The sequence below is a fragment of the Coregonus clupeaformis genome, chromosome 20 (assembly GCF_020615455.1).
Source record: "Coregonus clupeaformis isolate EN_2021a chromosome 20, ASM2061545v1, whole genome shotgun sequence".
Classification (NCBI taxonomy): Eukaryota; Metazoa; Chordata; class Actinopteri; order Salmoniformes; family Salmonidae; genus Coregonus; species Coregonus clupeaformis.
In genome coordinates this window covers 23,746,880-23,868,775 of record NC_059211.1, presented here as the reverse complement: position 1 = coordinate 23,868,775, position 121,896 = coordinate 23,746,880, and the positions used below count along the sequence as shown (strand labels likewise).

At 44.3% G+C, this 121,896-nt stretch overlaps 2 protein-coding genes across 3 annotated transcripts; both read left to right on the top strand.

Moving 5' to 3' along the window:
* The first annotated feature begins 8,545 nt into the window (after window positions 1–8,545).
* Window positions 8,546–22,019, top strand: LOC121533322 (protein NDNF). Of its 2 annotated transcripts, XM_045205419.1 has the most exons (5): window positions 8,546–8,927; window positions 11,575–11,709; window positions 15,873–16,076; window positions 16,787–16,911; window positions 19,591–22,019. In XM_045205419.1, exons 3-5 carry the CDS (start codon window positions 15,877–15,879, stop codon window positions 20,982–20,984), a joined length of 1,719 nt encoding a protein of 572 aa, XP_045061354.1. In that variant the 5' UTR covers window positions 8,546–8,927; window positions 11,575–11,709; window positions 15,873–15,876; the 3' UTR covers window positions 20,985–22,019. The 2 variants fall into 2 exon arrangements, with proteins under 2 accessions (XP_045061354.1, XP_041695087.1); XM_041839153.2 differs by lacking the exon at window positions 11,575–11,709.
* Window positions 22,020–34,131: 12,112 nt separating this feature from the next.
* On the top strand, window positions 34,132–82,999 carry LOC121533323 (PR domain zinc finger protein 5-like). The gene is made up of 16 exons (XM_041839154.2): window positions 34,132–34,364; window positions 35,178–35,261; window positions 37,371–37,493; window positions 38,821–38,989; window positions 39,155–39,332; window positions 39,584–39,682; window positions 39,812–39,933; window positions 41,249–41,328; window positions 43,930–44,014; window positions 44,113–44,270; window positions 46,636–46,729; window positions 49,498–49,658; window positions 54,435–54,528; window positions 73,224–73,309; window positions 80,059–80,163; window positions 81,852–82,999. The coding sequence occupies exons 1-16, from the start codon at window positions 34,266–34,268 to the stop codon at window positions 82,014–82,016; spliced, it is 1,902 nt and encodes a 633-aa protein (XP_041695088.1). The 5' UTR covers window positions 34,132–34,265; the 3' UTR covers window positions 82,017–82,999.
* The last annotated feature ends 38,897 nt before the right edge of the window (window positions 83,000–121,896 follow it).

Below are 121,896 nucleotides of genomic sequence, written 5' to 3'. Positions count from 1 at the left end.
CACCTCATTACCCCCCTCCAGTCCTTCCCCCATCTGTAGTAAATTATCCCTAGTGTGGATACGTTTCAAATACTGTACTTTGGCATATAAATAGCCAAAGTTTTTTCTGTGTGACGTCAAATGACGTTATAGTAGCTTTGATTGGACTGATCATCTTAACATCATACTTTCAAAACCTTAGCTAGCAGTCATCATCTTGAATCAAGTCGACAATCTACTGGCAAATTATTTTTAATCCTTGTCATATGAAGAGAAATAATTAAGAGAAATTATAGATAAAATGTACCGGTGCTCATCGGCCATTGGACATAAACATTACACAACAAGTTGGAAATCGCAAATTCAACAATGAGTGGTTTGGAAGGAATCAGTTACAGTGGCTAACTGCAAGCATTGCAAAGCAATAACTATCCTGCTATTCAGTGGCGTGGCTGTGTGGCCCCAAATCTGGGATTAAGGGAATTTTTTCCAAGTTTAAAATGATAAACATTAAACATTGGCCATGCTGTCAATGAAGCATGATTTGTGCCGCGCTCAAAATAACTGTTAACTCGGAACTGCCAAAACTTGACTTCAGTGAGTTCAAGACAACTGGGAAGTCGGGAATAAACAAGCTCCGACTGGGAAAATACGTTTTGAACGGTCATCCAACTCGGAATTGTAAATCCGGCCTCTTTCTCTTTCTTTGATGACAGAATTTGCCCATGAAGGACCGCCGCGCCACCTTCCTGTTCTAGTGAGCACAGCACAACAAGGTGAGTCCAAAAATGTATTGTATGCTGCTGCATAAATGATGTAATATGCCAGGGAGATATGTATACTGTAGCTAAGAAAGTAATATTAAGTGTCTGTTATGTAGTAAGATGTTAGTAGCCCATGTGCCTCACCCTAATAATTTGGTATATTTACGCCTCTTTATTTTTGCCTACTGTTCTGACTTGGTGGTGCACATGTAGCCTATAACCTGTTTAAGATAAATGTAATCATGAAATATTGTAACAGCTTTCATTGTCTGCTTATATGGCCCCTTTATTTATCCTACGGTTCTGACTTGGTGTACAGGGAGAACACTCTAAGAATGGCCCATGTTCTGAATTATGTCGCTGTACATTTCAAAAGTGCTAAACAAATAGTTATATTGATTACTTGTAATATTCATATGTGTCACCATACTGAATTGTAATTGGATGCATCATACTGTGCAATGATTGGTTAAGACCACCCAGGTGGTGAGGTCATTCTAAGATGATCATGGCCAGAGACACATGGACATGCAAGTTATAGCTAGTTAATAAAGAGCTACGTTTATAAATATCCTGTCGTCCTGCATTTTATTATTTTGTACAAAGCGTACAAAACAAGACATGGTGTCAGAGTAAAAGGACTAAAAGATGGATTTTGCTGGAGTTCCTTCACCTCGAATGGATTGGGGGTCTACAAATCTACCCGATGCATGGCGTAAGTTCAAACAGCATGTGGAGCTGATGTTCACGGGTCCTCTGAAGGAAAGAGGAGAAGAGGAAAAGTGCAGCTACCTGCTCCTCTGGATCGGTGAAAAAGGGAGAGACATTTACAACACATGGACACTTACCGAGGCTGAATCAAAGGTACTGAAAACATACTACGATCGTTTTGAAGCATATGTTTTGCCAAAGACCAATACAATTTTCGCTAGGTACAAATTCCATGAGAAAGTACAAGGCGCTAGTGAATCGTTTGAACAGTTTGTCACTGAGCTGCGTCTGCTTGTGAAAGACTGTGATTATGCAAACAAGGATGAGATGGTCAGGGACCGTATTGTATTTGGAATACAATCACCGCGAGTGAGAGAGAAACTTTTGAATGTTGGATCAGAGTTAACGCTGGACAAAGCTATCGACATAGCCAGATCTCACGAGCTAGCACAGGTTCAGATGAAAACCATTTCAGGCGGCAGCATGAGCGCATCACGTGAACAAGCAGTGCACGCAGTCAGGCAGACATCAAAGCACACCTCCAGTGCCCAGAGAGCATGTTTCAGAACGGAGACAGACAGAACTCCAAAACAGAGCGACACAGACTCCAAACGCCCCCAAAACATGTGGATATTGTGGATACAAAGTGCATGGCGAACAGGGAATTGCCCAGCTAAAGGCAAACAGTGTACTAAATGTGGAAAATGGAATCACTTTGCAAAAGTGTGCAGAGTTTACCGTGGAAAAACAGTACATACAGTGAGTGAAGATGAAATGTCAATCAAAGAGTCAAATGCTGATGAACTGTTTATTGATTCAGTGACACAGAAAAGTCAGATATCAGAGACAGAGCAAGCCTTTGCTGACATTGAGATAGGAAGACAAGGCACAGAGCTAAAATTCAAACTAGACACTGGTGCACAAGTAAACATTATTCCTCTGAGTAAGTACAGAAGCTTGACATCTGAGTGTGAGCTACAGCCCACCACGCGCAGACTGACTGGTTATGGTGGTGAACAGCTCCCAGTAAAAGGCACATGCACTCTCAAATGCAAATACAAGGAAAGGGACATGATGTTGGACTTTTACGTTGTTGACACTCGAGCACCTGCAGTGCTAGGTCTTAAAGCATGTTTAGACATGGACCTTATCAAGCTAGTTTTATCAGTGACAGCACCAGTAGAGATAGAGAATGTCATGGAGGAGTTTGCTGATGTTTTTACAGGAATAGGACTATTCCCAGGAGAATGTACCATTCACCTTAACCCAGACGCAACCCCCTGTGATCTACCCACCGAGAAAGATTCCACTTGCTCTCCGCGCCCGTCTGAAGAAAGAGTTGGAGAGCATGGAGCAATCTGACATCGTCACCAAGGTTACAGAACCGACGGATTGGGTCAACGCGTTAGTGGTGGTGGAGAAACCACGGACAGGCAAGCTCAGAGTATGTCTCGACCCAAGAGACTTGAACAAGGCTATCAAACGCCCCATTACCCCCTTACCGACGCTAGATGGCATCACACACAAGCTAGCGGGCGCACGCTACTTCAGTGTCATGGACGCCAGATCAGGCTACTGGGCTATCAAGCTCACAGAAGAGTCATCTAAGCTCACAACGTTCAACACACCGTTTGGACGCTACAGGTTCCCGTCGCCTGCCTTTTGGGATTATCTCAGCCCAAGACGAGTTTCAGCGAAAGATCGACGAGGTGTACGAAGGCCTCGACGGAGTCGCGGCAATTGTGGACGACATCCTTGTCTATGGTCGAACCAAAGAGGAACACGACAGAAACCTCAGCGCGATGCTGCAAAGGTCCCGCGAGAGAGGAGTCCGGCTCAACCCCGAGAAGAGCACAGTCGGGCGCTACAGAGGTCAGCTACTTCGGGCATCTTCTCACAGCGAATGGAATCAAGCCAGATCCGCAGAAGATCTCAGCCATAAAGGAAATGGAGCCACCAAAGAACCGCGCAGAGCTGGAAACAGTGCTTGGCATGGTCAACTACTTAGCCAAGTTCGCACCCAGCCTCTCCAATGCTAATGCACCCCTGCGTCAGCTGCTAAAGCAGTCCAGTGAGTTCCTCTGGGACAACCAACACGACATCGCTTTCCAGAAAGTGAAAGACTTGATCACGAGAGAACCAGGACCAATCCTTGCCTACTACGACCCCAACAAAGAGCTCAGACTCCAGGTGGACGCGTCAAAGTATGGACTAGGGGCAGTGCTACTGCAAGAAGGAAAACCCATCGGCTACGCTTCCAAATCTCTCACAGACTGTGAAATCAACTACGCTCAAATCGAAAAGGAGCTGTACGCCATTCTGTTCGGATGTAAGCGTTTCCATCAGTATGTCTATGGACGACAAGTCATTGTGGAATCAGACCACAAGCCCCTCGAGTCAATCATGAGGGAAACCGTTAGCCGCAGCCCCGCCAAGGCTACAGAGAATGATCCTTCAACTACAAAATACGACTTCACAATCACTCACCGTCCAGGCAAAGACATCCCTGTCGCAGACACACTCTCCAGGAAGTTTCTTACCTACAAGGACAGCAGCCTCAGTGAAGGCATGGACATGCAGGTGCACACTGTGTACAGCAACTTACCAGTTAGTGACACAAAACTGAAGGAGATCCGAGCAGAAACAGAAAAAGACACACAACTCACACAGCTGAGGAAAGTCATACAGTCAGGATGGCCTGAGGAGAGGAGAAAATGCCCTCAGAGCGTCTCAGAGTTCTGGAACCATCGTGACGAACTATCACAGATCAACGGAATCATTTTCAAAGGAGAGAAAATCATCATTCCTACCAGTCTCAGAGAAGAGATTTTGACAAAGATCCATGCTGGACACATGGGCATGGAAAAGTGCAAACAGAGAGCACGGGACATTTTGTTTTGGCCCGGAATGTGCAAACAAATAGAGGACATGGTTGGTAAATGCCCCACCTGTCTTGAACGACGCCCCTCGAACACCAAAGAGCCAATGTTACCTCACCGTATCCCAGACCGACCCTGGCAGGTCGTGGCAACCGATCTGTTCACGTGGAACAACGAGGACTACATTATAACAGTGGACTACTACAGCAGATACTTTGAACTCGACAAGCTTCACAGCACCACATCTGCAGCTGTGATACACAAGCTGAAAGCAGCCTTTGCCAGGCATGGCATTGTAGAGACTTTAATATCTGACAATGGGCCCTGTTACAAATCAAATGAGTTTGAATCCTTCACAAAAGCATGGGAGTTCACACACGTCACCACAAGCCCACATTACCCTCAAAATAATGGCCTTGCTGAAAAATCTGTGCAGATCGCTAAATCACTCATGGACAAAGCAAAAGCAGACAAGAGAGACCCCTACCTCAGTCTCCTTGAATACCGCAACACTCCAGTTGACAACTTCAAATCACCAGCCCAGCTGTTGATGAGCCGCAGACTTCGCTCAATCCTCCCCAGCACCAACCAGCAGCTGCAACCTGAGGTCGTCAGCTACAAGGAAGTGCATGCAAAACGTGCACAGAGACAGCAACAGCAAAAGCGATACTACGACAGGTCAGCCAGACCACTGCCACCACTGAACGACGGAGAGTCAGTTAGAATCCAGGAGCATGGCTACTGGAAGCCAGCAGTCGTCATCCAACCAGCTGACACTGAACGTTCATATCACGTTCGCACCGCAGAAGGAGCGGTGTACCGCCGCAATCGTCGTCACCTACTGAACACAAAAGAACAACACACTGACGAGATGAACTGTTCCCCTGAAAGAGAACGGGATGGACTAAACACAGACACAACACAACATACACCATACTTACCTGCAACACCACAAGAACTGTTGACTGACACAGAAGCATGCTCAGCTTCATATCACACAAGGTCAGGAAGAGAGGTCAAGCCTAGAGCTGTCCTAGACCTGTGAAATGTCAAAGGGTGTAGGCGGATCGCTGCCCTAAAAGAGTTTCCAGACTGTAAACTTGTTATTGAAAGTTAACTTGAAATGCTTTGGTATTGTATTTGTTTGATATGTTGAGATGTCATTGCTACAGTGAAAAGCTGAGTTGCTGAGAAATATTTGTTCTAAAAATAACAATATGCTGAATCATTGTTTGTCTGTTATGTTGATGCAGTTGGTGCAGTTTAAATGGTTACTTACCTCGAGTTCAAACTACAGAGCATATATTCAAAAGAAACGCTTTATTGTTCCACATATTTTTTCTTTTTTTTAAAAGAAGGGGGATGTAATATTCATATGTGTCACCATACTGAATTGTAATTGGATGCATCATACTGTGCAATGATTGGTTAAGACCACCCAGGTGGTGAGGTCATTCTAAGATGATCATGGCCAGAGACACATGGACATGCAAGTTATAGCTAGTTAATAAAGAGCTACGTTTATAAATATCCTGTCGTCCTGCATTTTATTATTTTGTACAAAGCGTACAAAACAAGACACTAGCTCGCTCATTAATGTCTTAATCGAAATTACGGATTGCCTCTTATCCTCTTGTCGTCCCCTTATGCCATAGTTTGTACATCTCAATTGTCATTAGAAACCACATTTGTTTAAGCAAGTCAGCCATATCAGCTATGTTTTTTTAAAGGCAGTAAATGAGGCTGAATGAACTGTTTCGCTGCCAGACAAGGCTCCTCTGATAGCCAGGTGTAGCAGTGGTAAGATGTTGGGACAGCTTTATGTAGGCCCTAACAGTTTGTGGGCACCGTTTGTCACCATTATAGTGCAATTAATGTATTGTTTAGTGTTGTGTTGTGTAGTGGCTTTGCTGGCATGCATCCCACTTAAAATCGCCACTGGGTGTAGCTGAGAGCAGATTGAATTTGGCATATATTTTAATCTCAGAAAGACAAGAGTCACAGCACAGCAGTCTAATCACCGTCAGAGCCATCAACCAACCCTATTGTAGGATTTACAGGTCTGCCTGGGTGATGCTGTGTGTGTACGTGTATTTGTGTGTGTCCATGTGTGTGTATGTATGTGTGTGTGTGTAAGAGTAAGAGAGAGAAATAAGGTCAGAAAGATAGGGGTCTGGAGCTCTACATCTAGTTGCTCCCAAACAATATATAAAACTTCACACAACCTTCCCTACAGGATCAAGACAGTCCAGACCATGCGAGGAGCCAGGAGTGGACAGGACCTACGACTGTGGCACCATGGTCCTGGTCCGAATGACTCAAACCCATTCAACCCTATGAGCTGACTAGACCACATTGTGATGGTGGCAGGCCTGTGCTGGAGAACTGTTAATTTACAGTGGACATAACAAGATCCAAGTTCATAAACTTCGTGTTCTTTTTGCTTCTCCCTGGAAATAATATTGATATTCATAGTCTGAGTAGTCATAGAAAGTCCTTCGGTAATTCACCAGCCAGCGCGCTAACCAGTGTAGGCTGGCGTGAGCGGGTTTACTTCTCCAGAATGAACACTGACGCTAGATGATGCTGTTGCACTAAGGCTTCTCACTCAATGGTCTTCACTGTAATTTGGGGATGTTTGTTACTGGCTAAAATTAAGATAACATAAAGGCGAGTGAATATGCTTAAAGTGTAGGCTAATGCTTAGGCATAATGTATATTACGCATTTGGAATTTTTAATTGGCTGAAAAAATATCTAAAACATTTACATTTTAGTCATTTAGCAGACGCTCTTATCCAGAGCGACTTACAGTTAGTGAGTGCATACATTTTTCATACTAATAGAACAGGCTACATATTGAATTACCCTGTATTCAATTATATGATTAGGCTAGAGGTCAAATTGGAAATGTTAGGTGCTCCTTTTAAACAGAATGTTATAACATTGCCATGTTCTCTCCTATCCAACTTTGCGTTCCTCGCCCTCCTTAATAATGTATCCCTTTATATAGCCTATGCATCATTGCTACACTTGTCCCTGCTCATGCGTCAAGGGATTGGGGGTAATGAAACAACTGTTTAAAACGGTAACCTGAAGCTCCTATCTATATCCTCTCGGGCAGGGATAACGGCATCGTTTTAATCGGGCTACTCGGCATAGCTCAGCAGCCCCCATCAAGTCATAAATTCAGTGCAATTCACATCAGCGACAGAATTTTGTCAATGGCCCTTATCTTGGATAAATATTTACTTCCCTGGGTTACGGGCCGGGAACAAACAAAAGCATCCCTGTCCCGCCGGCGTTTTCACACCTTTAAACGGAATAACGAGACAAACGAGAGCAACGAGGAGAACTCACTCTCTATTTTACACATGAATTACGCACGACAGATGAAGCAATTAAATGGTCCAGCTATCTAAGCCCATCATAAAAATTGCCCACACACAGCTGATGTAACCCCGAGGTTTGCGTGAATTTGAAAAGGGTGCTACCCATCACAACGTAAACAGCTCACAACGAGAACTATGAGGGGCATCCCCGCGCTTAAAATAACAGGCGAAGACACGATATTTATGCATTGTTTTGCTTTGCGGAACAGACACCTCTTTAAAGTATTTCGAATCAGTTCAACTTTAGTGCTCACATTGCAGCGATATTGCCTTCGATTGAAAAAAGTTGTACAAGTAATATTTTGAATGAAAATATTAAAAGATATGTATAATGAAGGCTATGTAAAACGTGTATATGCCTAATTGTCATCAATTGTATATTCATTAGGCCTAGGCCTATACTTCCCACTGGGCACAGACTTCAGTTCAACGTCTAGTTTTACATTTGGTTGAGTTGTCATCTAACCTGAATTCAACGTGAAATCAACAAAACATTTCACCATGTCATTGGATTTAGGTTAAAAGTTGGTTGGAAAAAATACAAGATTTCCTTACATTGACGACTTTTTTCAAATCCAATCAGTTTTCCATACCGATTCAACCTCATCACGTCGATTATTATTTTTAATGAAGTGGAAATTACGTTTATGCAACCTGTTTTTGCCAAGTGGGTTGTTTATTGCTAAAGCAATTCAAAGTAGTCCTAAAAGTGCTTTTGAAATATAGGTTTTTCATTCATAAAGTGATGTCAGTTTGAGTCCGTGTCTGTGATAGGTCGGTTGCTGGTTCTGCCTGGTCTCTGGTTGTTTTTTTTACTTGTTGGGGCTGTGTTGTCCAGGGGGAGGAGTGGGCCGGTTCTCGGAGTGCTCCTAGGGAGAGCGCATAGACAGAAGTTCGTATCAGTTTGTCTTACAATTCAGTCCGTTCAGTCTCAATAGCAGCCGCAGTGCAGGGGACGGACGCGCTGCCATAACTCAGGATACCCAGACAAGGTTCAATCCTCCAGAAGTGCCAACACGCACCACAGCTGTAGTCCGATTGCCACCACACCAGAACTGACTCGAGGAATCTATTGGACACTGAAAAGGACAACTTTATTGTGTTTTTTGTTTGATTTCGTTTTTTTTTATTGTGGTGGTCTCAGAAGTGTTGCGCTGGTTGAGAGAACCTTCCAACTTTTTTTATCATCCCTAAATCTGAAAGGTAAGACTGACGCTCATTCACAAAATAGTTTATATTTAGGCTATCTCTGGGTCATATGATCACGGCTTTTTATAAATATTCCATGAAGTGAATTTATGATAAACCACATCGATTAAGAACTGTTCTTTAAAGCAATAAGCTTGCGCTTTTGTAGCCTATTAAGTCTAAATGGTTTGTGGAGCGCTTTTTGGAGAGACCATTCCATAAAAAATAAAAACAGAGAGGGACTCTCGGAATAAAGAACGCTTGCCTTTGAAACGTCTGCCAGATAGAGGGGAAGGGGTTTTGTGGTTTACAACTCCGGGAAGTTAAGGGTTTCAAAACACATTTCAATCAAGCCTGGGCTCGCATGCTCTTTTAATTTGGGTCCCTTAGTTTGGCTGTATTTCACAGGGCACGATGAATGTCGCGTAAAAAGGATGAACTTTTGAGGGAGTTGAAAAGGACACGCGGAAGACAGTGTCCGGGCACTCGGGGCTCTGGGTCTGTGCGCATAACGGAGTTCCCATGCTCTCAGGGGTGACGGAGCACCCTCTAAACCCGCCAGACGCAATTCATCAATATGCGTTCTCGCCCCCTTCTATAGTACGTGGCATACATTCTCTTCACTGGCCCTTTTTTTTATATAGTGGGCTGCGGATGAACATGCCACAAATGTTGGGAAAATGTTAGACTGGTCTGGGGCGTCAGTTTCTGAATAGGATAGTTTTCTTTTTTTACCAATGAGCGAGCCCATGCACCTGCAAGTAGCCTACCGCTATCCGGCTCTGATTCCTCCCCCACACACCATATCACATTTGGGGAACCTACATAAAATCCCCTCTTAAAATCTGGACAAAGTAGCCTACTGCTATTGAAATGTATGAAAAGTAGTAAACATAATTTTTTGTTGGATTTTTACATAGTTTCTTATATTAATTCGTACTTATTAATTTGTCTCTCGCGATGTTCTTAGACAAGCTACTATCTTATTGTAGATAATAACATGTATTTGAGTTGTTAATATATTTTATTGATAAAAAGTGTTATTCGTTAAAAATAAATAAATGTAGCCTATATTAAATATATGTGTTGAGAATGTTCCGCAGATATTTTAGAGGGGAAGGAATTCCATGTTCTGTGCTTCTGTTTTTCAGCTCATCCTTGGTCAGACTCATATTTTTTTCAGTTGCAGTCCCCATTGGGCTCAGGAGTAGTATAATGAGAGACAGACTCATAATGGGAATTTGAATAACTGTATTTAGTAGCAGAGAGAAGCCACACAGCCTCCTTTACTTTTTCAGGAGAATGAATAATGAACAAAAGTCTGAAAATGGGAAGGTCTGTGTTGCATACCGTAACTAAACTGTGATTTGCATATGAAAACTCTGGGCTGAAAGAATTCCGCCAGTGTTGCTACAGCCATTTATGCGTCCGGAGAAGTGACGGGCTGCAGTGTATATACAGTCTCCTCGTTGGCTTTGCTTGTGCGGACCGCTGGACTGGGATGTCACGTCCAGAGTCGTTGTTGGAAGATTAAGGACATAGCGACAGGTTTTTATTCCCTTCCTTAAATTATTCATCATATCCACCACACCCTCTCCCAGTGTCCAGGACATTCACTCTGCAAAGCCCTCATTATGCCTCCTCAAATGGACACAAGCAGAGGCAGTGCCATCAGACTAGCGGCCGTATCTCTCCTGAAGAAGGGGTCTGTGCTCTCTGTCCAGCGGATACATGATTGACTCATTTCCCACGATGCTAGTCTGTGCCCTTATCGTTGATTTGCTGATGGGCAGAGAGTGGACGACTTCTTTCCCATGGTTCTTTTTGTGGACTAATCTTGTGTGATCTTCCCTTAAGTCACAATGACAGCAATTAATTGCACATCAGTCAGAGCTGCACCCCTAATTTGAATGGCTCATTTGTAGCGCAGTAATAGAAAGTGCCCCCGTGACCTGACATGCTCCACCATGCAACATTCCAGGATGCAGTGCTAACTGCAGGCCTCACTCAGAGATGGACCATAAAACAGAGAGAGACAGAGAGCGAGAGGCAAGGATGGAAAATACAGTAGGCTCCCCTTTCTGAACATGCTATTATGCCAGGAGCAGCAGCATAGTCTTTGTGGGCTGATGATGATGTGGATGGTTTGGAGACAGAATGTGAGTGATGATGTAGACTTATACACACTCTGGGTGAGAGGAGTTTGACGGTTTAGAAGACACACACACATGCAGATAAACTCACATTCTGCGCAGACAAAAGTTCTGCCCCTGGACAGGGGCCCTAAACCACAGTCTCTACCAATTCATTAATGAGCTGTTTGGCTCTCCAAGAGCACCAGACCTGCTCTGGGTTTGGCTCTCCATCAACATGGGCCCAGGTTATGTGTGGTTGGTTCCATCTCAGGCTCTGAGCCCTCAGCCCTGCCTGCTTGTCTGTATCCCCAATCCCCCAGTTGGCCCTGAAGTGACAGCTCAGCAGTGATGGAGTCTGCTACTGAAGACCTACTGACCATAAATCTGCCTTCAGAGCGGCTTTAAGAAAACACACAGCGGCTCCAGGTCCTGTGAACCCTGCCAGGCGTCTCGTTGGGAGGAATCCAAAATGCCTCTTTATTTGTGGTGAAATAATTGTATTTTTTCCCTCCCGTCCTGCTAATGAGCTCCATGTGGGAGCAGGCAGGAGGTTTACCCGTCCTGACAGGGAGACATGGAGCTGGGGCTGGGAGGCTGGAGGGAGGATGGAGCTGCGGGGCTGGAGGCTGAGACTGGGGTTGGGGCTGAGGCTGCGGAAGGAGGTAGGCAGGGCGACCCAAAGAACACATTGGAGAGATGGAGGGGGGGATGTGGTAGTATAGGGGATGCCTAGTATAAACACTCAAGGGCATGCATAGTCGCATGGACACAGGCAGGCAAGCACACAGACATGCACACACACAATCTTCTTTTACATACACATGCTTATACATTCACACGTGTGAGCACATTCATATACACACGCACGCAGAGGTCCTCACACACACTCCACATGGGTCTTTCATGTTGGACAGTTGGAGGGCAGGACTACTGCAGTGCCGTGTGAATGACAGGTGTAAGCTGCTCTGTTGTGCATACATGTTCACTGTCACTCAGAAATTGCTCTATACACGGATTACATGTGCTAGTCATCAGTGTGTGCTGGCTTCACATTGACTGACTGCCGGAATACCAGCTCAGTCACGCACACTGACTCACCAACTGATATCAAACAGTACACACCAATAACAACAACAAACACCTACATCCTACAACCAAACTAAATATTCACGCAATGACTTCTTTAACATCTCAGTTGTTTGATGTATGGATTGATTGAGTAATTGGTTGATTGATTAGTTGATGAGATTATTCTTCACTTTGCTTTAATCTTAGTTGATGCATTTATATGAACTAGATGATTGATGTTATTCTAACGAGTGTATCCACCTGGGAGGTGATAGTATAGTTAGTCTATTGTGTTAATATTGTTATCTGGCTAAATTGTCATTCACGTAGTTCTGTTAAAGGCATAACAAAGGCCCAGGGTGAACACTGCATGGTTCATGTTGTTGTTGCCATATAGGAATTCAGGTGGAACAACCGCCTATAATTTAGGTGGTTATTACATAGTTATTACTACGGGTTATACAGTTAAACTGTGACAGACATACATATTTCTATAATTAAAATCTTAATTATGCTTTCTGCCTAAGCTGTTCAGTATTATTCATGACCCCACCCCCCACCCCTCAAGCTGACACAACTTCATAGCCGTGGGAAGTAGGGGTGCTGAGGGTGCTGCAGCACACCTTGAATAATCAGAATTAAAAACAAAAAATGCTAAAAATATATATAATAAAAAAATATAGACGTCTGTAGTGCGGGCAAACATTTTTTTCAGCATCTCCACTTTGGCAAAAAAGTAGTTGTATAATTAAGAACAGTATCTTGCAGGATTCAATAGTTGGAATTGTAAGAGTTGTTGCCCTGTCTGTCCCTTTCTCTGTGATTGTCTTCTAATGGAATCCAGAAAAAACAAAACCCTGTCCTCAAACATTTACATCAAAAGGTGCAAAGTTATGGGCAAAGCCACAAAACATCCACATCAAATTAAATATTTTTCTTGATCAAATAACATGGAAATCAACCACTTTCTGGGCAGTATTAATTTACCATCCTTACAAACCACTTAATGTAAATGTACATTACTGTATTGTACATCGGCTGGTCGTCTTTGTGCCTGTAAACTTTCCATCACTATGAAGAAAAACAATGCACAATACAGTAATTGAGTACATTGAGACGTCCTGTGGTGTGGTTTGTGATGACGTGATGTGATTATGTGGCTCAATTGCTATGGTTGTGGGTTCGATTCCCACGGGGGACCAGTACGAAAGAGTATGAAAATGTATGCACACACTACTTTAAGTTGCCCTGGAAAACAGCATCTACTAAAATGGAAAAGTAATGAATAGACCATTTCAGTTTTCACATAGAAATAAGTTGCATTTGCAAACATATATCAAGCAAGTATTTTTATATTCCACAAGTATTATCAGATGAACTGTTTTGTACATATAATTATCAGACTTAAGTTACAAATGCTGGTAAACATCAAATAGGCCTTAGTTAAATTTTTTTCACAAAAGTAGTGTACTGGGCCTTTACTAGTCCTTTATTAGCAGACCGATATATATGTCTTCAGCGCGGGCAATTCTGTTTTTCTGCCCCCCCCCCCCACCCCGGCAAAAAATCACAGCCCCACCCACAATCTACTTCCCGCGGCTATGCACAACTTGCCATTTATTATGCATTAGGCTTTTTTTCTTCAACGACCAAAAGTGCTTCAAGTTTTGAACAATGTTCCAGTCGGAGTGAAACTGAAAAATAAATGAATATATAAATAAATAAAAAACGGCAGCAAAACAAAGTTGACACGATTGTGGCCGGCTCCGCCTTCAAATTATCCTCCCCCACATTACCATCATACATTCTCCCTTACTCTAATTAAACATTAGGCTTTATTTGTTCCAGATGCAGCTTTTTTGAAGTTTTATTTTGGTAAAGAGAGATAACTCCATGGCCTGAGCAGTCTCATGCATGCACAACCATTCCAGATTCCAGCCTGTATTCCCATGCATACTGTCTGTGCTGCTCCACACAACCACAAGGCCCAGACATTAGCACAGTCAAATCTAACTATATTAATTTGCAGGTGTCATCTTTCAGTGATGGCTCATACATGGGATCTGAGTCTGGATGAAGGAACGTAGCATTTAGTGGTAACACTTCTCAGACTTGGGATACTGCAGCACTTTGACCAACTCAAACCAAAGCCATTGGTTTGAATCAGTATTACCACACGCGGTGGGCAAGTTGCTTACATTGGAAACAGCACATCAAGTGCATGTTGGGTTATGATAACTACGTTCGCAAGCAAATCTGATGAACGATACCACACTAACCATTGAGAAAGCACATATCCCATATCGGATGACATCAGTCTGTTAGTGTCATTGCGTGGGCTTGGTGCAGCAGGGCCTGGGAGAGGCTTCTGGGAGCCTCTGTAGAGCTCTGTACATACCACCTCAGCGCTGTCTCGAGTATTAATAGACATTTCTTTGTTCCGCCCGACGCACTTCTGAAATGGAATGAGACAAGCTGAGGAGATTAGGATCTCCTCTCTGTGAGTCAAACCTCAAAGTACCACTTAGAAGGCTTTCCTCCGCCTCTCTGAAGTCTGACAGGATGACGGGAGGCTCAGCTCAGACACGAGGGGAGATGGACACACTGACAGGAGCTGTCAAGGGCTTTTCTCTGGATTGTGTTTGAAAAGGAAGATAATGTAGTAATGAAGCCATGTTTGTAGCATGGAAGTATGACCAGCTTTGGATTCTCTGGTTTGACTTATGTCTCTCCAGAGGGAGGGAGGGGAGGGAGGAGAGAATGTCTGTTTGACAAGGACAGAACGAGGGAGGGATAGAGATTACTGTATATGTGTGTGCGAGAGAAGAAAAATAAGATTAGCTATATTTGTGGGAAAGAAATACATGGAGAGCTAGGGTGGAAAAGAAAGAGGGAGAGAGAAAAGGAGGGCAAGGAAGAGGGAGAGAGAGAGGGAAGAGGGGTCATTAAAAGGACACACTCTCACTTGCAGTAAATGGCAGTAAAGTATCTGGCTAATCTGCCATCATTACCCTGATTAAATCAGCAGGGATTTGGCTTTCCCATCAGCTGCAATCAATGTGGTCAAATCAATAGACAGAGGATATCTGAGTGTTCCTGAGCCTCAGTAAGCTGCATAGACCCGTGTACTGAGCCACATCCCATAGCTGTGGGGATATCTACTGAACAGTACACTGTAGCTACTGGTGCCAATGTCTCCTCCTCTTCTATCCCCTTAAATCTAGTTTCTCTGACTTTGGGGAACCCTTCTTAAACTAGCCACTCTCTTTCTCTTGCTCTTCTCCCTCTTTCTGGTCCACATTGTCTTCTCTCTTTTTGTCTGCCTTCCACTTTCTCTTTTTTTCCAAGAGATGGGGCATCTATCTCTCCATCTCTGTCTCTCACTTTCCTCTCTTTGGCAGCGTCTTACTGGTTTCCCTTCCATTCTGAGACTTAACAGGCAAAATTGGAAGAACATTTTCAAGTTCTTCTTCCAAGTATTGATTGAAAGATTTCCAATATTCACTGTCCCCATAGGATAACCCTTTTCTGTTCCAGGTAGAACCCTTTTGGTTCCAGGTAGAACCCTTTTGTGTTCCATGTAGAACCCTTTACACAGAGGCTTCTACATGGAACTCAAAAGAGTTATACCTGGAACCAAAAAGGGTTCTGCTATGGGGACAGCCAAAGAACCCTTTTGGAACCTTTCTTTCTAAGAGTGTACTTTGGCGTTTCTAACTGTTCTGACAGTCCTGCATTACTATTTTGTGTGTTACAGGAAGATGAGGCTGTGCTTGGGACCTCAGGGCTGGCCTCTGGCCCTGGCTCTAATGCTGGGGGTTGTAGTGGGCCAGAAGCTGCCCACGCGTGATGAGGGCCTGTTCCAGATGCAGATCAGAGACAAGACCCTGTTCCATGATTCCTCCGTCATCCCAGACGGCGCCGAGATCAGTGGATACCTGTTCAGGGACACACCTAAAAGGTAACGAGTCCAGGTCTATAGCGATACGCAGGTTGACGTTTATTGTCATAAGTCTTGTCCTGGAGGCAGAACTGAGCGATTTCCCTGTAGATAGGCCAGCTACAAAGTCAAAATTGGCTATATTGTAAAAATTCAACAAAGCTTTTTGGTCTTCATTTAAGGTTATGGTTAGGCATTAGGGTTAGCAGTGTGGTTAAAGTTAGGTTTAAGGTTAGGGTTAGGTTTAAAATCAGATTGTATGACTTGTGGCTGTGCTAGCTAGTGACCACTCCGCAGAGCTGCCTCCAGAACAAGATTCATGACAAAAAACGCTAAACTGCTATAAATACAGCCATCACTATCAACAACCATTACCAACATGTAGGTCTACTGCCCCAAACATGTACATGTACTGTATGTCTTGTCTTAGCAAATGCATGAGACGAGGTTGTGTATGATCGAAAACAAACAGCGTTGAAGCCTTCTCACACTAAATAGCACTGTATGATGACTTACTGTAAATGAATCCATGGGGAATATGGAATGCATTGTAATGGATACTAGGATGAGGAATTGCATTATAGATTAGATAGAGATGTTCATGTGATTGAGGTAATGTCTGCTGAAAGACCACTCGGAGACAACCATAGAGTGACCATAGACTCAGTGTGTAGGATGATTTCAGTAGTTAACCCTGTCATTTACCTGGGTACTACTTCTTGTTCCTGCAGGTACTACTTTGTGGTGGAGGAGGACAACACCCCACTGTCTGTGACGGTGACACCATGTGATGCTCCTCTGGAGTGGAAGCTCACTCTGCAGGAGCTGCCTGAGGAGGCCAGCGGCGAGGGATCAGGTAAACACCAATTACACTATATACAAAAGTATGTGGACACCCCTTCAAATTAGTGCATTCGGCTATTTCAGTCACACCTGTTATTGACTGGTGTATAAAATCGAGCACACAGCCATGCAATCTCCATTGACAAACATTGGCAGTAGAATGGCCTTACTGAAGAGCTCAGTGACTTTCAACATGACACCGTCATACGATGCCACCTTTCCAACAAGTCAGTTCGTCAAATCTCTGCCATGCTAGAGCTGCCCCGGTCAACTGTAAGTGCTGTTATTGTGAAGTGGAAACGTCTAGGAGCAAAAACGGCTCAGCCGCGAAGTGGTAGGCCACACAAGCTTACAGAACGGGACTGCCGAGTGCTGAAAAATCGTCTGTCCTCGGTTGCAACACTCACTACCGAGTTCCAAACTGCCTCTGGAAGCAACGTCAACCCAATAACTGTTAGTCGGGAGCTTCATGAAATGGGTTTACATGGCTGAGCAGCCGCAAACAAGACTAAGATCACCATGCGCAATGCCAAGCTGGAGTGGTGTAAAGCTCACCGCCATTGGACTCTGGAGCAATGGAAACGCGTTCTCTGGAGTGATGAACCACGCTTCACCATCTGGCAGTCCGACGAACTAATCTGGGTTTGGCAGATGCCAGGAGAACGCTACCTGCCCCAATGCATAGTGCCAACTGTAAAGTTTGGTGGAGGAGGAATAATGGTCTGGGGTAGTTTTTCATGGTTCGGGCTAGGCCCCTTAGTTCCAGTGAAGGGAAATCTTAAAGCCACAGCATACAATTACATTCTAGACTATTCTGTGCTTCAAACTTTGTGGCAACAGTTTGGGGAAGGCCCTTTCCTGTTTCAGTATGACAATGCCCCCGTGCACAAAGCGAGGTCCATACAGAAATGGTTTGTCGAGATCGGTGTGGAAGAACTTGACTGGCCTGCACAGAGCCCTGACCTCTACCCCATCGAACACCTCTAACCCATCAGTGCCCGAGCTCACTAATGCTCTTGTGGCTGAATGGAAACAAGTCCCAGCAGCAATGTTCCAACATCTAGTAGAAAGCCTTCCCAGAGGAGTGGAGGCTGTTATAGCAGCAAATGGGGGACCAACTCCATATTAATGCCCATGATTTTGGAATGAGATGTTCGACGAGCAGGTGTCCACATACTTTTGGTCATGTAGTGTATATGGGAATTTACATAAATATGATTTATGGAACTATTAGCTAATGTAAATGGGACTATTACAATGTAATTAAGTTGTAAAGCGTGCAATATATGATTGATGTACAACAAGTACATAAACAATCATTTCAGAAATTCATCAGGATGAGCAGTAACTAACATGGTTGTTACTTAACTAGTGACACAGTGTCTGAACTGGCCACATTGATGTCTGGATTCACCACACCTGATGTCTGTAGTCTGTGAAAAGGGCACAGAGCTCTGAGTAGAACAGACTGCCCTTGACTGGCTGGTTGACTGGTTGGCTGGTTGGCTGGTTGGCTGGTTGGCTGGCAGACAAATACAGTGTATAAGTAAAGAGTTTAGAATGTGATTAAGCCCTCCTCATTAATCCCCCATAAACATCTTTAGATAGCTAGGTACAATAATCCCCTTGTCCACTACTAACATATACTCCCTTTGTCCTTCAAATGGAATACCTCTCTCTCTCTCTCTCTCTCTCTCTCTCTCTCTCTCTCTCTCTCTCTCTCTCTCTCTCTCTCTCTCTCTCTCTCTCTCTCATTCACACACACTCAGTTTCTCTCTCTCCATCTGGACAGTATCTTTGAAACACAAAAAATCTATCAACTCCCTCAAGCCCAGTCCCATTAGAGCACAGACATGGACTGCAGCGGTGGTTTTAGAGTGTGCATATGTGAGGGTGTGAAAGTACATGTGTGCACGTGTATGACTATATGTATGCACATGTATCTCTGCCAGTGAATAAATGGGCTCCTTGCCTGATACCACCTGCTTTTTTGATGTTCACTGTCCTAATATATTACAGAATAGAGACTAAATACTGTAACACAGTAAAACTCCAATACTGTAAGTGCTACACATGGCATCTTAACATAGACCAAGGAGCCATTCACATATAGGCAGAAGGCGATGTGTGTGCACTAGTTTCCAGTGAACACTGTAAATACACAAATGCATAACCTCTCTGTCTATTCATCTTACTCCTCTGTTTGCTGAATGTCTCAGCCTCAGATTGGATCTTTTAGCATTAATCTAGAACACTGTTGAGCCCACTCTCTGGATGACAAACATAATATTATGGTTCTAAGCACAACTGAAAAAAGGCCTGGGACAAGACTCCCTCAAGGAGAGGCTAAAAGGCGCCTCTTTGTAGCACAGCTTCCCAGGAAGGGCCAAGTGAATATCAGCCTGTGATCTTTTGGGATGTTTAGAGATGTTTAGAGTGAAAGCATGGCTGCTGGCTTGTGAGGGGCTAATTGTCTGTGAGGCTCGGAGAGAGCTTCACCATGACCTCACCAGGATCAACACATTAAATGGGAAATATTTTGCCACCTATGGAAATGATTTTACTTCAGGGCCAAACATAAAAAACAAAAGCATTAGGGGAGGTTAGCAAAAATATCTCAGGAGATGATGTGGTTGCTGTGATATGAAAATAAGTCATGTTAATTCTTCCTGTGTCTCTGTGTGTTTTCCAGGTAAGCCGGAGCCCCTGGACCAGCAGAAGCAGGTGACAGTGGATGAGGGCACAGAGCTCTTCTCCTACAAGGGGAACGATGTGGAGTCTTACGTGGCTACCAGCTCTCCCTCCGGCCTCTACCAACTGGAGATGCTCTCCACAGAGAAGGACAGCAACTTCAAGGTGTATGCCACCACCACCCCAGAGTCTGACCAGCCCTACCCCGAGCTACCCTACGATCCCCGGGTGGATGTCACCGCGCTGGGCCATACCACTGTCACTCTGGCCTGGAAGCCCACCCCCACAGGCGTTCTGATGGGCCAGCCTGTCCAGTACTGTGTTGTCATAAACAAGGAGCACAACTTCAAAAGCCTGTGTGCTGCCGAGGCTAAGATCAGTGCTGACGATGCCTTCATGGCAGTTCCAAAGCCAGGCCGGGACTTCAGCCCCTTTGACTTTGCCCACTTTGGCTTTGTCCGCTCAAACAATGACTTTAACAAGGACAGAGGTCTCACCAGCAACAAGATCTCCCGCTCCTACACAGCCAAGCCCAAGGCCTCGGACATTCAAAAAGTCTGCATCGGCAACAAGAACATCTTCACCGTGTCGGACCTGAAGCCGGACACTCAGTACTACTTTGACGTGTTCGCTGTGAACTCTGCCACCAACACCAGCACCGCCTACGTGGGCACGTTCGCCCGCACCAAGGAGGAAGCTCGGCAGAAGACGTTGGAGCTGAAGGACGGCAAAGTGTCTGATGTCTTCATCAAGAGGAAGGGCAGTAAGTTCCTACGCTTCGCCCCGGTCTCCTCCCACCAGAGGGTCACTCTGTTCGTGCACGCTTGTCTGGACTCTGTCCAGGTGCAGGTGAGGCGTGATGGAAAGTTGCTGCTCTCCCAGAATGTGGAAGGGGTACGGCAGTTCCAGCTGCGAGGGAAGCCCAAGGCCAAGTACCTGATCCGTCTGCGAGGCAGCAGGAAGGGAGCGTCCACCCTGAAGGTGCTGGCCACCACAAAGCCCAGCAGCAAGCAGCCCTTCCCCTCGCTTCCCGAGGACACGCGCATCAAGGCTTTCGACAAGCTGCGTACCTGCTCCTCTGCCACTGTGGCCTGGCTGGGAACGCAGCACCGCAACAAGTACTGCGTCTACAGAAAAGAGGTGGCAGAGAGCTATGGCGAGGAGCAGCGGCGGCGCGAGCAGAACCAGTGTGCCGGGCCCGAGACGCGCAGGAAGTCAGAGAAGGTCCTCTGCAAGTACTTCCACAGCCCCAACCTGCAGAAGGCCGTTACCACGGAAACCATCACAGGGCTGGAGCCGGGCAAGGCCTACCTGCTGGACGTTTATGTTGTGGGCCACAGTGGTCACTCAGTAAAATACCAGAGCAAACTGGTGAAAACAAGGAAATACTGCTAAAAGACTGCACAGAATAAATCTATTATAAATATATATATTAAAAAAGTTTTATTTAACTCTAAGTGATATTCTACTAAGGAGTGTATACAGACCGATTACTCACACAGCTGATGGGCCTGTGGCAGAGACTGAACTGTTTGTAGAGAGAGATATCAACCTGTATATTTATGTTTACATTTCATTGTTGGCACGTTTTTGGGGCGATCCATAGCGAGGTGCTCTGTCGCCTGTGCTTGGGGACCTAGCATCTCGTTGCCAACGGGGACACTTCAGAGCTTCAGAAAAGAGACTGTTTCATCTTGTGTGTTTCTTTGTTGCTGCATGACTCTTGCGTTCGTCTGTCAAAATGGGTTGTTCCTTCAGTTTCAATTCACGTTGACCTGCAGAGAAACAATAGCTACCAGCCTTGTATAGTTCTCTCAGTGCCTCTTTTGGTTTGATTGTTTGATTTATTGGTGATGATGACTATTACTGTTATGAGGAAATTCAAAATCTATGCGGAAATTGTCATTGTGGAGACATTCCCTCTCAGCCAGTGTGCACTCTAGAGCCCGTCTGTAAATGTGTTCTGTGCTGGAGGTCTGTGTTATCACTGTATCACTGTGTGTGTCACATGTACAGAGTTGCCCTGCCAATATTCATGTACATAAACACTAAATATAGAACAAGTAATCCCTGTGTCACCCTCGGTGTCATGTTCTTCTGTGGGCTAGTTAACATCACATAGATAGATGGAGGGTGTCAGACAGCAGTGTATCGGCAGAAAGGAGGATATATAGTGTTTATAGAGTTTACATTAGTCCATGTAAGCATAACATGATCCTTGACATAAACAATTACTGACATATAAGAACATTTTCCCATGGACATAATGCATCAGGATGAATGGGACTGACGGAGTGAATTATTTGGAGGAACGTATTTGAATGTTGGTAAATGTTGTTATATGCCCGCTGTCAAAAGTTCTCAAAGGTACAGGTCTAGGATCTTAATTTGATCACCCTGTTGCCGGAGAACTTTCCTGCAATGCAGGAAATGTAAAACGTGTAGTGTATTTGAGGTTTAAAAAGACTTCTGTAGTTTGTAATTTCCACTTTGAAATTCCAGACTTGATTTTCCCTTACAAAAAATGTATCAACCCCTACAAAAATGTCCATTGATTATAATTCACATAATAATTCACTTTACCTGTTGTTAAACTGTCTCAAATTAAGATCCTACATCTGTAGGGTCTACACAGGTACAATGTAGAACTTATGTCACATTAGTGTCTGCAATCGTTTAGTTTTCATGTGTTTTAAGATGTAGGTTAACACAGTTTTAACCACACTTACAGTATACTTGCCACATGTAAGAGACGAGGAGGAGTTCTACATGCACTGAAACACACAGACACAGACCCAATCACACACACATCCACACATTGTAATTAAGAATGGTCACAGGTGAGTGGAAAAGTCCTCTCTGTTGTGGCCAAGTCAAACAGTTGTTCCTTGTGAATCTCCATGTTTCCATCACGACCTGATCCTGAGCAGCAACGCTCCGATTCACCACCACAACTCCCTGTCAATCAAACAAACTTGTTCAGAGGAAGTGTAGAGGAGGCTCCACCTGGCTTACATTAACCTGCTGTTGCCCTGGAATAATGTGGAGGAGCTCCCAGAGAGCTGTGGGAATGTCATGGATAGGCCTGTAAACTCCTACTAATAAAGCCGGTCAGTAGGGACTACTAGTGCTATGCTCTGGGGGTCAACACAGTCATGAATAAGGTCTGAATGGGAGTAGATGGGTTTTTAATGAAGCCAAGGCACTCCTTCATTTTCTCTGTACTAGTCACTCAGGAGGAATAAGCCTGAAACAATTATAAACACTCAGACTTTGTTCTAGATATTCACACAGACACATGCACGCACAAACCAAGTGCGACACACAGAAAAGCCACCCTCTGGTGGGCTGTGTCCGTTTGTTTTCTAACACAGTAATGATCATGGAGCTTTGATCTGTGCGTTACGTATATATGCAGCTGAATGAAGAGTGGAGACAGACATCCATGACCCTGCAGGAGTGGTAGAATGGCAAGACTTTTGCGCCAGAGACCCAGCTTTGATCCCTGGCCAGGGTTAGCATGACTCGCCTGCCCCTCAAATTCACTACGCTGGTGTGGGAAGTTTGCTAGTCCAGTGTGAACCATTGCAGACTGCTCTGGAGCAACGGCCAGAGTAACAACCACAGGACTGCTAGTTGAGCACAAATGCAGCAGGGACAGACATATATATAATATATTGTCAGAGCCACAATTGCTATGGAATGTATTATGTTAGACGTATAATTACAAAATATTAATGTCAGTGGGTATGTGAGCATGTACAGTGCATCCTGCTACTGACCTCAGAGCTCAGTGACACTTTTGGAGAGAGTTTGTGAAGGAGAAACAGTCACTAGTGTGGCCGGCACGCATACAGGCCCACAGAGACAGACAGCCGCGCACCACACACATACACACACTAACACACAGCCTCTGTTTAAGACAATCTCATGAGATTTTAAACTAAAAAAGACCACAGAGCGCTTCTCAGAGATGATAATCCCTTTGGCAGAGAAAGCAGTGAAACCGTAGACACTCTGATGACTATCACAAGCTTTGTGGAGCAGAATGAGGCCAAGGCTCCTAGGCTACTATGGGAAAAGAAGATGTGGACGGAGTATGGATTTAGTCAGACATTTCAGCTCCACACTGGAGCCAACTTCATCTCTTTCTAGAAACTCACCACCATAACAAGGGCACTGTGATGCTCCAAGTTAGTGTAGTAGAAATCATACACACACACATACACATACACACTTACACACACACAGACACATGCACAGACACATACACACACATAAACACACAGATACACACACACACACACACACACACACACACACACACATACACACACACACACATACACACACATAAACACACACATACACACACACAGATACACACACACATAAACACACACATACACACATACACACACACAGATACACACACACATACACGCACACACATACACAAACACATACACACACACATACACACACACAGATACACACACACACACACACACACACACACACATACACACACATTCACGCACACACACATACACACACACATGTACACACACATACTGCGCTCTGGCAGGACAATACAGAGGGGTAGATTATGATGAACATGATTCTACTTTTGCGGCTCAGGGAAAATATCATTGTTGGGTCTCTGCTACAAACCAGCTCTGCATAGCTCCTATTTTACAGAAGGCCAAGCAGGCGGATGTCTGGGGCTGATGACCAGAGCTATCCCCAGCACTCAGTGTCCTGCCCAGGGCAGGGAGAGACCTGGGACCCCCAGACTTCAAACAACCTCCATCTACAAACCCCAGCTGAAGGACTCAACCAACATATGGCTGCTGTGATAATACATAACACTGAATTCACTGTTTAACTGCCAGTCATTTACCATCTAGGAATGTGTGTGTGTGTTTTAGTATGTGCAATGTGTACTAAGTCTATGTTGGTTTTGTGTATTCGTATGAATGCGTGATTTTTCCTTGTTGTGTATGATTGTGTGTGTGTCTGATTGTAATACATGAACATGAAAGGCAACGTGTGATTGTGTACGCTAGTAGGACCCTCGTAGGGGTGGTCCCTCAGTTCTCTTGTGCTCATAAAATCACTCCTAAGTGCCTGCAATTTCTCATGCTTCATCAGTACTGTAATCTCTGTAGACTCCCTCAGAAGAACCTGCTCTAACAGGGTCCTTCGGGGACCAGGGGTTGACAAACGAAAACATAATTTATCCAGTGACCTCGGAGCTGCAGGAAATGGTTTGCTGGCTGTTTGACGACAGACTTGAAATAGGGGGTTGGGGTGGTGGGGGGACTGGGGAGGATTGTGAAACATGAAACAAAAGGTGGCCTGGCCCCTAAACCTACAGTATCAGGTTTGGGTATTTCAACAAAAATGCACAGACATTCGGAAAATCCTGTATGGAACCATTTGTGTGTTTGCCAAACTGAGGTTTCCCTGTAGTGAAAATATTTACTTAGAAAAAAAGAAACTCTGAAAGTATTTATTTCAGTGCAATCCTCTGCCATGTCCTAAATGTGGTTTCTGTGCTTTTTGGCCCTCTGAGGCACCATTGGCAGTACAGTGAGCGAATGGTTGGATCCAAAGTTCCATGGCTCACTACTCTTTGGGTTCTAAGTCCTGGTCCTGTTGTCGTGTTAGGGATCCTCTGGTCTTTTTATGAACCTTTATAATGGTCTGATACTGGGTCTGATACGGCCCTGTTTCTGATCTAACCTGAATCTAACCTGAATCTAACCGGAATCTAACCTGAATCTAACCTGAATCTAGCAGGTAAAATAAACTTTGTTGCCACCTACTGAATAAGGTACATCAACATAAGACCTAATGAAATTCCCAGGAAAATATGTCTGACTGTGTGTGTGTGTGTGGTCACTGGTCAACAGTAGGAGACCAGTGTTAGTCTGGATCACCTAGGGGTAGTCAAGCTGAGTGAAAGTTAATGGGGTAGGGGGTCTACAGAGGGCATGGGGGATAAAGAGGTCATGGCCTTTAATCGTCTCGGTCCTGACTCCCCAGACCATGGCGCTGACAGGGAGGTCAGGAGGGGACAGGAGGTGTAGGGGGGCTGGGGGCACACAAAGACCGTCTCAGTCCTCTTGTCACTCCCATCATCCAATAGGTCCACCTAGACTTCCTACTGGCACTTTCCATAGGCCTGTTCTTATATAATGTCAATGGGGTCTTAGAGCACAACTGGAACATGACACAAGGCTACTGGTTAGACAACCTCAAATACAAAGGTGAACTGAGAAACAAATACACAAACAGACGAGGAGAAACAGACAAGAATTTGAAAGAATATCTAGATGAGTTACTTCAGGTTTGGTGTGATACAAAAGTAAGGGACCATTTCCAGTCTATCTGGGCCGAGCCTACTACTAGAATATACTGAGAGAAATAAAAGTGTTGTAGTAAAAAAAAAAACAGTTTTGGAGAAATCTACATAAATAAGACACAGTTTAAGGGAAACAAACAATAAACAGCTTTACTAGGATTTGGACGATGGAGTCCAGAGTGCTGAGTCTTAAACAACTATTCCTACCCATGGAAACTCATCCTCTTTCAAAGAAACAGAGCATAGATTAATGTCAGTTCATTGACTCTTCAGAAAACAAGAACATCATGACTCTGAGGCTCTGTGGTAACCTAGCCAACCCATACTGGTCATGTGAACCAGTCATGGCAGAGTGGAACGCGGAGCCATAATGCCGTAGGAAGTCATTAAGATAAACAAGAGTTACAAACACTGTAAACAACACTATCACAACGCAGACACAATGCTGATTAGTGAGAAAGGAGATTTGTTTAAGGTCTGCATCCAACAACATACACAGTCCTTCAGACAGACAATACACTCCAACAGACACAGTGTTTCTGAATACTTCATTACACTTATCTCTCTCGTGCAGGGTGAAAGTCAACAAATCGAGGTAGGTGATGTATTTCCCCCTCACTAATGGTCCGAGATTGAGTTTGAACGGAGGCATAACGTATTTGTGTATACTCTCTCATCCAGCATTCACGTGTGACGTTACTTAGACAGTGTGATGTCCTCCTGCACAGATGGTTTCTAAATACAGAAAGGTATACTTTTTAGTTAACTCATCATACTCTGACCTAGATAGGCAGATCGCAAGGTTGGTGGCCCACACGGCATCCCAAGCCACGTTCTCAGAGCATGTGCAGACCAGCTGGTTGGAGTGTTTACAGACATATTGAATCTCTCCCTATCCCAGTCTGTTGTCACCACTTGCTTCAAGATGTCCACCAGTGTTCCTGTACCCAAGAAAGCGACGGTAACTGAACTAAATAACTATTGCCCCGTAGCACTCACTTCTGTTATCATTAAGTGCTTTTAGAGGCTAGTTAAGGATCATATCACCTCCACCTTACCCGACACCCTAGACCCACTACAATTTGCATACCGCCCCAACAGATCCACGGATGACGCAATCACCATCACACTGCACACTGCCCTATCCCATCTGGACAAGAGGAATACCTATGTAAGAATGCTGTTTATCGACTACAGCTCAGCCTTCAACACCATAGTGTCCTCCAAGCTCATCACTAAGCTCGGGGCCCTAGGTCTGTACCCCGCCCTGTGTAACTGGGTCCTGGACTTCCTGATGGGCCGACCCAAGCTGGTGAAGGTAGGCAACAACACCTCCGCTACGCTGATCCTCAACACGGGGGCCCCATAAGGGTGCGTGCTCAGCCCCCTCCTGTACTCCCTGTTCACCCATGACTCCGTGGCCACGCACGTCTCCAACTCAATCATCAAGTTTGCAGATGACACAACAGTGGTAGGCCAGATTACCAACAATGACGAGACAGCCTACAGGGAGGAGGTGAGGGCCCTGGCGGAGTGGTGCCAGGACAATAACCTCTCCCTCAACGTCAACAAAACAAAGGAGCTGATCATGGACTTCAGGAGACAGCAGAAAAGGAACGCCCCCATCCACATCGACGGGGCCGCAGTGGAGAGAGTGAAAAGCTTCAAGTTCCTCGGCGAGCACATCACTGACAACAGCGACTCTTCAATCGCAGGAGGCTGAAGAAATTTGTCTTGGGCCCTAAGACCCTCATGAACTTCTACACATGTACCATTGAGAGCTTCCTGTCGGGCTGTTCATCGCCTGGTATGGCAATTGCACCATCCGCAACCGCAGGGCTCTCCAGAGGATGGTGCGGTCAGCCCAACGCATCACCGGGGGCACATTGCCTGCCCTCCAGGACATCTACAGCACCCGGTGTCACAGGAAGACCAAGAAGATCATCAAGGACCTCATCCACCCGAGCCACGGCCTGTTCACCCCACTACCATCTAGAAGGCAGAGACAGTACAGGTGAATCAAAGCTGGGACCTAGAGACTGAAAAACTGCTTCTATCTCCAGGCCATCAGACTGTTAAATAGTCACCACTAGCCAGCCTCCACCCAGTACTCTGCCCTGAACTTTAGTCATGGTTACTAGCTGGCTACCACCTGGTACTCAACCCTGCACCTTAGAGACTGCAGTTCATATGTATATAATGAATCCTAGTCAAGGCTTATCCTATATAATTACTGCTGTACACACCTTTAATAGTCATATACTGTCTATAATGTCTATACAGACCATCATATACATATACATATATTTATATTCCGGACTCTGATATTGCTTGTCCTGATATTTCTTAAGTCTTAATTCCTTTCTTTTAATTTGTTTTGTATATGTAGGTATTGTTTTGTATTGTTAGGTATTACTGCACTGTTGGAGCTAGAAACACAAGCGTTTCGCTGCACCTGCAATAACATCTGCAAAATATGTGTACGCGACCAATAAAATTGGATTTGATTTGAGATTAGGAGGTACATGAGATCTTCAACAAAAAAAGTGCAATCCCACTGGGTAAAAACTGGTTGAATCAATGTTGTTTCCACATCATTTCAACAAAAAAATGTAATGTGAAAACTGAATTGTGTCTTTTTTTCACCCAACTTTTAACCTAAATCCAATGATATGGTGAATTTTGGGGTGGATTTCCACGTTGAATTCACATTAGTTGACAACTCAACCAAATGTAAATCAAAACTAGATGTTGAACTGTTCCCATTGGGATATTGTCACACCCTGGCTCTGGGACTCTATATGTTGAGCCAGGGTGTGTATATTCTATGTGTTGTGTTTCTATGTCGGGATTCTAGTTTTGTATTTCTGTGTTGGCCAGAGTGGTTCCCAATCAGAGGCAACGAGTGTCAGCTGTTGCTGGTTGTCTCTGATTGGGAGCCATATTTATACAGGCTGTTTTCCCACAATAGTTGTGGGATCTTGTTCCAGTTGGTTTGTTCCTTTTGGTTTGTACCGTAGGACTGCACGTATCGTTTGTTGTTTTGTTCGAGTGTTTACTCTCTTTAAATAAAGGATGTTTGCCTGCAATGCTGCGCCTTGGTCTACTCCGTCTAACGATCGTGACAGAAGATCCCACCATACCAGGACCAAGCAGCGTGTCCAGGAGCAGGCGGCCTGGACATGGGAGGAAGCGCCGGGAAAGGAGCTGGAAAGGTTGGCGATGGCCCAGGTGGGCAAATCGTGGTCCTGGGAGGACATGCTCGGGGGCAAGGGGCCATGGGCTAAGATTAAGGCCCTGGCGAGAGAGGAGCAACGGCGTCAACAGTGTCGTCGTCAGACGGACGAGAGGCAACCCCAGAAAATTTTTAGGGGGGGGCACACGGCATGGGCGACTGGGCAGCAGGAGGCTGCCACAGGGCGAAATGGGAGACGAGGAGAGAAGGCCACCGGGTTACGGGAGCCATTGGTGAGAGGAGGGAAGGAAGTTGTAGAGGCACGGCGAGAGGTACTGAGGTGTATTGCCAGTCCGGTCCGGCCCGTTCCTGATCCCCGTTTAAGGCCAGTGGTGTGTGTTCCCAGTACGGTCCGGCCTGTTCCTGTTCCTCGCACCAAGCCTACGGTGTGCGTCGCCAGCCCGGTCCGGCCTGTTCCTGCTCCTCGCACCAAGCCTACGGTGCGCGTCGCCAGCCCGGCCCGGCCTGTTCCTGCTCCTCGCACCAAGCCTACGGTGCGCGTCGCCAGCCCGGCACGGCCTGTTCCTGCCACTCGCACCAAGCCTACGGTGCGCGTCGCCAGCCCGGCCCGGCCTGTTCCTGCTCCTCGCACCAAGCCTACGGTGCGCGTCGCCAGCCCGGCCCGGCCTGTTCCTGCCACTCGCACCAAGCCTACGGTGCGCGTCGCCGGCCCGGCCTGTTCCTGCTCCTCGCACCAAGCCTACGGTGCGCGTCGCCAGCCCGGCCCGGCCTGTTCCTGCTCCTCGCACCAAGCCTACGGTGCGCTTCGCCAGCCCGGCCCGGCCTGTTCCTGCTCCTCGCACCAAGCCTACGGTGCGCGTCGCCGGCCCGGCCTGTTCCTGCCCTTCGCACCAAGCCTACGGTGTGCGTCGCCAGCCCGGCCCGGCCTGTTCCTGCCACTCGCACCAAGCCTACGGTGTGCGTCGCCAGCCCGGCCCGGCCTGTTCCTGCCACTCGCACCAAGCCTACGGTGTGCGTCGCCAGCCCGGCCCGGCCTGTTCCTGCTCCACGCACCAAGCCAGGGGTGCGAGTCGTCAGCCCGGTCCGGCCCGTTCCTGCTCCACGCACCAAGCCAGGGGTGTGAGTCGTCAGCCCGGTCCGGCCCGTTCCTGCTCCACGCACCAAGCCAGGGGTGCGCATCGTCAGCCCGGTCCGGCCCGTTCCTGCTCCACGCACCAAGCCAGGGGTGCGCATCGTCAGCCCGGTCCGGCCCGTTCTTGCTCCACGCACCAAGCCAGGGAGTGCGCATCGTCAGCCCGGTCCGGCCCGTTCCTGCTCCACGCACCAAGCCAGGGGTGCGCATCGTCAGCCCGGTCCGGCCCGTTCCTGCTCCACGCACCAAGCCAGGGGTGCGCATCGTCAGCCCGGTCCGGCCCGTTCCTGCTCCACGCACCAAGCCAGGGGTGCGCATCGTCAGCCCGGTCCGGCCCGTTGCTGCTCCACGCACCAAGCCAGGGGTGCGAGTCGTCAGCCCGGTCCGGCCCGTTCCTGCTCCACGCACCAAGCCAAGGGTGCGCATCGTCAGCCCGGTCCGGCCCGTTGCTGCTCCACGCACCAAGCCAGGGTGCGCATCGTCAGCCCGGTCCGGCCCGTTCCTGCTCCACGCACCAAGCCAGGGTGCGCATCGTCAGCCCGGTCCGCCCGTTGCTGCTCCACGCACCAAGCCAGGGAGTGCGCATCGCCAGCCCGGTCCGCCCGTTCCTGCTCCATGCACCAAGCCAGGGGTGCGCGTCGTCAGTCCGGCACAACCCGTGCCTGGGTCACCGGTGCCTGGTCAGGTACCGGTCAGCTGCTCCACACCGAGCTTAAGCAATCCGCTCTACGATGTCCAGTCCAGCTCCAGCCAGCGGGGCCAGACCGGACCAGGGCGCTACGGGGGATTATTGGAGGGTGGTGGGCGAGCCCGGAGCCGGAACCGCCTCCGAGGAGGAATGCCCACCCAGCCCTCCCCTGTTTGGTCTATGTTGAGGCGCGGTCGCAGTCTGCGCCTTTAGGGGGGGGGTACTGTCAAACCCTGGCTCTGGGACTCTATATGTTGAGCCAGGGTGTGTATATTCTATGTGTTGTGTTTCTATGTCGGGATTCTAGTTTTGTATTTCTGTGTTGGCCAGAGTGGTTCCCAATCAGAGGCAACGAGTGTCAGCTGTTGCTGGTTGTCTCTGATTGGGAGCCATATTTATACAGGCTGTTTTCCCACAATAGTTGTGGGATCTTGTTCCAGTTGGTTTGTTCCTTTTGGTTTGTACCGTAGGACTGCACGTATCGTTTGTTGTTTTGTTCGAGTGTTTACTCTCTTTAAATAAAGGATGTTTGCCTGCAATGCTGCGCCTTGGTCTACTCCGTCTAACGATCGTGACAGATATGTTTAGCTAAGGATAGCAAAGTCATCATATTATTGTGCAAACGCAAAAGCGCAAAAGCGCACACGCAAACACACACGCGCACATACACATAGGCACGCATGCACACCAGAAGCCATAAAGGGAATATTGGGATAGCAATTGGACCATAGTTCCTTGAAAAGTTATTTTAAAACAGTAGAAACACAATTGCTGATTTTGCTCAGTGTTGGCCCTACAGCAGTAACTGATATTATACACCCACCATGAGTGGGTTCCTACTGTTAGACCAACATTTTTAGCTTGTATCATAAGGGGTTCATAAAACTGTCATTACTGTAACAGAGGCATGACCCAAACCATATCCTGGTAAGCTAGTTTGGTAGAGGTACAGTAGGTCAAGCCAATTAGCCTGAAACAACAATTTGACTTAAACAATTGTTTGTGTCTGTTGTCATGAGCTCAAATCAATCAAATCAAATGTTATTTGTCACCTGCTTCGTAAACAACAGGTGTAGACTAACAGTGAAATGCTTACTTACGGGCCCTTCCCAACAATGCAATGAGAAAAATAGAAAAATATGAAAATAAATTATAACACAAGGAATAAATACACAATAACTTGGCTATATACATGGGGTACCAGTACCGAGTGGATGTGCAGGGGTACGAGGTAATTGAGGTAGATACAGTATGTACATATAGGTAGGGGTAAAGTGACTACGCAACAGGATAGATAATAAACAGTAGCAGAAGCATATGTGATGCGTCAAAAGAGTTAGTGCAAAAATAATCAATGCAGGAAGTCCGGGTAGCTATTTGGTTAACTATTTAGCAGTCTTTTGGCTTGAGGGTAGAAGCTGTTTTGGATCCTCTTGGTTCCAGACTTGGTGCATCGGTACCGCTTGCCGTTGCAGAGAGAACAGTCTATGACATTGGTGGCTGGAGTTTTTGACAATTGTTAGCCTGGTATAGTCCTGGATGGCAGGGAGCTCGGCCCCAGTGATGTACTGGGCCGTACGCACTACCCTCTGTAGTTCCTTATGGTTGGATGCCAAGCAGTTGCCATACCAAGCGGTGATGTAGCCAGTCAAGATGCTCTCAATGGTGCAGCTGTAGAACGTTTTGAGGATCTGAGGGCCCATGCCAAATCTTTTCAGCCTCCTGAGGGGGAAGAGCCGTTGTCGTGCCTTCTTCACGACTGTGTTGGTGTGTGGACCATGTTAATTCCTTAGTGATGTGACACCTAGGAACTTGAAGCTCTCAATCCACTCCACTACAGCCCCGTCAATGTGGAAGGGGGCGTGATTGGCCCTCCGTTTCCTGTAGTCCACGATCAGCTCCGTTGTCTTGCTGACACTAAGGGAAAGGTTGTTGTCCTGGCACCACACTGCCAGGTCACTGACATCCTCCCTAAAGGCTGTTTCATCGTCGTTGGTGATCAGCCCTACCACCGCCGTGTCGTCAGCAAACTTAATGATGGTGTTGGAGTTGTGTGTGGCCACGCAGTCATGGGTGAACATGGAGTGCAGGAGGGGACTAAGCACGTAACCCTGAGGGGCCCCCGTTTTGAGGGTCAGTGTGGTGGATCTGTTGTTGCCTACCCTCACCACCAGGGGGTGGCCCGTCAGGAAGTCCAGGATCCATTTGCAGAGGGAGGTGTTCAGTCCCAGGGTGCTGAGCTTAGTGATGAGGTTGGAGGGCACTATGGTGTTGAACGCTGAACTGTAGTCAATGAACAGCATTCTCACATAGGTGTTCCTTTTGTCCAGGTGGGAGAAGGCAGTGTGGAGTGCAATAGAGGTTGTGTCATCTGTGGATCTGTTGGGGCGGTATGTGAGTTGGAGAGGGTCCAAGGTGTCTGGGATGATGGTGTTGATGTGAGCCATGACCAGCCTTTCAAAGCATTTCATGGCTACAGATGTGAGTGCTATGGGGCGATAGTCTTTTAGACAGGTTACCTTGGCATTCTTGGGCACAGGGTGGTCTGCTTGAAACATGTAGGTATTACAGACTGGGTCAGGGAGAGGTTGAAAATGTCAGTAAAGACACTTGCCAGCTGGTCAGCGCATGCTCTGAATACGCATCCTGGTAATCCGTGAATCTTAACCTGTTTAGAGGTATTACTCACATCAGCTACGGAGAGGGAGATCACGCAGTTGTCCGGAACAGCTGGTGCTCTCATGAATGATTCAGTGTTGCTGCTATCAGCTGCCATGACTGTTTATGACAGTATGTTATATAATTATCTGAATTAATAATAGATAAAAGCAATGTCATGGTGGAAATATAATTAAGCTTTCAACTAGTCCTGTCAAATAGGCCTACAGTACACTGTTTATATATATATATATATATATATATATATATATATAGGCACATTGTAGATATAAAAAACAAAACACAAGGATATAATAAGAACCAATGTAAAGACCTGCTCAACTTTAGATTTGGCACATATTTGTGGTTACTGTTAGTCATCCAAAGTTAGGGGACAGAGGGACTTCAAAGTGCATGATCATCCTTCACTAAATATGTAGCTTCTGGTAACAAACTTTCCACCAATCAGGACGCTCGCTACAGTCTCGCAGCAAGAGTAGAAATTTAACCTGGACCGAATTACGGAGAAACAACCCGCTGTAAACTCTCCTGTCTGTGCGAAAACAGACAATAGTCATTATTTTCCCGCTGGCATAGTTTCTAATTATCACTTTAGGGATTCGTTCAGAGCAATGACAATGTTGGGAATGTATGTGCCAGATAGATTTTCTTTGAAATCATCTAAGGTCCAGGATGGAATCGGGCTTTACACGGCGAGACGAGTGAAAAAGGTTTGTTATTTTGGACAGGACAACTTTGTATGTTTTGGGTATGAAGAAACTTACCAACGCGCAAAACTCATCCGGTGAATCGGAGAAAGGCAGTTTTCTGTTCGTATTTTGGTTTTTTTGCGAGTCGTTCCTAAAATCTCAAGCCATAGCCTACTTGAATGCTGCTCTGACGTGAAGTGCCACGTAGATACTGTAACTAGCTCACTCCACAACAATGCTCACTTTGAACTCAACTCTCGTGTGTTACACAGTAACACATGTGTTGATACATTGTAACATTGTTTCATTGCATATTGCACTGAACACTTACGTTTCCTATGCTGTCATTTAACTTTCATACTCAAAATTAATATTGTATTATAGGCTATTCCACAATATTGTAACCAAGTTGACAATGTTGCCAACAATGGTGGTTCAAAATGGTGCAAACAATGTTTTATATTGAAAGTTATTAAACACTGCAAATGGCCAGGCTACCTATTCATTTGGCAATCTCACATTGTTCAAAACTTTGAACATGAATGCTTCATTCATGAGGAACACATCTTGAGCACACCCCCTCTTGTAGGGTCCAAAGTGAAACGCATAGGATGGATTCATGGACAATACTATGTATTATAATACTATAGTCCTATACTGTTTTACACTATTTTCTACTACATTCTTTTTGGCATCTATTCCATCGCACAATTTATATCTGGTTGCCTTCACACAGCCCCTGACAGTTCTGGAAAATACCTCTAGTAAAAAAGAAAGACAAGAAAAATGAATATCCTGTATCCTCAAATTCTGACAATGTGGGTTTTCTACAAGGGGGAAAAGTTTGGCCCTTTCGCTGGAGAGAAGAAACTGCCGAGTGAGCTGAATGAGAGCACGGACACCAGACTGATGTGGGAGGTGATACTAACACAGACTTCCTCTACTCCTTTAACACTGCAGTCACAGCACAGCATGTTTCTCTTCATAAGCACAATAGATAGATGCTAAATAAGTATACTTTATATAATTCAATAAATAATATTTATTTCTGTGTAGGCCTACTATTGAAATGAAAGGATAAATAGTTGAATTATGTGGCAGTTCAGATACAGCACAGGTGATGCTTAATTGGAGAAGCTAGTTTGATGCACATACACTTGTTGACTGTAGATTCTTGTTTTTGTAACGAGTCTTGGTTTGGCAAACTCCACCCACATCTTGTGCCTCTGTTATTCAAAGTGCAATTATGTTTTATTCCCATCATTAGGTTTAGAATTTATTTGAGATAAGGGACAGGTTTAATTACATTTCAGATCAGTGAGATGATGTGTTTATTTACAAGTAACTGATTACCTGTCAACCATAAAGAATTCAGGTGTGGTCTGAAATTATATACTGAAGAAAAAAAATAAACGCAACATTTAAAGTTTCATGAGCTGAAATAAAAGATCACAGAAATGTTCCATATGCACAAAAAGCTTATTTCTCTCAAATGTTGTGCACAAATTTGTTTACATCCCTGTTAATGAGCATTTTTCCTTTGCTAAAATAATCCATCCACCTGACAGGTATGGCATATCAAGAAGCTTATTAAACAGCATGATCATTACACAGGTGCACCTTGTGCTGGGGACAATGAAAGGTCATTCTAAAATGTGCAGTTTTGTCACACAACACAATGCCACAGATGTCTCAAGTTTTGAGGAAGAGTGCAATTGGTATGCTGACTGCAGGAATGTCCACAAGTAATGTTAATTTCTCTACCATAATCTGCCTCTAACGTCGTTTTAGAGAATTTGTCAGTACATCCAACCGGCCTCACAACCGCAGACCATGTGTAACCAGGCCAGCCCAGGACCTCCACATCCGGCTTCTTCACCTGCCTGATGGTCTCAGACGAGCAACCCGGACAGCTGATGAAACTGTGGGTTTGCACATCCAAAGAATTTCTGCACAAACTGTCAGTTGTCCTCATCAGGGTCTTTACCTGACTGCAGTTCGGCGTCGTAACTGACTTCAGTGGGCAAATGCTCACCTTCGATGGCCACTGGCACTCTGGGGAAGTGTGCTCTTCACGGTTGAATCCCGGTTTCAACTGTACTGGGCAGATGGCAGACAGTGTGTATGGCGTCGTGTGGGCGAGCATTTGCTGATGTCAACGTTGTGAACATAGTGCCCCATGGTGGTGGTGGAGTTATGGTATGGGCAGGCATAAGCTACGGACAACGAACACAATTGCATTTTATCGATGGCAATTTGAATGCACAGAGATACTGTGATGAGATCCTGAGGCCCATTGTCGTGCCATTCATCCACCGCCATCACCTCATGTTTCAGCATGATAATGCACGGCCCCATGTCGCAAGGATCTGTACACAATTCCTGGAAGCTGAAAATGTCCCAGTTCTTCCATGGCCTGCATACTCACCATACATGTCATCCATTGAGCATGTTTGGGATGCTCTGGATTGAGGTGTACGACAGCGTGTTCCAGTTCCCACCAATATCCAGCAAACTTCGCACAATCAACAGCCTGATCAACTCTATGCAAAGGAGATGTGTCGCGCTGCATGAGGCAAATGGTGGTCACACCAGATACTGACTGGTTTTCTGATCCATGCCCCTACCTTTTTTTAAAGGTATCTTTGACCAACAGATGCATATCTGTATTCCCAGTCATGTGAAATCCATAGACTAGGGCCTAATGAATTTATTTCAATTGACTGATTTCCTTATATGAACTGTAACTCAGTAAAATCTTTGAAATTGTTGCATGTTGCGTTTTATATTTTTTCTCAGTGTAGTATAGTCATCTAGTAATCTATAACTTTCATGTTATATTGGATAGAACCACATTGTTTTATATCACAGGGTTTTTCATGGCAACTGTGATTTAGTTTGTTAAACTGCATCTCCAGATGAACAGAAAGCTAGATCAAGAAGCTAGGTCTGTCTATGGAAATGAGACATTAATTCCAGCCAACAGTATTTCATGTTCTTGATAGGCATGTCTGTTCTCTGTTGCAGGTCCGAGGTAATAAAGGCGATGTGCTCTATGTTTTGGATGCCAGTAACCCTCGCCATGCCAACTGGCTGCGTTTTGTCCATCAGGCGCCATCACAAGAGGAGAAGAACCTGGCAGCCATCCAGGTACAGCCCCACACTGAAGATAGTAACACCTTCAGACCTATCTACAGGGAGAGACACAGATAGAGCTGGGTATCAGCACATATCTCTGAGAGAGAAGGGGGGAGAGAGAGGGAGAAGGAGAGAGAGAGAGAAATAAAGAGAGAGAAGATGGACATCAGAGAGAAAGAGTCGAAGAGAAGCGAGGGAAAGTTGGTGAGAGTGAGTTGAGATGGATAGTGAGAGTGAAATGAAGATGGGGAATGTGGATTTTTTGTTTTGTCTGCCTGTGCAGACAGCTTGTAAGATTGCACCATGTGCTACTGATCAAGCCTGCCATATCAAAAGGAGATGTGAAGGTGGTTCTGTTTGATGACCGTGTGAGATGAGGCGTCTTTCACAGCTGTAAGTAACTCCCTCTCAAAGTGTCTGAACTTCCTATGAAAATCTTCTCTAGTGCTTTGTGCATCCCTTACATAAACATTTAACAAAACTTGTCAATCTCTGTGATTAAGATCAGATTAATTATATCCATAATCCCCCAAACACAGACAACCCATACACAATCAGATCTATTGGCCAAGGTCATGAACACACACACATCATGTGTACATGACCTTAGCCTATGCACTTAAACACACCACACAGACACACACACACACACACACACACACACACACACACACACACACACACACACACACACACACACACACACACACACACACACACACACACACACACACACACACACACACACACACACACACAGACACAGACACACAGACACACAGACACAGACACACACACACACACACACACACACACACACACACACACACAGACACACAGACACAGACACACACACACACACACACACACACACACGAGTCAGGGCTTGGCCTTGGAAATCTCAGCTAGAGGAAAAGGAAAAATCGCGGTAGAAGGGAAGAGGAACAGAACCTGTGATCTTCTGGCTGAGGTTCTGTCGTTAATGCCAGAGTGCTAAAAGTGATCGCTTGTTCAAAGGTCATTCATGTGTGTTAGAGGTCTGTGTTACATCATAAGTGTAATTTATTGTGTTTCTCTCTGTTAAATTAATATATATATATGTCTATTCATAAATGCCTTAGCCAAAGGAAAATGACGCTTTGATTTGATTAGACCGTGACCTTTAGGATGTGGAAGTTAATGATGACATGTTTAGGAGTTGGAGTGTTTGACCTCCGACCTTAATCAAGCCTCAGCAGACGAGTGTCTAGGTTTAATGAGTTCAACCTTCAGCGACCCCTTTTTTCCCTCTGTCTGTGTGTGTGTGTGTATGGGAATGATTATGGTTCTGATCTCTCAGGACGGAGAGAATATCTTCTACCTGGCAGTGGACGACATTGAGACAGACACAGAGCTGCTGATAGGCTACCTGGACAGTGATATGGAGGAAGAGTCAGAGGAGGAGGAAGAGGAAAGCATCGAAGATGAAGATGAAAACAGCAAAGATGCCAAACATCTCGTTGAAATGGGTACATGCCTAACAAAGTTTTACCTAAACCATGTTTATAAACAGTGTTTTGTCAGTCCAACAGTTTATGCTTGAAGTGTGTAATGCTTGCACACAGCTTATACTCATACACAACTGATATGGCTGCATGTGTGTGTAATGTGTAATAATGAGTGTATGTGTGCAGAGAGGTTGATCAAGAAGGAGGACCACCCGTGCCTGCTGTGTGAGAGCAGCTTCCCTAGTGAGGAGATCCTAGCAGCCCACCTCCAGAGCCTGCACCAGAGACCCAGTACCGAGGAGAAAGAGTACAAGTGCAGGAACTGTGGCAAGAAGTTCCCCATCAAACAAGCCCTGCAGCGCCAGTGTGTAGCCTACGTCATCTCTCTACTCTACTTACCTGACACTCTATTGAGTTACACAGAAGTATGCTACCAAATGGGTCATATAGTGGAACTGACAGATTTGCACATACTCAGTACATTTTGTTACAGCTGAATCAGCCTCTCTATTCGTTTCCTGATGTAGGACACCTGAACATGTAGTAGTATTTATGTTCATATCTTTATAGCCTACTCCTATCTGACTCTGTATACCTCCTTCATTTTGCCCTCAGTGTTCTGCACTGTGCGGAGACCCTGTGTCCTTCAGGAGACTTTTTCAGAGCCCACCACCATTGTTCCCTCTGCTACATCACCTTCGGCTCAGAGTCCAGGTAGACCTACATAACTAGAACACAAACATACACACTAGCATAATATGTATACAGGGGCTGCTATCTGTTCCTGTCTGAGTTCCTGTATATTTGAGTCACTGTGTCTGTATTTCCTGTGTGTGTGTGTAGTTATGACCAGCACAAGGAGGCGTGTAGAGGAGATGCCAGGTTCATCTGTAAGGCTGAGAGCTGTGGGAAGAGGTTCAAGAGCAAAGACTCTCTGAAGAAACACAAAGGGAACGTCCACACAGGTTGGTCTCCGTCTTACACACATGCAAGTATGCAATGTATACAGACACATACCCCACACTGGTGATGAAGTAGAAACAAGTATCTGCCTTGATCTTTTACCAGTCTGGTCAGTATAGGGGTGTGTAGGCGAGGGGGATGTGGTGTAGGCTCTATAGATGTGGCACACGTGACTCATAAATAAATGGGTTGTTCCATCAATTTGGTGCCTTTTGAGAAGTGTAACTTGGTCCAAAGAAACAAAATGTACATTCTGTTATAAAGAGCACATGTTTAACTTAATAAAAAATGTGTTTTCCGATCTCGAGGTTAAATAAAATAAATGACTAAAGTAAGTGCCAAATAAATTAACAGGATTGACCGTAACAGGGTTGACTGTGGCAGGGTTGACTGTAATAGGGTTGACAATTTCATCTTGAGTCCCATTGTGACTGGAGGAATGGAAGCTTGTTGTGTGCAACAGGTAGTGGCAATTGAATGCAAGCTTCACAAAATATATATAAATATAAAATATAAATTGTTAAAACATTTTCTAGCCTATCTATGCGTAACATGGTTGACCGTAACATGGTTGACCGTAACATGGTTGACGTGTTATGCTTGCCATGCTCAGTTTTACTCAACAAAACACCAGCAAATGGCCAGAAAGAGTAGAACCAGCTCACCTGCTTTTACACTATGATTTGACTATTAGATTTTCAATGTTTTTTTTGTTGTTGTTTTTTTAAAGGAAAAGTTTGATCATATTAAAAAGAGAGTTCAGTTCACGTAACAGGGTTGACTTTAAAATGAGGGACAGACGTAAATTAATCCTTACATGAAATAAATAATAATCTTCAGAAATTAATTTGTCAAAGCAGCAAAATAACTAGGGCTTTACAATCATGGTGAAAACTTGGAGAAATTTTGGGGTTAAGTGGGTAAATATCTTCCTAGAAATGCTGAATTTTGTTGAAATGACGTGGAAGCAACGTTGATTCAACCAGTGTGTGCCCAGTGGGCAGTGGTGGCAGACAGCCTTCATTAGTGACCCTGTCATGTTTATGTTACATCTTCGTTGCCCCCGACAGTCGGAAGTGAACATACATCTGGTAATTAAACTTTGACCTCAAGTGATTATCTGATAGAATGTGTGTATTTGTCTGCTTGTGCTTCCGATGGAATTGGCTTTGCCATGAGGTGAGTGATTATGCTGTTCACTAACATGTGGAATGCCCTAACCATTGTTGCCATTGCTAGCCACCACATCATCACACTGTAGATTGAGGCATGAAAAGCAGGATTGGTCACTCTGCTTGTCCAATCATTGTGTTTCAGGAAGTTCCAGGCGGAAGCTCATGTGCACCATCTGCAACAGGAAATGCTCCTCCTTACTGAACCTCCAGGAACATCGCAAGGTCAGGTTCCTACCTACTACCGCACTGTCTCACTTTTTCACTGTCTCTGGTTTACCCGTATTCCTAGACACGTTTTGATCCTTCAGAGATCTGGAAGGACTGGATAGGTGTAAGGTGTATGTTGTAATGGCTCCCAGTCCACTTAGCCCTCTGGTGTCTAGGGCCAGGGGCTAGTGGTTGGTTTCACTCTGGCCATGTCTATTCCTTTAAGCTCTATTTCCTCCATATCCCTCCATCTCTTTTTGTTCCATTCCTTTGTGTCCCTGTCCCCTAATCCCATGCTCTCTGTCTCCTGTCTCACTCTTCTTCTGTCTCTGTAGGCGGTTGGCTTTATGTTAAAGTTGTTATATTTTCAGACCGTGTGACAGTAGAGAAAGGTTGGTTTTTATTTCACAAGCTCATCCCCACAGACTCTCATGAAACTTAACACACATGAACTGGCGAGCAGACAATAAGGCTTTAACCCTGGCGTCAGGATTCTTCCTCTCAGAGATGGACTTAGAAAACCCCCTGAAAAATGACAGAACCACAGAACCATTATGTTACACTACTTTTAGAGATTAATGGAGGTAAGGTATTTCCATCACAAACTATCTCACAGTGAAGCATCTTTATATGCTTGAAGTGAATTATCTTGGAGAATATCTTTGCAGTGAGTTATTTGATTATTTTGAAATTGGTTTCGCTTCCCATCCAAATGAGGATTTTATATTTATGACCCGTGAACCCAGCTGGTGTTTGGGTGAGGTTTCATATTCCCTGTCAACATCGATCCAATAGATTAATCAGAAGATATTAATCCACTCTAATGAACTGAACAGTGTCATAAGAGATTCATAATGAACACACTTCATCAGCAAAGGTTATGTTACTGTAATCACTAAGACATTTTTAGATAGTTCTGGAACAGATCAACCAACCAACCAACCAATCAACCAGCCAACCAACCTATCAGTCAATCAATCAGGTTTTTCTTATCTCTAAAATTCCATGCAATGTATTTGAAAAGGGAGAGTACATTGCCCTATTATGACCTTTTCATGCTGCCAGTGCCAGTCCTATCAATTCAATATGTGGCACATATGAACTTGAAAAAGGTTTAAGCAAGCTTTGATGTGTTAATGTTTCTCTAATCATCAGCCTTTGCCTGTGAGAGAGGCTCTTTCCTCATTGACAGTAGACACAGAAAATGTGTATCGATACAGGGAGATTTGGGTCAGTTGCAACCCGAATTCAATGAATGCTTCATTCTTCTCTTGTATGAAGTAGTTTATTTAGTCATACTTACATGGCTTATATGTTACAGATTTCATTGGAACAATCATGTGCTGAGGTTTAAAAGACATTAAGCAAAAAAAGAGGCCAAAGTTCTATTGAACAGAAGACATGTTACAGCTGAGTTAGAGACAGACACTTCAGAACCTAGCATTATGATTAGTCAGAACCTAGCATTATGATTCGTCAGAACCTAGCATTATGATTAGTCAGAACCTAGCATTGTGATTCGTCAGAACCTAGCATTATGATTCGTCAGAACCTAGCATTATGATTCGTCAGAACCTATTATTATGATTCGTCAGAACCTAGCATTATGATTTGTCAGAACCTAGCATTATGATTCGTCAGAACCTAGCATTATGATTCGTCAGAACCTAGCATTATGATTCGTCAGAACCTAGTATTATGATTCGTCAGAACCTAGTATTATGATTCGTCAGAACCTAGCATTATGATTAGTCAGAACCTAGCATTGTGATTCGTCAGAACCTAGCATTATGATTCGTCAGAACCTAGCATTATGATTCGTCAGAACCTAGTATTATGATTAGTCAGAACCTATTATTATGATTCGTCAGAACCTAGCATTATGATTTGTCAGAACCTAGCATTATGATTCGTCAGAACCTAGCATTATGATTCGTCAGAACCTAGCATTATGATTCGTCAGAACCTAGCATTATGATTCGTCAGAACCTAGTATTATGATTCGTCAGAACCTAGTATTATGATTCGTCAGAACCTAGCATTATGATTCGTCAGAACCTAGTATTATGATTAGTCAAAACCTAGCATTATGATTCGTCAGAACCTAGTATTATGATTAGTCAGAACCTAGCATTATGATTCGTCAGAACCTAGCATTATGATTCGTCAGAACCTAGCATTATGATTCGCACAAGAGCAATCAAACTTAGCATTATGATACGTTTGCGCAAAAGCTACTTAAACCAGCCATTATTATAATTTGCCTGAACTGCACATTCTTAGTTTTATTATAGAAGCTCTGAGCAGAGGAGCAATTCAGTCTTAGTGTATTGTAGCATTAGACAGAAGAGCTATCAAATGTGCTATTATTCCAACCATGCTGAGAGCAGAAGAAGGATTCAAACTTTTCAGCAGTTTAATTATATTTCTGTGTGCAGACGTAGTTGAGCAAGGAGTGTGTGTATGTGTGTCTGTGAATATTCCTCTGCCTGCAAGTGTGGAAAAGGTTACACACATTGTCATTTACAGTACACAGCGTGCAACGAAATCCACAATCTCTGTCTCTTACATAACCCCCCGTATGTCTGGTCTGTTGGGTACTTTATGTATCTCCAGGTACATGAGATATTCGACTGTGCTGCCTGCGACAAGAAATTCATCTCGACCAATCAGCTCAAGCGCCACATGATCACTCACTCAGGTAAAAGAGCACACACACACACACACACACACACGCACACACACACACAGCTACACTCAGACATCATATATATTCTCTCTCTCTCTGTTCCTGGTTAGAGAAACGTCCGTATACCTGTGAGATCTGCAGTCGTTCATTCAAGCGTCTGGACCAGGTGACGGCCCATAAGATCATACACAGCGAGGAAAAGCCCTACAAGTGTAAGTTGTGTGGGAAGGAGTTTGCCCACAGGAACGTCTACAAGAACCACAAGAAGGTGAGCAGGGAATGGGGTCAGAAAGCTGTAGTCTCTTTTCAGAAGGACAGAATGCTTCAACTACATAAAAGGTGGATGTGACAGATTTAAATGGGTGGTTTTTAATATGCAAGTTTTACCGATGGAGATAATGCTGAAACTTAACAAGCACATACGTACACATAAACTAACATACAAGCATACTCTCACTGCTTCAGAGCTAACATTATTAGAGGTCTCTTCAGTTGTCTTTGGGGTTCTGTGGCGTCTGTGGCCTGTCTCCCCCTGAAGACTCCCATGTTTACTTAAGGGAATAGGGCGTCACTCAGACAGACATGTGGGGGGCAGAGCAGGGTGCAAATAAACAAACGTACTTTGAACCTAAGCCCCTCAAGCTACTTGTCTTCATCAAGTCAACATACCAAATCAGCCATGTAGCCTAACCCTGACTCTAACTCTAACCCCAACCCCAATGCTCACACATCTGATCCCACATCAACACAGAGACAGGAGACAGCGCTCAGATTGAATCAAGAGGAGAGATGGACGAGAGGTTTAGAGGGAGTAAGAGAACAGATGAGATATACAGTGCATTCGGAAAGTATTCAGTCCCCTTGACTTTTTCCACATTTCATTATGTTACAGCCTTAGTCTAAAACTGATTAAATTATTTATTTCTCTTATCAATCTACACACAATACCTCATAATGACAAAGCGAAAACAGGTTTTTAGAAATGTTTGCAAAATTATAAAAAATAAAAAACAGAAATACCTTATTTACACAAGTATTCAGACCCTTTGCTATGAGGCTCGAAATTGAGATCAGGTGCATCTTGTTTCCATTGATCATCCTTGAGATGTTTCTACAACTTGATTGGAGTCCACCTGTGGTAAATTCAATTGATTGGACATGATTTGGAAAGGCACACATCTGTCTATATAAGGTCCCACAGTTGACAGTGCATGTCAGAGCAAAAACCAAGCCATGAGGTTGAAGGAATTGTCCGTAGAGCTCTGAGACAGGATTGTGTTGAGGCACAGATCTTGGGAAGGGTTCCAAAATATGTCTGCAGCATTGAAGGTCCCCAAGAACACAGTGGCCTCCATCGTTCTTAAATGGAAGAAGTTTGGAACCACCAAGACTCTTCCTATAGCTGGCCACCTGGCCAAACTGAGTAATCGAGGGCGAAGGGCCTTGCTCAGGGAGGTGACCAAGAACCCAATGGTCACTATGACAGAGCTCTATAGTTCCTCTGTGGAGATGGGAGAACCTACCAGAAGGACAACCATCTCTGCAGCACTCCACCAATCAGGCCTTTAATGGTGGAGTGGCCAGACAGAAGCCAGTCCTCAGCCAGTCCTCAGTCCGCTTGGAGCTTGCCAAAAGGCACCTAAAGGACTCTCAGATCATGAGAAACAAGATTAAACTCTTTGGCCTGAATGCCAAGCGTCACGTCTGGAGGAAACCTGGCACCATCCCTACGGTGAAGCATGGTGGTGGCAGCATCATGCGGTGGGGATTTTCTTTAGCGGCAGGGACTAGGAGACTAGACAGGATCGAGGGAAAGATGAACAGAGCAAAGTACAGCGAGATACTTGATGAAAACCTGCTCCAGAGCACTCAGGACCTCAGACTGGGGCGAAGGTTCACCTTCCAACAGGACAACAATCCTAAGCACACAGCCAAGACAACACAGGAGTGGCTTCAGGACAAGTCTCTGAATGTTCTTGAGTGGCCCAGCCAGAGCCCGGACTTGAACCCGATCAAACATCTCTGGAGAGACCTGGAAATAGGTGTGCAGCGACGCTCCCCATCCAACCTGACAGAGCTTGAGAGGATCTGCAGAGAAGAATTGGAGAAACTCCCCAAATACAGGAGTGCCAAGCTTGTAGCGTCATACCCAAGAAGACTCAGGGCTGTAATCGCTGCCAAAGGTGCTTCAACAAAGTACTGAGTAAAGGGTCTGAATACTTATGTAAATTGAATATTTCCGTTTTTTATTTGTAATACATTTGCAAAAAATTCTAAAAATCTGTTTTTGCTTTGTCATTATGGGGTATTGTGTGTAGATTGATGAGGGGGGTAAACAATTTAATCCATTTTAGAATAAGGCTGTAATGAAACAAAATGTGGAAAAAGTCAAGGAATACTTTCCGAAATGCACTGTATTTAGGGGGTGTCAGGGCCCCGCATTAGCTCTGTTAGCTGTTATGAAATACTTATTTACTCTATATCAGTCAATGAAATAGAACGGAAGGAAGGTGTATGTTTTGATGGTCTGCTAACTGGTATGTTTATACCAAGATATGTAGAGAGTGGTAGTCAGAGGTAGTTTTCAGTGATGTTGTGTACCAACCGTGAATGCTGTCCTGTTCTTTCTCCAGACTCACTCAGAGGAGAGGCCGTTCCAGTGTGAGGAGTGCAAGGCCCTTTTCCGCACCCCCTTCTCTTTACAGCGCCACCTGCTCATCCACAACAGTAAGTATGAGTTTGTGTGTGTATCTCTCAGAGTGTGAGAGTGGTTTCATACTACGTGTGTGACTCACTGTAGCCACTAGTACCTATGTTCAGGGCCCCTACAACACATAAGCATACGGTTCCCAAATCCCCATAGAATATATAGCCCCTAGTTCAGACCTCCTTTTAGCATCAGATACTGAGGGCTCCACAACCTCCTCCTGGTCCTCTGTGTTGTGGTCCTCCTAGTCCTGAGTGTCATAGCCAGACAGACAGACAGACACAGCGGTCCTCCTAGTCCTGAGTGTCATAGCCAGACAGACAGACACAGTGGTCCTCCTAGTCCTGAGTGTCATAGCCAGACAGACACAGTGGTCCTCCTAGTCCTGAGTGTCATAGCCAGACAGACACAGTGGTCCTCCTAGTCCTGAGTGTCATAGCCAGCCAGACAGACACAGTGGTCCTCCTAGTCCTGAGTGTCATAGCCAGACAGACACAGTGGTCCTCCTAGTCCTGAGTGTCATAGCCAGACAGACACAGTGGTCCTCCTAGTCCTGAGTGTCATAGCCAGACAGACACAGTGGTCCTCCTAGTCCTGAGTGTCATAGCCAGCCAGACAGACACAGTGGTCCTCCTAGTCCTGAGTGTCATAGCCAGACAGACACAGTGGTCATTGAGGACTGAGGAGCCCTGCAGACAGTTGGTCTTGGCAGGATGGAGTCCTGCATGGTCTCCCAGTCTAGACTGATGACACAGAGATTGTGAAGCTCAAGGCATTTCCTGCTTTTGTCTCTGGAGACAGATCACTATTCACACAAGTCACTAGGATACTGGGCCATGGGGCTGGGACTGGTATTATGTATCAGGTGCTTAAGTGTGTGTGTGTGAAAAAAGAGAATAAGAGAAACAGCATGTGGGAAGAAAGTATGGTAAAGTCTGGGGAGCCAGGCCCAGCCAATCAGAATGAGTTTTCCCCACAAAAGGGCTTTATTACAGGCAGAAATACTCCTCAGTTTCATCAGCTGTACGGGTGGCTGGTCTCAGACAATCCCGCAGGTGAAGAAGCCGGATGTGGAGGTCCTGGGCTGGCGTGGTTACACGTGGTCTGCGGTTGTGAGGCCGGTTGGACGTACTGCCAAATTCTCTAAAACGACATTAGAGGCGGCTTATGGTAGAGAAATGAACTTTAAATACTCTGGCAACAGCCCTGGTGGACATTCCTGCAGTCAACATGCCAATTGCATGCTCCCTCAAAACTTGAGACATCTGTGGCATTGTATTGTGTGACAAAATTGCAAATTTTTGAGTGGCCTTTCATTGTCCCCAGCACAAGGTGCACATGTGTAATGATCATCTTCTTAATATGCCACACCTGTCAGGTGGATGGATTATCTTGGCAAAGGTGAAATGCTCACTAACAGGGATGTAAACAAATTTGTGCCCAACGTTTGAGAGAAATAAGCTTTTTGTGCGAATGGAACATTTCTGGGATCTTTTATTTCAGCTCATGAAACATGGGACCAACACTTTATATGTTGCGTTTATATTTTTGTTTAGTATATATACAGAGAGAGAGAGAGAGAGAGAGTAAGTCTCTGTGTATATGTTTATGTGATGTCTGTGTCCACTTGTGTGTTCCCTTCACTGTGACAAAATGAAGAACAGCTATCATATCATTTTTACTTGAAATAAAGTTGTTGTTTTAAAATCAGTGGAACACAGATTGCACCTTTAAGTAGGGTCAAATGTCACTCTGTGGTAAGCCCTCAGTGTGTGTTACGATCCTCAGTGTGCTTGTGTGTGTGTGTTTGAGTATCCGTGTGTGTCCAATTGCGTGTGTCCAGATGTGTTTCTGAAGGCTTTATTGAATGAACAATAGCCCTTCATCTCTTCTCATAATCAATCATTTGTTTGTGAATGACTTAAAACCTCAGCATTAATGAAGGCAGTATTTAAAGGAGTCCCTGACATGAATATTAATGGAGAGAAGGCTTTTATTGGACCACTAGACCATTAATGGACACAGGCGTCTACTTGTGTCCCACTTTATTGTGCTGACCATCATGTTCATTCTTCGTAATGGGAGAATAAACACACGTTTGGAGCCAACACTCAATCTGCCAAGCAAACACACACTATCCAAACCACTTGATGGATACCAACCCTCTGATCCCCCTATAATGGAAAAAAGCACTTCTCAACAATAGCCTCTGTTGTATGGAGTCACTGAGTTAAGGTGTGAAGAATAACATCATGCTGTAGTTTATATGCCTCTGGTTGGGAACAGCTGAGAGTTCTGCTTTTGTTTCATGTCAGAGTGATGTCTGGTGTTTTTAATGTTTTTAAATGAATGAATAATTGAAGTGCTGGTTGCTGTTTTTGTTTTATTGCTGTAAAAATAGAGACCCATTCAAAGAGCAGGCATCTTGTATGTTCACCGTCCTTCTGTTTCTGTCCTCTCCTGCAATCTGTTGCTAGGGAAGGATTCAAAATGAGCATCATTTTAGAAAAATGTTTTTTTATTTTTATAAAACTGTCCAGAACATTTGAAAATAGCATTGTAGGGAGCAGCAACATAACACACAATGTTCTTTAGCCCATACAATTATCCTGGATAATTAGTTTTCAGGCCTACTGTGAGTGATAGTTATGCTTTTAGAAGCACAACAATGGATCCATCTCTTTCTTTAAGTAGGGTCTCTTCCTCCCTAGAAATGAAGAGGGTGCAGAAAAGAGAGTGACGGAAAGTGTCTCTTTCTTTACTGTGTCATCTTTTGTCACTTCTCCAGGTGAGAGGACATTTAAGTGTGACCAATGTGACGCCACCTTCAAGAGAAAAGACACGCTCAACGTGCACATCCAGGTGGTGCACGATGGACACAAGAAGTACAAGTGTGACCTGTGTGAGAAGGCCTTCGTCACCCCCTCTGTTCTCAAGAGCCACAAGAAGGTGAGTTCAGCAACCACAGCCAGTCTGACATACTGTAGAGCCCGGTCCAGACATTGTCAATCTTTCCCAGAGAAAATCCTCTTTCAAATAATTACCCTATGTGTGTGTGTGTGTGTGCTTTTTTCTACATTGTTTTCTATGTATGAATGTCCTTCGAAAGTTAAAGGAAAGTATAGGAAATTGACATCGCTGTTTTCTTGTTATCTCTCTTGTACGCTGGACTGGAACTAGGCTACAGTATATAGTCATCCTCCACCATTGTTCCTCACGCAGCCCAGGAATCATCAGGACTCTGTTTGTAAATTACACATGGCATTTAGTCCATTAGCTCCACAGGGTTTCAAAGTACAGGACAGATCCCAAAGCAGATTACCAGCCTCAATCTGACATTGTCCGCTTGGGTTATGGATCAGATTGAGACCAAACTGTTTCTTGGCACATGTCAAAAGAAAGACTAAAACATAACATGGCCTTAGTACAGTAGGACTGAAGACAGACTGGCACATGAATTGTCTCTCTCTCCGGTCGGTGTTCAGAGACTGTGGACTTCTGAGAGAGAGCTCTGCTCTGGCAGTGATTAAAGACAGGTGGCTGAGCCCAAGAGACCTGGCTGGGACTGAACACCAGGCTGTGTCCCAAATGGCACCCTATTTCCTATATAGTGCACTACTTTTGACCAGGCCCTGGTCAAAAGTAGTGCACTATATAGGAAACAGGGTGCCGTTTTGGATGCACCCCAGAGGTCTGACTGGGGATCTGGGAAAGACACTGAGTACATGGTGCACTGTGTGTTGTACTACACTATACGTTTTACATTTTAGTCATTTAGCAGATGCTTTTATCCAGAGCGACTTACAGTTAGTGAGTGCATACATTTTTTTTTCTTTTTTCATACTGGTCCCCCGTGGGAAACGAACCCACAACCCTGGCGTTGCAAACGCCATGCTCTACCAACTGAGCTACACGGGACTATAGAGAGCACAGTCTTTATCCTCCATTTTCTATTCCACTCATGACAGGAGAGTATGGATCGTCTAAATTCTGTATTCTGAGTTTATTTTCCTCCAGGTGCTGTCTGAGTGTCCTCTCCACTGACAGGTCGATCTGAACATGAACAGTAATGACGTGTTTCTCTGGCAGCCCTAGTTTAGTCTTCCTCTCAGAACAGCCCGCAATTGCCGTAAACATTATTCTTAAAGTCATAGATGTGTGTAGGGGAGACCGGGGGAAATGGTCAAATGTTTTCTATTTTACTCTATTGCTCAGAGACCACTTGAACTAGGCCAGTCATTTCTTGATATAATACACTTACATCTGTCTCCTAATCATTCATACCATTTATAGGTCTGTACATAAAACAGTAAGATCACAATATGGATTTTAATCTGAAAAGTCCGGACGTTACATTTGCCCTGTGCCAGCGGCAAATGTAACACCTAAAAAAATAAACTAATAAATGTACTTAACTTAAAAAACATTCATGTTTATGAATTATCATATTATCATAGACATATGTAATGATTTTGCAAGAAATATAATTATTTCTATGTACGTAACCAATATTTACTGTAACACCCATGTTTGTGCATGGCCATTGGGTTCCTCTCAAAACATTTGAAGAGTTTGATGGTGGCCAATGATATCTGTTTACAGCTTCTTTGGCACTCTACAGGACCCAAAGGCTAAAGTTAGTTTTTGTATAATGAATGTGTAATTCATACAATCCAAAACAAAAGCATAATTTGGCTGCTTGGCTCAGGTTCATTTTAACACTGCATTACAATTGCCCCCAACCCAGCAGCCATGACAACACATAATGTGCCTAGTAAGAGACAACAATAGTGACACATGTCAATGTTTAGTCAACATACAGTATAGTGATACAAATTATGCTAGTTTGAATTCTTGGGCATTAATGCTCAGGACAGTAAAATAAAAATACAGCTGGTCGAAAAAAACAAAAACAATAATTTGCCCATAAAACGTGCACATTGTGAGAGCAGGCAGAGAACCTAAATGGGCATGTAATGAGAGAGTTTCATCCCTCTAGCTTGTTTCAAGGTGATACAATTGCCCCCTGTTACAATTGCCCCTGGTCTCCCCTACATGGAGCATGTGTTTTCTCTGTATCTGCCAGGCAGTGTGTGCCTTCGACACCATGAACCATCAGATCCTCCTCTCCACCCTCTCAGTGCTGGGCGTCTCAGGCTCTGCACACTCTTGGATTACATCCTACCTGGCAGGCCACTCCTACCAGGTGACGTGGAGAGGATCTGTGTCTGTACCACGTACTCTCACTACTGGTGTCCTCCAGGGCTCGGTTCTAGGCCCTCTCCTCTTCTCTCTATACACCAAGTCACTCGGCTCCGTCATATCCTCACATGGTCTCTCCTATCATTGCTATGCGGATGACACTCTACTACTTTTCTCCTTCCCCCCTTCTAACACCCAGGTGACGACACGCATCCCTGCATACCTGGCAGATATCTCAGCTTGGATGTCGGCCCACCACCTCAAGCTCAACCTCGACAAGACGGAGCTGCTCTTCCTCCCGGGAAGGCCTGCCCGCTCAAAGACCTCTCCGTCACGGTTGACAACTCCATAGTGTTGCCCACCCAGAGTGCAAAGAACCTTGGCGTGGCCCTGGACAACAAACACCCTGTCGTTCTCTGCAAACATCAAAGCAGTGACTCACTTCTACCTCACACAGGAAGCGGTGCAGGTCCTAATCCAGGCACTTGTCATCTCCCGTCTGGACTACTGCAACTTGCAGTTGGCTGGGCTGCCAGCTTGTGCCATCAAACCACTGCAACTTATCCAGAACGCTGCAACCTTCCCAAGTTCTCCCTGTTACCCCGCTCCTCCTCACACTCCACTGGCTTCCAGTCGAAGCTCGCATCCACTACAAGACCATGGTACTTGCCTACGGAACAGCAAGAGGAACTGCACCTCCCTACCTTCAGGCTCTGCTCATACCCTACACCCCAACCCGAGCACTCCGTTCTGCCACCTCTGACCTCTTGGCCCTCCCACCCCTACGGGATGGCAGCTCCCGCTCCGATCTTCTCTGTCCTGGCACCCCAATGGTGGAACCAGCTTCCCCCTGAAGCTAGGACAGCATAGTCCCTGCCCATCTTCTGAAAGCACCTGAAACCCTACCTCTTCAAAGAGTATGTTAAATAATCCCCCTCTTCACCTCGACCCCCCAAACCCCCCATCCCTTCTAGCTATTGACTTTGCTGATAGCTACTTTATTGAGGAAATATTATTTTTGTTTATGTTTTGTGTGTTAAAAAATGACAGCGGTGATAGCCAACTTATTTATGTCACATCCATACTATCCATATTACAAGGATGGTTTAATGATTACGTCTAACCCCAATACATTAAAAAGTTTTGTTTTGGAACATAATGTTCCCCAGGGAAAACTATGAAGCCTTTTATGAAGTAAGAACACCAGTTATATTTCTCCTTGTCCTACAAACAACAAACCAAACAATTGTACATTGAGGCATCTGGAAGACATCTGTCCCTGTGTGTCTGAGAGAGGGAGAGTGAAGGAAAGGGCTTATGTAACATAACGCCGGTGGCGTGGGATGCAGGGGGTGATGGGGGATGGAGAGAAGAGGTGGATAGAAAGGAAAGGTGGTATTCCTGTCTGTATTGTTGTACTGCTGTTTAAACTGTCACTCAGGATTTGAGCGTCTTATACTTGTGTTTATTCTGTGGAATTTACATCAGGCCAGCAGCAGAATTCACAACATACCTACCAGCAGAGAGAAAGAAAGAGAGGGAGTGAAGGAGAAGAAGGAGGAAAGAGAGAGGGTGAGAAATGTTTAGCCTTGCTGGGGGGTGCAGCACGCTCCTCTCTTTGTACACAATCTCTTTGTGTGTGCATATAGTGCCCCCCAGTCTGGAGCGCAGAGAAAAGACTGACCTGAGTGTGTTTGAGGAGCGAGGGCAGAAAGCGGGATGAGGAGGAGGAAGAGAGGAGGAGGAGAGGAATGCAAGCAGACCAGATCTCTCTGGTCTCCACCCTGCCCCTCACCCTTCTGGCTCTTTGACTCTAATGATAGGCCTGCATCGTTTGGATTCTTTAATCCAGCTTCCAGGAGAAAGACTTCATTGAAACCACTAGTCAGCCTGTAGGGTTCCCATGTAGAGCCTGTAGAGTTCAGAGCCTATACAGTTCTCATTGGAGAGCTGTAGAGTTCAGAGCCTATAGAGTTCCTATTGGAGAGCTGTAGAGTTCAGAGCCTATATAGTTCCCATTGGAGAGCTGTAGATTTCCCATGAACACCAGTGTCTAGTAACAGTGTCTAGCGGTAGCATGCACACTAATGTCTAGCACCAGTGTGGTCTGGTCTCTCAGTGGGGTAGATGCTCCCAGTGCTGAACAGGACCTCTGGTTAAATGACTGACATCAAATGTTTGTCAGAAGACCACCCTTGAATGCACCCTGAAAGGGGGTTGACTTTGAGGCTTTGTAGCTTTTGAGTGACAATATACAGTATATTAAACAACTTTGATAATTTATCCAACACTTTATTAAAAATACTTTGTAAATGGTATATAACAATGGGGCATTTAATTGGACTTCAAGAGCTTCTCTGTTTAGTATCCAAGTGTTTTAGCAGAGCTCATAGTATCCAAATGATGCGTATGCTCTATCGGTGATCACTGTGTGCTCTGTAATGAGGGAAAGTTGTACCACTGAATGTTCCAATTGTCTTTCCTAAATACCAACAATATGTTTTCTGATCTTTTCCATACCAGACGCACACAGGGGAAAAGGAGAAGATCTGCCCATATTGCGGACAGAAGTTTGCCAGCAATGGAACTTTGAGGGTCCACATCCGCAGCCATACAGGTCTGTAGGCTTCCCATAACCGGTCATTTGGACAAATTCAACTATATTGTCATAATTGTTTGGTTAAATTAATCAACTGTCATTGTAACACGTCACATACTGTAAAACGGTGTGAGATAAACCAATCCAGTCTACCAGATCCACTTTAGCAGCCCACTAGCCTGCTCCCCCAGAGCCCAGAATGGTAACAGTGTCCCAGAGTGTATGTTCATTAAACTGCCTTCAACTGGAGAGCTACACATTCCTGTGTGTTTCCTTACCAACAGACTAGTGCACAGACCTGGCACAGTCAGATACACTCGTCCCATCTACCCCCTCCCCCCTCCCTCCCTCCCTCCCTCCCTCCCTTTCTTTTTGTTTCTCTACTTCTACTTGTCTTTTTGGCTCTTGCCTCTCTCCCACTTAGGTGGGGAAAGACAGGGGAGAGTCTATCTTTCCTGTTCTCTCCCCTGTCTTTCCCCACCTATCTTTCCTGTTCTCTCCCCTGTCTTTCCCCACCTATCTTTCCTGTTCTCTCCCCTGTCTTTCCCACCTATCTTTCCTGTTCTCTCCCCTATCTTTCCCCACCTATCTTTCCTGTTCTCTCCCCTGTCTTTCCCCACCTATCTTTCCTGTTCTCTCCCCTGTCTTTCCCCACCTATCTTTCCTGTTCTCTCCCCTGTCTTTCCCCACCGATCTTTCCTGTTCTCTCCCCTGTCTTTCCCCACCTATCTTTCCTGTTCTCTCCCCTGTCTTTCCCCACCTATCTTTCCTGTTCTCTCCCCTGTCTTTCCCCACCTATCTTTCCTGTTCTCTCCCCTGTCTTTCCCACCTATCTTTCCTGTTCTCTCCCCTGTCTTTCCCACCTATCTTTCCTGTTCTCTCCCCTGTCTTTCCTGTTCTCTCCCCTGTCTTTCCCCACCTATCTTCCCTGTCCTCCTCTTGTCTTCCCTGTATGTGAGATTGAATCCTCACTCCAGTCATGCCACAGACATCAGCTGAAATCCTCTCAGGCTAAGTAGCTCCCAACAAACAATGGTGATTTCCCTTCCCCAATCCCCTTAATCTCTAGAATGTGTTTGCAGCTTTAGTACTAAAGTTTTTCCATGGGCTTTTCTGCCTTTGAGATCCAAAGCACACACATCATCACTAGAGCATCAATCACTATCACAACCATCACTACTATCACTGACCACCATCCAATTTAATGAATTATGTCTCGTTTTCCAGTAATAGCTACCTAATCAGGGCTCTATGATTAAGCAATCAAATGCCTTTCGACAGTTTTTATAATGTGCTAATTTATATATTTATCTATAACTAAATATCTATTAGCCTAATACCTAATCCTACTTATTTAGGTAAGGATTTAGTCTGAAACCATTTCATTGCTTGCTCAGATCTACTCACCCTCTTTATAGGTTCCAAAGGCACAAAATAAAGAGAGTATGTGTGCGTGCGTGCGTGCGTGCGTGCGTGTATCTGGATCGTATGTGTGTGTGATAGTGTGGGACATGGCTGAGTCTGTTTGTAATGATATAGAATAAACAAAAGAGCGGGGCCGTGGGGGAATGCAGCGGGAGGGGTGGGAGCGGAGGGGACACCTCAAAGAAAGAAAGGAGGAAGGAGAGAAAAGACCACTCCAAGAAAGCATCCAGCGGGATGACCCTTGACCCTGACTGGCTGTAAATCTGTCCTCTCATTATATAGCCTAGAACTCACTCGCCCAAGCTTTTGTTGATTCTTCTGTAAAGAAAGTTGAGGAAAAGTGTGAGTTATTCCCATAAAAAACCTCAACAATGCTCATTTTGTTCTTTCACATTGAGGAGTTATTTGTTGGGCATACAGTTATTTCCAGAGCAATTTGAAGTGTTAGTTAGTGTAGCATAATGCATTGAATATACAGGGAATGCATAGTATGGGCTTACAAAGGATGCTATATGAACTGAACCAGTTGTGGAGGTATTTTAATTGGGATAGAGTCTCTCCCTTCTAGTGGCATCTGTCCTCCCTGCAGGTAGGATGGAGGAGTGACTATTAAATGTCTGTTTGGCTTCAAAAAGGAAGGACACTTATCAGGTTCTGTAAGACTAACTGTGTAAAGAAATAAGGCATTTATGAAAGACTTTATGAAAGTGTTGTCTCTGTACTAGGTGTAGTTTTGTCCATGTGGCTGCTAGTTCTGTAAATAAACCTTTAACGTGGCATGTCTCCCTGTCAATAATCTCTTTAAAGGAAGCCCCCAGCTGAGGTTAAAGGCCTGTGTGTCGACAGCCTCTCTGGATGGTACTAAGTTAAAGCCTGGGATTGTTTGTTTTACCAATGTCCCTTCACAGGAACAGCACAGCTTCACTTATTTACCTGATAAACACTAAACACACTGGATGCTTTGCAAGGTTTTCTCACAGCAAGTTTTTCCCCACGGGAGACGTTATCACTGGACACTGCTAATCACTGTTTCACTGGACACTCTGGTCATAACAGAATGTAAATATATATTTTGGAGAGGTTATGTATTAACTCTAATAATAATAATAATTGAACTTATAGCGCACTTTTAATTGAAAAACTATCTCAAAGTGCTACATTGAATGCACTAATAGTATGGGATTTTTATGATGAAATGAATGGCCATCCCATTAATTTTGGATGTTGTTTGGCTAAAACGTAGTATCATGGAATTTAGCTGCCGATTGATTCCCACACATTCTTCCAGGCAGACAGACCAGGTGGGACACTTCTCCCCAGAGTGTACTGCTGGTGATGTCATGGTCATCCTGGGGACATCCTCCACCAAACTGAAAGTCCCAATCAGAAATCCTTCCATTCTAAATTGAAAAGTGGAAGGGGATGGGGACATTACAGGTGACTCCATAGAATATTAAGTATTAGTTCACCAGATGATTCATCTTGGCATAAAACTGGTGTAAATGCAAACGACCATCAATAGATAATTGGTCAGTGTGACAGTTTTCTACAGTGTACAGTGATTTTATATTGTAGTCCTGGGGTTGACCAAGGTGCTTACACCAAAGGAAATGTTTACAAAACCCAGTGCCTGAGTGATACTGACGTCATAGCAAATGTCATAGTTTAACGCTTGCAAATTGTCACTATTATAGAATGGCCCAGTTCAACTATTTAGTGTCTCTAAATAGAGAAGTTCTTTGTGTGAGATTTTATATTTTGGATTAAGTTTCTGGAATTGTAACATTTAGGGTTCCAAATGTATGATTAGCTCAACCTACGTACATTAAAATGGTGAACTTTGCAGTTATTGGTCAAACATGGAGATGAATTGGCAGTGTCCTCTGTGCAAGATATAAGAGAAGTAAAATAATTGAGTCATTCCACCCATGACCCATGCAAAGCTATGGTACTGTATGTCATTATAGAGACAGTGAAGCAGATGTCTTGAGTTCCCCTATGACCAGACCAGAGCGAGGAGTGGCTCTGTGTCTTCTGGACTGAAGACGATGGATAATTCTAAGGGACATGTACTCTGCTGGAGACCAGTGTCTTGACAGTTGTTAAGTATGCAGTAGTGTCTCTGGTCACAACATGCAGTTCAAATGTACATCTGGCAGACCTCTGGAAAACACTGAAGGACCACTTATTATGGCTGTTTGTCTCTGTGTTTTCATCAGCCTGTAGGGACATGATGTCATGTTGATATCTGAGGTCCCCTGGTTCTAATAGTACAGGCTGTCCCAGAGACACGTTTCTCTCCTCATCTCCTACTCTCATCCTCTCTAAGGCCTAAGGAGGTTAGTTTCCAATGAAAAAGGTGTATGGTGAGGGTAGTTTTAAGGTATGGATCATTGTGGTGTGTGGGTGTGTGATAGAGCCGAGGGCAGGACGTGAAGTTCTGTAATACCGGGTACTCTCACATGGGCCAGTTTAAGAGAAAGGTTTGAGGAAGTTGAGAAATCTTTGGAGGCCCTGGCCATAATGTCAAGGTCAAGTGTAAAGTTGTTGGGCGTTTCTGGGCTGATCAAAGGCAAATCGCTTATCGGCTAAAACAGATCGATATCACATTACCTCAGTGGCCCCTGCTGGCATGCAGAGAGAGGCAGAGAGAGAGAGAGGTGCCGTGGAGGGCCAGTGTCTGGCTGGACTGGAGGAAGCCAGGAATTCATTTCTGATGGACAGCGATAATGTCTTTCAGACCAGGGCCTGGAGCTACAAAGCGTTCTCCGTAACACGAACGCTGTGCGGCAGGCATGCGACGAGCAAGACCATCTGCTTACCAGCACACACACACACACACACACACACACACACACACACAGAGTCAGGGGTGCCAAACGGATCGATTAGCAGACAAGGGGTGTGAGGAGCACAGTTGGGGGTGGGTGGCAGAGAGACACCCAGGGTCACAGAGAGATGGTGTCCCATTTCAGTGCATGCTAAATCAGTTACCATCTCCACCACACAAAGCCCAGCCTCCCCACATAATCCCCAACAATCTAAATAATAAGTGGATGCTTTCCAATTACATTAGTGTTCAACTGAAAGGACATAGCACCTCTCATATGAACCATGCCAGCTCAAGGAAATGATTGGTTCTGGTCCATGTTTGTATCCTGTAAAGGATTGAGCTGATATTTTCGGAGTATTCTGGTTGTCAGGCGTGTGTTAGAGAGAGCTGGTCTGGTTTGGTGTGAGTGTTGCCAATGGTTTGGGGTTGTTTGTCAGTCAACTGTGGAAGGAGGATAATGTTACTGAACGTTTACGTAAGTTTGATCATAGTGACCACATTGTACCCTGCTGTTACAATGGTGAGGACTACTGCCGAGTGCTCCGTTCGCAGAGTGTGGATGTCTGTACAGTATATCAGTTTATACTCAGCCGGCTCCTCTGCCCCTTCCGAGAGGGATGCGCTGCAAGCCGCAGAGCAGAGGCAGTCAGAGCACACTACCACACTGTATCGACCATATTAGAACACACTAATGCCTTCTCCAGGGCTCCCCAAGGAAAGGACCAGGCCGTAACCTGATACCCCACCATGCTACATAACAGACAGATTCTCTCTCCTCTGTGAGAGATGGCACATCTGGGATTCAGATTTTCCTGTTTGTCAACAAAGGCCTCCTAGAGGCTGATATTGAGCAGAATGGGGATTTTTCGGGGGTTGGGATTTTCAGCTGTCCTCTCTGCTTATGTTTCTGAATGTGTGATCATTCTGCACTGTACATGAGGCCTGTTGTTAACCCTTTACAAGCTATATGTTGGATGGTATACTGCTCTGTACCTCCCTGGTCCTGGTTAGCTCTCTTGTGAGGGTGGTCTGGTGTGCCCATTCTACCTCTGTGGCCACTGCTGGTTTATGAGGACAGCAAAGTGATGGCTAGCCTGGTTTTAATTAACATTTACTGGGTTGGAAGAAATGGGCAGACACACAGATACAATTGAAAACAAACCAAAAAAATCCCACCCTTGAGTTAGAGAACACTTAAACAGATTTGACACTCTCCCCCGAAAATGAGTGGATCTGTAAAGGTTGCACCATTGCTGGCTAGTCCACTCCCAATGAAGTCTGGTAATAGAAGACCTACAGCAATATTGTTTAACCCAAAACCACATCATATCTTACAGTACAAGGTGGATTTGAATGACATTCACCAAGAGGCCCAGTTTAAACCTGTCTGTGTTGTGTCCGTGGGGAAATAGCCCCAAACAGAGCTAAATGTTTGTTATGGGTGATATTTCTCTGCTGATGTACTCTCTCTCTCTGGGTGGTTGTGGTTCCTCTGATTGAATAAGCATCTCTGCAAGTTAACTCTCCGTCTCCCTGGGACACTCAGCTCATTAACCTTATTATATACAAGAGAAAAACATCTCCCCCATCAATTCCTCCTCTATCTGATTAAAGCAACTCTCTTTTTCTCTTTGACAATTAGTCACTAAAGAGAGATTATGCTACAACAAAATGAATGAGAAATTAGATTGTGGTACCCGCAAGGACACACACACACACACACACACACACACACACACACACACACACACACACACACACACACACACACACACACACACAGAGTAATCTGTATCCCTCTTAAGGCTGTGTTTTATTAAGTTACCATTTAGCAGTTTCACGTCTCCCCCTGGAGCTGCTCTATTAACACCAGCAGGAGCAGCTCTTATTCTGAAGGGACTCATTCTGTCCAAAATACCCTGATTCCATTACCCCAGAAATGAGCCGAATTACACTATGTCTTTAGTTTCATACCTTGGTGTTTCCTTGTGTTACCTGGTCGTGACTGTTGAGGTGTAGTTAACAATAACTTACTGTGAGCCTCTGTGAAAGGAATATGCTGCCTCTGACTTCAACAGTTCAAAACCAGTAACATAGCCGTGGTGGAACCCCAAAATACTTCCTTACAAGTATTGTACTGTATTTTCCTTTGGCACGGTTATTTTCGTTGTGGTTATATGGGTTACCTCATATTCCATATATAGGTTGGTAATCAGCGCTGGTTGTGCTATCTGGGCTGAGGATCAGCTCAGGGGTAAATAGATCCACGTGTCTGCTGGCTCTTTGACTGACAGCCTGTTACATCCTCCTTGCCATCTTACGGAGCGTGCTCAGATAGGATCTCAAGGAGTTAGGCTGGCCTGCCTTTGATCCATTGGGCCCAGGCTCAGCTCAGCTACACTGGGCTGGGCCAGCCTGTGTATGGGTTGTAGGGATGTGACAAATGGACAATTTTTCTTTACATTTAAACAGCAATTTTTAAAATCCGTTTTCCGTTAAAAACTATAAGAAAATGTCATAAAATAGGGTTGAGCCGGGATGAAAGTACACTATATATACACAAATGTATGTGGACACCCCTTCAAATTAGTGGATTCGGCTATTTCAGCCACACACATTGCTGACAGGTGTATAAAATCGAGCACACAGCCATGCAATCTCCATAGACAAACATTGGCAGTAGAATGGCTGTACTGAAGAGCTCAGTGACTTTCAATGTGGCACCGTCATAGGATGCCACCTTTCCAACAAGTCAGTTCGTCAAATTTCTGCTCTGCTTGAACTGCCCCAGTCAACTGTAAGTGCTGTTATTGTGAAGTGTAAACGTCTAGGAGCAATAACGGCTCAGCTGCGAAGTGGTAGGCCACACAAGCTCACAGAATGGGACTGCCGAGTGCTGATGCGTGTAGCGCGTAAAAATCGTCTGTCCTCGGTTGCAACACGCACTACCGAGTTCCAAACTGCCTCTGGAAGCAACATCAGCACAATAACTGTTTGTTGGGAGCTACCTGAAATGGGTTGGCCGAGGAGCCGTACATAAGCCTAAGATCACCATGCACAATGCCAAGCGTCGGCTGGAGTGGTGTAAAGCTGGCCGCCATTGGACTCTGGAGCAGTGGAAACGCGTTCTCTGGAGTGATGAATCACGCTTCACCATCTGGCAGTCCGACGGACTAATCTGGGTTTGGCGGATTCCAGGAGAATGCTACCTGCCCCAAAGCATAGTGCCAACTGTAAAGTTTGGTGGAGGAGGAATAATGGTCTGGGGCTGTTTTTCATGGTTCGGGCTAGGCCATTTAGTTCCAGTGAAGGGAAATCTTAACGCTACAGCATACAATGACATTCTAGATGATTCGGTGCTTCAAACTTTGTGGCAACAGTTTGGGGAAGTCCCTTTCCTGTTTCAGCATGACAATGCCCCCATGCACAAAGCAAGGTCCAAACAGAAATGGTTTGTCGAGATCGGTGTGGAAGAACTTGACTGGCCTGCACAGAGCCCTGACCTCAACCCCATTGAACACCTTTGGGATGAATTGGAACGCGGACTGCGAGCCAGGCCTAATCGTCCGACCTCACTAATGAGTGCCCGACCTCACTAATGCTCTTGTGGCTGAATGGAAGCAAGTCCTTCACAGCAATGTTCCAACATCTAATGGAAAGCCTTCCCAGAAGAGTGGAGGGGGACCAACTCCATATTAATGCCCATGATTTTGGAATGAGATGTTCGACGAGCAGGTGTCCACATACTTTTGGTCATGTAGTGTAAAATGGGACGAAAGTAACACGCCAATTTTCTCAGATAACACAGAAGCTAGAATGACGTGGTGAAGTCAGCATGTTCCTAATGTCGAGGATGACCTCCCTGCAAAAAACAGCCCCCGCCAAAAAAGTGGTTTTGAGCGATGTAAGTTATTTTTAAAAAATGCCCCGGAAGTGTTTTTCAGTTGTAGAGTTGTGTTTAGTTGTTTAAGGTTCCAAACATATAGTATGCCATTTTCTTAACCCATCTAGTGCCTAAATGACAGCATAGGTTTCAAGTATCATGCTAGCTAGTCTTGGGTGTTAGAAGTTACAGGAGAGACGTGTGGGACGAAAGTAACACAATGTAAAATAAAATAAACCTTTAAGCACAGGCCATTGTCCCCTCTAGTTCATATTGCTTGTATAATGTTAGCAAAATGTCAACAAGTGACTGAATGTCTTTGAAAATTACATATGCAACAATTTCAAAGATTTTACTGAGTTGCAGTTCATATAAGGAAATCAGTCAATTGAAATACATTTATTAGGCCCTAATCTACAGATTTCACATGACTGGGAATACAGATATGCATCTGTTGGTCACAGATAGGGCTGTTACGGTGACCGTATTACCGCCACACCAGCGGTCACGAGTCATGACCGCAGTCAAATTCCACGTGACCGTTAAGTCACGGTAACTAGGCTTCTCCAAGCTCTGATGCTGCTGATGGTTATTAGTAGCCTACCAAACTTGCTAACTGCCTGGCACTCAGAACTCTATTGTCCCTCTAATAAATGACTCCTAAATATTTCTAAAACTAAAAGCATTGTATTTGGGACAAATAATTCACTAAACCCTAAACCTCAACAAAATCACGTAATAAATCATGTGGAAATTGAGCTAATGGGGATCCATAATAAATACAAATACTCTGACATCAATGCAAATGTAAACCAAAATCTAATCTAACACTTCATGAGAGCCCATGTTGCACAACATTTCTATAGGCAATTTATGTAATTGCGTGAGAAAACGGAGTTGATGGCCTCTATTAAAAAGAGGAGGATCCCATCAGCTTTCTATAGGCTAGGCCTACTATATTTATTTCTCAACTTACTGTCACGAACGTTGAGAGACTGGTCGGACCAAGGTGCAATAAACATACAAACCAAAACAAGAAACAACGTAATGTGAAGTCCAAAGGGCTATACACATACCAGCCTAACAGGAACAAGATCCCACAATACACAGTCGGCAATAGGCTACCTAAGTATGATCCCCAATCAGAGACAATGAGCGACAGCTGCCTCTGATTGGGAATCATACCCGGCCAGACATAGAAATAGACTAACTACAACTTAAACATAGAATATATAACATAGATTTCCACACCCTGACTCAACAAACAAGAGTTCTATAGGTCAGGGCGTGACACTTACATAATATTAAGCATATTGCTTCTCTTTACAACAGAAGTATAGCCTACCTGGCTGGCATGAAAATGAACCACGGGAAAAGCGTCCTCCATTCGCTATTTAAGTGCTTAGATTACATGTATTTTCCCCCCCGTTTCGAGACAGGTGCGTGATAATGGTCCATTCTAAATCAAAACAAATTTCACACATATACTGAACAAAAATATAAACTCAACAAGCAACAATTTCTACGATTTTACTGAGTTACAGTTCATATAAGGAAATCAGTCAATTGAAATACATTCATTAGGCCCTAATCTATGGATTTCACATGACTGGGCAGGGGTGCAGCCAGTGGGGAGCCAGGCCCAGCCAATCAGAATGAGTTTTTCCCCACAAAAAGGCTTTATTACAGACAGAAATACTCCTCAGCACCCCCCTACCCCCCCTCAGACGATCTCGCAGGTGAAGAAGCCGGATGGGCTGGCATGATTACATGTGGTCTGTGGTTGTGAGGCCGGTTGGACGTACTGCCAAATTCTCTAAAACGACAGTGGTGAGAAATGAACATTCAATTCTCTGGCAACAGCTCTGGTGGACATTCCTGCAGTCAGCATGCCAATTGCACGCTCCCTCAAAACATGAGACATCTGTGGCATTGTGTTCTGTGACAAAACTGCAGATTTTAGAGTGGCCTTTTATTGTCCCCAGCACAAGGTGCACCTGTGTAATGATCATGCTGTTTAATCAGCTTCTTGATATGCCACACCTGTCAGGTGGATGGATTATCTTGGCTAAGGAGAAATGCTCAGTAACAGGGATGTAAACAAATTTGTGCAAATAATTTGAGAGAAATAAGCGTTTTGTGCGAATGGAACATTTCTGGGATTTTTTATTTCAGCTCATGAAACATGGGACCAACACTTTACGTGTTGCGTTTATATTTTTGTTCAGTATAGTATATGTAAAGTCAAGATTAAATCAAGAATAGTCTGATGGGTGACAATATTAGCCTATCACTTGTGAATGATATACAGTATTATCACTAGTGAATGATGACCAGCTTGTGTGCAGTAAGGCAAGAAACAGCGCATGGCTTTTATTATTATTCCACTTTACACCTGGTGTAGATCCTAACTGGCATACATACAGTGGGGAGAACAAGCATTTGATACACTGCCGATTTTGCAGGTTTTCCTACTTACAAAGCATGTAGAGGTCTGTAATTTGTATCATAGGTACACTTCAACTGTGAGAGACGGAATCTAAAATCTAAAATCCAGAAAATCACATTGTATGATTTTTAAGTAATTAATTTGCATTTTATTGCATGACATAAGTATTTGATCACCTACCAACCAGTAAGAATTCCGGCTCGCACAGACCTGTTAGTTTTTCTTTAAGAAGCCCTCCTGTTCTCCACTCATTACCTGTATTAACTGCACCTGTTTGAACGTTACCTGTATAAAAGACACCTGTCCACACACTCAATCAAACAGACTCCAACCTCTCCACAATGGCCAAGACCAGAGAGCTGTGTAAGGACATCACGGATAAAATTGTAGACCTGCACAAGGCTGGGATGGGCTACAGGACAATAGGCAAGCAGCTTGGTGAGAAGGCAACAACTGTTGGCGCAATTATTAGAAAATGGAAGAAGTTCAAGATGAGGGTCAATCGCCTCGGTCTGGGGCTCCATGCAAGATCTCACCTCGTGGGGCATCAATGATCATGAGGAAGGTGAGGGATCAGCCCAGAACTACACGGCAGGACCTGGTCAATGACCTGAAGAGAGCTGGGACCACAGTCTCAAAGAAAAACATTAGTAACACACTACGCCGTCATGGATTAAAATCCTGCAGCGCACGCAAGGTCCCCCTGCTCAAGCCAGCGCATGTCCCGTCTGAAGTTTGCCAATGACCATCTGGATGATCCAGAGGAGGAGTGGGAGAAGGTCATGTGGTCTGATGAGACAAAAATAGATCTTTTTGGTCTAAACTCCACTCGCCGTGTTTGGAGGAAGAAGAAGGATGAGTACAACCCCAAGAACACCATCCCAACCGTGAAGCATGGAGGTGGAAACATCATTCTTTGGGGATACTTTTCTGCAAAGGGGACAGGATGACTGCACCGTATTGAGGGGAGGATGGATGGGGCCATGTATCGCGAGATCTTGGCCAACAACCTCCTTCCCTCAGTAAGAGCATTGAAGATGGGTCGTGGCTGGGTCTTCCAGCATGACAACGACCCAAAACACACAGCCAGGGCAACTAAGGAGTGGCTCAGTAAGAGGCATCTCAAGGTCCTGGAGTGGCCTAGCCAGTCTCCAGACCTGAACCCAATAGAAAATCTTTGGAGGGAGCTGAAAGTCCGTATTGCCCAGCGACAGCCCCGAAACCCTAAAGGATCTGGCGAAGGTCTGTATGGAGGAGTGGGCCAAAATCCCTGCTGCAGTGTGTGCAAACCTGGTCAAGACCTACAGGAAACATATGATCTCTGTAATTGCAAAAAAAGGTTTCTGTACCAAATATTAAGTTCTGCTTTTCTGATGTATCAAATACTTATGTCATGCAATAAAATGCAAATTAATTACTTAAAAATCATACAATGTGATTTTCTGGATTTTTGTTTTAGATTCCGTCTCTCACAGTTGAAGTGTACCTATGATAAAAATTACAGACCTCTACATGCTTTGTAAGTAGGAAAACCTGCAAAATCGGCAGTGTATCAAATACTTGTTCTCCCCACTGTAGGTGACTCATGAGTTTCAAGTTTTGGAAAGATGATTTTCACCATAAAAATGCACCTTTATAATAAAGCATCACGTGCATAATCGCATTTGCGGTCACTGTTGAGAATTGTGTTTTCCCGCTAATTGATTGCATTTTGGAACATTTGCACTTATAGCCTACTGCCGTGTGCACATTTCTGCGCTTATAATGTGAAGAAATAGCCTAATAGTTAATCAACATTTTAAGCTAAGCGTTCTGATCTGTTGCATCAGCCTCATTGCTTTTAAAAGTTTTATTTGATGCTAGTGGTTGTATTAATTTGGGATCTATCGCATCCCACAACTGTCCCAGACTATGTTTGGAATATTTCTTTCTCGCACAGAAGGACAAGTTGACCAATAGAATAGGTCAACTTTTGTACTATGGGGGATAGTAGATTGACATAGGCCAGTGCTTTTGCTGTTCGTTAGGCCTACTCATCTTGTTGGCTGATGAAAAGTAAATGTGGACAGTTCTTCCAACATCTTCAATGTGCGCCTCGGAATTCGATAAGGACACGCGCAGTTGCGTCCCCGATGTGTCTGTCTTCACTTGTAGCCTGTGAGAAGGATTCGAGATGCCTGTGAGAAGGACCCGATCAGGTGACGGGCATTGGCTAATAAGAATTGAGATATCTGAGAGAGCCATGTGAGTGAGAGGTGCTTCAGAGCACGCAGCCGAGAGAAGGGAATTATAATTATTATATTCAGCCCAAGGGCGCAACGGCCACTGGCCACAAAAGGCATGGATTTTTTTAGGGGGCATTACGGCCACACAAAGGGGGTGCCATCGGGAAATTCGAGGCATTATCAAGTGCTTGTCAAATTGTGAATGAGAGACTGATGACGTGTGTGCAGCCTGTGCAAAAAACTAAGCAGAGCTCATGCCTTTCATGCAACTTTTTTGAAATCTTAATTAGTCTCATCATGCAGCCTTAGAGAATGCCAAGAGTGTGCAAAGCTGTCATCAAGGCAAAGGGTGGCTACTTTGAAGAATCTCAAATATAACAAATATTTGTTTAACACTTTTTTGGTTACTACATGATTCCATATGTGTTATTTCACAGTTTTGATGTCTTCACTGTTATTCTACAATGTAGAAAATAGTAAAAATTAAAAAATTAAGAAAAACCCTTGAATGAGTAGGTGTGTCCAAACTTTTGACTGGTACTGTATGTTCAATTGTATTCTTCACACTATAAAATAATGCCACGGAATTCTAAGCAAATCTTGTCTGCTAAACTAGTGTAGCCCACAGCCATATGGCATAGCCAGATCAGGGCCTAACATAAGGACAACTCAAGAGTACGCTATTCTGTTCTTCTGAAATAGACTACATTTTCTTCATATCATGTTTCTTTAGACCTGTCTAAAATAAATAATGGATTTATTGTGATGGTGTAGGCTATTTTAAATGGATTCATTTGACTTTTTAAAATGGAGACGTTCCAAACGTCTGCATCAATGGCTTGTAGGCTATACGTGGAATCCAGGAGATGCTAAATGTGTTTATGTTAATTACGGTAAATTACCGTGAGACCGGCAGTTATTTGCTTGACAATCACCGGCTGACAAAATGTCATGACCGCCACAGCCCTAGTCACAGATACCTTTAAAAAAAGGTAGGGGCGTGGATCTGAAAACCAGTCAGTATCTGGTGTGACCATCATTTGCCTCATGCGGTGCGACACATCTCCTTCACATAGAGTTGATCAGGCTGTTGATTGTGGCCTGTGGAATGTCCCACTCCTCTGCAATGGCTGTGCGAAGTTGCTGGATATTGGCGGGAACTGGAACACTCTGTCGTACACGTCGATCCAGAGCATCCCAAACATGCTCAATGGGTGACATGTCTGGTGAGTATGCAGGCCGTGGAAGAACTGGGACATTTTCAGCTTCCAGGAATTGTGTACAGATCCTTGTGACATGGGGCCGTGCATTATAATGCTGAAACATGAGGTGACTTACAGTTGGACGCAATCGGTGTGCTCGAGGCTTTAGGCATCTGGAATCTGCTTTGTTGGTGCTCGAATGGGCCGGTGAAATGTTGTCCCGAAGACAACCGTTAATTGACGTTGACTCGTGTTCCTTCCATTTGTTATGTGCATTAGCAACTCACCACAAAAAATAAACCTAGCCAACTTCTCCCTACATTCTCTTTTCCCTGTTTTCCCTGTGTTACTGTGTTTTCTCTTTTCCCTGTGTTACTCAATTTCAATTCGACCGCTCCCTCTACACGCACGGGTGCTGCGCACCCAAGCTCTATAGGGCTACAGAAATTACTGTCTTTAAAAACCAAACTGTAGACAAGCAGCATTCCTTGCCAAATCATGACACCTTTATCACAAATTCAAACTGGACTGGTTGATTAAAGTAGGGAAATATGTGTTCCAACCACAAGCCGCAGTTTTGGAATAATAGATGTCTATTTTAGGCTTTTTTGTGAACTGCTAGTGTGCCATTTAGAATAGGTTACAACCCCGCCAAAACCTAGACAGGTTCCAGACTGAAATATGCAAGAAAAACGTTGTTTTGATGAAGGCAAATAGCATATTCATTAGTCTAGGGGATACGTTGTTTCATGTTTAACCAAAGCTTAAGCTCACAAATCAAACACAGGGAAAAGGAAACTCATGCGGGTATCACCTGGTTGAAAAGGGAAGAATTTTAACTTTCTAATGCTGTTAACTATATCAAATTAAATTGTATTTGTTACATGCTTCATAAACAACAGTAGTAGACTAACAGTGAAATGCTTAGTTACGGACCCTTCTCAACAATACAAAAAGAAAAATAGAAAAATAATAACACAAGGAATAAATACACAATGAGTATTGATAACTTGGCTATATAAACAAGGTACCAGTACCGAGTCAATGTGTAAGGGTATGAGGTAATTGAGGTAGATAGGTACATATAGGTAGGGGTAAAGTGACTAGGCAACAGGATAGTTAACTATTTAGCAGTCGTATGACTTGCGGGTAGAAGCTGTTCAGGGTCCTGTTGGTTCCAGACTTGGTGCATCGGTACCGCTTGCCGTGCAGCGGCCTTCCTCTGACACGGCCTGGTATAGAGGTCCTGGATGGCAGAGAGCTCGGCCCCAGTGATGTACTGGGCCGTAAGCACTACCCTCTGTAGCGCCTTGTGGTCGGATGCCAAGCAGTTGCCATACCAAGCGTTGATGCAGCTAGTCAATATACTCTCAAGGGTGCAGCTGTAGAACCTTTTGAGGATCTGAGGGCCCATGCCAAATCTTTTCAGCCTCCTGAGGGGGAAGAGATGTTGTCGTGCCTTCTTCACGACTGTGTTGGTGTGTGTGGACCATGTTAATTCCTTAGTGATGTGGACACTGCATGTCTCAACTCCCATTATAAAGTAAATAACACCCTGTTGAAACAGGAGTAAACGGTGAAAAGTGATATTGATGAGAAAGACGCACCTGTTTCAGTAGCATGAGTCGCGGTCAAATTACCTTCGCAACTCAAGTAGGCCATTGACATTGGCTGATATCAACTGCAATAATTTCTGTAATCAGCGCTTTTTCCCCAAAGTTTTGTGACGATGATGTGTGGAGCGCTTTATATCCGTGGCAAATCATTTGAAAGATGCATCCCCTTTTACTAACCTTACACCATTGTTACGTTAGGTTGGCCTATATGTAAAACATTTTCCCTTTATGATGATGATCGGGACCGGTTAGTGGTAGTTTTGTGATAACTACACTATGATTTAAATTAGGGATTTTTTCTTAACCTTAACAATTCAATTTGGTTTAAATGTTTGAACGTTCACACCCCTAATGGGTTGTAGTGTGTCCTTACTCAGGGACTATGGTCTTTCACGTGACAAGCGGTACTACTGACTGTGGGACCTTTTCTCACATGACTAATAATACACATTTTCTCAGATAAAACTCTAGGCAGATGTGTGTGTAACATTTAATAAGATAAAATGGTATTTTACTAAATCTGATTCTGAGAAGGCTTGTGGGGGTTCTGTTTGTTTGCTTCATCATTGTACAATGAGGGTCTTCTCAGAACACATCTACATTATAATAACCTCTACCCCAAACCTGACAACCATAGAATCCCATCGTCATTTTAGTTCCTGTGAGGACCTACAGCCTGGAGATGAAGAGTATCCCTGCATGGAGGAGCATCAGAGCACAGAGGCAGCATGGCTGGAGGGAGAAGAGGGGTCTTCAGAAGAACCAGATTTATGCTCTAGCTAGCAGGAGGCTCAGTGGCAGAGTGCAGTGTAGTGCATCCGGGCATGGCAGCGCCAGCGGCTCTAGTTTTGGGGCAGGGCTGGCATAAATATGTAGACCTCCCCTCTCTTCTCTCTGTGGTGCTGCATAAGAGCTGGAGGCCCAGCTGGCAGGAAACAGAGAACTTTGATCAGGCTCTGCATGTGGCCGGCCGCAGCACAACATCTTTGTTTTTCTTCCTCCCTTTCTTCATGCCTCCAGTTCCTCTTTTAAGCTCAGATCTGCTCTGTTTGAAGATTACCATGGTCATAGTAGTTTTGGGTGGACATGTGTGCCTTAAGTATTCAGGGGTGTGAATACTTATGTAAATTAGATATTTCTGAATTTCATTTTCAATACATGTTTTCACTATGTCATTATGGGGTATTGTGTGTAGGTGGGTGAAAAAAAACATTGAATCAATTTTGAATTCAGTCTAACACAAAAGAATGTGGAATAAGTCAAGTGGTATGAATACTTTCTGAAGGCACTGTACATGTCTAATGTTTGATCATCATATAGTATTTTGTGTTTCAAAGAGTTTGTTGCCTATTGCCTAGTGTGTAGACAAATGTGTGCTTAGGGTGGGGGAAAAAAGTATTTAGTCAGCCACCAATTGTGCAAGTTCTCCCACTTAAAAAGATGAGAAAGGCCTGTAATTTTCATCATAGGTACACGTCAACTATGACTGACAAAATTAGAATTTTTTTCTCCAGAAAATCACATTGTAGGATTTTTAATGAATTTATTTGCAAATTATGGCGGAAAATAAGTATTTGGTCAATAACAAAAGTTTCTCAATACTTTGTTATATACCCTTTGTTGGCAAAGACACAGGTCAAACGTTTTCTGTAAGTCTTCACAAGGTTTTCACACACTGTTGCTGGTATTTTGGCCCATTCCTCCATGCAGATCTCCTCTAGAGCAGTGATGTTTTGGGGCTGTCGCTGGGCAACACGGACTTTCAACTCCCTCCAAAGACTTTCTATGGGGTTGAGATCTGGAGACTGGCTAGGCCACTCCAGGACCTTGAAATGCTTCTTACGAAGCCACTCCTTCGTTGGCCGGGCGGTGTGTTTGGGATCATTGTCATGCTGAAAGACCCAGCCACGTTTCATCTTCAATGCCCTTGCTGATGGAAGGAGGTTTTCACTCAAAATCTCACGATACATGGCCCCATTCATTCTTTCCTTTACACGGATCAGTTGTCCTGGTCCCTTTGCAGAAAAACAGCCCCAAAGCATGATGTTTCCACCCCCATGCTTCACAGTAGGTATGGTGTTCTTTGGATGCAACTCAGCATTATTTGTCCTCCAAACACGACGAGTTGAGTTTTTACCAAAAAGTTATATTTTGGTTTCATCTGACCATATGACATTCTCCCAATCCTCTTCTGGATCATCCAAATGCACTCTAGCAAACTTCAGACGGGCCTGGACATGTACTGGCTTAAGCAGGGGGACACATCTGGCACTGCAGGATTTGAGTCCCTGGCGGCGTAGTGTGTTACTGATGGTAGACTTTGTTACTTTGGTCCCAGCTCTCTGCAGGTCATTCACTAGGTCCCCCCGTGTGGTTCTGGGATTTTTGTTCACCGTTCTTGTGATCATTTTGACCCCACGGGGTGAGATCTTGCGTGGAGCCCCAGATCGAGGGAGATTATCAGTGGTCTTGTATGTCTTCCATTTCCTAATAATTGCTCCCACAGTTGATTTCTTCAAACCAAGCTGCTTACCTATTGCAGATTCAGTCTTCCCAGCCTGGTGCAGGTCTACAATTTTGTTTCTGGTGTCCTTTGACAGCTCTTTGGTCTTGGCCATAGTGGAGTTTGGAGTGTGACTGTTTGAGGTTGTGGACAGGTGTCTTTTATACTGATAACAAGTTCAAACAGGTGCCATTAATACAGGTAACGAGTGGAGGACAGAGGAGCCTCTTAAAGAAGAAGTTACAGGTCTGTGAGAGCCAGAAATCTTGCTTGTTTGTAGGTGACCAAATACTTATTTTCCACCATAATTTGCAAATAAATTCATTAAAAATCCTACAATGTGATTTTCTGGGGAAAAAATCACAATTTGTCTGTCATAGTTGACGTGTACCTATGATGAAAATTACAGGCCTCTCTCATCTTTTTAAGTGGGAGAACTTGCACAATTGGTGGCTGACTAAATACTTTTTTTCCCCACTGTATGTTAACTACTTAAGAGCATCTGTACATTGTCTTTGTATTACGCTCTGGGTAGTTTTGTATGTTTCCTTCTCTCTGATGTGTGTTTTCTCCCTAGGTGAGCGCCCATACCAGTGCCCTTACTGTGACAAAGCATTCAGCAAGAATGATGGTCTGAAGATGCACATCCGTACACACACTCGGGTAAGTCTCCTTTCCACACCCACTCCTCCCACACTCTCTCCTCTTTTTGTTCCAGGAACAGTTTGAGGTGTTGGTGTTACCCAGCCCGCATGGAAATTATTGTATTTTCCTCCACCTCCCCACACCCGTGTGTGTGTGCGTGTGTGTGTGTGTATCTGTGTGGTCACGTATGTCTTTATGTATGTGAGTAAAAGAAAACTGTCATGAAATCCAGGGAATAGCAGTAACATTCTGGAGCTGTTTTCGTTGTGAGCTGTTTTCGTTGTGAGCTGTTTTCTTTGTGAGCTGTTTTCTTTGTGAGCTGTTTTCTTTGTGAGCTGTTTTCGTTGTGAGCTGTTTTCGTTGTGAGCTGTTTTCGTTGTGAGCTGTTTTCTTTGTGAGCTGTTTTCGTTGTGAGCTGTTTTCGTTGTGAGCTGTTTTCGTTGTGAGCTGTTTTCGTTGTGAGCTGTTTTCGTTGTGAGCTGTTTTCGTTGTGAGCTGTTTTCGTTGTGAGCTGTTTTCTTTGTGAGCTGTTTTCTTTGTGAGCTGTTTTCTTTGTGAGCTGTTTTCGTTGTGAGCTGTTTTCGTTGTGAGCTGTTTTCGTTGTGAGCTGTTTTCGTTGTGAGCTGTTTTCGTTGTGAGCTGTTTTCGTTGTGAGCTGTTTTCTTTGTGAGCTGTTTTCTTTGTGAGCTGTTTTCGTTGTGAGCTGTTTTCTTTGTGAGCTGTTTTCTTTGTGAGCTGTTTTCTTTGTGAGCTGTTTTCGTTGTGAGCTGTTTTCTTTGTGAGCTGTTTTCTTTGTGAGCTGTTTTCGTTGTGAGCTGTTTTCTTTGTGAGCTGTTTTCTTTGATGGGGGTTTTTAATCTCTAAACCAGCTGGCCATTAGGAAATAACTTCTGACCACAACATGAGTTATGATGTATTCAATAAGTCACATGAAATATCCTTAAGCATACTTTTTTCTTTTTATAGATGTAGGAAAATCTGCACATGCTACTGTTTTTGTGTTTGCGAGTGTGTGTTTGTGTGTGTGCATTGAGTATTTCCTGAGGTACCAACTCCCAGGTGTCCATAAAGGCTTATCTCTCCATCTCCAGTGCTTCGGTTGATCTGCTCAGTGCACAGCCAAGCTGTAGAACGTAACACACCCAGGAATAGAGGTTCACACACCTCTGCCAGGCCGCCAAGCAGGGAGGGAGGGAGGGAGAGAGGAGTCCTGTCTTCCAGTCATGGTCTAGCTCTGCAAACATGAACGTTGAAGCTCTTTTTTCCAATGCGGTGCGGCCAGGACCCTCACTTAGGCTGCTCCCACAGTGAATTTCTTTAAGACTGGGGAGGATAATGAAGACTACTTAGAGCTGTAGATGGTAGACTAGAATACATCCACATCTCATAACAATCTCATAGCAGACATTGAGTACAGTCTTATTGAAAGACAGTGATTGGGTTCCTGACTGTATACGAGCGGAGGACATGACAGGTATCGTTAGTGTTGATATGATGAGCATGTACAGTGCATTTGGAAAGTATTCAGACCTCTTGACTTTTTTTTTCTTCCTCATTAATCTACACACAATACCCCATAATGACAAAGCAAACACAGATTTTAGAAATGTTTGCAAATGTATTACAAATAAAAAATGGGGAGCTTCGCTGCACAGTTATTTTCAGGTCTCTTCAGAGATGTTCAATCGGGTTCTGGCTGGGCCACTCAAGGACATTCAGAGACTTGTCTCGAAGCCATTCCTGCGTTGTCTTGGCTGTGTGCTTAGGATCGTTGTCCTGTTGGAAGGCGAACCTTCGCCCCAGTCTGAGGTCCTGAGCGCTCTGGAGCAGGTTTTCATCAAGGATCTCTCTGTACTTTGCTCTGTTCATCTTTCCTTCGATCCTGACTAGTCTCCCAGTCCCTGCCGCTGAAAAACATCCCCACAGCATGATTCTGCCACCACCATACTTCACCGTAGGGATGGTGCCAGGTTTCCTCCAGACGTGACGCTTGGCATTCAGGCCAAAGAGTTCAATCTTGGTTTCATCAGACCAGAGAATCTTGTTTCTCATGGTCTGAGAGTCCATTAGGTGCCTTTTGGCAAACTCCAAGCGGGTTGTCATGTGCCTTTTACTGACGAGTGGCTTCCGCCTGGCCACTCTACCATAAAGGCCTGATTGGTGGAGTGCTGCAGAGATGGTTGTCCTTCTGGAAGGTTCTCCCATCTCCACAGAGGAACTCTGGAGCTCTGTCAGAGTGACCATTGTGTTCTTGGTCACCTCCCTGAGCAAGGCCCTTCTCCCCCGATTGCTCAGTTTGGCCTGGCGGCCAGCTCTAGGAAGAGTCTTGGTGGTTCCATACTTCTTCCATTTAAGAATGATGGAGGCCACTGTGTTCTTGGGGACCTTCAATGCTGCAGACATTTTTGGTTACCCTTCCCCAGATCTGTGCCTCGACACAATCCTGTCTCGGAGCTCTACGGACAATTCCTTTGACCTCATGGCTTAGTTTTTGCTCTGACATGCACTGTCAACTGTGGTACCTTATATAGACAGGTATGTGCCTTTCCAAATCATGTCCAATGAATTGAATTTACCACAGGTGGATGCCAATCAAGTTGTAGAAACATCTCAAGGATGATCAATGGAAACAGGATGCACCTGAGCTCAATTTTGAGTCCCATAGCAAAGGGTCTGAATACTTATATGAATAAGCTATTTCTGTTTTTTGCAAAAACAAATCGAAAACCATGTTTTCGCTTTGTCATTGTGGGGTATTTTGTGTAGATTGATGAAGAAAAAATAAATGTAATCAATTTTAGAATAAGGCTGTAACGTAACAAAATGTGGAAAAAGGGAAGGGGTCTGAATACTTTCCGAATGCACTGTAAATGTAACCTGACTCAGAGCTCAGTGTTGTGAGAGGAAGGGCATGTTCACACTGGTCTCTCATGAGGTCATTTACTGCCTGTACCTCTGCACTACTTCTCTACCCACTGATGTTCTCCACCGCTTCACAGTTTTCCATGAGCTATGTGTGTTGAAGTGTGTGTGTGCATGTGTTTGTGTGTGTGGTTATAGCCATATGGGACTGTATATTCATGTACAGTATTTATTTATGACTTTTAACATGGTCATTAATTAATATGGGTATGGCCTGAGGGTTTTGTTGACACGTTTCGAGTACATTTCCTGTTTGCTCAAGCTCAAACCATTTCATTGCATCCAATGAACCTGAGCTGCAGGTACGGTATAAAGCTTCAGGCCTGAAACAGTACAGTGGAAACAGGCAGCTGGCGGGACCGGGAAACTCCTATCAGATCCAATTCTCTAGAGAGGACTTGATGAAACGTTAATGTTTGAATTGAGACATGGCTTTGTGTGTTCCCGGCTCTGTCTTTGCTCAGTGCACGGGGACTGCAGTAGTGAAATATGGGCTGAGCTGTGACACATAGCAGAGAGCTGGACGTTGACGTCACTACTCAGCAGAACAATGTAATTTGGCTGAAGGAGCTCCAGCTCAGTGTTAATGTATAGTTTAGAGATGGATCTGTTTAGAGTTTTGTGTTTATCCCACATACCAAACCATCTGCAACAATGAGAACACGTGATTCCTATAAAGCTGCTGACATGTTGCCTGGTCAGAGATTTTTATTAATCTCTTTAAGGTTCTGTGATGGTGACAAGAGTGATCTGACTGTAAACACACTGATTAACATTCCACTGGTTCTCTCTGTGGGGGGTGCCTGTTCGGTTTTGTTTGACTTTGGCCCAGAGTTCTGATAGTTCCAACATAATCTTCCAAGTACCTCTGTTTTCAGTTTGAAAACCTCTAAAAGGGTTTTACTGTAATACTTTTCCATTGGTCAGTTACAGCTGGTTCCTATTGATCCAGTATATCAGTCTCTGATTGGTTCATCACAGCATTAAGTGATCGGACCAGTTTAAATGGGTATTAGCAATATGGCAGTTGCTCCACTTTGACCTCTGGTAGGCTAGGTGGAATTCTCACCATATTGCTAATACCTCTCCAATCCTTTCAGAGCTATACGAAGTGCCTAGGGGTATAGGGGCAAGGGTTTGATTTTGTATTGGGTAACAGAAGATGAGGACATCCCATGTGGCCATGTGGCCATGTTGGTTTAGAGATGACCATTGACCACACTTTTGATATGAAATGTGATCCTCCTGCCTCTCTCAGAGTAAATAAACAGAGCTTTATCCCATTCATAACCCTGCAGACTCCTGAGTGGCCAGATTCAGAGGTGAGCCAGTCAGAGGCACAGGTCAAAGGTCACTAGGGTGGACAGCTGCTGAAGAGCGGAGGTCACCAGGTACAGATGTTAGATGTTACTGGGGCCACAGTGATGCATTCTGGGTCCTCCACATCACCCCTCTACATCCATGTGTTTCCTAAACTCTGAACTTTAACTATTTTTGTATTTTTTGTATGCCATTCAGGGGAAAGATTTCCCTCAAGTGGGAAAGTGAGGCTTTATTAGAAAAGTTATACCTATTTAATTAGCAGATTTTACTGGTGGTTTACAGTACACAGACCGTCACTTACAGTGCCCTCCACAATTATTGGCACCCCTGTTTAAGATGTGGTCGAGGACTTCCAAAAATTCTCCTTTTTTTTTAAACAACATAGAACCCAAATGCAAAAAAAGAGAAAAATCCAACCTTTAATTTAAGTACATTACTTTGGTGTAAAAATAAATAAATCACACATTTAGAAAAAAAAAAACTTGAAATCATGTGTCCCACAATTATTGGCACCCCTGATGTTAATACTTTGTACAACCCCCTTTTGCCAACAAGACAGCACTTAATCTCCTCCTATAACATTTCACAAGATTGGAGAACACTGAGAGAGGGATCCTTGACCATTCTTCTTTGCACAATCTTTCTAGATCATCCAGTGTCCTGGGTCCTCTCTTATGCACTCTCCTCTTTAGCTCGCCCCACAGGTTTTCGATTGGGTTGAGGTCTGGGGACTGAGATGGCCATGGGAGGACCTTGAGTTTGTGACTGCTGAACCATTTTTGTGTAGATTTTGCCACATGTTTTGGATCATTATCCTGCTGAAAGACCCAATGACGACCCATCTTCAGCTTTCTGGCAGAGGCCATCAGGTTTTTATTTAAAATGTCCTGGTAGTTCAAAGCGTTCATAATGCCATGCACCCTAACAAGGTTCCCAGGGCCTTTGGAAGAGAAACAGGCCAACAGCATCACAGATCCTCCACCATACTTCACGGTGGGCATGAGGTGCTTTTCGGCATACTCATCTTTTGTTTTACGCCAGATCCACTTAGAGTGTTTGTTGCCAAAAGCTCAATCTTAGTCTCATCTGACCAAAGCACACGATCCCAGTTGAAGTCCCAGTGCCGCTTAGCAAACTCCAGACGTTTACGTTTGTGAGTGTTAGTGAGAAAAGGCTTTTTCCCTTGCATGCCTCCCAAACAGCTTGTTGGCATGTAGAGAGCGTCTGATGGTTGTTTTGGAGACTTTGTGACCCCAAGATGCCACTCTTTGATGCAATTCTGTGACAGTGAGCTTAGGACTTTTTTTTACTTCTCTTACCATCCTCCTCACTGTGCGTTGTGGCAAGATAAACTTGGGACCTCTTCCAGCCTTGTTTGTCACTGTTCCAGTTGTTTTAAACTTCTTAATGATTCCTCTGACTGTAGATACGGGCAAGTTAAGGCGAGTGGCTATTTTCTTGTAGCCATTGCCTGACTTATGAAGGTCGACACAAATCTGCCTTACTTGAATGGTGTGTTCTCTTGTCTTTGCCATGTTGACAAATGGGTAAGAGAATTAGGCCTCTGTGTCACATCATATTTATACCCCAGGGAAACAGGAAGTCATGAATTACTAATTAAAAGTTCCTAGATACCCTGACCAACTTTAGCAACTACGGAAAAATATATATTTTTAAAAATCAATTAAAATTTTCAGCGGAATTGTTAGGGGTGCCAATAATTGTGGGACACATGATTTCAAGTTATTTTTTTTCTAAATGTGTGATTTTTTTTTTACCACCAAAGTAATGTACTTAAATAAAAGGTTGGATTTTTCTATTTTTTTGCATTTGGGTTCTATGTTGTTTAAAAAAAAAGAGAATTTTTGGAAGTCCTCGACCACATCTTAAACAGGGGTGCCAATAATAGTGGAGGGCACTGTATGTTCTGGTTTGGTCTCCACACCCAAGTTTCCCCCCCATACACTCTGTTAGGCGTGTCTATTTTTCTTTCTCACTCACACACACAAACATACTCACGCAGACATGTGCATTGAACCTGATCTTTACCTCCTTTTGTATCCTGTGTCTCTGGGCACTCCTTGTCCCGCCCACATGATAGCCCTTTTCCCAGGACCCTAACTTCCTGCATTCACCCCGTACCCTTGACAACTGATCCCTAAATGGGTAGAGACTTCGCTATCAGTGAGTCTTGTTAAAGACTGACACCCAAAGACTGACACCCAAAGACTGACACTCAAAGACTGACACCCAAAGACTGACACTCAAAGAAGAAGTCTTGCTATCTCAGGGCTTATTATTTAACTCTAACAAAGCTTTCAAGTGTCAAAACTATTTCCCTGAAGTCAGACACACACCTAGACTGAGAAACACACACACAGATTTCCTAAATTAAACACCCTTTTAGCTGAATCCTTGGTGATTTTACAGTATCCCCCCCCGCGGGCCGCCTGCTGCCGAGCCCTGTTATGTTGAGAGGTGATCTGTCGGTAAGGTGTGTGTTTGTCTGTGTGTCCCTGCAGGAGAAGCCATATAAATGCAGTGAGTGTAACAAGGCCTTCAGTCAGAAGAGAGGTCTGGACGAACACATGAGGACCCACACCGGAGAGAAACCCTTCCAGTGTGATGTGAGTCTCAAACCACCTTTCTCTGGACCCTAACCCTAACCATAACTCCAAATGGTGTGTGTTTGTGTGTTTATGTCCATGTATGTCTTTGTATGCGTGTGCCAGTGCTCTACTCAGCCAGTCTGTGGCATGTGGCCAGATGTGGGCTGAGTAAGATAAAGATCTCTCTCCTCTGGAGAGGCGTAGTCGGCTGATCTCACGTAAACACAGTGAGGGGATCAGAGGGAGAAATTACCTTCTGTTTATAATACCGCAGGAGTAATAATGATTCTCAGAGAGAGAAACACGCGACCGAGGATCCTGCTGGTGCTCTGGAAGAATCTTTAAGTCTCTAAAGTCTCTGTATCCCCCTCACTTTCCTCTAACCATGTCTGGAAATTGAAAAAATCTTTCCTTCCACTGGTTTTATTCTGTTTTATGGAAGAACCACAATTGTGTCTTTTTAAGTTAAGAGAGTTTTAAATCCCAAAGCCAATCAAATTGGCTGTTTCCTTAACCCTCAGAACTGTCTGACATGACGGGTCCTTTAAGGACAAAGTGTCTGGGTTAGCACTAGGGGGTTTGGGTTAGCACTATGGGGTTTGGGTTAGCACTAGGGGGTTTGGGTTAGCACTAGGGGGTTTGGGTTAGCACTAGGGGGTTTGGGTTAGCACTAGGGGGTCTGGGTTAGCACTAGGGGGTTTGGGTTAGCACTAGGGGGTCTGGGTTAGCATTAGGGGGTTTGGGTTAGCACTAGGGGGTCTGGGTTAGCACTAGGGGGTCTGGGTTAGCACTAGGGGGTCTGGGTTAGCACTAGGGGGTTTGGGTTAGCACTAGGGGGTTTGGGTTAGCACTAGGGGTCTGGGTTAGCACTAGGGGGTCTGGGTTAGCACTAGGGGGTCTGGGTTAGCACTAGGGGGTTTGGGTTAGCACTAGGGGGTCTGGGTTAGCACTAGGGGGTCTGGGTTAGCACTAGGGGGTCTGGGTTAGCACTAAGGGGTTTGGGAAACGATGGCTATCTCAGTTAAGGCCATCTCTTTATTGTAATAATTTTGGAATTCAGTTGATGAAATTCTTTCTTAATTCAGTATTAAAGGTTTTGATCGCTATTTTTCTTTGGTATCTCCAGCCTTCTATGTGTGATGACGTGTATCACAAATTTGATTAAACCGGGTTGATGACGTAATCACAGAAACACACACACTCACGCACTCGGTCACAGAAAGCCGTAGATTCTCTGCAGGTGGACTTTAGGGTACTTCTCCACGGTTTGCATTTTGAATGGATGATACAGTATTTGAGTGTGAAGAAGACATGCTGGGAAGCCTGAGTCCATGTGTTGAACTGCTGTGCTCATGCCAATGCAGGATTAATATGATTGATAGTTTGATATGGAGTCGTTTGTAGGGTGTAAAATGGATCATTTGTGATGGATGTTTAGTTTAATTTATATCCCCTTTGCTTTACTGGGAAAATATGATTTCTGCCTTGAAGCCTTCTCTCATGTGATTGGTTCAGTTAGCTGGTTGGGATTTCATAGCTTAATATTCCTCTGCAACATAGTCCTTTAGTTTAGGACTGAATTATTTAAGTAAGTTCCATCAGCGACCTACTAAAACAGAGATTTGTATGTACCATATTTAAGGTGTGATAATTCCCTTCTCTAACAGAGCTAACTAACACACTTCTCTTTCCTCTGCTCTCTGTAGGTGTGTGATCTGTCGTTCAGTCTGAAGAAGATGCTGAGCAGGCACAAGCTGACCCACAACCCCAACAGGCCCATGGCAGAGTGCTCGCTGTGCCATAAGAAGTTCACCAGGAACGACTACCTCAAAGTGCACATGGAGAATGTTCATGGAGAGACCGAGGGCTAGGGGACTTATCTATATGAGACAGTTTACTAAAGATACAGATACAGTATACTATATTTACAGTTATACATGCAGGATGACCTGCTATGCATTTCATATGTAGCAATAAGCAATGTTCGTTGCTATTAAATACTGTATATGCAAATGAAGAATATGGAAAAGAATACATTTAAATATTGAAACATATCCTGTACTTATGAATGATGGAGTATGAACATTAGATATTAAATTCACAGGGGGTTGAGGCACAAGACCCACACAGTTCTGATCTGCTTCCAAACCGCCCTTCTTTCCCTGTTTATAGTTTACATAAAATTTTGTTTTGATATGAACGTTTGGGATTGACATTTCCAGACAATGCAGCACAATACAATAATTAGCCTAGTTCAAAAACTCTCTATCTCACTTTCTGCTTCTAGGTTCCCACCTCATGCCAACCATACAGTGCCTTTGCTACCTCTGCTCAGGTGTCTTACTCTGCCACAACTATATGCTTGTGACCAGGTACAAACTTTCCAAAAAGTTTCCAAGCCAAAGATGTTTACCAAACACAGCCAGCCTACTCCCTTCAGCCCACACATAGGCTGTACAATTAATTACCATTGTCAAAGTTACTGTTACTGTTTGTCAAAAGAATAATGTTTCATATATGTTTCAAAATGTTTCATATTTCATATCCGCTAAGACTTTTTTATAGTTATTTCATATACTGAGGTACCAAGTAGTTTCTTTATGTGTTTACACTCCTGTTTTTGTAATCCTGTAGGTTAAATGGAAAATGTATTTAATGGATGATGCATTTCTGATTGTTTCTCTGTAGTTTTTATATGACCAGACCATAGCCTTCCTGTATTCCACAAACTGTTACACATTCCCTCTCTTTTACTGTTCATGTCAAACTGTGAATATTTCACATCACACTTCCCTGTTTTAACGTCATAAAAACCTCATTACTTACAAAACAGCCATTTACTCTGTTAATTCTAAGTGCGTGTCGGTTAACTGTTGGCGTTGGGGTATTTCGGAAACACTTTGAGAGTTTGTTAAAATTGTTCACTTTGTTGTTGTTAATTTAACCCTTATTCTTGGGTTGGCTGGGAGTCTGCTGAGAGCCTGAGGTAATTTAAGTGTTTTTTTCAGAGGCCACAATCACCATTCTGATCACCACTCTGCCTGATCTAAAGCCACTCACTAAAGAGTCTCTCTGATAGTTGCTCTACTCGCTGCTCTCTCTATAAAGGGACTCACTCAGACTCATTTCTCAAACTCATCCACTGCTGATGCTCCTGAAGGGCTCAAAGGCATTGGTTTGTAGGGTTTACTGAGTCTGTGAGAATCTCCTAAATGGCAGTTGGATCCTGGATCAGACTCCCAGAGCTGGGAGCCTCTAAGCTTGTCATCAAATAGGCTGCAGTGCTGTTGGAGTGGCTATAAATCCTGTCATGTTTGACAGTCAGTCTCCTCAAACACACACTCCGGTTAATAAAACCAATACAGTCGGTATGTCTATTTTCTGTGTTTGGGTGCTTGTTTATGTGGATTTGGTGTAAAATCAATCAATAAATCAATGTAGAAAACAGGGTAACACCTATCCCCCCCAGAGACTGATTAGGCCTATGCTACTCTTGCTTTGCTAAACTCATGGGAGATTGTGGATATGGGAAGAGACACATGTGCCTCTACAGGCGCATCTCCACCACTCACACACCCAGTGTCCCTGAGGACTGGGGTGGCTGACTGTTCTGCAGGGTTCTCAGATCAGATGTGGCCATGTTAACCTCTACTCCCTCTGGAACTGGGTTCACCACATGGCCTTCCAGGCAGGGCGTGGCTCAGCCTGCACACAGGGCCCTGGCCCACGCTGCCCACTGGTCCAGCTGTGCCTGCTGTCTGCCCGCTGCCTGCTCTTAGTGGTCAGGCCTCAGGGCCGCGCTGACACTCTCAAACACAGTGGCATTTTAAAAATGTTTTCCAAACAAAGTATGGGTGCTTTTTTCAACCGTGGAATACTCCTTTCCTCCTACACCTCAACGCAGAGTTTAGAGGGTTGATGGCTCTAAATGATTTAGGCTTTTCCCTTTTCTTGGGACAGCCCCCACTGCCACATACAGAGCTGTAGTACCATACACACCGGGGCTCCCAGCGAGTCAATGTGTTTCTAATTGCATGTTTTTACTGGAAGCCCAAGTTTCCTGCTGTGCCTCCCCATCTGTGAGTATGGCCAGACTGGGCCCAGACCAGACCAGCATCCACCCACTGCTCCCCACACCAGTCAGCCATGCCCACTGCCCTGCTGCACCGCCATGGAGTGTCATTACCACGCCAGCCTGGGTTTATGGCAAAACCACGGTCACGTTGGGAATGACACGGACAAGGTTGTCTCACCACTGTGTTTGGCCGTCGTTGCCGTGGTAACAGATAGTCTGGAACACTTCCGTGACCAGGGGAATGGTTGTTGGGTGCCCCGCGTGAAGGGTGCCATCCATGGGCATTTTATATGTATACGGAAGGGTGTGCGGGTCTATTCTGGGTGTCCGCTCCAACATTCCTGGACATTCCTTTAAAGCTGAGGGCCTGCGTCCATCGAAACCAAGGGAGTGGTACTCATGGGTAACAACAAACCCTGATGACCAAAACCACTTAGAGGTCAAGAATTTGACAGTGAGTAAGACAACACCAGCAGGAAAAAGAGTAATAGAAAAGTGTAGTAAAGATAATTGAAAGTTATAGGTGTAGAGAGATGGAGAGAAGGTTGAAGTTAAAGAACAGAATGAAGTGATACATCTCTGGTTTGACCTCAGAGCCTCTGCTGGCCTAAGAAAGCACTGCAGCAATACAAACTCATCACACTAGTATGAATCTGTCCTTGTTGTGTGTGTACGTGCATGCGTGCGTGCGTGTGTACATGCATGCGCGTTTGTGTGTGTAATCCAAATCCTCCTCTGACATAATTCAGCCCAGTATCACAAGCAAGTTGCATTTAAGTGATTGTCTTGAAAAGCCTTCAGTTTAAAAGGAGGATGCAGGGAACTGAGATACATCAACAATTATTTTCCTGCAAATAACCCGTGAGAAAGGAATAGTGGTGTTCTCACATAGTTTGAGAAGATGCAGATTGGAGGGCAGATATTGTATCCTTATTGTTTGCCCTGTATCTGCCAGGATTTGGGATGTGATTTAAACAAGGTGTCTCAGACTCCAGGCTGAAGCTGGGGCTCGTGAGAAACACCATGAATGTGACAATGTACAGAGAACAAATCTGGACAGGCATTGTCCCAAAACAGAATGTTCAAGTTCAAGAATGTCAGCTTTTATACAACTGTCTTCCCTGTACTATCAGATACTATGTTCCTTCTGAGCAGTAACTGTATTTCAGGCCTGGGTTATACCCAGGCTCTAACCAATATCTGGCAAATGTGTTGAGCTTTCTCTTGATCCAACAAACACTCTTCCCCTCTTTTTCTCACAGTCGAGAGAGAGAAATTATGAAAAAGGAGAATTGGACAGAGGATGAGAGAAAAGCAAAATACCACAGAAAACATGACTGTTGGGAGAGTAAAAGGCATCAGTCAGTAAGTCCACCTCTATAGCCCCAGCGGTCTTCAGTCCTGTCATCAGGTGCATTGCGTGTGCCTTCACCCTGCAGTGTCATTAGTGACCACAGCCCTGTCTGCACCTTATAGGCTGTTGACTGGGGAGACAATTGGGGAATGTCGTCAAGCACACTATTATACCTAAAGAAAAGGAGAATCTCCACTGCCTCAACTCTGTTCATTTTACACTAACAAAGACATTGTATGTGTCCTTCAGGATGAGATCTTTATGGAGATAACTACATACGGTATATACTATAGATACAATGACCAGAGTTCCGACATCACATAACACCTAACACAATTTAATTTTCTCCATTTAAAATGTCCTTAACAACAAATCCACTACTTGAACAGAAGATCCTATCAAATTCTGACCGGTTGCCAAGGTTCGTTGTAGCACAGGAAACTAGAAACAAATGTCAAGAGCCGCCGCATAATCTAATTCAACACGTTATTTTATTCATTTTGAATTCTGCTGTGTAATGGCTGCCGCTCCTCTGTAAACCAGAGCCATCTTTCCGGAATCCCCGTCTTATTCCCTTCCCACCGAGGTTCACCCATAGCTGTTCTGGGATTTACCGCTAGGTGATTGGTGATGACAGAGAAGTCTTAAATGGTCTAGTCAAAACATTTGTGCGAACGTGATGAGAGACCCACCATATTTCTTCTCTTTTGCTTTGGTCAGACAGTTACTCATCCCTTTACCATCCTCTTCCCTCTCCTTCATTCTTCCCTCTCTCTTTCGTTCTGTTTCACTACCCTCCCATACCCGTCTTTTAGGGTGCGGCTATATTGAAACGCCCAACACAAATCTCCTAAGAACACACACAGAGACATACACTGAGGAATAGGGCTCACTCACCCATACAGACATGCACAATAGCACTGGTAAATGTAGCCATTGACTGACTCAAGGCATATGTGCCTTGATACATTATCAACACAGGAGCGCACAAACACAAAGTAAATACATGTCATGTTGTGTAGTAAACTACACATTTAGGTTTGTTGTTGTTTGAGAGTGACAGGAATGAAAATGTAAAGAGTTGTATGTTAACACTGACAATGATGTAGTTGTCTTCTTGCAGGAAGTTCTGTTTTAGATTTGTTTTTATGTTTGAAAGTTAGCTGGTTGCACAGAATCACACGTGTGGGAGAGATGGAGAAACTAAACACCAGACTTATGGTCTGTTTCCCGTCAGAGCAGAGAGAGGAGCGACCCTGGGGTACACACCTTTCATCTGCTGATTTACCCTGTACTGAAAACACACACACACACAAACATACACACACACACACACACACAAGCAGGCAAGTATTTACGCATAAACACACACACACAGAGCTGTGACTTAGACGCTGAGAATGGCCTCCAGTGTCTCTGTCCTTTATGCGCGGCTATGTGAGGTGAGACAGGGTCTCTGTCTGAGCTCTTTACATTAGGCATGCTGAACCTGGTACTCCCAGACCACACAGGCAGACACACACACACATACGTGCACCGAATGGTAATTCCCCCAGCATACAGGGACATCATACAAGGGGAGTGACTCTGCTGTCAGAATGAACAGCTGCCTGGGCCAAAACACATCTATCTTTCACAGGAAGTTATTGGTCAAACAAATGTAATGGATCCAGTTTTCCTGTCTTGTTGTTTGAGCCATTTAACCGTATCTGTCTAACACACTCAAACACAGTTCTCACACACACACACACACACACACACACACACACACACACACACACACACACACACACACACACACACACACACACACACACACACACACACACACACACACACACACACAAACACACACACACACACACACGCAAACACACAAACACACGGTAACAGCTACTGTGGAGTGGAGACAGATGAGCAAGGTTGAGGTCCTGCTTCATAAAAGATGCCTCACTCCCACACACATTGTGGCTTCAGTGCTTTGCAAACACAGACTGCCTCTGTTGCACTGAGAGCTGCTTGTCTAAACACACACACATACTCTCATGTGTACTGTAAGTGCTTAGTGCTGTTTATTCTGTGGACATGGACATTATGACATGACGGCAGAAAAATGTGGCAGTATCGTCACATCAGATGTGAGTTGGCCGCCCCATACTCAATATTCTACTTTGGCCGCCATATTGAATTTGCAGAAAACTCCATGTTGGCCCCTGGACATAATTCAAAGACTATGAACTAAAGATGCCAAACCAACTGAGAGACTTTCTACAGTAAATGGCTGGCACCTGTCTATTACAATCCATCTAAAGATAAGTTAAACAGTACTACAAAAGACAGCACTATAACAGTACAGTATAAAGGTAACTCTGTCACAGTACATTGCCAATGTCTAAAAAGAGCAGCAGCACACATATGAGATCAGATAGTGCTCTCCTTTACTGCCTCTGTGCCGCCATAGTGAGCGGGATTTATGAGACAGAGACAGAGAGAGAGGCTGACCTGGGGACAGAGTGGCCGGGCTCTTCACACAACCATCCATTATCCCCTTGTTATAAATAAAAACTCTGTCCACACTCGGCAACTGGAAGAAGATGCAGAAAATATCAAGCATCTGTGTACTGTAAACCACAGTCAATAGCTGATAGCATCATGTGAATCATGTTGGCAAGGAAGAAAAGGATTACACACAACAGAGCACAATGAAGAGTTTAAAAACAGACCAAAATATGACATAGCTACTGTTGTTTGTGTTCATCAGAACATTGAATCTAAACAGCCATTGAATCTGAAAAAAAATGAAAGACACCCTGATCCCATCCTCAGGTTTCAGCATGTGTGATTGAGACCATTTATGTCTATGTTCTTGAGATAGTCTTTGATGCGTGGTGTAGGCCAGGGCTCTGTGTCTAAACCCTAAACCTCACACACAATGGTTCCGCTTGTTTCTCCCTGTGAATGTGGGCAACCCACATATTTAACCTCTGCAGCAAACCTTTACAACCACTGATCTCACATCTCTCTATCCCGCCACTCAGTTTAAACTGATACCATCACCAGTTTACTCATGCACAACACAACTGTGGACCACTCACGCTGGGCAGCGCTATACCACTCTGTAAGAACCATTTTGCTCCGAGCCATTTCAAATGGCGTGTTCTTCACGGCCAATGAGCAGCGAGCGCCACCTCCCAAGCTCCATTAAGCAGGAGAATTTATCGGCTCTGAACATCGCTGGCCACAGGTGCGTTCTGACCCACCAACCAGGGCTCCAGGGGGCGGCCTGGTGGCCACCAAACACTGGGGTCTCAGAGGGGAGAGGTAATAGGACAGGGCTGTACAATACAACGCTGTGGGGTTCTGTGGCCTCAGGGCTCGGGGCTTGAAGGCCTATAGTCTACGTGGAGTAGTTACACTGAGGATGTATACTGTAGGCTGATGATACAAGATGCACTAGATAAGTACATCAAAGAATATCAGCACCCACAATCTAACTTGCTTGAGGCGCTTTTCTCGTAACCTCACATGTAACTCTGTAAACAATTTCTATAAAGTAAACTTACATAATTCAAAACCCATTCTGCAATCTAAAGAGAAGATCTATGAATCCTTAGACTAATGAAAAAAAATCTATTCAGGTAAACAATTCAATAATCAAATCAAAATTTTTCCATGATGCACTGACAAGATACAAGCTGTTTTTTGGTAGTGTAATGTACTACTGAGGCGGTGGGTTTGAGGCTACATGGCATTTCCTTTGGTTCTTCTGGGAGGAACAGCCCACTACTTAACAACAGAGACTGTAGTGATTTATAACATTCGGCAAAGAGTTTTCATTTCCAATAAATCTCTCACTCCATCATTTTGCACAGCAACATATGTTTGTTTAAGATGGAGTTTTTCAAAGCTGCTGAAAAGTCATAACTTATCTGCCGACGTACATATTGTTCCATTTGTGTTCGATACTTTTCATGTGTCCTCGCTGCGTCTAAGATAACTCAACTCTCGATGGCAGCTGAGCACATTTGTTAAGGATTAACATTCATTTAACAGATTTTTTAAATAGTTTATCATCTTCAAAGCTTTGCCAGTTAGTTTCAGTAGCCTCTTCTCTCAGGCTCTACTGCTGTGACTTTAATTCTAGTTTATGCTTATTTCATTGAGCTTTAACTAAAAATACCAACATTAAAACATGCAGCTTTCATTCCCCCACCTGTTTGTGTAATTCAGTTGGGCTTCAGAGAGGTCTTGTTTACAGCTGGACAATCATGGTGAGGCGCTGTGTTTAGAGCAGAGAGCATGCTCTACCCCAGGTCACCTCCTCTTACGCTTTTGATTTTCCCTCTTTGTTCTGAGATCTGAAATGTGTTCCAGTTTGAGTTTCATTAAAAGCATGTCCTGAAAGTGGATCCGTCCCTTTGTACACCAGCTAGTTCAACAGTAACTGTGTGCAATCAAACTGGAAGCAGACTGGCCTCTTCTGGGTGGATGTGTGGACGTTGTTACATCAGTGTTGTGTGTGTGTGTGTGTGTGTCAGGACCCCAAAGTCCTAACATTTCACTTGAATGTCCTGGAAAGGTAGGAAAACAAAACGTTTTTGAAAAGTCTGTTTTTTTCAGGTCCTGAATTTGTTCAAATGCTATTTTAAGCTTAAGGGTTAGGTTTAGGGTGAAGGTTAGGGCTAAGGTTAGATTTAGGTTTAGGGTTAGGGTTAGGTTTAGGGTTACGGTTTTTGGGGTTAAGGTTAGGGTTAGGTTAAGGATTAAGGTTAGGGTTAGTATTAGGATTTGGTTTGGGGCTAGCGAAAATAAGATTTTTTATGTCAAACATTTTTACACTCCAGAAAGTCCTGAAATTTCACAAAAACAAAGTGTGTGTGTGTGTGTCTCAGAGCATAGGAGTCAATCTGGACCAGTCAGTTTCTCCTGTGAAACAATATCCTAGTCTAACATGGCCTAGCGGCTACACATTTATTCAGTGTGCATGACATCATCACAGCACATTACACCCCTCAGACCCATGAATGGTTATTTTACTCTCTCCTCTGGCTGAGGAAACACCCACGTCTGTGACAGAGTACAGCACACTTACCATACACTTTCCACAGGAACCAAGGGTCCAAACATCTCACTGTCAGACCTAACTGACCCGGTGTGACACTGACAACAGTGTACAGGACTCACTGAACCCACTGATATTGCTATGTTGTATGTAGGAAAGGTTGGCTTTACTTAGGTTGCAGCCAAACCTGTAGAAATCAAATGGCATCAAAGGGTTGATTTTAAATAACTGCCCTAAACGCTCTTTTTGGGCACAGACTCACATTTCCCAAAATGTCCTACCTTTGAAAAAAAAAAACTTGAGGTGGTGAATAACAGAATGACTTCAATTGACTTGACTGCTGTCGTGGAGGTCTTGGTTTCCCTCTACACATCATCACAGGAGCTTCTCAACCCGACCCATGGGAAAGCCTAGCAGAGCAAATAAATGTCTATGAGAATGTCTATGTATCAAACAACCAGAAGAGCTTCCAGATGTGACATGTCATCATCAAGGACATCCAATGAAGGGGGGATGAGTGACAGGCTCTCAAAGTGGACTGAAACATCACTCAGGCAGAGAGAGAACAATAATCGCCTCTTCAATGGCAACCTGTGTGTCTGTCTATCAACACAAGGGCATGTTTCAGTTTATGTGTGTGTAAGTGCACCGATTGAGTCTGGTATGTGCGCCCTGTTTTGGTAGATGATAATGTTTGTTTTTATGGATAACACCAGTGTGTGTGTGTGTGTGTGTGTGTGTGTGTGTGTGTGTGTGTGTGTGTGTGTGTGTGTGTGTGTGTGTGTGTGTGTGTGTGTGTGTGTGTGTGTGTGTGTGTGTGTGTGTTGTCCTCTTGCAGACCATTACCCCTGTTGCGTGTGTGTGTATGAGCGTGTGTGTGTGTGTGTGAGGTCCACTTGGAGACCCCTCAGTCAGCCCTGTAGCCAATGCACAGAGGCCCTTGCATCTCTTGAAATCACCTTAATGTGGAGTGACTTTTTGCTCCACTGGCGACAGGGCAATCTCTTTGTTTAGGGGGGAATTCCGACCCAAGTGAAGCATGCATAAATGGAACATAATTCCATTTTGATTCACTTTTTTCTCTACGTGTATTCTGACCTTGAATTTAAGCATGAGAATAGCCTGCTATTCACACACTATTCGTTTGGGGTGGAGATCAAAGAAAGGAAGGTGTGGCGGAGGTGTGTTTACAAATACGCCATATTCTAACCTTGATTTAATTCACTCATAATTCCACCTCCTTTCAAAGTGGAACAACATATACTACATGTGGACACCTGCTCGTTGAACATCTCATTCCAAAATCATGGGCATTAATATGGAGTTTGTCCCTCCTTTGCTGCTATAACAGCCTCCATTCTTCTGGGAAGGCTTTCCACTAGGCTTTCCATTCAGCCACAAGAGCATTAGTGAGGTCGAGCACTAATGTTGGGCGATTAGGCCTGGCTCGCAGTCGGCGTTCCAATTTATCCCAAAGGTGTTGGATGCGGTTGAGGTCAGGGCTCTGTGCAGGCCAGTCAAGTTCTTCCACACCGATCTCGACAAACCATTTCTGTATGGACCTCAAGTTGCTGTAGGGTTAACATTTCCCTTCACTGGAATTTAGGGGCCTGAACCATGAAAACAGCCCCAGACCATTATTCCTCCTCCACCAAACTTTACAGTTGGCACTATGCATTCTCCTGGCATCCGCCAAACCCAGAGTTGTCCGTCAGACTGCCAGATGGTGAAGCGTGATTCATCACTTCAGAGAACGCGTTTCCACTGCTCCAGAGTCCAATTGCGGCGAGCTTTACACCACTCCAGTCGACGCTTGGCATTGTGCATGGTGGTCTTAGGCTTGTGTGCGGCTGCTCGGCCACGGAAACCCATTTCATGAAGCTCCCGACGAACAGTTATTGTGCTGACGTTGCATCCAGAGGCAGTTTGGAACTCGTTGCTTCCAGAGGCAGTTTGGATCTCGTAGTGAGTATTGCAACCGAGGACAGACGATTTCTACGCGCTACGCAATTCAGCACTCGCCGATCCCGTTCTGTGAGTTTGTGTGGCCTACCACTTCGCGGCTGAGCCGTTGTTGCCCCTACATGTTTCCACTTCACAATAACAGCACTTACAGTTGACCGGGGCAGCTCTAGCAGGGCAGAAATTTGATGAACTGACTTGTTGGAAAGGTGGCATCCTATGACTGTGCCACGTTGAAAGTCACTGAGTTCTTCAGTAAGGCCATTCTACTGCCAATGTTTGTCTATGGAGATTGCATGGCTGTGTGCTCGATTTTATACACCTGTCAGCAACGGATGTGGTTGAAATAGCCAAATCGACTAATTTGAAGGGGTGTTCACATACGTTTGTAAATACAGTGCATTTGGAAAGTATTCAGACCCCTTCACTTTTTCCACATTTTGTTACGTCACAGCCTTATTCTAAAATGGATTCAATTGGTTTTTTTCCCTCATCAATATACACACAATACCCCATAATGACAAAGCAAAAACATGCTTTATTTTATTTTTGCAAATTGATTAAAAATACAAAATTGAAATATTACATTTACATAAGTATTCAGACCATTTACTCAATACTTTGTTGAAGGACCTTTGGCAGCGATTACAGCCTTGATTCTTCTTGGGTATGATGCTACAAGCTTGGCACACCTGTATTTGGGGAGTTTCTCCCATTCTTCTCTACAGATCCTCTCAAGCTCTGTCAGGTTGGATGGGGAGCATCGCTGCACAACTATTTTCAGGTCTCTCCAGAGATGTTAGATCGGGTTCAAGTCCGGGCTCTGGCTGGGCCACTCAAGGACATTCAGAGACTTGTCCCGAAGCCACTCCTGCGTTGTCTTGGCTGTGTGCTTAGGGTCGTTGTCCTGTTGGAAGGTGAACCTTCACCCCAGTCTGAGGTTCTGAGCGCTCAGGAGCAGGTTTTCATCAAGGATCTCTCTGTACTTTGCTCCGTTCATCTTTCCCTCGATCCTGACTAGTCTCCCAGTCCCTGCCACTGAAAAACATCCCCACAGCATGATGCTGCCACCACCATGCTTCACCGTAGGGATGGTGCCAGAATTCCTCCAGACGTGACACTTGGCATTCAGGCCAAATAGTTCAATCTTGGTTTCATACGACCAGAGAATCTTCTTTCTCATGGTCTGAGAGTCCTTTAGGTGCCTTTTGATAAACTCCAAGCGGGCTGTCATGTGCCTTTTACTGAGGAGTGGCTTCCGTCTGGCCACTCTACCATAAAGGCCTGATTGGTGGAGTGCTGCAGAAATGGTTGTCCTTCTGGAAGGTTCTCCTAATCTCCACAGAGGAACTCTGAATCTCTGTCAGAGTGACCATCGGGTTCTTGGTCACCTGCCTGACCAAGGCTCTTCTCCCCCGATTACTCAGTTTGGCCTGGTGGCCAGCTCTAGCAAGAGTCTTGGTGGTTCCACATTTCTTCCATTTAAGAATGATGGAGGCCACTGTGTTCTTCTGGACCTTCAATGCTGCAGAAATGTTTTGGTACCCTTCCCCAGATCTGTGCCTCGACACAATCCTGACTCGGAGCTCTATGGACAATTCATTGTTTGGTTTTTGCTCTGACATGCACTGTCAACTGTGGGAGCTTATATAGACAGGCGTGTGCCTTTCCAAATCATGTCCAATCAATTGAATTTACCACAGGTGGACTCCAATGAAGTTGTAGAAACATCTTACGGATGATCAATGGAAGCCGGATGCACCTGAGCTCAATTTCGAGTATCATAGCAAAGGGTCTGAATACTTGTGTAAATAAGGTATTTCTGTTTTTATTTGTAATACATTTGCTAAAGTTTCTAAAAACATGTTTTTGTATTGTCATTATGCCGTATTGTGTGTAGATTGATGAGGAAAATGTTTTATTTAATCAATTTTAGAATAAGGCTGTAACGTAACAAAATGTGGAAAAGGGGAAGTGGTCTGAATTCTTTTCTGAATGAACTTTATAGTGTATTTTTCCTGATAGAAATAACACCATTCTCCCTGCACTGTAATTTTTAAATTGATAAGAGCTATTGATAAGATCTAGGTAAATGAGCAAGCCGTTTGGAGAAGGGAATTGTAAATATAAATGAGAATTGTTTCAGATCTATCTTATGATCGCTGAAGACAATGTGAAAGCAGTCATATTTCAGCAAACTGAAAAGGTCAACATGACAGGAATTTCAACGTCTTTTGCACAAAGTGAAGTATCAATAGCTGTGTCGTTATTCAGAATTGTAATTGTAGGCCTATGGCTTCAGAATTTGCGGGGCTGAAATCTGGAGACCCAAGCCGAGGCTGTAGCCTACGGAAACCTGAGCGCACTGACATTAGTGCCGAACTTACCAAGTTGATTTATGCACTCTAGGATGTTTTAATTATATACCTGGACTTTTAGTATTTTTTCAAAACAATTTCTATCATATTAAATGTTAGCCACTATCGGTAGCCACCGTCAGTAATACCAATATACACAATAACTGTCACTTTAGTGCAGTGCCTGATAGCTTCCTTCAATTTGTAGCCTACAATTGGTACTGAAAAGGAGTTGAATATGCGTGTATTTAGATGGTTTCTTTCATTGATCCCTATTCTGAAACCATTCTCTCGATATACACTGAGTGTACAAAACATTAGGAACACCTTCCTAATATTGAGTTGCACCCCATTTTGCCATCAGCACAGCCGCAATTCGTCGGGGCATGGACTACAAGGTGTTGAAAACTTTCCACAGGGATGCTGGCTCCAAGTTGGCTGGAAGTCCATTGGGTAGTGGACCATTTTTGATACACACAGGAAACTGTTGAGAGTGAAAAATCCAGCAGCGTTGCAGTTCTTGACACACTCAAACCAGTGCGCCTGGCACCTACTACCATAACCTGTTCAAAGGTACTTCAATATTTAGTCTTGCCCATTCCCCCTCTGAATGTCACACATACACAATCCATGTTTCAATTGTTTCAAGGCTTAAAGATCCTTCTTTAACCTGTCTCCTCCCCTTCATCTACACTGATTGAAGTGGATTTAACAGGAGACATTAATAAGGGATCATAGTTTTTACCTGGATTCAATTTGATTTGATTTGATTTTGATTTGATTTGATTCACCTGGTCAGTCTGTCATCTTTTGTACACTCAGTGTATATTCTAGTGCAGGGTTGCCCAACCCTGATCCTGGAGAGCTACACTCCTCTAGGTTTTCGCTCCAACCCAAGGTGTTACTAACCTGATTCATCTTATCAACCTGCTAATTATTAGAATCAGGTGTGCTAGATTAGGGTTGGAGCAAAAACCTACAGGACAGTAGCTCTCCAGGAACAGGGTTGGGCAGTCCTGTTCTAGTGAGTCTGCCAAGAAAATTCGAATTAAAGGTAGGTCTTACACTGTATTAAAAGGGATGGCTTTAGATAAATGTACTGAAAACCCTATTGAATGAAAACTCCATGAGAAAATCTGTTGGCCAGCAAGTGGGATGGTTTTCAGTGGTTGAATTACATTTATTCAGCACATGCAAGGGAACCACGCCTGCAAAGTCCGTTACGCACATGCATAAGGTAAGTCTGAATACCAACTACTGAGAAGTGCGTAGGAAAGGCCTGCGTAGCAAAGGCATAAATCTCAATAATTACTTCCTAAGTCTGAATCGGGCCCTTAGTGCCTCATAATTACTTCAGAATAGTTTAAGGATGGCGCTAAATCCGGGCTGAACTGTTTTGGCCTCCTGTCTCCAGGATACGGGACTGTCCTGACACACACACACACACACACACACACACACACACACACACACACACACACACACACACACACACACACACACACACACACACACACACACACACACACACACACACACACACACACACACACACACACACACACACACAAACACAAACACACACACACATACACACATACACACACACACACACTGGTGTTATCCATAAAAACAAACATTATTGCCTACCAAAACAGGGCGCACATGTGCGTGTGTTTGTGTGTGCGACTACGTGTTAGAGTTTGTGCCAGTGCCTTTCTGTATGTTTATCAGCATGTCTGTGCATGTCTTGAGAGAACGTGTGTCTCAATCTGTTTGCATACAGTGCCTTCAAAAAGTATTCATACCCCTTGACTTATTCTACATGTTGTTGTGTTACAGCCTGAATTCTAAATGGATTAAATAGTTATTTTCTCACCCATCTACACACAATACCCCATAATGACAAAGTGAAAACAGGTTTTTAGAATTTGTAGCAAATGTATTGAAAATGAAATACAGAAATATCTAATTTACATAAGTATTCACACCCCTGAGTCAATATATGTTAGAATCACCTTTGGCAGTGATTAAAGCTGTGAGTATTTCTGGGTAAGTGTCTAAGAGATTTGCAAACCTGTATTGTACAATATTTGCACATAATTTGTTATTGATCATTGCTAGACTGCCATTTTCAAGTCTTACCATAGATTTTCAAGCCAATTTAAGTAAAAACTGTAACTAGCATTCAATGTCGTCTTGGTAAGCAACTCCAGTTTGTATTTGGCCTTGTGTTTTAGGTTATTGTCATGCTGAAAGGTGAATTTGTCTCCCAGTGTCTGTTGAAAAGTAGACGGAACCAGTTTTACTTTAATGCCTTATTGCAAACAGGATGCGTGCTTTGGAATATTTTTATTATGTACAGGCTTCCTTATTTTCACTGTCATTTGGGTTATAATTTAGGTTATAATTTCATAATTAATAAACATTATTGAAAAATAGTGGTAGGGTTGTAGAGAATCAAAGGACCATGAATGTAGTAAGAAACCTTAGCTGCTGGCTTAACGCCAGTAGCGACCACTACAGAATGTCCAGTCAGAACAAGGATGAGGCGGATGTCCAGGTTAAGGGGAGTTTAATTGAAGAAGATGTCCACATTCACACACACACACATCACACACACATCTGACCACTCATGGTTCAGATAACTGAGAATCATGTCTAGTGAGAACTGACATTAACTATGGTTAATTAAACATCAGACATACAGGGATTCAGTCCACAGGAGGAAAAGTTCAGCAGGAGGAAAAACTGTGGAAGTGCTCATCAGGATGGGGAAAGCACGTTTCTGACCACACAGTGTGCTGGTGTCATAGACTAAGTGAAACTGAAGTCCTGGGAATCAAGGCTGCTGATAGGCTAAACGAGATGTGGTGATAAGTATTTGGCGTGACCTTGACCAATAAGACACTAACAAAAGTGGAGACTAAGCTGCCCAACTAGAACTAACCATAAAGGATGGCTAGAATCAGCTAACTGAAGCTGGCAATTTTAGCAAATATATATATACTGTATATATATAAAATAAAATGTACGAAAATCCAGTGTTTCTATGTCAAACGGTTTTGTTATATTTCAGTCTTCTGTGATGTATATAAAGTGTAATATTGGGATGCAAACAAACATTTGAATACATTTCAACTTTATATCTGACATGGTACAGGTTTCTTATTTTTTCTAAGCCCATAACCATGTGTGTGAGGTGTATACCTTTGTTTCAAAGTAGATTTGTTTAAGACTACCAAGAAACACTGTGTGACCCTGATTTAGCCCACTGCAGTAAAAGGTTAACAAGTCACATAATACGTTTCATTGACTCACTCTTTGTGCAATAATTTAATAACTTCACCATGCTCAAAGGGATATACATTTACCTATCTTCCAATAAGTGTCCTTCTTTGCGAGGCATTGGAAAACCTCCCTGGTCTTTGTGTTTTAATCTGTGTTTGAAATTCACTGCTCGACCAAGGGACCTCTACAGATAATTGTATATGTGGGGTACAGAAATGATGTAGTCATTAAAAAATCAGTAAATGACCAAAAGCGCCCTCTTTGACCTCATGGGTGGAATTGTATTAATATTTTCCATGATTTCATAATTAATAAAGATCAGTAAAAAAAATTGCGATGAAAATCTGGTGTTTCTATGTCCAACAGTTTTGTTACAGTTGAAGTCGGAAGTTTACATACACCTTAGCCAAATTTATTTAAACTCATTTTTACACAATTCCTGACATTTAATTCCACTAAAAATTCACTGTCTTAGGTCAGTTAGGATCACCACTTTATTTTAAGAATGTGAAATGTCAGAATAATAGTAGAGAGAATTATTTATTTCAGCTTTTATTTCTTTCATCACATTCCCAGTGAGTCAGAAGTTTACATACACTCAATTAGTATCTGGTAGCATTGCCTTTAAATTGTTTAACTTGGATCAAACATTTTGGGTAGCCTTCCACAAGCTTCCCACAATAAGTTGGGTGAATTTTGGCCCTTTCCTCCTGACAGAGCTGGTGTAACTGAGTCAGGTTTGAAGGACTCCTTGCTTGCACACGCTTTTTCAGTTCTGCCCACAAATGTTCTATAGGATTGAGGTCAGGGCTTTGTGATGGCCACTCCAATACCTTGACTTTGTTGTCCTTAAGCCATTTTGCCACAACTTTGAAGTATGCTTGGGGTCATTGTCCATTTGGAAGACCTATTTGCGACCAAGCTTTAACTTCCTGACTGATGTCTTGAGATGTTGCTTCAATATATCCACATAATTATCCTTCCTCATGATGCCATCTATTTTGTGAAGTTCACCAGTCCCTCCTGCAGCACAGCACCCCCACAGCATGATGCTGCCACCCCCGTGCTTCACAGTTGGGATGGTGTTCTTTGGCTTGCAAGCCACACCCCTTTTCCTCCAAACATAAGGATGGTCATTATGGCCAAACAGTTCTATTTTTGCTTCATAAGACCAGAGGTCCCCATGTGCAATTGCAAACCGTAGTCTGTCTTTTTTTATGGTGGTTTTGGAGCAGTGGCTACTTCCTTGCTGAGCGGCCTTTCAGGTTATGTCGATATAGGACTCGTTTTACTGTGGATATAGATACTTTTGTACCTGTTTCCTCCAGCATCTTCACAAGGTCCTTTGCTGTTGTTCTAGGATTGATTTGCACTTTTCGCACCAAAGTACGTTCATCTCTAGGAGACAGAACGCGTCTCCTTCCTGAGCGGTATGACGGCTGCGTGGTCCCATGGTGTTTATACTTGCGTACTATTGTTTGTACAGATGAATGTGGTACCTTCAGGCGTTTGGAAATTGCTCCCAAGAATGAACCAGACTTGTGGAGGTCTACACATTTTTTTTCTGAGGTCTTGGCTGATTTCTTTTGATTTTCCCATGATGTCAAGCAAAGAGGCACTGAGTTTAAAGGTAGGCCTTGAAACACATCCACAGGTACACCTCCAATTGACTCAAATGATGTCAGAAGCTTCTAAAGCCATGACATCATTTTCTGGAAATGTTCTAGCTGTTTAAAGGCACAGTCAACTTAGTGTATATAAACTTCTGACCCACTGGAATTGTGATACAGTGAATTATAAGTGAAATAATCTGTCTGTAAACAATTGTTGGAAAAATTACTTGTGTCATGCACAAAGTGTCCTAACCGACTTGCCAAAACTATAGTTTGTTAACAAGAAATTTGTGGAGTGGTTGAAAAACGTGTATGTAAACTTCCGACTTCAACTGTATATTTCAGTCTTCTGTGATGTATATAAAGTGTAATATTGGGATGGAAACTCAAAATGTAATACATTTCAACTCTATATAAGACATGTGTCTTATTTTCTTTAAGCCCATAGCCATGTGTGTAAGGTAGTATACTTTTGTTTCAAAGTAGATTTGTTTAAGACTACCAAGAAACACTCTGTATGACCCTGATTTTACCCACTGCAGTAAAATTAAGCACATTTTTACTCCTGAACTTATTAAGGCTTGCCGTAACAAAGGGGTTGAATACTTATTGACTCAAGACATTTCAGCATTTCATTTTTTATTTGTCAAAAATTCTAAAAACATAATTCCACTTTGACATTATAGGGTGTTGCGTGTAGGCCAGTGACACAAAATCTTAATTTAAACCATTTTAAATTCAGGTTGTAACACAACAAAATGTGGAAAAAGTCAAAGGGTGTGAATACTTTCTGAAGTAAATGTGTGCTTTTGAGTAGCAGATCCAGCTCTAAGTGGCTCATATGGAATGTATAATCAGACAGGGGAACCCCAGAGTAAGGAGTAGGGCTGCTGAATTCCTGAGCTAAAGAACAGGTCCAGACCAGACAGCCAGTCCCTGTTGTGACACAGCTCCACTGGGGCTCACACACACTGGGGGAGAGGATTAGCACATTACACCTACCCAGGGTACTCAGTCAACCTCCTCAGCCAGCAGGTCAACACCAAGACATACCTCCATTACGGCTCAAAGGGCATTAGGGGAAGGATTAGGGCCCGCAGTTTCACGCTGGGCACAAAGTCACTCTCCCAACAGCCAGGCAGGGCGGACGGGCAGGCAGCCATATGTCAGCCAGATGCTGCCGGCCTCACTCCCCTTCAAAGAAACAATTAGGGACAATTATTGCAACGTATAAATGAATTTCATCCATGATTAAAATGTTTGGTGAAGGGGGGAGCTGGACTGCACTGCCAGGTGGTTGTAATCTTGATGGCAGTCGCAGTGGGACTTTAGAAAAAGAGATGGAGAGAAAGAAAAACCTGCCGAGCTGTTTATTCAGGCACTTGTGCGTCTGGTCAAGTGTTCCCCCCTTGTGATCCACGTTCACCCCACCAGCAAAGGCATCTGTCCTCTAGCTAATACTGCTTTAATGGAGGTCATTCATTTTAATAGTGCCTCATTTCAAACTCCAATAGTTAAGGCGTGTAGTGCTCTCGTCTGGGTGGTAGTGTTGCAGCAAAACAGTTCCCCGCGTCTCAACCACGCCGTAATCCACCCAGCAGCCCAGTTCACGGTCACAGAGAGGGGAAAACGCAGCCCTGCTCCTCTGAGAAATCTAAACCATGTTAGGGAGATGAAAACCACATTTGGGTAAGTGGCAAAGAGGAGGATGACAGGGTGGCTGGAGCTCAGTGCACTCACTGGATAACAGAACAATCAAGTGTAATTGTTCTTGAAATGTGGAGAACACAGGAGGAACCGCCAAATGAGTCTGTCAGCTGTTTGTCAGACCCCTTCCACCCAGAGTATATTATTACCGTCCACAACTCTATCCATCTCCAGCAACGCTCACACATACACGCAGATAAGAGGGCTGAAGAGACCTCTTTAAGTTGGGGTGACAGCTGATTTGCGTTCTCATAGAATATCTTTAAAGGGGGTAAAAGAGTACTGCTATGGTCACTATGGTGCCAGGGACAGGAAAATATTTTTACCTTCAGATGAAGAGTATCACTGGGGGAGATGGGGATGAGAGAGTGCCTGTCAGTCTGTCACTCAGTCTGTACATAAAGAAAGAAAGTCGCACACTGTAATTATGCTCCCAAACATTTAATGTAATGAAAGTTAAATCAGGAAGGCTGGTCTGAATGTTCTTTTAACTTCATCAAGCAGCATAACATCATTCACTTTGTTTCCTATTCTACTGGCATAGTGGGCATGAATACGAACGTCTCATTCTTCTCTTTCCTTTTAGCCATGTGCGGAATGTCATTCACCTATTTACCTTTAGCCTATAAGCATGGCACAATAATGCACATTCCGCATGCTTGCTGTTTATCCTATGGGCTCACTCCTGCAATTATCACTTTCCTCCCTCTCAACCAATGGGTGTAAATCTTGGGATATATTTATATGTCAACTTACCCATGTTCTCTCACTTGTTGATTTACAGCAACAGTTGTCGACAACCATCCACCTCCCCACCACCACCACCAGCTATAATAACATTAAAGCCCGTCATTGGAACTCCTTTACCCTAGGTTCGATGCCAGCTGCCCAGCAAAGGGCTACCTGTCATCAGAATCTGGCTCTGAGGAGCAAACCCCAAATTATTTAATAAAATCACATATTGCATTCTGTCTCTGTTCATTCATTTAAGCCTGTACTTGATTGAAATGGGTATAGCAACCAACGTTTCTTCACTTTCTTTCTTTTTTTTTTTATAGTTGACTCTCTGTTAGTCAGCACCTCTACAAAACATTTCTGGGTGTGCGTCAGCTTATGCCTTTTACTCACTCTGTACATGGCAAATCCCAGCGGGGCGTCTCTGGGCACTGACGCACGTATACTAACATAAAGGAAATGTGTTATGTCAGATATCAGATTTATACCGTAAAACATGCCAGGTTCACAGCAAGAAATCAGAATCAGATAGCATAATTAGTATTACCAATAGTTGTATGGTTATTACGGTAATTTTTGTTGTTATTCTCTGTTGCACTTCAACATACATCTCTAGATCTCCAAACTTGAAAAACTTCTTCCCATGGTTAAGAGTCTCCTGTGCTGCAGGATAATTTATGTGTTTACTGCTCAGATTAAAGACATCCATCTCTAAGGTGTGTCACTTACCCAGCATGCCTTGCAGTTTCCTGGCGTCAGTCTGCATAACGTTGATGTATGATCTGTGAAGAGCAGAGTTGTTTTATCTCCCGCGTGGTGACATAGGATGGTCGTTTTATCTCCTGTGCAGGAAGCATGTGATGCTTCTCCATCGCTCCTGGCCTGTCTGCCTGTCTGCCTGTAGAGGGCCTGATGAAAGCACAGGGCCACCTTGCCTGGACAGAACACATCCATCAGACCAACAGGCCCAACAGGGGCACAGCAGAGTCATACTCTGCCCCTGGGAGCACCAAGTATCCTAGCACCAAGTATCCTAGCCAGGTTTAAAGAGGCTTCTTTATCTCACCGATGCTACAAACAGACATTCACATACATACTAATCCACATAAGCATGGAGGTACATACCACATATGCACACACAGAGAAATTCACACTTGAATTACTCACTACTGTATATTTGTAATTTCATATATACACATTCACTCACACCCCATGTGGTGGATGAAGACATTCTTGCCTGTTCAAAGAGGGATTTCCCCTCCCACTAGTGGTTCTATATCTCTACTAGTGTACTCCACTGGGACACAGTGGTTCTATATCTCTACTAGTGTACTCCACTGGGACACAGTGGTTCTATATCTCTACTAGTGTACTCCACTGGGACACAGTGGCTCTATATCTCTACTAGTGTACTCCACTGGGACACAGTGGTTATATATCTCTACTAGTGTACTCCACTGGGACACAGTGGTTCTATATCTCTACTAGTGTACTCCACTGGGACACAGTGGTTCTATATCTCTACTAGTGTACTCCACTGGGACACAGTGGGTCTATATCTCTACTAGTGTACTCCACTGGGACACAGTGGTTCTATAGCTCTACTAGTGTACTCCACTGGGACACAGTGGTTCTATATCTCTGCTAGTGTACTCCACTGGGACACAGTGGTTCTATATCTCTACTAGTGTACTCCACTGGGACACAGTGGTTCTATATCTCTACTAGTGTACTCCACTGGGACACAGTGGTTCTATATCTCTACTAGTGTACTCCACTGGGACACAGTGGTTCTACGTCTCTACCAGTGTACTCCACTGGGACACACTTTCATAAAATGTTGGATGACAGAGAACACAGGCAATAAATAGCCATTATTGGATGGGCGATTGGTTGATCTATTAAAATGCTGAAGCCAACTCATATGTCATGCACACACAAATCACAGTCACATCATTTCAGTCATATGGTTGACAATTACTTCCTGGGTACATCAATAGAACCAATATGAGGCAAAGATGTGGAAATGGTGTTCTCTTACATTCCACTCCATTGGGCCAGTCGTTGAGTGACTAACAGGCTTTGAAGTGGCTTTCCAGGGCTGATGAGGGGCATGTAGGCCAGACACACAAAGGAAATGTTTCAATTTTCACAAACTGACCCTTCATCATCACAGACAAAAAAGCAACAATGCTGTATCAATTGCTGAGACAATTGTCTAAGCACTCACACCAGAATGTATTTCAAAGAGCATTTTAAGAGTTCCATAAGTTATCCTAGGGGCTTGGTGACGCACCAGTCTGTGATCGCGCAATTTTCATTCTCTCTCTCCCTTTCTCTCTCTCTCTCTCTCTATTCATTTCTCTCTCTCCTCTCTCTCCCTTTCTCTCTCCTCTTTCTCTCTCTCTTTCTCTCTCGCTTTCAGTCTCCTCACTCTCTCCTCCTCTCTCCTTCTCTCTCTCCTTCTCTTTCTTTCTCTCTCTGTTTACTGATTGCTTCCACACACTGAAGGAGAAGTCCAGCTGGAGACTGTAAAAATAAACTCTCCATGTTTTAAAATGAGGAGATTAGCCCTTTTTATGTTTTTTTTTTTTTCTTCATGTTTGTGTCCCTGTGTGTCCAGCCTGGTGAGGGAGAGCAGGTTGAGAACAGAATAGAACAGAGAGAGGAAGGTGCTGTGCTCTGCATGCAATAATGAGGAGTGCGGTTTCTGAAGTGAGGAAAAACACTAATTGGCAAGGGAGTGGAGAGAGAAAGACCTGCATGCTGCCAGATGTTTCTGTAAAACACGTTCTGTGTTCTGTGTTCTTTGCAGGTCCAGAGTGAGGTGTTGGAGGCCTAGACATGCAGAACCAGGACCACTTGCAGTCAAGGACCAGTTCCTGATACCATTTTTAGCTTGCAATAAGAGTAGGGCAAACCTTGCTTAATGCCTTTCTGCATGGCTGGGTTACATGTTGCATCACGTTTAGTCTGTCTGCTCAGCTTTAATACAGTACCTGTATGTTATTTACTTCTGTTAAGAGCATTGGCCCAGTAACTGAAACGTCGCTGGTTCGAATCCCAAAGCCGACTAGGTGAAACATCTGTTGATGTGCCCTTGAGCAAGGCACTTAATCCTAATTGCTACTGTAAATTGCTCTGGATAAGAGCGTCTGCTAAAATGTAAATGTACACTGAAGTTATATTAATTTAATTACAGTGCTTCCTTGTTTTAGTGTTTTAGTGTTTTAAACAAAGGATGCTGATGGATTAAAAACGGTATAATTTATCCCAATCTCAATCTTATTCTTAATCTTTCAACATGGTGATTCACTTCAGATTGACTTGTTCTTATCTGCTCTGTCTTCCCTGTGTAAACAGGTAAATACAGAGAAAGACCTTTCATAAATTGTTTATATGATGTCAGAGGGGGAAGCAGAGTTGCATCCAGCATCATGTCATTCACTACAGGAGGGTTTGGGGCTATCCCGTCTCAATCTCAACGGCCTCCCCTGTTTTCACCTACCATGGCATGCATGTTGACTGATAAGAGGATTTTTCACATTAGCTATATTGCACAGCACTGTCTTTAATCACGTCTAGTGTACTGTATAATGTATAATTCATTCTCCTATATTACTGAATATAAGACATAATTACACTGCCATATCACTTACATTAACTTCACAGGGACTTGATCAATACTGTGGCAGTTTAACAACTTTGAAGATTATGTTTTAACGACAGATTCTAATCAAGGACTTTGTGAATAATTTACCAAATTCACCAAGCAGGGCTAAACAGTGTGTGGATTAATTGAGTTTGTTGGAAATGTGTTCTTGTATCGAAGCAGCCCGTTGCTTTTCAACAGGCTGTCATTTCTCTGTAACACATTATGAAACCCATTACTCTTCACTCATCACTCTGAGAGGAGAAGACTGAAGCATCTGTGAGGGTTAATTACAGTAAGCTCTGTTTAATAAGCAGCATACAGCATATGTATCATGTGTCTCAGTGTAGCCTCTGTAAGTGGAGAGAGGAACCTTCAGAAGCCCTGGAATGCCTGATGTTTATGTATAAATGTATATTAGCACATGCCAACGCTGGAGTGAGGAACTGTCTTACTCTACGTTGCCATGTAACTATTTTCTTTGGCTGTGATTGGGTCGCCTGTTTAGGTTATGCTGGCTGTGTTCGGCTGCCATGTTGGATTTGTCTGGTACAGAAATAGAGGTTATGCTTTAAATGGGAAAAAACATGATATGATTTCAGGTTTGATGATTATGAGTTCTGTAAGAAAAGTGCATGCAATTACATCATGAGATATTCTCTCGTCTAATTTGACAAAGATGCTGATGTCTAGAACACGTTCTGCGATTATTTCAAAAAAACTGAATTATTGAGAGAACTAATTGAATATTGATGAACACATACAGTGCCTTCAGAAAGTTTTTCAGACCCCTTGACTTTTTCCACATTTTGTTACATTGCAGCTTTATTCTAAAATGGATTAAATAAATACAAATCCTGATTAATCTTCATACAATACCCCATATTGACAAAGCGAAAACAGGTTTGATTAAAAAATTAAAAACAGAAATACCTTATTTACATAAGAATTCAGACACTTTGCTATGAGACTCGAAATTGATCTCAGGTGCATCCTGTTTCCATTGATTATCCTTGAGATGTTTCCACAACTTGGTTGGAGTCCACCTCTGGTAAGTTCAATTGATTGGACATGATTTGGAAAGGCACACACCTGTTTATATAAGGTCCCACAGATGACAGTGCATGTCATCTGTGGGACCTTATATAGACAGAGTGGTCAGACGGAAGCCACTCCTCAGTAAAAGGCACATGACAGCCTGCTTGGAGTTTGCCAAAAGGCACCTAATGACTCTCAGATCCATGAGAAACAAGATTCTCTGGTCTGATGAAACCAAGATTGAACTCTTTGGCCTGAATGCCAAGTGTCACGTCTGGAGGAAACCTGGCACCATCCCTACGGTGATGCATGGTGGTGGCAGCATCATGCTGTGGGGATGTTTTTCAGTGGCAGGGACAGGGAGACTCATCAGGATCGAGGCAAAGATGAACGGAGCAAAGTACAGAGAGATCCTTGATGAAAACCTGCTCCGAGGGGCACTCAGGACCTCAGACTGGGGCAAAGGTTCACCTTCCAACAGGACAATGACCCTAAGCACAAAGGCAAGACAACGCAGGAGTGGCTTCGGGACAAGACTCTGAATGTCCTTGAGTGGCCCAGCCAGAGCCCAGACTTGAACCCGATTGAACATCTCTGGAGATTTGTAATGCATTTGCAAAAATGTCTGAAAACCTGTTTTTGCTTTGTCATTATGGGGTAGTGTGTGTAGATTGATGAGGAAAAAAACAATTTAATCAATTTTAGAATAAGGCTGTAACGTAACAAAATGTGGAAAAAGTCAAGGTGTCTGAATACTTTCCGAAGGCACTGTAGTTTGTGGTTAAATACAAAGTGGCCCATGAGGAGTCAGTACTGCAAAAATAAAGTTAATGTTTCCAGTGTTTTTCTCTGTAGTTTTGATTTCAGTGAGAGAGCAAAAGGTCCATACTAATGTCATAGATACAGTGACCTTGTGCCCTGTCACTAAGTCAAACAACGGAGAGACTTACAGCATTATTCACTGATGGAAAACTTTGTTTAGAAATATGTTGTTACGGAAAATAGTTAGTTGTGGTTGAAAACCAGGTGGATCTATTTTTCCAACTCTGATCTGACTTCCCAATCGTTATCAAGTCACATACATGTATTCTGTACATTACCGGACCTGCTCTGACACACACATGCAGCTATTGAGAAAGAACTCAAATACATTATTGCTCCTCTTGCAATTCATTGGGTTACACCATAAAACCCTTCACAGAGAGAGATTGCATTTACAAGTGTAGCTGGAGTGTGGAAAAGAGCTTGTGAGATCTATAAATGTATAAAATGTGTGATTTCACTTTAATACAAAAAAATCACCCAAGGACCAGCTGTAGATTCGTGAATAAAGCAGGGCTGTAAAACAGAGCTAACTATGAGCAGAGACGATGTGAATCCCACGTGTTTATGCACTCTTCACCCCTGAAGCAACTATGTGTGTGTGTGTGTGTGTGTATGTGTGTGTGTGTATTTGTGTGTGTGTCTGTCTGTGTGTATGTGTGTGTGTGAGTGTGACTGCGCTTGTGCGAGTGAGCGTGCCAGGGTTCATGTGAGCATGCCAGGGTTAATGTGAACATGCCAGGGTTCATGTGAGCGTGGCAGGGTTCAGGTGAGCGTGACAGGGTTCATGTGAGCGTGGCAGGGTTCATGTGAGCGTGACAGGGTTCATGTGAGCGTGGCAGGGTTCATGTGAGCGTGCCAGGGTTCATGTCAGCGTGCCAGGGTTCATGTGAGCATCCCAGGGTTCATGTGAGCGTGCCAGGGTTCATGTCAGCGTGCCAGGGTTCATGTGAGCGTGCCAGGGTTCATGTAAGCGTACCAGGTTTCATGTCAGCGTGCCAGGGTTCATGTGAGCGTGCCAGGGTTCATGTCAGCGTGCCAGGGTTCATGTGAGCGTGCCAGGGTTCATGTGAGCGTGCCAGGGTTCATGTCAGCATGCCAGGGTTCATGTGAGCGTGTCAGGGTTCATGTCAGCGTGCCAGGGTGCATGTGAGCGTGCCAGGGTTCATGTCAGCGTGCCAGGGTTCATGTGAGCGTGTCAGGGTTCATGTCAGCGTACCAGGGTTTATGTCAGCGTGCCAGGGTTCATGTGAGCGTGCCAGGGTTCATGTCAGCGTACCAGGGTTCATGTCAGCGTGCCAGGGTTCATGTCAGCGTGCCAGGGTTCATGTCAGCTTGCCAGGGTTCATGTCAGCGTGCCAGGGTTCATGTCAGCGTACCAGGGTTCATGTCAGCGTGCCAGGGTTCATGTCAGCGTACCAGCGGTTTATACAGTGGTCTGGATTTATAGTTTATAGAGAAAGGAATCCACATCCTTACCCCGATACTCAAACAGTATGGAGTAAGAAAAGATAAGAATACCACATTGTCTAATATGAACTGGTGAGACGTTGAGGTAATTTCTGTTACCTTCCTGCTTTCCGCATTTACTCTGTACAAGTTGTACAAGCAACCACACTACTGACCTCAGACGTCACATGAACAATACATACTGTCCGTTAAACATAGAAAAACAAATATTCACCTCACCATCAGTAGAGGGGGACTTCCCAGGATGACAAAAGCATGGAGGCTTTGTAAACATCGACAGAGAATGTTTCTTTAATCAGATGATATCAGAAAGTTGCTTCCCACTTTCTCTTTTTAATCTGATTATGCATAATTTCACTTCCGTCATCATGAGAACAGTGGCCAAGCCGAAGAAGTAGTCTTATGCAGCAATTGTAAACATTCCAGCATCAATATTTTACAGAATACTGTATTTCAATTGATGGCTGAAATACAATCTCCTGTCCATGGTAGTTAGGTACTTGAGGGATTAAGTCTGGTATTTCAGATCTCTCGCCCAGCTAGCCAATTATAAACAAACACCTGGTTTCTTGCAATGGAAATCTCTATGTGTGGGGCTCTGGGGAATAGCCAGAGACAGTCAGACAGCCTTTATAAACTTCACACAGACCAGATGCTTTAAACAGCAAAACTTTGACCATCAACTTGCCTTAATCACTATGAGATCTGTCACTATGGAAGGCCATGATATAGTAGCTCTATGGACTGAAACAGTGATCACTGTTATTGAGCGATTTCCCTAAACACATGGATCTACAAGCCTTAAAAAATGCAGTGTTCTCACAGTCATATGGGACTGAAGTTATATCTGCGGCCTGTTCCAATGTGCTGCGCTGTCCATTTACATTTACATTTAAGTCATTTAGCAGACGCTCTTATCCAGAGTAGTCTATATATGGGTCAGTTCAGTTCTTAGCTCTGCGCACTGTTCTCTTCAAGGGGAGAGGAAGGATTTTAGTATTGCGTAATAGCCTGAAACTCTGAGCTCTAATCTGGGCCTGTTGATTGACATTGTCTTCAGTGGGTTTGTTTGCATAAGGTCCCCCCCGTTGGCGTCTGTCATCCAGTCACGTCTCGTACATCTCATTAAGTTGCCCTCTGTCCTTCTCTGTCTCGCCCTGAGTCAGGGCAAAATATACAAACACAACCTCAGTCCACACACTAACTAAACTCCCACATGCTCTTAAGTCACAGGCAATAACACTCTCTATAGTTAGGAAACACATAGTTTAAAGTCTGGCAACACCCATGCACGTAACGTAAAGTCACATCCACTTACACTCACTTTATGCTAAATAGCTGTCTCAATAATACTTAGTTGAGGATAAATGTCTCATTTTCTCTACTTTTAGTATTGACTTTGATATATGAGGTCTGAGATGCAGTAAAGAATATATCTAAGTAAGGTATTTACATGCTACATATTAGTCTCTGAGCTCTGAGAGCAACAGACCTCCACTCTACACCATGCCTCTGTGATATGCTGCTGGATAGGGAATTTCCCAGCGGTCAGTTCTCTTTCAGGTCTTTCAGGTGTTCTATCAGGGCTCCAGTCTAAAATTCTCTAGAAGTATTTGCTGTGTGTCTGTGTGTTGTTTGAGGGAGGTAATGGAGGTTCTGGTTCTGGTGGAGCATGGAGGATCTTTGATGAATAACCTAAGCTCCCCAGAGACACTTCCTGGTCCCCTTTCATATGGGTGGTTCATTCATCAAAGATGTTCTGCTCCCAAACCAAGAGACATAAATGATTATGGACGTTTACCTGTAATGCAGGAAGTAACCAGGGGAAAAAACAGCAGCCTTTAACAGAGGACAACTTTGAACTGCGGTGGCATGATCAAACCCGACCGAACTGGAGCTAGCACTGGGCGAGAAGGGGGATGGATTGGGTTTCATTCAGGAATAATTTAACGCTTCTGGAATGTTTCACGTCAAACACATGGCCTGGGTAGAGCTCCACAGGGGGAGAGTTTTATTTCACCGCCCCAACACAGCCATGTGTGCTGCCATGCCATCACAGTTTCCCCTGTGCTCTTTTCCCTTATGTCTGTTTCACAGAGGTAAACGTCACCCCTCACACCTCAGTCCTCAGTCTGCAGATCAGTGGTGTGTATTCATGGATGCCAAGTGAAGCCAGGCTTCCCAATTTTTGTATTTTTTTTTAAACAACAAAAATAACATACAAAATCATTTTTATTTTGTCTCTCTGTGTTTCAGAAATGTCCTTAAATTCGCAAGATGATTAATGTATCTCACCGGAGCAAGCATCCGAGCGAACAAAACAGTGCCCCTCTGTCTCAGTATGTGTAGTGTATCTATCTGATGCTGTCTGGTCAAAATGAGTATGACATTGTCGTCGCCCGTAGCATTGAATGCAACGGAAGCCAGCGAGCATTTGGCTTCGCTTGATATATATCATTTTTTTTTTAAATATGCCAATCAGCGTTGAGCTAAGCTGAGTGGGGTCAGCTGTGAATGGTCCTGGCACACCAAAAAAAGAGTAACGGGAAACCAGTTTGGATTTGGCTTCATACAGTACCAATCACATCACATCTGAAGCCAAATATCATTGACAGAAAAAATTGAATTGTTGCATCTTGTTGTGTTGTTGTCTTACGGTGGCTAGCTAGCTAGCTAAAATCACCTCTTTCCTAAATTAGCCATGGATGGAGATAAGGATTTAGACTTGTGGTTTTACTTAATTCTCCGTACTGGCCAATGATTATAACGCTGATTCTGAAGTTTAATATATAGCTAGTTGTAGAAGGCTAATGTTAACTAGCTAACGTTGCCCATGGAAGGAAGTTAAGCTAGCCAGCAACCAAGCATTTTAGCCAGGGAGCCTAGGACAACAACAACCAAAAGCGTGTACTGTATGACAGAGTCATAGACCGTTTAGGTAACATGAAAAAGGAGGATGGCATTGGTGAGTCAACATGTTTTTTCTACATACTTACACGCACTCACACACCGAACACACAGAAATCAGTTCCATGGACAGCTACATCATATTTAGCTTACGTTGGTTGGACTAAATCGTTTTTGGTACAGTTGTCACTGTATTAGACTAAGCATAGGTGATTAGATGATGTTGAAATGCTGAAGTTGAAATGGTGCTGGAATAGTGGAGGCAGCTCCTGTTTTCTTTGCGACTTGCGGTAACTCTCCATGGTTCTAAATCAATAGTTGTTTACCTTGCTTGACCATGCTGTAGGTCATGTAACTGTTTGTTACATGCAATATGTTTTGTGGACTTCTCCAGACAGATGTTGCTCTCAAGTTTTGTAATGAATGAAATGTGTGGTTGAATTTATTCTGCCACTGTGTCTTCTTATTGTCTCAGCTTTAGGCCTATACAGTGCCTTCAGTAAGTATTCAGACCCCTTGACTTTTCCCACATTTTGTTACGTTACAGCCTTATTCTAAAATTGATTAAATGTTTATAAAAACTCAGCAATCTACACACAATACCCCATAATGACAAAGCGAAAACAGGTTTTTAGATATTTTAGCAAATCTATAAAAATAAAAAATTAACGTATTTACATAAGAATTCAGACCCTTCGCTATGAGACTCGAAATTGAGCTCAGGTGCATCCTGTTTCCATTGATCATCCTTGAGATGTTTCTACAACTTGATTGGCGTCCACCTGTGGTAAATTCTATTGATTGGAAATTATTTGGAAAGGCACACACCTGTCTATATAAGGTCCCACAGTTGACAGTGCATGTCAGAGCAAAAACCAAGCCATGAGGTCGAAGGAATTGTCCGTAGAGGTCCGAGACAGGATTGTGTCAAGACACAGATCTGGGGCAGGGTACCAAAAAATGTCTGCAGCAATGAAGGTCCCCAAGAACACAGTGGCCTCCATCATTCTTAAATGGAAGAAGTTTGGAACCACCAAGACTCTTCCTAGAGCTGGCCGCCCAGCCAAACAGTGCAATCGGGGGAGAAGGGCCTTGGTCAGGGAGGTGACCAAGAACCCAATGGTGACTCTGACAGAGTTCCTCTGTGGAGATGGGAGAACCTTCCAGAAGGACAACCATCTATGCAGCACTCCACCAATCAGGCTTTTATGGTAGAGTGGCCAGACGGAAGCCACTCCTCAGTAAAAGGCACATGACAGCCTGCTTGGAGATTGCCAAAAGGCACCTAAAGACTCTCAGATCCATGAGAAACAAGATTCTCTGGTCTGATGAAACCAAAATTGAACTCTTTGGCCTGAATGCCAAGCGTCACGTCTGGAGGAAACCTGGCACCATCCCTACGGTGAAGCATGGTGGTGGCAGCATCATGCTGTGGGGATGTTTTTCAGCGGCAGGGACTGGGAGACTAGTCAGGATCGAGGGAAAGATGAACGGAGCAAAGTACAGAGAGATCCTTGATGAAAACCTGCTCCAGAGCGCTCAGGACCTCAGACTGGGGCGAAGGTTCACCTTCCAACAGGACAATGACCCTAAGCACAAAGCCAAGACAACGCAGGAGTGGCTTCGGGACAAGACTCTGAATGTCCTTGAGTGGCCCAGCCAGAGCCCAGACTTGAACCCGATTGAACATCTCTGGAGACACCTGAAAATAGCTGTGCAGCAACGCTCCCCATCCAACCTTACAGAGCTTGAGAGGATCTGCAGAGAAGAATGGGAGAAACTCCCCAAATACAGGTGTGCCAAGCTTGTAGCGTCATACCCAAGAAGCCTCAATGCTGTAATCGCTGCCAAAGGTGCTTCAACAAAGTACTGAGTAAAGGGTCTGAATACTTATGTAAATATGATATTTCCGTTTTTGTATTTTTTAATAAATTGTTTGTTTTTGCTTTGTCATTATGGGGTATTGTGTTTTAGATTGATGAGGGGAAAAAACTATTTAATACATTTTAGAATAAAGCTGTAACATGAAAAAAGTCAAGTGGTCTGAATACTTTCCGAAGGCACTGTATATCACGATGTCAAGGCATATGAACTAACAGGTTATAGATTAAACAACACAATTATCACAACACATAGGTTGTAATATGGCTTTTTTTTCTGGCTTGGCTTCCCCAGTGATTATACCCACGCACCGTTACTGCTGCAAATGCCAATGGAACAACACTGAACTAACTCTCTCCTGCCTTGGGCACCACTAGATGACTTCAGTGTTTAGTCTACGAGCCTTGTGGGCTGTTACCTGGGCCCCAAAAACATGGTCCTTAGCGTTAGGTTTAGGGTTGGTTTAGGGTTGAGCCGGTATGTGGACGTGAACTTATGTTTACGGTGAGGGTTAGGGTCAGGTTTATGATACAACAGGCCTCTTACAGATCTATATTTGATCACTCTGTTTACAGTTTACAGTTTAGTCATTTAGCAGACGCTCTTATCCAGAGCGACTTCCAATTAGTGAGTGCATAAATTTTTCATACTGGCCCCCGTGGGAAACGAATCCACAACCCTTGCGTTGCAAGCGCCATGCTCTACCAACTGAGCTACAGGAGGGCCAATAATCTGTTGTCGCAGAGAATTTGCCTGCGCAGTACGATATGCAAATTGTAGTTTATTCAAGGTTTAAAAAGACTTCTAAAATGTGTAATTTCCACTTTAGAATTTCAGACTATATTTGCCCTAAAGAAAAATTGAACAACCCCTACAAAAATCTCCATTAATTATAATCCACATAATAATTCACATTTCCTGTTGTAGCAGGATTATTTTCCTGCTTTGAGAAGCAGGGTCATATTAAGATAGCGCATCTGCACATCTTTGAGTAAGTTTCAACTTGGCCAATGACAAGCAGTACAGAATGTCAAGCCTCTCACAGATTACCCTATTTGGCAAAAGTAATGGACGCCACACTGACAGGGACTCCCATGAGCCCTCTCTCCACTACAGCCATGATGGAATACACAGCCCTTACATATTGGGCACACACACACACATTAAGTAACCCCAGCCCCATTAGAACATGGAGCACCTAAGTCATTTAGAGTCTATTACCACGTGACCAAGTGCCTTAATGCGTAAAATCACCTGAGTTTTGATCACCTCACCCCATTTTCCATCTTTCAGCACTGGTGATTAAACATGGCCAGGATGTGTTCAAACCATTTCAGAGATGTTTTGGTGTAGTGAGAGGACGGCGGGCGGCACATTGACACCGCACAGCCTTCCAGCTCACCGTCATCACTACAATATTTGAGATGATTTATTAGTTATAAATCTGAAATATAGGGAGAGGCCTGTAATTGGTTACATGCTTTTTGAGTTATGGCCTACGCTCAGGGTTTGATGAGGGACTGTTATTTTTAGAAAGCTGTGTCATACATTAAAGCGTCAGCCTTTTTCATATCTATACTCATATCACCGCCAAACCAGCCAGCAGCTTTTACAGGTGTATCAAAGGCAATTCAACATTGGCTGCCTCTAACCATGTTGGGGCAGGAACAAAGCTACACAGCCATGTTATAAATTATAATTAAGACGCGGAGTGAATGTACATTATCAAAAAACAGCTCCGTAATGAAATGTTTTTCTAACTCTCACTTCCAGAATAAAATGTCTGCACCTGCATGGTTGACTGTGAAGAGGAATGAGGATGAGGAAAGGAAAGGAAAAGCATGTGTTACAGTTCAGCTCACTAGACTCAATTAGTGGCTTCTCTTTCCAGCCTTTGATTCAGATGGAACCTTCCATTAAGTTCCAACATGCTGTCTCTCTCCATCCAGTCTATTCCTGTGACTCAGTTCCTAAAGTAGGTTAGCATACTTTTTAAGTATCTTGAACTTCAAGGAAAAGTTATTGGTACAATGTGGATTTTGGAAGGACAACAAACCCAGGTAACCTGTACTGCTGCTGTGATGAGTGTGATTAGAAGGAGTCAGGTGCAGGAGGGTAAATCACAGAATACAGAGTTTATTCCGTCGTACACAGTTGCGCTGGATAGCGACAACAAAATACAGGCACAGGGGAATAATCTACCTCGGTAATACAAGGTACGAGTAGCTCCACCGAGCTACACTCAACTCACATAAAACAATCACCCACAAGGACAAGGGGGCAGAGGGAACACTTATACACGGACTAATGAGGGGATAAGAACCAGGTGTGTGTAATTGACAAGACAAGACAAATGGAATGATGATATATGGAGCGGCAGTGGCTAGTGAGCCGGTGACGACGAACGCCGAAAACTGCCCGAACAAGGAGGAGAGGCAGCCTCGGCGGAAGTCGTGACAGCTGCCAATCACTCATATCTTTGAAAGACACAAACTTTGTCATTCCAAACACTGTGAAGACCTGAATAGAAGCAGTTAGAGACACACACACAGAAGGAGTGGTCTGCCCAACGCATTACGAAACTACCCGCCCTCCAGGACACCTACAGCACCCGATGTCACAGGAAGGGCAAAAAGATCATCAAGGACATCAACCACCCGAGCCACTGCCTGTTCACCCCGCTATCATCCAGAAGGCGAGGTCAGTACAGGTGCATCAAAGCTGGGACAGAGCGACTGAAAAACAGCTTCTATCTAAACAGCCATCACTAGCACATTAGAGGCTGCTGCCTATAGACATAGACTAGAAATCACTGTCCACTTTAAGAAATGGAACACTAGCCACTTTAATAATGTTTACATATCTTGCATTACTCATCTCATATGTATATACTCTATTCTATACTATTCTACTGTATCTTAGTCCATGCCGCTCTTACATCGCTCGTCCATATATGTATATATTCTTAATTCATTCCTTACTTAGAGTTGTGTGTATTGGATACATGTTGTGAAATTGTTAGATATTACTTGTTAGATATTACTGCGCTGTCGGAGCTAGAAGCACAAGCATTTCGCTACACCCGCAATAACATCTGCTAAACACGTGTATGTGACCAATAACATTTGATTTGATTTGATATTTTGATTACTGTAATTAAAGGCTAAAGTATGGTCCCTGAGCAACGCAGCCCTAGGCTAATTAACAGTGTCTTCTCCACCCAACCTCCAACCACTCAGAGAAATAAGCATAATTAGCTCTGCAAAAGTTTTGGCTCTTTCCGTAATCTCCTCTGCTGAGCCTCAGATGTTCTGTTGGTGTACTGATTTATTTGTTCTCTAAATCTCAGTTTGTTCTTTTGAAGAGCGTGACCTGTTGATGCATTCCATTTAGAGGAGAGAGAAATGAAGGAGCATTCTCTCTCTCTCTCTCTCTCTCTCTCCCTCTCTCGCTCTCTCTCTCTCTCTCCATACTAAATCCCAGGGTCCTTCATCTCTGCAACTGTTACAGGCCTCCCTTCCACATAAATCCTTTCTCAGACACTCTCAGGCAGCCGTGAAAACAATTCCTGTGTTACGGAAGAGCCAGTACAGCCATGTGTTGAAGGCTTTTAGCACTCAGTGTGGGTCGCTTTTAGCACTCAGTGTGGGTCAGTGTGGGATCTGAGGACTCAACGACAACCTGCACCCAACGACAACCCAGAGAAGGTACAGTAAGAGATTCTCTTCTGTCTTTCATGTGTGGACAATCCTCTCAAGGCTAGAGAAGACAGGGGTGGTTCAGTAGAGAAGGACAGGGGTGGTTCAGTAGAGAAGGACAGGGGTGGTTCAGTGGAGAAGGACAGGGGTGGTTCAGTGGAGAATAACAGGGGTGGTTCAGTAGAGAAACCCAGGGTGGTATAGTAGAGAAAGCCGGGGTGGTTCAGTAGAGAAGGACAGGGGTGGTACAGTAGAGAAGGAGAGGGGTGGTTCAGTAGAGAAGGACAGGGGTGGTTCAGTAGAGAAGGACAGGGGTGGCTCAGTAGAGTAGAGTTGAGGCTGAATGATCCATCTCTTGGTGGGTCATGGTCCAACAATCCTCCCCCTGAGTACAGGTCTCCTATGTATAAAAGTGTCCTGAGTACCTCCAGACTGCAGATAACTAAAGGGAAGTGGATATAAGTGTGCGAGCATGCATGTGTGTGTGTATGCGTGTGTGTGTGTGTATGTGTTTGTGCGTCCATGCACATTCTTGAGAGCGCAAAGTGTGTGTACAGTATATCTTTCTTTGTGTGTGTGTGTGTGTTTCCAGACTGCAGATAATAAAGGGCAGAGAGAGAGAGAGAGAGAGAGAGAGAGAGAGAGAGAGAGAGAGAGAGAGAGAGAGAGAGAGAGAGAGAGAGAGAGAGAGAGAGAGAGAAGGATATCCATTACTCACAGGTTGCCTATGGAGAGCAGGAGAGTCAGCAGCACCTGAATCCTGTTTAATGGTGGAAGTGGATCCACACTCCCCTTTACAGCCAACACCTCTGATATATGGAAAGAAGACAGATGCCAGCGCGGGAGGTGGGAGGCGGGGGCGATGGGAGAGATTCTTAGGGTGATGGGGAGGCTGCACATATCTTTGAACTCCTGCCACGATCCAGGGTCACAGTGGGGTTGATAGAGTGCTGCCGTGTCGTGTCTACCAGAGGGGAGGGAAAAGTAGCATAGCATCTTTCTACTGTTTGTTACTCATCAGAGAATACAGACCTTGGGAGACCATCCCAATACACAGGTCCAAGGTTCTAATGCTCTCTACACTCAACCATCACCCTCAGGCTCAAACTAATGTATTGTATCAACAGCATCACAGGATAATAGGGATCAGCATCATAACAGGGGTATGTGCATTACTGGAACCAAGACTCTGTTGCCCACTGTAACCATTATTCAGATTTTAACCCATACGTCCAGCAGAGTCCAATGCTCTATCCAGTACCCCAACCCTGGCACCAAATTATGCCTGACTAATGTGATGCCCTGACCTCTGACCCCTGGCCTGCTCAGTCTCTATTGGCCAGCGGAGTGGAGTGAGAGACTATGCCGATACATGTGTGTCCTGTTATCACCCCCCTCCGCCCTCCTCTTCCTCTACTCGTCTACTCCAACAGGCCCCTAAGGCCAAAGGTCTCATTGGAATATGGGCCAGAGTGGAAAGGAGAGATTACAGCAGAACTAATAGAGGAAACAATAAATAAAGAATATTAGCTACCTGCAGTGGTGTCTGTTTTCTGAGACTGAGGGTTTTGAAGTATCCTCAAAAGCTATGGTGAAGCCATATTAAAACATCAATAATTTATGATTTATGAAGGGGAAATAATCTTTGTGGGGAAACCAAATGAGTGTAAACAAATGTGCCTTTATAACTTATTTAAATATTTATAGCATATATATCACAGCATAGAGAGAATATGAATGCAATAAAGGCATTGACAGTAATAACCATAGTGCATTGTGAAAGGCTAGCGTCTTTCAATCCTCTTCCATAATAAAGACCACTTTTCAGGGTCATTCCTGTGTGTGTTCATATGACTTCCAGAATAATGGGTGGGTTTCTGGTCAATATTTCATTTCTTTATATTAACTCATGGACTTATATTATCTTGAAATAGCTCAAAACGCAATGTCGCAATATTTCGGACAAAAAAAGTGTATGAGAGAGAGTTTCAGATGAACGCTGTTGGCCACCATCAGACAGTTCATCTTATTGCGTTGCATGATCTGTCCTACCACAGAGAAATTGTTTTCAGTCACAAAATCAAGGGATACCCACAGTCATACCCACACACACATGTGTACAGTACACACACACACACACACACACGGACGTGCACACACACACACACACACACACACACACACACACACACACACACACACACACACACACACACACACACACACAGTGTGTCCAGGCCTAGCTCTCGTTAGTGGTTATGGATCTGTCACTGGGCCCTGTGTTTCACACTGCAGTGCAGAGCAGGAAGACTCAACTGCCAAGCCTTTTATTACTTTATTGCTTCCTCCTAAAGAAAAGGAGCACAAAAGACGGCAAGATCCCCCACTACCCCCTCTGTCCCCCACTACCCCCTCTGTCCCCCCTCTGTCCCCCACAGACCCCCTCCTGCTGGGAGGAACAGGCCTGCAGCCAGAGGCATCTGTTTGTTGGCTGTGGTCATCGTTATTGTCACGGCCGTCTACGGAAGGAGTGGACCAAAGCGCAGCGTTTGTAGCGAACATGACTTTATTAAAGTTAAAGTGCACGAACGAGAAAACAATAAACAATGACGGATAGTGAAGTCCTCAGTACACAGACTGAAACATGGAACAAAAACCCACAACCCTAAGGTGAACACTGACAGTTTAAATATGGCTCCCAATCAGAGATAACGAGCCGACAGCTGACACTCGTTACCTCCGATTGGGAGTCACATGACGAGACAAGACACTACAACCAAAACCAAACACAACCAAATGAACACACCCTATACCCAACACAACCAAATGAATACACCCTGGCTCAAACTACACAGTCCCGGAGCCAGAGCGTGACAGTACCCCCCCCTAAAGGCGCGGACTCCGACCGCGCCTACACCCCAAAATAGGGGAGGGCTGGGTGGGTGTTGCTCCTCGGAGGCGGCTCCGGCTCCGGGCTTGACCACCACCCCACTTCACTCCCCCCGTAGTGCCCCCGGTCCGATCTGACCCCGCTTGCTGGATCAGGACCTCCGGCCAGCACCCCTGGCTTGGCGCGTGAGGTAGGAATGGACCGGACCTGGCAGACGATACGCACCCTTTGCCTGGTGCGTGGAGCCGGAACAGGCCTCACCAGGCTGAAGACTCGCATCCCTGGCTTGGTGCGAGTAGCAGGAATGGGCTGGATCAGGCTGACGGCTCGCACCCTTGGCTTGGTGCGAGTAGCAGGGACGAGCTGAACCAGGCTGACGACTCGCACCCTTGGCTTGGTGCAAGTAGCAGGAACGGGCTGGACCAGGCCGACGACTCGTACCCCTGGCTTGGTGCGAGTAGCAGGAACGGGCTGGACCAGGCTGACGACTCGCACCCTTGGCTTTTGGTGCGAGTAGCAGGGACGAGCTGAACCAGGCTGGCGACTCGCACCCTTGGCTTGGTGCGAGTAGCAGGAACGGGCTGGACCAGGCCGACGACTGCATACCCTGGCTTGGTGCGAGTAGCAGGAACGGGCTGGACCAGGCTGGCGACTCGCACCCCTGGTTTGGTGCGAGTGGCAGGAACAGGCCGGGTCGGGCTGGCGACGCACACCGTAGGTTCTGTGCGTGGAGCAGGAACAGGCCGGGCTGGGCTGGCGGACGCACACCGTGAGCCTGATGCGTGGAGCAGGAACCGGCCGGGCTGGGCTGGCGACGCACACCGTAGGTTTAGTGCGTGGAGCTGGGACAGGCCTCACCGGACTGTGGAGACGGATAGGAGACCTGGAGCGAAGAGCGGCCACCACCCGTCCTGGCTGGATGCCTACCTTCACACACTCTGCGTGAGGCATCCGCACAGGACGTACAGGGCTGTGAACCCGTACCGACATGACAGCACGCGATACGGGAGCAGGATATCCGGGGACCGCGGAGAGGCACTGGAGACCTCGAGCGTAGAGCCGGCACACTCCGTCCTGGCTGCATCCCCCTTCGCACGACACGTGCGGGGTGCTTGCACAGGACGTACAGGACTGTGCCGGACCACTCGTGGCACAGTACGCTGCTCCGCATACCGCGGAACCTGCCCCGTCTCATGCTGCCATGCCTGAGTACGGGAAGTTGGTTCCGCTCTACCTC

Bases quoted from the DNA above. Each gene is read 5' to 3' on its own strand.
- LOC121533323 (XM_041839154.2), top strand. From the start codon at position 34,266: ATGACAATGTTGGGAATGTATGTGCCAGATAGATTTTCTTTGAAATCA. The intron at 39,934-41,248 runs GTTGGTCTCCGT...ATTGTGTTTCAG, and splicing joins CAAAGGGAACGTCCACACAG to GAAGTTCCAGGCGGAAGCTC. The intron at 49,659-54,434 runs GTGAGTTCAGCA...TTTCCATACCAG, and splicing joins TTCTCAAGAGCCACAAGAAG to ACGCACACAGGGGAAAAGGA.
- LOC121533322 (XM_041839153.2), top strand. From the start codon at position 15,877: ATGAGGCTGTGCTTGGGACCTCAGGGCTGGCCTCTGGCCCTGGCTCTA. The intron at 16,077-16,786 runs GTAACGAGTCCA...TTGTTCCTGCAG, and splicing joins TTCAGGGACACACCTAAAAG to GTACTACTTTGTGGTGGAGG. The intron at 16,912-19,590 runs GTAAACACCAAT...TGTGTTTTCCAG, and splicing joins GGCCAGCGGCGAGGGATCAG to GTAAGCCGGAGCCCCTGGAC.